The sequence below is a fragment of the Balaenoptera acutorostrata genome, chromosome 3, assembly GCF_949987535.1.
Source record: "Balaenoptera acutorostrata chromosome 3, mBalAcu1.1, whole genome shotgun sequence".
NCBI classification, from domain to species: Eukaryota; Metazoa; Chordata; class Mammalia; order Artiodactyla; family Balaenopteridae; genus Balaenoptera; species Balaenoptera acutorostrata.
This window is the reverse complement of record NC_080066.1, coordinates 29,733,619-29,844,159: the sequence shown is the minus strand read 5'-3', so window position 1 is coordinate 29,844,159 and position 110,541 is coordinate 29,733,619. Positions and strand designations below refer to the sequence as shown.

Genomic DNA, 110,541 nt, shown 5'->3' with positions numbered 1-110,541 from the left:
CAGTGTCTGTGGTTGTTGCAGCAGCTGAGCTGCCTGAGACACTTTGGAGCCGTGAAGTGGGTGCTGTGTAGCAAACACCTCAACACAAGGAAGTGACTCTGGCCTGGGTGAGTGTGGAGGCCGGAAGCTTGGGGAGCTCGTTAGGAGAAGCCCAGATGGCAAGAATGGACTGTTGGTGGAAATAATGGTAACTCAGGTGGGAGCTCAGGAGAGCAGAGGAGGGGGAGATGTAGCGTCCGTCACTTAGAGAGCACGTGTCACCACGTGGGGAACGGGACGAGGGAATGCTGGCGGGCGCAGTGGGGAGGCCGCACGGAGCCAGGGACAGCGGTCCTCGTAAGGAAGCGGCAGAGAGCTCCGCTGGGTCCCCCAGAGCTTCGTGGGAGGTGGACCTGCAGAGATGAGACTGGGCATTTCCCCGGGTAGGGGAGGGGCAGACTCTTCTCCTGGTGGTGGTAAAATGTGAGGAGGCTGAACTGAAGGGACTGCTCACTAAAAAAGGAATCAGAACTCGGAGATTTGGAAAATTCTCAACCTGTCTGCATTGTGAAAAATGAGTGTGTGTGTTGTGGAGGAAAGCCAGGGTGTGGCTGGACCGTCAGAGATTTTGAGTGTGAACCATGCCTCAGAAGGAGCCAGGATGGGAGCTGAGCGCCCCTCCGCCCAGCAGAGACCCTGACAGGTTTAGCTCCAGGGGACAAAGACAGGACAAGATCAAGGCAGGCTCTCAGATTCTCCAGGACCAGACAGCCACAAACATGCTCCATCCTTCCAGAAGAGAGTGACCCCTGGCGGTTCAGGGACGGGCACCACAGGCCCAGAGTGTTGCACAGGGAGAGGCTGCCTCATCCTTGGTTTCACAGGCCAAGATGCCACTGCCCAGGGCTGAGGGGGCTGGTGTACCCCAGCAGCCTGGAGGGCAGAGCATTCTCCATTTCTGAGATCTGATGGAATTTGCTTTGCTTCGCGTGGGACTTGCTTGGCACCTGTCACCCTTCCTTCCTTCCTCTGATCTCTCCCTTCTTGATGAGGACGTCTATTCCATGCCTGGCCCATTGTCCTAATTCAAAAGCACACAGTTCACTGGGTTAAATATATTCACAGCTGGTGGGGAATCTTGTGTCTGGATGAATGGTACCTGGAGTCTCACTCAGACCCGACATGGATGGTGTTTCTGTGAGACTGTGGACTTTAGAGTTGGTGCTGGAACCAGCTAAGATTTGGGGGCTGTTGGGATGGGGTGAACGTATTTTGTATGTGAAAAGGACCTGAGTTTGGGGCGGGGGCAGGATGGAAGAGGAAGGAACATTTCCAAGCTTATTTTACAAGGCCGGCATTACCCTGATACCAAAACCAAACAACAACATAACAAGAAAAGAAAATTACAGGGCAATATCCCAGATGAACATAGATGCAAAAATCCTCAATAAAATATTAGCAAACCAGACTTCCCTGGTGGCGCAGTGGTTAAGAATCCACCTGCCAATGCAGGGGACCCGGATTCAAGCCCTCATCTGGGAAGATCCCACATGCCGTGGAGCAACTAAGCCCGTGCACCACAACTACTGAGCCCGTGTGCCACAACTACTGAAGCCGTGAGCCTAGAGCCCGTGCTCTGCAACAAGAGAAGCCACCACAATGAGAAGCCCACGCAATGCAACAAAGAGTAGCCCCCAATCGCTGCAACTAGAGAAAGCCTGCACACAGTAACAAAGACCCAAAGCAGCCAAAAAAAAAATATATATATATATATACACTAGCAAACCAAATTCAACAATACTTTAAAAGGATCATATACCATGATCAAGTGGGATTTATTCCTGGGATGCAAGGATGGCTCAACATCGACAAATCAATCAGTGATACACAATGAATGTGAAAATGAAGGATAAAAATCAATCATTTCAATAGATGCAGAAAGCATTTGACAAAGTTCAATATCCATTTATGATAAAAACTTCCAACAGAGTGGGTACAGAGGAAACATACCTCAACATAATAAAGACCATATATGACAAGCCCACAGCTAACATACTCAGTGGTGAAAAGATGAAAGCTCTTCCTCTAAGATCAGGAACAGACAAGGGTGCCCACTCTTATCACTCCTATTCAAGATAGTATTGGAAGTCCCAGGCAGAATGATTAGACAGGAAAAAGACATAAAAGGCATCTAAATCAGAAAAGAAGAAGTAAGACTGTCTCTATTTGCAGATGACATGATTTTATATATAGAAAACCTTAAAGACTCCACCAGAAAAACTGTTAGAACTAATAACCAAATTCAGTAAAGTTTATACAAAATCAATATACAACATCAGGAGTATACTGTATACACTAATAACAAACTATCAGAATGAGAAATTAAGAAAACAATTCACTTACAATTGAGTCAAAAAGACTAAATTACCTAGGAATAAATTTAATCAAGGTGAAAGACCCGTACACTGAAAACTATAAAACATTGATGAAAAAAATTGAAGATGACACAAATAAATGCAAAGATATTCCATGTTCATGGATGGAAGAATTAATATTGTTAAAATGTCCATACTATCCAAAGCAATCTACAGATTCAGTGCAATCCCTATTAAAATACCAATAGCATTTTTTACCAAAGTAGAACAAACAATCCTAAAATTTGTACGGAACCACCAAAGACCCCAAATATCCAAAGCAATCTTGAGAAAGAAGAACAAAGTTGGAGACATCATGCTCCCTGATATTACAAAGCTATAGTAATCAAAGCAGTATAGTACTGGCATAAAAACAGACATACAGATCAATGAAACAGAACAGCCCAGAAATAAACCATGCATACATGGCCAATTAATCTATGACAAAGGAGCCAAGAAAATACAATGGGGAAAGGACAGTCTCTTCAATAAATGGTGTTGGGAAAACTGGACAGCTACATGCAAAAGAATGAAACTTGACCACTTTCTTTTACCATACACAATAATCAACTCAAAATGGATTAAAGACTTGAACATAGGATTTGAAACAATAAAACTCCTAGAAGAAAACATAAGTAGTAAGCTCCTTCACATCAGTCTTGATGATGATTTTATGGATCTGACATCGAAAGTAAGACAAAATCAAACCAAAAAGCTTCTGCACAGAAAAGTAAGCCATCAATAAAATGAAACAGCAACCTACAGAATGGGGGAAAATATTTGCAAATCATATATCTGATAAGAGGTTAATATCCAAAATATAAAGTAATTCATCCAACTCAATAGCAAAAAACCCCAAATAATCCAATTTAAAATTGAGCAAAGAATCTGAATAGACATTTTTCCAAAGAAGACACATAGATGGCCAACAGGTCTAAGAAAAGATGCTCAACATCACTAAGCATTGGGTAAATGCAAATCAAAACCACAGTGAGATATCACCCCACGCCTGCTGGGATGGCCATCATCAAAAAGATAACAAATAACAAGTGCTAGTGAGGATGTGGAGGAAAGGGAAGCCTCATACACTGTTGGTGGGAATGTAAATTGGTGCAATTACTATGGGAAACAAAAAGTTAAAACAGAACTACCATATGATCCAGCAATCCCACTTCTGGGTATTTACCTGAGGAAAATGAAAACACTAACTCGAAAAGATATCTGCACCCCCATGTTCACTGCAGCATTAATTACAATAGCCAAGATATGGAAGCAATGTAAGTGGCCATTGATGGATAAATAGATAAAGAAATTGGGTGAATGGATAAAGATAATATTATTCAGACATAAAAAGAATGAAATCTTGCCAATTGAGACAACATGGATGGACCTTGAGGGCATTGTACTGAGTGAAATAAGTCAGTCAGAGAAAGACAAATACCATATGATCTCACTTATATGTGGAATCTAAAAACAAAACAAAACAAAAAACCAAGTTCATAGATACAATGAACAGATTGGTGGTTGTAAGAGGCGGGGGTGAGGGATGGGTGAAATGGGTGAAGGAGGTTAAAATAAAATAATTAAGTCCTGGGGATGTAACGTACAGCATGGTGACAATAGTTAACAATACTGTATTGTGTATTTGAAAGCTACTAAGAGAGTAAGTATTACATGTTCTAATCACAAAGGTATACAAGTTGAACCAATATGAGGTGATGGATGTTGACGAGACTTACTGTGATCATTTCACAATACACGCATGTATCTAATCACTATGCTGTAAGCCTGACACTAATATAATATTAACTGTCAATTACATCTCAATAATTTAAAAATCATTTAGTTCTACCTCTTAGGAAATGTAAACCTCCGGGGAAACACCCGACGTTGGCCGTGGCATCGACATGAATCAGCAAAGAGGCTGGAGACCAGAGGCCTCGTGCTTCTCCCCGAGAGGCACACAACCTGTCCCCTTCTCACGCGGCAGTCACAAACATGACGCCAGCCCTCTTTACTCCCCATCTTTGGTGTTCTCTTTTCTGACTCTTGGGACCCTCCACCCACTTCTGGGGAGGTGTGATTTCGGGAACCTGGGCTGGGTCTCCTCCAGCTGCCCACGACCTAGGGCATCCTGTCCCCGAGGCCTGCCCACCATGGGGGCAGAGTGCACAGCTGCCCTGGGGGCCATCTGAGAAGTCCCCACAAGAACCATTTGCCCAAAAATGGCTCCTCACCTGCCAGCATCGTCGCTCGGTGGGTGCTGGGAGCTGTGTTCCCGGATGCCCTTCGCTCCTAGGCTCAGGCGTTATGCCCTGAGCAGTCGCCATTTGGCCCGTGGGTCTGGCAGTGGGGGGCTGGCCCTGCAGGTCGCTGGGCCTGCCCACAGGTCCTACCCAGCAGGTTGGGGAACTTACATTTCTACAGGTTCCAGGGGAGCCAGCCTGGGGACCCCACTTTGAGAAGGACGTGAGCATTTCACGGTAGGAAGAGAAAGATGAAGGGCTAGGGACAGGCGCGTGCATCCCGACCAGAGCCCTGAGCTCACCTGGTCAGCAGACAGGCACAGACCAAAGAGAAGGTGCGGAGGCAGCCTCACCCATCTGGCCCCACTGAACCAATTAAATCAGGCTCCGCAGGGTGGGGGCGGTGCTTCAAATTAGTCCCAGGTGCTTCTGAGAATGTTGAGCCGCTTGAAATCAGGCGAAGCTGCTGAGGAGGGCGTTGGAATTCTGCGTACGCGGGTGTGCGTTTGTGTTCATCCCATGTGCACACGTGTGTGTGTGCAGGCTCCACAGCCGTCTCAGGCAAATTCGGTGGGGACACACCCACCGTGGACAATACCTACCACGCTAAACAACAACAAACCTGGATTCCCACGTTTGGTGGAGCCACGGTCTCGGCGCCAGACCTCGGGGGTGAGGCCCAGGAGCCTGTGCTCCAGCAGGTGCTGGCTGACTCCACAAGGCTGGCTGGCTGTGGGCTGGGCTGAGCCTGGCCTCTGCAGCCCTACCCAGGAGGAGGAAACATGCGTGGTCTGGTCCTCAAGCTGGCTGGGCAGGAGCCTGGGGGCGGCCCTTGGAAGGCAGGTGTGGCCCATCCACACCCGGAATATGTATGAAAAAGTACAAGTATGTTTTACATATTTGAAACTTAATTTTAAAAGTCTAAAAACCTCTCTGTTTCTTTTCATGGTTATTGTTGAGGGAACTGCACCAAAGCCCAGACTCCAGGCCGCTCTGTTGAGCGGGGTCTCTGCACAGTGGTAGCCTGTGTTTTCACGGATTTCTGGTGCGTCAACGCACTCCAGGGGAACACACAAATGGGATGCGATGGGGCTGGGATGAGGGGGAGATGGTGGGACCCAGGAGTTCAGAAACTGAGCTAAAACTGTGGTTTCTCTTTGGTGTTTCTGCTTGGCCTCACTGGCTCTCATTTGGCTCCACTTTCATTCCCTCAAAGTGGATGAGTCTGAGGGAAAACTGGCGAAAGCCACATTATTCAGACTTCAAAGAGTGTTGCTGAATATTTTTAATATTCAAATCCCTGAGCTGGGCTGAGGGGGAGGCTCCTGAGGGATACGGGAGAGGACTGCGGGCAGGCTGCTCACGGCAGGGCGGCGTCCGCAGCTGTGTGTGTGCACAGTTTAATCCATCAGTCTCTGGGGACATGACCATTTTTCAGGGGGCTTATTTGATTCTGTAAAATGGGCAGGGGTGGCCACTTATGTTCAGTTCAAAGACGGATTCATAAGGGCTCAGCGAGATTACATTTGTCCCAAGTGTCAAAATGGGCGACAGGAAGTAGTGGGGCTGGGCTTTGAATCAGCTCTGACAGTTGAAGGAACATATGTTCAATATATAGAAGCCAGTTGTAGTTTTGTGTGCTATCAACGAACAATAAGAAACTGGAAAAATACCATTTACAATAGCATCGAAATATGAAATATATAGAGAGAAACTTAACAAGAGACGTACAGGACCTGTGCATCATAGCTACAAAGCATCGCTGAGGGAAGTCAAGAAGAATTCAGTAAAGGGTCACGAGACCTGACATGGTTGAGATTGACAGCTCCAATAGAATCCCAATCAAAATCCCAGCAGGGCTTTCTGTAGAAAGTGATAAGCTGGTCCTAAAATTTACATGGAGACACAAAGGGCCTCAAATAGCCGAAATAACCTTGGAAATGAAGGATGCCGTTGGAGGACGAACACTACCTGATTCCAAGATGTGTTTCAAAGCTATGGTAAACAAGAGGGCGTGAAGATGGAAATATGGACCCACGGGACGCAAACGGTCCATAACAGATCCACACAGACCCCAACAGCAGACTTTCAACAAAGGTGCCAAAGAAACCACGAAAAAGATGTTTTTAAGAACTGATGCTGGGTCCACAGGAGTACCCACTGCACACTCACACCATATGCAAAAAGTAAAAACAGTGGGTCACAGACCTAAAACTGTAGAACTTCCAGGAAAAACATGGAGGAAATCTTTGTGATCTTGGGTTTGGCAAAGTTCTACTCTTAGAGACACAGGATTGAAAAGGCAAATGACAGCCGGAGAAGTATTTGCAGTAGATCCATCCAGCAGAGGGTCGGAACCCAGAACACAGACAGACTCAGGGTCCACAGGATCGAAGGCTGCAGCTCAGGCCTGGGGCTTGCGGTTGTCAATGCCCCCCCCCATCTGGTGGGGGCCTCTGTCTGGTGTCAAGGCTCACAGGGGCTGCTCCCAGCCCTTCCTCCAGGTGAGGACACAGCAGGAAGACCCCATCTGTGAACCAGGAAGAGGGTCCTCCTCACCAGACACCGAATCCGCCGGCACCTTGATCTTGGACGTCCAGCCTCCAGAACTGGGAGAAATAAATGTTCACATCCACTCCACACACAAACACACAAAAAAACAACACGGGGGCACTCACGTGGCACTTCCACTGGGGCTCTGAGCTGGGCCTATGGAGCTGGCGAAAAGCCTGGGCAGGGTCTGTAGAAAAAAGGCTGAGAGAAGCCGCCTCCCCCTGCCTCTTTCACACACACTCTCACCGACACACACCCACACACACTCCCGGGGCGCAGCCGCGGAGGCGCGAGCACAGCTCCGAGGTGTCCATCCTGGGGGGCGCGGACAGAGGCGCCCAGATCCTGCTCAGGTGCCCCGTCTGCACAAGTGCCCCCACCCCGACCCTGACTCCGGTCTAGGGGCTCTGACCCGAAAGGGGCTTCAAAGGTGCCCTTTGTGTCGAACCGCGAGCGCCCAGCCAGCCGGGCGGAGCCCATTTTGTTTCAGGACCTCGGGTGCCGCCGCAGACAAGGGGCCCAGGAGAAGGAAGGAGGCGACCCGTGCGCGACACTCACGGCACCGGACCCCCGCTCTTCTCGGGGAGGACTCGTCCCCGCCCCCTCCCCCCGCACACCGCCTGACTCCTCCAGACGCCGACACCGCCTCCGGGAGGGGAGGGCACCTGCCGGCCCCGCCCCAGTCTCTCCCCCACGCCTCCGCACCTGCGCCGCAGCCCGATCCGGACCCGCCGAGAAGCCCCCGCCGACACGCGCGGCGCGGGCTGGGTTCGCAGAGGCCAGCGCCCGGGCTGGTCCACCTTCCGGGGGCGACCCCACAGGCTGGTGTCCGGCCCGAGGAGGTCCCAGGAGGTCAGATCTCCGGGTCCCAGGACTGTGACCTCGGCTCCTGTGCGCAGAGGCCAAGAGCGCCCCCAAAGCTCGTGGCCGCGGGGGGGCTCCCCTCCTCCCTCTGCTCAGGATGCTCTGGATGTGCGACTGAAGCGCCCACAAGATTCCTTCCGGGAGACTTGGCGGGAGGGGCTGTCTGGGGGTCCCCGCGGGGCGCGTTCCCACCGCGGTCACCCCTGCGCTCTCCGAAACTCCGACCCCGTCCCAGGCCTGCGGGCTCCGCAGTACAGGACCAAAAAGCAAAAAAGGAGTAAAAATCTGAAATGTAAGCATTGAGGTTTTCACAGAAATGCGAACCGCAGCTGTGCCGGAGAGCTGGCAGTTAGAGGGAGAGGCCTGGGGGGCCCCGTGGGTGACAGTGATTGGGACAAAGCAGGTCTTCTTACGTGGCTGCTGAGTCAACACGTGAGTGGGTTTGTGATCCATCCCTCCAGGACCCGGCGGTGCTCCGGGCCCTGGGGAGACAGAGGTGTAGACGCAGACAAAGTCTGAGGAATTGGGGCCAAAGGCAGGAATAGGAATAAAATAAGAGGGACCAGATAAGAGGGGGCCCCGGGTGGGGCTATCGGAGAGGGTGCTCAGCACAGGCCCTGCAAGGGGTCAAGATCTGAACTGAAACTCGAGTAACGGGAAAAACGAGGAAGAAGAGATTCCCAGCTCAGGAGGTGCTGAGTGCGAGCTGGGTGTGCAGAGTGGCCGGTGTGCTCAGATGGGGGGTGGACAGCTCCTGGTGAGGGGCCTGGAGGCCGCACTGGTGCTCGGGCTTTATTCGGTCTCCCGAGAAACCATCACAGGGTTTTGAGCCAGGGAACCACGGAAGGCTCTAGAGCTGGGCATCGGGGAACTAGAGGAGGCCCCCTACGAGGCACTGGTAAGAGAGAACCGTGGCTGGAGAGGGCGAGAGAGGGCTGGGGAGCATGTGGAGGCAGGGTCGGCAGCATCGTTGATGGGTTAGATCTGGGAGAGAGAAAAAGGGGGACGGAGGGTGGCTCAGCTTTCTGACTGGAATAAACTGGGTGGATGGTAGTACCAGTTGAGATGGTGTTTTGTGGCGGAAACAAGGGCCCTATTTTGGATCTACTTTGGGCATGTTAAGTCTGAGATACTGACTGAATTCAGATATTGACTCCACGCCACAAGCCTGGAGTCTGAGGGGCAGTGGGGTTGGGGTACATTCCAGTGTCAACAGTGGGTGCAGCTGGCTGCCACCTCGTCTTTCCTAACAGAGTTTGGGTGTGTCCAGGGCCCCACCCCAGAGCCCCAAGGGTGACCTAACTGGTCTGGAAGCCCATTTCCCTTGATAGTCACTGGGTCAAGAACAGAAATGGGTCCCAACTCTGGCCAAGATGTGAAATTTACTGGCAGCTCTGACATTATTCCTAAAGGCCACACATCTCCCCGGATGCTAATGGGTCTGCCCACAGCATTCTTGCTCTCTGTCCAAGGAAGACACTGACCCCGATGTGGCAGAACGGGGTGATGTCAAGGATACGGGTCCTCCAGGCTCCGCTCCCCCTTGTGCATCGTCCTCCCGCCAGCTCCCTCATCACTTCCTCAGCCCAGAGCACCCAGAGGAGGGATTTCAGGTTATCACAGGAGTTCCTAGGGTCTCACTCACCTGCACTTGGTCACACGTCCACCCTAGGCCAATCTCCATGGCCAGGGGCGTGGTGTGCCCTCTCTCGTTTAGCCAACAGAGGGACATGCCAGTACCCAGACTTGGGAATCATACCACCCAAGCCTCTGAGAACGGAGGAGGGACAGTTTCTCAAACTCCTGGGCCCTGGCTGCTCAGGGCATGCGTTCAGGTGCAGGGGATGGCACTTTCAATGTTTGCTGTGTCTTCATAACAACCAGAGGAGGTAGGCACTGTGAGAGTCCCACTAAAAAATAAAGATCCAGGCTTAGCAACACTACATAACTCGCCCAAGTTATCTGTAAGGAGAGGATTCCCTGGAGGAGAGACTGACCTCCTGCAGAGCCCACTCTGGCAAACACATCTTCAGGCATAGAATTGTCTTTTTTAAAATAATTCCTGATCTGGGAGTTAAGAATCAGCAAATTATAACTCCCAGGAAGGCAAGAAAAAAAGAAACAGAGGAACAAGAAACACGAGGGAGCAAGTGGAAAATAAACAAACTGGCCGGCGTAGGCGCCAACCCGTCAATAGTTACGTGTAAATGGTCTGCACACACTAGTAAGCAGACAGAGTTTGGCAGAGTGGATTGAAAAACAAGACCCAACTATATGCTGCTTACAAGGGACTCACTCTAAATATGATGGCAGAGGCAGGTTGAAAGTAAAGATGTGAAAAGGTGCATCTCCAAACATAAAGGAAAAGAATAGCAGGAATGGGTATATTAACGTCAGATACAGGAGAACTTGAGAGCAAAGACAGTTACTGGGGACCAAGAAGGAGACTACTGAGATTAAAGGATACACCCCCAAGAAGACACAGCCATCCTAAGAGTGCAGGCACCCAACACAGCTTCAAAATACAGGAAGCAAAAACTGAGGGGAATGAGAAAGAGTGAAACACAGGAAGACAAATCTGTTACTTTGGTGAGGGACGTGACTGAGAGAACCAGGCAGAATGTCAGCCAGGGTGTGGACTTGACGGCACCTTGCCCCCCAGGATTGGACCCACATTACACACACTCAAGCAAGCTCTGCACCCGGTGCATGTTCTTTTCAAGCACCCGTGGAACAGTCACCAGGGTGACCACATCCAGGGTCACAGACAAGCCCTAACACGTAAGTGGACAGATCACACAGAGCGTGTTGTCTGACCACAGTGGACCCTGGCCTCGCAGGGGGTCCAGCCCATGGCTGCGTCCCTGCCCCGTGGCTCCCCTGCCATGACAGCCCTTCCCCTGGTCGGTACCAGACGGCCTCCTCCGTAACACCATCCTGAACCTGGTGGGTCCTGCTGACCATCCTTTCCTTCAGCTTCAGTGGGACCCACAGATGGCAGAGCCCCGACATGGAAGACACGGACCAGGCCCACTGAGCTGGGCACCCACGCTGGCCATGCTCCATGGCGCTCGGGCTCTGAGAACTGTGGGAAGTCTTGTTAAAACCCCCAAACCCTCCTGCAGTGCCGTCTTCCTCATATCTCCCCCACCCACCACCCATGGTGGACTGGGAACACAGTATGTAAAGGGGAAGAGCCCCCCCCACCCCAATCTAAGTGGCCCAGCACTTCACCCGGATCAGGAAGTGCTAGTGGCCCGTCAGGCCCAGCTGCCTCGGTGCTGGGGGTGCTCCTCCGTCTGCTGGTTTTACCCGGTGATTTAGATAAACAGAGGGCTTCAATGTTAGTAAAAAAAACATGCACGTGCCAAGGAACGGAACACAATGACTGCAACTTCTTGGTGGATGGGGAGGTGCAAACATCTGGGGTCCTTCGGGGCTCAGCTCTGTGCCACTCCACGGCCACAAGAGAACACGCCTCGGCTGGCCCACGGACGACACACATGGCCATGAGCTGTGTGTCCCCGGCCAGGCCCAGAGCGGCTGACGCGCACCTGGGAGCAAGAGGGGTCGAGGGCTGGCAGAGCTGCCAAGCTGGGCCTACATCTGCCAGTCCCGATGTATGACTTGTCATTTCAAGCCACTGAGTTTGCGAAGAGTTATCTGGAAAAGGCAAATCAACACATCACCCCATTTCTCCCCCAATTTCCTAGGCCAGGGCTGTGCATGGAGAACACACAGTCAATAGATACTTCATCAACTTTACAGATATTTATTGAGCATCTACTATGTTGCAGACAGTGTACTGAGACCAGGGGATACAAGGGTGATAGAGATAGGCTTGATTCCCACCTTCAGGGAGCACATCAAATTATTTTTGTGATGAGTCCTACGAAGGAAATTCCTAGGAAGGCAGAATGGTGGGTGAGTGGAATTCCATGGTGTCTGCAGAGAAATGGGCCTAGAGGCACAGACTAGAGGGGCTAGAAAAAGCTGCCTGCGCAGGTGGGAGGGAACACCAAGTAACAAGAGTGGCACACGGATCAGTGGAGGAATAATGAGCTACTCAATAGGCAAGTTTCCACATGGCAAAAAGTAAAACTGGGTTCTCACCTTAGACTACACACACAACACACACACACATAATCAATTCCACATGGGCTGAAGACACATGTATTCATCAAGGGAGATTGTCTTCATGGCTCTGGAGGAGGGAGACTTCATAAACAAGACCAAGACACTCAACCATAAAGGAGCAGATGGGTCAATTTTACTACATAATTAAAAACTGTAAGATAAAAGCTACTCTAAATAGAGTTAAGACAACTGGTAGGGATTGAGGAAATATCTGCAACATGTAACAAAGAATGAACAGCCAGAGACAAAGAAGCCCACATCAACAAGGGAAGGATAACATCAACAAGGGAAGGATAACCCAGTAGAAACACGGGGGAGGGGGTGCGTGGGTCAGTCACCAGCTGGCGGACCAGCCATCACACGTAACACATGCTGGAGGCCCAACCACCGCTGCTGGCGTCACCCCGATTTAGCGTGAAGTCCATCACCGTTCCTGAGGCTCACTTAGGATCTGAACAGGATGGCCGCACCTCCACCCCCGGTGATTTTATGGGGATGTCTCCTGAGACGTGGCCATTTAACACAAGAAACAAGAGCCTGACACAGGGATACTTATTTCTGTGGTAAACCTCAAATTTAACAAACTGTGCCCTCACGAACACTGGCTTGAGGGCCGACCCTGGAGGCCCACAACTGAGCCGCTGGGCACGGTGCCCCTGCTGCGAGGACTCAGGCTACGATCCAAACACGGGTGGACGGAACCCGCATTTCATTCTCATGACACAGATGGGTTCAAACAAAATACTATTTTTTAAAAAGGTGCATTTTGAAGAAAATTTTAATTAAAAAAAATGAAAAGAAAACCCCAACAGTGCCTAAATCTTTATTTTTCATAACCTACATTTTTTCAAATTAGACAGTTTTACACTGAATGACACAAAGGAAACTTAAATTACCAATAGTTTACACATAAGCTTGATTCCAGTCTTAATGAAAAGAAATAGAACAGAAACAGAAGCCCTGGCGAGGCGTCCGCGTCACTGCCCTCCTGCGAGCTGGTGCCGTGGCCGCTCCTTCAGGCCGATTGTCCGCCGCTCCCCGCGGACGCAGATGCAGACACGGGCCATACCTGTCCCCGAGGGCCGTGAGGCCCCAAACTGGCCTCCACACGGCACCGTGGTGGCCCTGACCACGTGGCAACTTGACAGGTTTCTTGCCACCCCTAGTAACAACCAGTGATGCAGTTACAAGAGGGCCTGATCAGAAACATCATGACACGGACTCTTAAAAAGCAACGACTCTTCTTGAATTCATGTCTGGTGAAACGGGGCTGGGTTCTCATTCTTATCTCTCCAAATGACAAGTATCATCACACAATTGTCCAAGTTAAAATGCCATTTGTGATGCTGTGTCTCTGACTCTGTACCTTGAGGTACTGCCAGGGGAAAGGAAAGAGTTACATTTTACACGGACGAAGCCAGACACCGGCTGTGCGTGGCGGGGCTGCCCGTGGGCTGGCGCCACAGCTTCCCGCTGTGCACCCCCTGTGCTTTTCTGTGAGTGGAAAACCTCACGAATATCAGAAAGGTGGAGATTGGGGGACATTATATAGCTCTTTGGCGTATCGCCCTTGCTTAATTAAAAAGAATGCTATAAAAATCACATCAGAGTGAAGTCTTAACTCGGCTGCGGGAGCGTAGGCCTCATGTGCCCGGCCGGCCATGCCACCTGGCTGGTCCCGGCTGCTGTCATGGTCACCTTCATCCCAGCTGCACGCACAGCTCCACCCTGGTCACACAAATGGCGGACAGCACGGCTGGCCCCACACACCTGCCTCCAGGGAAAGGATCTGCCACTATTAAAAACCAGTGTCTGGGCTGCACACGGTTTGGGATTCGGGGATGGTGCTGACAGCATCGCTCCTTCCTCCGGCAGAGACCGCCATGTCATGGGATCCCGGGGGCTCAGAGCTGGCCTTGCCAGCTCTTTCTACAGTACTCATTGGTTTGGGTGTAAGAGGTCAATTATTTCTGATTTTTTCAGTCAGCAATTTCAAAACTACAAAGAAATAAATTCCCCTGTTCCTTTTACAGGCATTTGCAAATATGAGCGCTGTGTGGGTGTCTAGGTATTTGAATAAAGACGCTGCTCTGAAGGAGATGGGCTTGTTTTCCTCTGGCAGGCAGATCATGCCTATTAGCTATTTATAATTTTAAGTAGATTATTTTTTACTTTCACTTGAAGACCCTGCCAGTTTCCACTTTCCAGATTATACCTCAAAAACCCTTTCAACATTAGCTGTGATTAGTACATACTTACATATGTTTAAGAAGAGCATGAAAATATTCGAATGTTTTAGTAAGACTTTCCATCTCCCTTTCACAGCAGCAAAGAGGCAGAATCAGTTCAGCACACCAGTATAAGAGAAAAAGAAAAAACCTCAACAAATTAAAATAATATTCAAACCACAACACTGAGTTTATCTACATCCAGGTCAATAGCAACATTTATAATATATCAATTTTTATCAGCTTTTTCTCTTTAGGGTACCTTTTTAATATGTTCTGATTATTTACAACTGTACAAGCGAAGCACACACGCCCAAGTGCACATATTTAATACAGTATCGACTATTTGCATTTACAGGATTTTTCAACAGTCTGAAAAAAGATCAACTGTGTAAGATCTTCCAGGTAAATTACAAACATGACTGCTTGCTCTTCCTACAGTGCTTACCCAGTAACACCGTGACAGCAGACCCCACTCACGCCAACACAGGCCGGTCTCAGGAACTCTAAGCTGTCATATACAAAAGTTAAGGCAAAGTCATTTTCAAGTTTAAATAAAATTCAAGTCTTTAAATATTGGATGGAAATAATCTCTTTTTTAAAAAGAAAAAACCTTAGTCTTGTTAAATAACATTTTGTGGAATAAACTGTATGGTTACATTTAGCAGGAAATAGTCTTATTTTAATGTCTGCTGCTTAGAATACTTAAAGAAAAAATTTAGGCATTTTAAAACAAAATAATTTATGTTTATTATCAACTGCTAGCTTTAGTGCATGCGTGTTCTTGGAGAGCAGCACTTAGAGAAGGGATCACAGACCCTGTCTTGGAGGTAAAGAGAGAGGGAACTTGGATCCTCCAACACCAGAGGGCACCACAAACACCTTCTCCCACCATCTGTGTGCCGTGCGCAGAGGTTCGGAAAGGCACCCCGGGAGGGGTAAGGTGGGGCCGACTGGGGCAGACGAGGGAGCCGGGCTCCACGCCCTCCCCACCTGCTCTCGGGAGCAAAACATCAGGGTATAATTTCGTGGTAACATGTCAGTGGGCAACAAAGTTTATATTTCATTTAAGTTCTATTCACAATGTGCTTTGAGTTTATCTTACATTAACAGCCACTTGAGACTGGAGTGAGGAGCTGGTTACTTGCTGGCAGGACATCAGGACTCTCGGTGCTCTGCAGGGTTACTCTGCCCAGTGGACCAAAAATGGGCTCTACTTAAAAAATGCTAGAACCACTTCTTAGGCTTCTGAATGAAAGGACAACTCCCAGGCCAGCGTGTGGCGCCATTGGACCCCGTCCCTTCCCCAGGCTACACTCATAGCATCGCCTTGTGCCCTCAATCCCACGGTCCTCAGCCTCACCCGGCGGTCTGGACATCTCAGAGATACACACTTGCTAACCAGTTATTTTAAAAAATGAAGTAGCATAGTTCCGCTTAATTTAGAAAAACTCACTATATATATATATAGCTTGCATTCATAGCCACATGGAGGCTTAATAAAAAATATCAATTTGTTAGGATAAATGCATTTTCTATCCTGAAAAAAATCAGACTTATGCATCACCTCCAGTTAAGCACCAACCTAAAATAAGGTTTATATTAATTAAATCCTGAAAAATAGATTTTTTTCAAGAGGGGGGAAATCCGACTCAGAAGAAAAATAACTTGCAGGCACCTTGTGGGCCTCATCTACACTGCAAGCTCCTAACCAGCGGCTCACTCACATCCCGAGCAGGACAGTGCTTAGTTGTGGCGCCCTCAGCTCCTTGAAGCCCTCCCAGACCTCGGCGCTCACTGAGGGGACCTGGGCGGGGGGCTCTGTTCTCTGTGCAGACGCCGCCCCGAGGCTGGGGGAGAGGGCCGGCGGCCTGGCGGTCTCCTCTGGTCTTTGGGTGGTCCTGGGCTGGACTTGGGGGCAGGGGGCTCTCTCTCGGTGAGCTTCTTTTCGTCCTTCCCACAACCAACAGCGTTTGGCTTTTGTTCTTTCTGGGGCTGCAACGGGGAAGATGGCGGCTCTCTATTCGTCCTCTGACAAATCTCTGCGTAGCTGGGTTTTCGCAATTCCTGGGAAACAGACACAGCTCTGGGATTATATGACAACATGCGAAAATAAGGTTCACTCAAGGTAGAGGTAAAAAAAGGTTTCAACTGTAACCATGTTCAAAATTATTTTAAATAAAGAATTCCTACATTTCAACAACTGAGGTTCCCCTGCAGCACAACTTTCCCTCCAAGATACTCTAGAAATACCTTGTAAAAATGGTTAAAACTAGAAAAGGCATGGAGATGAAAAGTGCCGACTGAACTCTTTCCAGCCTCTGGCCCGTAGTCACTTCTGAGCCACATACGAGCCTGAAAGGCGGCAGACACCAGACACCCTAGAAAAACACAGAAGCAGCATCTGCTCTCCCTGCCAGACAATCTGCCTCGGCACAGAGCAGGCCTCCTGGACTCAGGAAGAGGTTCGACTGTCACTTATGGGTGACCTTCAGCAGCTATCTCTGCAAAGCATTTGTACACACTGCAAACTACAGAGGGCTGGAGGTGTGGTTGCAGGAAAGTCAGAGGTAACAACAACAAAAAAGTAGGGTTTTCAGGTAAGTGGAAGCATGAAGGCTAAATGACAGATGAGGACATTTAGAAGTGTGTCACCTCCATCAACCATTTGTAACTTAAAAATAATTTTAACCTATAAAAAAGTTTTCTTGGGCTTCCCTGGTGGCGCAGTGGTTGAGAATCTGCCTGCCAACGCAGGGGACACGGGTTTGAGCCCTGGTCTGGGAAGATCCCACATGCCACGGAGCAACTAGGCCCGTGAGCCACAACTACTGAGCCTGCGCATCTGGAGCCTGTGCTCTGCAACAAGAGAGGCCGCGATAGTGAGAGGCCCGCGCACCGCGATGAAGAGTGGCCCCCGCTTGCCACAACTAGAGAAAGCCCTCGCACAGAAACAAAGACCCCACACAGCCAAAAATAAAATAATAAATAAATAATAAATTAATTTAAAAAAAAAAAAAAAAAGTTTTCTTTAACGATTCAACCTAGCAGACAATAAGGGTTTAACTCCCAAATCTAAACTATAAAGGCCCACCCAAGATCAAACTGGGGACAACGCAAATCAGAATTTAAAAAGCTGGACTGGGGCTTCCCTGGTGGCGCAGTGGTTGAGAGTCTGCCTGCTGATGCAGGGGACACGGGTTCGAGCCCTGGTCTGGGAAGATCCCACATGCCACGGAGCGGCTGGGCCCGTGAGCCACAATTGCTGAGCCTGCGCGTCTGGAGCCTGTGCCCCGCGACGGGAGGGGCCGCGATAGAGAAAGGCCCGCGCACCGCGATGAAGAGCGGTCCCCGCACCGCGATGAGGAGTGGCCCCCGCTTGCCGCAACTGGAGAAAGCCCTCGCACGAACCGAAGACCCAACACAGCCAAAAAAATAAATAAATAAATAAATAAATAAGAAAATCCTTAAAAAAAAAAAAAAAAAAAAAAGCTGGACTGAGCGCCCAGGGGAGGAGAGAAGAGGAGGAGCTGTCGGTAGGCCTGCGTGGACCCGGGCGGGGCGCGGGCGGGGTGGGAGGTGGGCGTCCCTCTGACCCGCACTTGGACCACCCTAAGTCCTAGGGGGACAGGAACTGGAAGCTGTGGCTCCTCGGGCGACAGCCTCACTCTACTGACCCTGAACAAGATGACCCACGGCTGCAGGGACGACGAACAGCCAGATCGGTTAGTTACAATCATTAGCAAATGCCCAGGGTACCCTGCACAGAAAGCGTGGTGCGCACACAGGCGGCCACCGCTCCAGGGAGCCCCTCCGCATCCTCGCCCCCGACATACCGAGATGGCGCCGTCCACCTGCACCGATTTACTCGCAGTCGTGCTCAGGGTGGGAGGAGGTCTGTCCACACTCGGGGTCTCCTTCTGCTTCTCCACCACCTTGGGATCCCTGGAAAGACGCCAGCAGGCAGACACATGAACATCCGGGCCCCGCAGTGAGCACAGCACGGGGCGCGGGCATCAGGTGCAGGCAGACTTACTCGGGCGGGTGGGCAGGGGAGGGGGCACGCTCGCAGGCTGCGGACACGGCACAGGGCACTGAGGGCTCTCGGGGGGGCACCGCGGGGAGAGTGTTCGTGCTTGCGTCTGCGTTCAGGCTCTGAAACCATCAAAAACAGTTTATCACCACATAGAGGCACGTCCGTCAGATCTTTCTCAATGATCTTAAACACACAACGATGGTACCGGCTTCGCCGTCCTCCCGGGAGCACGGGTGGGCCAGCCCAGAGCACAGCTGGACACACTGTGGCCGGGAAGCAGCCCCTGGTCTCCCCTTCCTCTTGGCAGACGTCTCACCAATCTGAGGCCTCCCTCTGTGCATGAGCACGATTGCCTGCAAGCCTGCTTTCCCACCTGAACAGGTACTGAAACCTCCACCCATCTGACACCCCAGTGCCCAGCACTGCCTGGCACGTGATCTGTGAATGTAAGTTCCCAGCACAATCCAGTATGGCTCACCCTTTTTTACAGGGAAAACCAATAAGGTTACAGCTCCATCCCAATAAACCTGAGCGCCCTGAGGAGTGCAGGTGCTGACATCAGTTTCCACCTGAATTCACCAGCAGCCCCTGAAAGCTGTGTTAACTCTCCTGATTTAACAGGGAAGGAAACTGAGGCTTAAGTCTGTTTAGGGCAAACACCTGGAGAATGCCAGCCCCACGGGCAGTAACCACTCACACATGTAGCCTTCTGTTAATTAACAAAAAAAAGGCAGTTGGGGCTTCCCTGGTGGCGCAGGGGTTGAGAATCCGCCTGCCAATGCAGGGGACACGGGTTCGAGCCCTGGTCTGGGAAGATACCACATGCCACGGAGCAACTAAGCCCGTGCGCCACAACTACTGAGCCTGCGCTCTAGAGCCCGTGAGCCACAACTACTGAGCCCACGTGCCACAACTACTGAAGCCCGTGTGCCTAGAGCCTGTGCTCTGCAACAAGAGAAGCCGCAGCAATGAGAAGCCTGCGCACCGCAACGAAGAGTAGCCCCCGCTCACCGCAACTAGAGAAAGCCCGTACGCAGCAACGAAGACCCAACACAGCAAAATAAATAAATTAAATAAATAAATTAAAAAAAAAAAAGGCAGCAAATAAAGAACTGTAAGGGAGACTAACTGCAAACAAGCGTTTTCTCAAAATCTCACTTTTCAAAGCAGATAAAAAGTTTAGAAGTGAGAGGTTCTGGAGGGATTGAGATGGAAGGAATAGCACTGCCCCCCACCATGGGGCGGGGGTGGTGGTGATGGAGACACGGGGCCCCTGAGAACCATCACCTCTCACGATTTTGTGCTCAAGGCTGGTGGAAACATAGGCATGGAAAACGCCTCTTTCTTGTAAAAGCTCCCTCACGTCCAGAGCACGCCCGAGACCGCCCCCCCTTCCGTCCGAGGCCTCCCAGGGCCCCGCAGAGCTGCCAAGCACTCCACCAAGAAGCAGGGACACAGTCTCTTCCACCTGGAATTGGGCTCAGACTTCTTAAAAGAAGCAATTCTCTCTTCAAAATAAATTTTACACAAACTCGCAATGTAAAAATAGTAAAAATTAAAAAAAAAAACAGAAACAAAATACTGATTTTGAAATGGGGTGGAGGCCTGCTTGTTCTGCTCCCCTGCCCACCCCCAAGGGGACTAAGGTCAGGGTGAAGCCAGGACTCAGGGTCTCTGAGCTGCAAGGATTCTCTAACATCATTCCATGGGGCACTGATAACTCAGAATTTAAGACTTACAATAACGCACAAGACACGTCACATTTAATAAGTGCTTCTCTCTCCAAAATACAGGGTCTTGGAATCCTCTCAACCTTGAAGGCTAAAAATGGGAGCAGTAACCACACACTAGTATGAAGACAACTAAAGACCTGGCTTCATAAATCCCACCGTGACCCCGCCTGGTACTGAGGGGCTCTGTGGGGGCTCTGCAGGTGAAGACGGTCTGGACACGGTCTGCAGGGCAGTGCCTTCCCCAACCCAGAGGCCAGGGGTTCTGACTCCTTAGGTCTTCGGGCAGTAGGCGGGGTGCTGGTGGGTGGGTTCCCACTGGAGAAAGACACAGGGGTGGCCGTGATGGAGCGCCAGGCTGAGAACTCAGCAGGCACTGGACGAGGCATTCCGGCCACCTCTGCCCTGGTCTGCTTGTCGACTGCAGCAGGGCCACGGGGAGCCCCTGGGCTCTTGCAGCACTCGCTGATTCCCGGGATGTAATCACTGCAGAGGCGTGAACACCACAGAGCTAGCCGACAGCCACCCGTATTATAGTAAAGTTGCTCTGGGCTTCTGGTTATTCAGGTAGATTATTAAAAACATGTTACTTCTGGTATAATTCAGATTTTTCTTTTTTATTCTGCTGACTTGTAAAATAAAAGCAGGTCGTGAATAGCAAGAATAAAAATGCAACCTGAGTTTCTGGGTGAGTGAGTGTCTGTACAGTACACCAGCGCAGGGCTCCACCTCTGACCCTACCGCTCAAAACCTGTATGGCCTCTGCAATCACTTATCCTCATACTCTTCCGCATGTGAAAAAAGCACACATGAAAAGAGCAGAACACCAGCGCTGAGTGAGCATCAGGCTTGGGATAGCTTACCCTTTCTTTGGACGATCCTGTGAGCAAGCCAGACAGCCTGTTCTCAAACAAGTCCTCCGTCTTCAAATGCCCCGCCGCCCCAGGCAGTGGGGGGAAGCTGGAGAGGCCTAATTCAAAGCTCGGGGAGGGTGGCCTGGGCGGTGTTGGAGACTGAGTCTGACTCCTCTGAAAGAGAAGAACACCGTGGAGTCGCCCTGGGGTGGCTGGGCAGGAGGGGCTCAGAAATACCGCAGGTGAGCGACGCAAACACTCGCTCCCTAGTCTTCGGAGGTCCACACCTGTCTGGAGAAACGGATGGCCAATCCAACCCCGCCGACTTGGTCACCTATCAAAGGTCATCTGTCAGGCAACTTCAACCATGAGAGCAGAGCTGAAAAGACGAAACCTCAGGGCTGCTCCCGGCCACGGTCAAACACGCCGGTAAGAGCTGCGTGTGTACGACACCCAGACCCCCGGAAGCCGACAGAGACCAGTGGGACACAGCAAAGTGACAGATGCACAAGAGCCCAAGTCTCGACATTAAACTTATTCACCTCCAGACAAGTTTTGTGTTATCGCAGCAGAGTCTGTGATCTAAGTCATAAAGGAGAAAGTAAAAGAAAACAAAAGCCACTCTCTCAACTCTGTACAACTTACGTAAAAAATTTCACAAAGATTTCCATTAAAAAAACAGGTTAACAAAAAAGGGAGGGGACTTCAGTTATCTGAAAATTAACTTAACTGAAACTCCTTATATTTTTAAAAGGGAGGGGGCTTCAGTTATCTGAAAATTAACTTACTAAAACACCTTATATTTTTAGATCAGTATGTAAAAGCATGGTATTTAATATGAGATTCTTATCACATTCCCTGACTTCAAGAAAGTAAGTAAACTCAGCAAAATAATACCCAAGTAAAACTTATAAGCCAAAGAGAAAGGCAGGAGTCTCAGGAGAAAGGCAGTGATATACTTTTATTGAAACACTCTTAGTCAACCTGCTAGGAGCCATTCTGTAACATCCAGTTCCTTGGCTGAAACAGACAAGGAACAGAAAGGGGAAATGAGTTTGTATTAGGTAGAACACAGGCATTTTTAGTTGAATGGTGGGCTACTTGGACTGGAAGCAATGCTCTCGTGGGGCTCACTTAACTTGAAAGGCCAAGATTTCCCAGAAACTTATACCAACTGGAAGATTATCTCTACAGAAGTAAAATGTAGAGAAGATCTGTTACAGCTGAAGTGAGAGCAGGTTAAGGATGAAATCGGATCCACGCTGAGCACAGCCCACCTCTCCTTCGGGCCTCCTGCTGCATGTCTTCTCCTTGGCGTAGGTGCCTGAGGGCTGCCTACCTCGCTCGCGTGCGTGCCCTCTGAACCTGGCTGCACAGGTAACCGTGTGGCTACAGTGTGCCCTGTAGTTCAGCATGCTCTAGGTTATGCTCATCTCAAAGTAATTTTTAGAGGCTTTATTTTAAACATCTGCATGTTTCTGAGGTGAACCCAGCTTTTCAGAAGATGAGCATTTCTAGGAAGAAAGACCTAACAAAAAATTGACTAAGTGTCAACTTTCAGGAAGAAAAGAGGCAATGTTTAACGTTTTTAGGGTCTGAATGGCTTTAGGCAAGGCATGAATGCCAACCCCTGGTCCCATGGGCGTGGCCAGGCCACCTGCTCACACATCTGCGACCTGCCCCCAAGCTTCTCAGGTGTTCAGAACACCCAGTGCAGCAAAGGGCTCACTGTCGGGTACACACACCTGCGCCACGTTGCGTGGGCATCTGAGTGGTTCCAGGTATGAACACACAGATCAGGAACACAAAACAGAATGAAACGGAAATGGCAATAGGAAAACATTTCACCTTTGCAGGTAATGCAGTGACCAGGGGCAATGATTCCTGCAGGGTAACTAGTACCTGAAGAGATAGTCAGATGCCTGTCTTGTTAGTCCAAATGTAACAGGAATTCATGCATTCCAACTGTAACCAACCGATATAAACTGCCTTACCAAAGGGTCACCAAAAACTAGACTGAACTGACCAACATGGTAAAATTAGGGCGTTCATTTACTAACAATTTTCACTTTCTAAGTTCTAGGCAAATACAGTAATGAGAATGTACACACTCAATGGCTTGGGATCCAGACCAAGAACTGTCTCAAGGTCTTTTCCAGGCCCCGAATGTCTACATGCACACCGCCTGCGCTCGCCCCGCATCAGGGCCCTGCAGAGCACCACCCAGAGGGGGAGCTGGTCAATCACCCTAAGCAGACACAACCACGCCTCCTGTACTTACCACTCACATAAGCCCATCACTTATTTTGGGTTTGTCTTGACCGTAAGTTACATGCAGCAAAAAGCAACAATGCTTTCTATACAGTGGGCACAGAGTAAAAATATTTTGAATGAAAAATACTGATGAGCTAATTCCTACATGAGAGAAGTTTATTCTGCTTGTCCAAACTCGTGATTCCGGTGATTTCAAAGTACACTACCTGGTCACCCACACAGAAAGCACTCATCTGGACAAGTGCAAACAGACCACGTATGTGCATGACGCGCTCCTGGGTGCATCTATGTGCCGCACAGGACACGCAGGTGCCAGCAGTTCCTCAGGTAACCAGCCACCACCTTCTCCTCTTTAGAGCATCAAAAAAAGGTCTATTATAACCTAGCGGACACCACATTACAAGAAAATCTTTTGAAAAGTTCCTTCTCACATCTTAATTAAATCTCAGGTTTGTTTAGTGTAAGCTAAGGTTTAAACATCTTGTGAAAGTGGCACAGGCCTGATGTACTCACTGTGAACTTCTCCTCCCGTTTCTTCCGGTAACCAAAGGAGTTTTTTCTAGAGGAGAGGAAAGCAGAAGACTGTTAACTTTTCCCACTTGAAACATAATTTCACTGAGCACAGTATGTGCAGACACATTCAGTCTTCATGACTTTGTAATCTTTTATAGATGACTTTTGATTTTAAAATCCCAACCTTAAGAAGTGTAAGCAAAACAAAAAAAAATTTATAGTAAAGAAGTAAAATTGAGGTCTAGATAGGTAAATAAAAGAAAATATTTATTGAAGGAATTTTCCCATTTAGAATTTTTGTTATGATATGAACATTTGAATATCCATTCAGTTGGAGTGGCAAGATATGTAAAGTGTGACACTGAGCTATAAAGGTGAATCGTTAAAAAATAGTAATGACAATTTATCCAATTTATCATCAAAAGGAAAAGCTCCCAAGTAGCCTGGTCCGCTCCTGCAACCCCGGCCCTCACTCCAGTGAACCACACGGGGTTTCTGAGCCCCAACCACTTCCTCTCCCCATCTGCCAGCCTTCCACTCCACAGTTCCTGAGGCACATTTCCAACGTCTAGTCTGATCCGGCAGCACTGGCGCCATTCCCTGCACGGCAGCTTAAACCGCAGCAACAACCCCACCTACTGAGTGGATGTCACGGCAGGCCCAAGGGCACCAAGACACTTCACTACCCGGATGGGCTTCCATGGCCTAACAGTTCACACATTAATTCCCATTTATAATTTCATTTTTATTTACTTATTACCCTTTGTCATTTCAGCTGAACGCAAAGACTCCCTAAGGGCCCGTATTATGTAAGTTGAAAAGGAATTTAGAAATAATCTTGACCAATTCCACCCCCGATGGGCCCAGCAAGGCCTGACTGCGAAGACGGAGCCGCCTGGGGTCCGTCCCTCCCGCTCCCACCGCACCGGGAGCACACGCCCCTGGCCAGAAGGAGCTCCTGGGGTCAGACCCTGTCCCATGTCCTCCGTACACAATACTCAGAAAAGCAGTCTTCACTTACAGGTTTCAAAGTGGGTTTACAACAGGAAAAGCTTACGGAGGCTGAGTCCACGCTAGATGTGTGCTGGAGCGCACGTCCTTCCTGACAGGCCGGGGGGGTGGGGCTGTCTGGTCAGCTCTCCACACGTAACAACTGGGACCCAAGGCAGCCTGGCCCACCCTCAGTTCCCACTGAACAGTGTCCTGTCACCACAAAGACGGAACCAGTCAAGTCTCTGCTCTAAAAGTAACACCCCTGACTAATTATATAAAACCTTGGATGGTTACAGCCTTCCATTTGATTTTCTGTGATGGACTTGAAAATAATGATTATAAAACACATCTGAATTAATGGAATCTGACACTACGAATAGTTTCTAAGTACACAGTACCTGTCCAAATGAAATTGTGAACACTCACCTTCCTCTACCTAAGCCCGGAGAGGACTCGAGGCTGCTCTGTTCCACCCGCCCGGGCCCCGCGTCTCTCTTGGCGTAGACTGGAGGGTTCTGTAGCCGAGCTCGAGGCTGACCCGTCTGCCTCGTTTGTGGGCTCCGCACACCGTTCATCAACCGGTCCGCAGTGAAGTTAAATATCGAAGGACTTTCTAACAGCCCGGGCCCTCTCTCTGCACTGGGAATGGCATGGCGCAGATGAGATTTACTAGGATTCCTGTAAATAAAATGTTTGTATACGCTCAGTCCTAAAATGATCATGGCATTATGAAAAGAGCGTGCTAATGCAGAAATGGCTAAGCTAAAACTTGCTTTTTAGGAAAAATATTAAAAATGTTACTTAGAATACTTAGCTCATAATATGTCTGATAATGCAAATCTAAATGCAGTATGGACGTTCTGCTTGGCTGTAGCCCAGGCCCAAATTAAAAGCAGGTGCATGCAGATGCAAGCTGTCCCAGAAGCCTTTGTCTCACGAGTCTACCCTCTACGTAGGCGCTGCAGCGCGCATTTCAGGGTTTAATGCTCACAGAATGGAATTCCATGCTTCGAGTCATTTTACTCCTGGTGGACATTGCTGGTGGTCAAATCTACCATTAGCCAGCACAGGACAGCCTCTTCACTTAGTGTGACTCACCCAAATGGTGAGAATGACTGAGGTTTAACACATTTGCTTTTGATTTGCTTTGAAAGTATACAATGTGGCAGCGACCTCTTGTTACAAACCCTGGGAAAACAGCAGCCTTTCAACCCCTCACGGGACTTGCCTGCTCCTTGGAGGGTACTGTCTGAGTGAAGTCAGAGGAGATGCTGCAGGTTTGAAGGCTGGAGACGTGAACCCATTTATAAATCCAGTATTTGGAAATGGCGTTACCTAGATTCATTAAAAACAAACAGACTTCAGGTTGGTTAACACTGGTCGCTGACGTTCCATGTCATACTTGGAGAGCTCGCCGTGGAGAAGAGCACTGGGTAGACTACTGCTAATGGCCAAGACTTCTTGATCCAGGCTGGGGCCGAGACCGCACAACAGCACCACGAGGAAGCCGCCTCACACATGTGGAGGGAAGCGTCTGCCGCCGCCCTGCCCCGCCCGGTGCTGAGCACAGGCTGAGCACGCGATCCCACGCTCTCGTCCCGGTGCCCAGACTGACACCCCCGGTGTGCCAACATCAAGTCAGCCAACTCTTCATTCCTGATGACTTTAATAAAATCCATGAAAGCTCTCAATCTTGGGGGCATTTAGGGATCTATTTCACAATCACAGCCTTTGAGAGTGCCCTTTTAGCCTCACCTGCATGCAAGTCTTGCTGAGTATCACGATATTTTCAGGTCATTAACAATTATGTCCCAAGTCACAATTTATGGTGATATACTTCATAAACATATACTGACATATACGTCAGAAGAAAATTAAACAGGGTCACAGTGCCTTTAAAAGATACAATCCTAAATATAATCTTAAAACATTAAAAAAATTAAGTACAGAATTTTAAATATCAGCCAACTACTAAAAAATCTAGTTACAACAAAAATAAGATAGAACTTAGTGTTGAAATAGTTTTTTAAAAAATCATGAAAAGAGTGATCACTCCTGTTTTCTGGATTCTGAACATGTGGTTTCAAACAATTTCTGTATAAACAACATTCCCTGATGGATTCAAAGGCATTTAACTCCCTGGTGCCATCCAGTTCCCACCTTACATTTTCACTAAATTGAGAGATACAAATAGGCTGCTCCTTGTTTGGGGAAAAGGAAAAGGAAAAGACAAAAAGCCGGCAATTCCTCTTAACTAGAGCTAACCAAAAGCTGTAATAGGATGATTAAAAACAGCTTAGGACCAAAACAAATCATTCCAAATTTTGAAAAAGAAAATGAAAGCAATAAAAGGGAAATGCTGAGGGAGAAAGATGCAGTTAAAACTGTGTTAGGGGACTTCCCTGGTGGTGCAGTGGTTAAGAATCCACCTGCCAATGCAGGGGACACAGGTTTGAGCCCTGGTCCAGGAAGATCTCACATGCCACGGAGCAACTAAGCCCATGCACCACAACTACTGAGTCTATGCTCTAGAGCCCACAAGCCACGAACACTGAGCCCGCGTGCCGCAATTACTGAAGCTCGCATGCCTAGAGCCTGTGCTCCGCAACAAGAGAAGCCACCACAATGAGAAGCCTGAGCACCGCAATGAAGAGTAGCCCCCGCTTGTCGCAACTAGAGAAAGCCCGAGCACAGCAACGAAGACCCAATGCAGCCAAAAATTAATAAATAAATAAATAAATTTATTTATTTAAAAAAAAACTGTGTTAGGGACTTCCCTGGTGGCGCAGTGGTTAAGAATCTGCCTGCCAATGCAGGGGACATGGGTTTGATCCCTGGTCCGGGAAGATCCCACATGCCGCGGAACAACTAAGCCTGTGAGCCGCAATTACTGAAGCCCATGCACCTAGAGCCTGTGCTCAGTAACAAGAGAAGCCACCACAATGAGAAGCCTGCACATGGCAATGAAGAGTAGCCCCTGCTCGCCACAACTAGAGAAAGCCTGCACGCAGCAATGAAGACCCAAAGCAGCCAAAAATAAATTAAAAAGCAACAGAAAAAACCTCCAAAAAACTGTGTTAAGATCTCCAAAGCTCTTCTGAGGAACTACCATATATTCAGAAATAGATCCATCACACCAGAACTAGAGTTTGAAGATTGTAAATCATGATAAGAACAATTGAGACGAATCATTTCGTACCTGTAATTTTACATATAAAACCCTGGTATTTAAGTAATTTTGCTCAAGAGTTTAAAAATAAATTGGTTGCTAATGCAGTAATTTAACACAACTTGCTGAGAATTAATAGGCCTCATCTTGTCACTTCTCAAAATGACGCAGGCTGTTTTACAACAGGCCTCACGCGGCCCAGCCAGATCAAAGGAACCAGCCGCACGGCCAGACTGCCGCCCGGGAAGCGAGGGCCCCCACTCGGGATAGGGACAAATACGATTAAGAGAGATTAGAAAAACAAGCACAGCAGTGAGACTCCTTTGGAGGAATCATTCAACCAAGAATTGACGGATGCTATCCCCCTTGAAGATTTCCTTGCTCACAATACATTAACTACATGGCTCTTGGTACACTTCCACGGAACACGGTGAGGATTTCAAAACAGCAGTGTGTTTTCTTACCATAAGGTTTCACTCAACAGAGACAGAGCACTACCTTGTGTGCTCACTGCTCTCGTCCCACGCTGGCCCTGGGCTCCTGAGGGCTGTCCCTTCTCCCCATCCATCCTCCCGGCCCTCATGCCTCAGGACACACTCAAGGCCTGGACGGTCTGGCCCTGACAGACCTTACCAACCTCCCCTCCCAGTCCCTGCTTCAGCTTCTGCTTTAGCTCAGAAATACTCAGAGATTCACACAATTGTCGCCTGTCCGACATGTGTCTTTCCTGGACACGCATCTTGACATTCTGTGCAAAACAGGCACCAGGTACCCAGGTGCACCAACGCCCCCTCCCCCATGCCTGCCCTCTCACCATCAGTGGTCCTGACTCCCCCTGACTTGGCCACAGCCGTACCTTCAGGGTTACTCAGTTCCTGCTCTTTGACCACAACCTTCCCCATGGCCCGCCCTCTGCAGAGCAGCCCTGATTCTCACATCCCGCTCCATCAGACTCCTGCAATTGCCAGACATGGCCCACCAATCACGCTAACATCTACGGCAGCACAGCTGGAGAAAAGTGATGGATCCATTACACATCTATCGATTCTAACCACAGGGCTTAAACAGGCCAAAATCTGTAAAAATCAATCACTCCAGCCAGCTGTAGGGCTGGTGTAAGAAATAAAGCTTATAAGACAGTACAGGCAGACCTCAGAGATACTGTGGGTTCAGTTCCAGCAATAAAGCAAATGTCACAATAAAGCAAGTCACACAAATTTTTTGGTTTCCCAGTGAGCATGAAAATTATGTTTACACTATCCTATTGTCTAAGTGTACAATAGTATTATACCTTAAAAAAACAATGTACACACCTCAATAAAAAAATACTTTATTGCTAAAAACTGCTAGTCATCCTCTGAGCCTTCAGTGAGTCTAAGATCACTGATGACAGATCACCATGACAAATATAATAATAATGAAAAAGTCTGAAATACTGTGAGAATTACCAAATGTGACACAGAGACACAAAGTGAGCAAACGTTGTTGGAAAAATGGCACCAGAAGACTTGCTCAATGCAGGGTTGCCACAACCTGCAATTTGTAAAAAAAGAAAACCAAAAAAACGGAGTATCTGCAAAGCGCAATAAAACGAGGCCTGTCTGTATGTCTTCCACTTGTCCTGGATTGTTAGAAGCCTATTAAACACCCTTTTCTCCTTCAAACCATGTCCCGTCGGATTCCCCTCTGTGCTCAGAAGGACTCCGGCTAGCCTACAGCTCGTAATCACATTTTGTGTTTTTCTAGGGATTACACAGCTTAGGAAAGGCAATGCTAGACAGGAGGGGAGGCAAACCAGGCAAAGGATGGGGATCTCATTATTGGAAAGGTCTTTTAAAATTTACACAGCTCCATATTTATCTCCCAATTAAACTGAAAATCCACCAGAGAACTTGAAGGCCTGTTTTACTATGGCAAACGGCATCCGTATTGGTTTCCCCTGTTAGAGGAAGATCTTATTCTCCAAAGCACCCAGTGTCTGCGACAGGGTTGTCTGCCATAGAAGCTCCAGTGAAGCCAGGACTCACCAAGGGCGGATCAAGATAGCTATGTGTCGCTGACCATGTCTGGGGGGCGATCAGGCTGTACAGAGGAAACTGCTGCTGGGGGCTGTAGACCGGAGGTAAGTAAAACGATGCGGTGTAGCGCTGCTGCGTGTACAGGCTCATGTCCAGAGGTCTAAAGCCATTCTTTGGCAAAAATGTGTTTATAGCTATTGCCTTTGCTTTTATCCGTGCCTGTTTGAAAACATGTAAGTTTCTGTTAGAACACTTAGGGACACTGGTTTGCAGATAAAGTATAACCAATGGTCTTGCTTACCTTAATTGGTTTTCCTTGAAAAGTTTTGACTTCTTCTCGCAGATATTTGTAAGCCTGAAGACAAAATCATTCATAACACCATTGTGTTAATCTTATAAATAAGATGAACCTACAATTAATTCAGCACCTCAAATAAGCAATTATATAGTTAAAATATAGTGGACAGGACCTAGCACAGTGATTCTTAACCTTTTTGGGTCACAGATTTCTTAAAAGATCCTGATAAGAGCTATGGAGCCCCTATCCAAAATTCTCATTAATGCAATATTGTAAATTGACTATATGTCAATAAAAAAGAAAAAAAGGAAAAAAATTCTCATGAACAGTGTTTGTATACAATTTTGTAAGTGTTAACAGAAACCATAAAAGCAACCCACAGATCATAGGCTAAGAATCCTTACCTGGGAAAACAATGGATAACAAGGTCCTAGTAATAACCCCAATATGAACTTGGAATTACAGTTTAGGAAATGAAAGGATTAGGGTCGCAATATTCAAAAGTCATTATTTGTGAAGCTCCTGATTCTGCTCCAAATTCTCCTACATAACTCCAAAGGCTCTGACCCATCTGACTCAGCCTCAGGCCATATTCCCCACGCAGGTAAGGGGGGCTTGCACCTGCTCCACAAACATGCCTTTTCTCACCTCCCATCACCTTGCTCCTCCTAGTCCTTCTTTCCCTTCCATCCAATTAAGACCCATCTTTCAGATTCTTGTTTCTCTCTTCTGAACCCACAGCAGCCTCACCATGTTAACGTCTCATACTCTACTACCATTCCTTTACGCAGGCTAGAGTTTCCCCTGAATATGATACTTCCTTCAAGGGCAGGGAGCCGTCTGAACTCCATGCCTCTCACAGAGCTTCTCAATGCCTTTTCAAGCACCTTGTAATACAAGGTTGCCCAGGGAAAGTTCGAGTTAGGTTCAAATTTCCCAAATACTTTTCCAAATATTAAAACCTTTCTCTGTAGAGAGATAAGAAAAGAACCAGTTTTCCTAGGCTGCCTGTCTTACATGTCCTTAGAAAATAACGTCTATGCTTTTCACATCGCTACAAAACTGTCTACACACACACTTATTTAGGTTTCTTCAACCTGATTTCCCCGCACCTTATGTTCACACTCAACACCACATGTGATCGTAATCTCCATGCCCACGTTTAGTCCCACTATGTACTGACTGCTAAGTACTGGTAAACTCTGTCCTTTGTGGCAGAACAGGGTAGGGGGTAGGGGGAGGAAGAGCTTACCTGTTGTGCATCTGCTTCTGTTTCAAATGTAATAAACCAATTATCATTATAGGCAAATTCACAGTTTATAAATCTCGGTAAGTTATCTCCTTTAAATAGTGCTTCTACTTCCTACAGGAAACAGAGAGGTTAGAAATTAATTCTCAACTATGCCACTGTTTGTCCTCACCAAAGAAACACGGCGCCCACTCTTAAGGACAGATGCCTAGAAGACAACCCCAGCACAGCCAGTCAAATTAAACCCAGAAATGCACCAATACTGGCACGTCGGCTCAAATCAAGCCACAGGCCACACTGGTGTTCACTGCATCCTTCTCATAGTGAAAATTTGTTTTGGAAAGTGATTTAACATAAAAATATGTTCTCTGCCTCAACCTGTTGGTTTACTATTCTTATTTTAAAATGAATAAATATTTAAACCTTTTCTCTTTCTAACTTCTAAATACTGAAGTTACCATAAACTCTCACTACTGTTTTCAGCGTGAAATGTGTAATGGAGCCCTGAGACCAAAAAGTTTGAGAACCACTCTTACAAATGAATCACACTGTAACTATCAGAGTGTGTAAATCTTGGGAAAAAAGTGTTACTGTACGTATTTTTGCTTTAAAATACATCTTCCAAAAACCACAGAAACAAACAAAAAACCCACCCAAAAAAGTCCAAGTTTCCTTCAGAGGAGAAATGACTTACTTCTATAGGGGTGGATTCAGGTATTTCACGTAATATTACTATGCAACGATTCTGATTTGGCCTTACTTTTTCTCCCTTCTCATCCACTTGGACTAAAGGTAAAGCTGTATAGAGAAGAGAAATGGATGATACACAAATATTAAAACAAATCAACCATTTGCACTACATCGTGACCTAACATAGATACTCCAGCGGGACGTGTTAGACTACATCGCCAGACGCATTAAAGAAAGCCGTATACAATGGGAAAACTATCAAAAGTCTTGATAGCTTAACACAAGCTATCAAAAGGTTTTAGACCAATCTTGCACATTACAATTAGGGACTCTGGGGAGCCCTGTGGGAGCTTTAACAGAGGTAACACTATGACACAGGTTCTCCACAGCTCAAACAACTCCAAGTAGGTCACAATGCAGGGCTACAGACTTTTGCTTTCTACAAGTCCTCAAAACAAGACACTTTCCTGTCTCCTTACGACTTAATTTTGAACTCACAGAAGTTGTCAAGCACCCTTCACTCAGCCTTCCCTAACGATGGATCTTACACGACCACAATCCACCATCTAAACAAGGGTCAACACTGCCAGCACGGGGACAGGCCCAACTCAGGTTTCACCAGCTTTTGACTTATCTCCTTTTGTTAGGTTTTGTTTTTTGGTGTCACTCTATGAAATTCTATCACATGCAGACTCAGGTCATAGCACACCAGGATCAAAATCAGGGCTCAGAGCTGTGTACCACCATGAAGACATATATTACCAACATCAGAAATGGAAACATCCCTTAGTACCAAAGCTAACTTTTGGGAAGTAGGATCCATGAGAGAAAAGAAAACTCAAGGCCCATGTGGTTTCTGGAGAATCCTACCAAATGTCAAGAAAAAAATAACAATTCTATAGTACAAACTCTTCTGAACTTAAGAAAGTACTTTCCACTTCAACCTATGAAGCCAGCAGTTCTTTGATACCCAAACTAAACAAAGGCATTACAAAACAAGAAAACTATAGACCAGTATCTCCCATGAACAATAAAAATTCTTACCAAATTTTGCCAAATTGAATCTAAAAATATATAAAGATGGGAATACATAATGAATGACAAGTGGATTTTTCTCAGTAATGCAAGGTTGGTTTACCAAGAGATAAGCAATGTAATCCACCATATTAATGGACTAAAAAACAAAAAAAACCCCACACAACTATCTCATAGATGCAGAAGCATTTGACAAAATCCAACGTTCATTTCTGATAAAAATTCTCAGCTAACTAGGAATAGAAGGGAAACCTCCTCACTTACAAAAAAACCAACGTCTAGCATCTTTCTTACTAGAAGATGGGCCAAGGCAAGGATGCTGACTCTCCCCACTTCCATTCAACACAGCACTGGAGGCTTAAGCCAGGGCAATAATGCAAGAGATAGAAATTACATGCACCCAGACTGGGTGTAAGAAGGTAACCTTTTCATTTACTTTCATTCAAGCTGAGCTCTATGTAGAAAATCTGATACAATTTCCATAAAAAACTAGAATTGTGAGTTTCAAAAGGTTTAAGTATACAAGATTAATATTCAAAAATAAATTGTATTTCTACATACTAGCACCGAACAACTAGAAATTGAAATAAAAATATTTATGCCCAAATACGAAATACTTAGTTATAAATCTGGTAAGATGTGAAACACCTGCACTATGAAAACTGCAAAACATTGCCAAGATAAAAATTTTTAAGATTTTTCTAAATGAATGGAGAGATATCCTATGTTCATGAATTGGAAAACCCAATATTGTTAAAATGTCAATACTCCCCAAATTGATTTATAGATTTAATGTAATCCCAGTAAAAATACCAATAGGACCTTTTGAAAAACCAAAATGTCGATTCTAAAATTCACATGGAAATGCCAAGCATTTGGAAGAGCCAAAACAAAGCTGGAGATTTTGCAACTACTCTAAGATGTACTATAAAAGCCAGTACCATCCAGACACTGCAGCAATGGCATCAAAACAGACAAAATAGATCGAGGACAGACATACGACCCAGAGAGAAACCCACACATACAGGGATAAATGATTCTCACAATGGCACAAAGGCAGTGCAGTGGAAAAGCAGAGTGTTTTCAACAAATGCGCTGGAAGAGCAGCACATTCACATGCAAGGGGGTAGAGAGCTCATACCACATACAAAAATCAGCTGACAATAGATCACAGACCTAAAAATGTAAACCCTAAAACTAAAACTTCTAGGAGAAAATCCTTTTGACCCTGAATTAAGCAAAGATTTCTTAAGCACAATACCAAAGGCAAGATCCATAAAAGAAAAAAATTAATAAACTGGACTATATAAAAAAATTGAAAACTCTGCTTTTCAAAAGACATTATTAGAACAAAAAGAGAAGCCACAGACTGGGAGAATGTATTTGCAAATCACATCTCCAATAAGGACAAATACAGATACATGCATCTCAAATTGCACACAAATATACGCCACTCAAATCTCACCTGTAATAAAACTAATTTAAAAAAAAAGTGGTGGGGGTGGGGCATCTGAACAGACAGCTCAGAAAGGCAGCACATGAAAAGACTGCCCAGTGTCATCAGGCACTAAAGAAATAGAAATTAAAACTACAATGAGATACCACCACACACCTGCTAGAAAACCTACAATGGCCCATCTGTGACGCCAGGCCGGGTACCTTAGCACGAATGGCTGTGAATCTAAGCATCACACTGGCAAGAAAAATGCTGTCAAGACCACGTACAATGCAGCCTGGGCTGCAGTCTACTTACACCTCAGCACCTCGACAATCAGGTCCATGTCGGTGCTGAGCTTCTTGATGTGGTCCAGGTTAGCTACCGTGGTGATTGGCACGTACTGATCACTGTCCATCTGCGATATAAGGTACATGTCACTAGCAAGGTTCTCCCTGGAGAAAGAAGACAATCTCTCTTAATTCACAACTTCTTTAAAAGGAAGCTTCACAAGAGGCACGAGTGTGGCACGGTACTGCCCTGGAGTGAGAGCTGAGTTCAAACCCCACCCCTGCGATTTGCCATCTCTCTGACCTTAGGTCGATTTTGTCAAAGACATCTGGGGAGGCAGAGAGAGCAAAAGTAAAAGTGTACTGCACTTTATATGATCAAAATTAATGAGCAGGTAAATCTTTTAAAAAATGTATTTATAGCTTATCTTTGTTCTAAAAAGTGTTTGAGTAGCTTTTTAAAAATAGAAACACAACTTCTTAAAGTAAGGAAACCCAGCTAAGAGAATGAAAAAGTAAGAAAAATGTGATAAGGCCAAGAAGGGCTGGTGCCCAGAGTGCCTGCAGTTCAGTTCAGGCTGGAACACTTGTCAGAGGGGCTGTGACTCCAACTCTGGCCTCAACAGCCCTCTGCAGCAGAGGACGGAAAAGCAGTAAAGTGACCAACAGCATGACCCACGACTACAACCTGTGAGGCTGACCACCTATGGCCCCACCATCAGAGTCCAAGTCCGTGGGGAGGGGATGGGGGTAGGGGGGATCTCGACTTCCTACAGATGGACGTACAGACACAGATGTTAACAGATACTCCTTCCGTGTAAAGCATGACATCTGTACATAGTAGCAGTGCACAACACCTTAGATATCAGATACTAGAAAAACACTACCATCCTCACCTAGACAAGCAGAATTCCAATGTTTTTTTAAGTACTTCCCGGGGGTCTTCCTGGCTTTCTGGTTGAGATTCATTTCCTCCTACAGAGAAGCAATGGAAAAATGGCTTAAATTTACCAAGCACATGATTCAGTATAGCAATTCTAATGTTTTCAATATACATAGTAATTTATCTACATAATGTATACAGAATATAACAAAAATGATATTTTACAAGGCAATCATAGGCAAAAAAACAAACCAAAAAAACCCCTCTCCCCCAAACAAAAACACAGTTTCAAAAAATAACCTGAGGGCTTCCCTGGTTGCACAGTGGTTAGGAATCCACCTGCCAATGCAGGGGACACGGGTTCGATCCCTGGTAAGGGAAGATCCCACATGCCGCGGAGCAACTAAGCCCATGCACCACAACTACCGAGCCTGCGAGCCACAAGTACTGAAGTCCAAGCACCTAGAGCCCATGCTCCGCAACAAGAGAAGCCACTGTGATGAGAAGCCCGTGCACCGCAAGGAAGAGTAGCCCCTGCGCGCCGCAACTAGAGAAAGCCCGCGTGCAACAACGAAGACCCAACACAGCCAAAAAAAAAAACCCTGAGGAGTAGGATTTATTAGCAAAGTTTAGCAGGTGCTTTTTATTACAAAATAAGTATAAGCTTATTTAATGCTTTGTCTCAATTCAAAAAGGATTTTCAGGTAACCTAGAAGCACACAAGATACTAAAAATATAATAAAATATACAGGAAATAATCAAAATAACTTAAAAGTTTTTTTGCGCACTACTATATAGATTTGCATGTTATAATGATACATGAAGAACTTTCTAACAAGAGACACTTGTATTTTAAAAGTCAAAGTTAAAGACCATCAAAAAAGCAAAGACAAAGTGGGAACACTGATGACAAATAAGGACAGAGAGCTCATGTGTGTTTTATATAAAGAGCTTTAACAAAATCCATCCCCCACCAGCAAAAAACAAAACAAAACAAACAAAACCAATGGAGCAAATGAGACAAAATCAGCAATGGCCGTTGAAACCACAATCTCATTTCATTCCTTCATCCAGAAAGGCCTCTCCTGAGCACCATTTGAATTCACATTGAACAGATATGTCCTGTCTCTCCTTTAGCTATCTCCTGCATGCCGGGCACTGCTGTAGAACTGCTTACTCATCCTCAGTGAGGCAGTCTCTGCTCTCACTGGGAGGCAATCAATAGTCAAACAAGTCAACAGTAAACAGGTAGAATGTGACACAAAGGAGAAAACCACAGGGCACGGGCAGACCTAATTGTGCAGAAGGAAGAATCAGCAAGCTCGAAGACAGGTCACGTGAAATTAGCCAGTAACAGGAACAAAGAGAAAAAAGAATGCAGAACGAGGAAGAAAGCCTACGTGACTTGTGACATACCACCAAATGTATTTCTATACACTAACAACAAACTACCCGAAAAAGAAATTAAGAAAACAATCCCTTTCACAACTGCATCCAAAAGAATTAAATACCTAGGAATAAATCCAACCAAGGAGGAGAAAGATCTGTAAGCTGAAAACTTTAAGATATTGATGAAAGAAATTAAAGACAAATAAATGAAAAGATACCCCATGTTCCTGGATTGGAATAATTAATATTGTGAAAATCTCCATGTAAAAATTTCCAAAGCAATCTACAGATTCAATACAATCAATTCCTATCAAAATTCCAATGGCATTTTTCACATAAATACATCAAACAATCCTAAAATTTGTATGGAACCACAAAGACACTGAATAGCAAAAGCAATCTTGAGAACGAAGAACAAAGGTGGAAGCAGCATACTTCCTGATTTCAAACTACTTTAAAAAGCTATAGTAATCAAAAAAGTATGGTACTGGCATAAAAACAGACATATAGACCAATGGAACAGAATTGAGAGCCCAGAAATAAACCCACATATTTATCATCAACTGATTTTCAACAAGGCTGCCAAGAATACTTAAGGGGGAAAGGACAGTCTCTTCAATAAACAGTGTGGGGAAAGCTGATGGCCACATGCAAAAGAATTAAATGGAACCCTTATCTTACATCATATACAAAACCCAACTCAAAATGAATTAAAGACTTAAATGTAAGACCTAAAACCATAAAACTACAGAAAAACATGTAGGAAAAAATGTCCTATACATTGGTCTTGGCAACAATTTTTTTGGATATGACACCAAAAGCACAGGCAAGAAAAGCAAAAATAAACAAGTGGGACACTACATTCCATTCAAAAGCTTTTGTACAGCCAAGGAAAGCATCAACAAAATGAAAAAGCAACCTACTGAACAGGAGAAAATAGTTACAGATCATGTACCTGATAAAGGGTTAATATCCGAAACATATAAGGAACTCACACAACTCAGTAGCAAAAAAAACTCTGATTAAAAAATGGGTAAAAGACCTAAATAGACATTTTTCCAAAGAAGACATACAGATGGCCAAGTGGCACATGAGAAGATGTTCAATATCTCATCACTAGGGATGTGCAAGTCAAAAACCACAATGAGGATCACTTCACACCTGTTAGAATTGTTATTATCAAAAAAAGGTAACAAATAACAAGTGTTGGCAAGGATGTGAAGAAAAGGGACCCCCTGTGTATTATTGGTGGGAATGTAAATTGGTGCAGCCAATGGAACACTATGGAAAAGTGTGGAGGTTCCTCATGAACTTAAAAATAGCACTCACTACCACATGATCCAGCAATCCCACCAGTGGGCATATATACAAAGGAAAGGAAATCAGGATCTCAAAGATATGTCTGCACCTCCATGTTCACTCGAGTATTATTTACAATAACCAAGACGTGGAAACAACCTAGTCTACTGATGGATGAATGGATAAAAAAAAATGTGGTATATACACACGCGCGCACACACACACACACACACAATGGAATATTATTCCACAAGAAAGAAGGAAATCCTGCCATTTGCAAAAACATGAATGAATCTGGAGAATATTATGCTAAGTGAAATAAGTCAGACAGAACCCCAAAAAACTACACAATGTCACATATATGTGGAATCTAAAAAAACTGAACACATGGAACCAGAGGGTAGAACCATGGCTGCCAGGGGCTGGAGGTGGGAAAATGGAAAGATGCTGATCCAAGGGTACAAACTTTCAGTCATAAGATGAATAAGTTCTGGGGATCTAAAGTACAGCATGGTGATTATAATTAATAATACTGTATTGTGTACTTGAAATTTGCTGAGAGTAGATCTTGTGTTCTCAGCATACCAAAAAAAAAAAGGTAAGTATGTGAAGTGATGGATATCAAACCATCATGTTGCTGTATACCTTAAGTATAATTAATTTTTACGTGTCAATTATACCTAAATAAAGCTAGAAAAAACTGTAACCTCCCCTACCATGATTTGTCTTTTTCACTGTGTTTATCACCCTTACATTATATAACACGAACTTATTTATTATGTGTATTATGAATAGTCTGTCTCTGCCCGATAAGACGTAAGCACCAGTAGGGCAAAGGCTTTCATCGATCATATTCACTGATGTGTCCTAAGTAAATCTGGCACGTGGTGGGTTTTGAATAAGTATTTTTTTTATTTAGAAAAAATAAAAAAGAATAAGTGAAGCAAGTGTTCCAGATGTAGAGCATCGGCTCCTGAGAGATAGACACACGATGGTTGTGGGCCCGGGCTCAGGAAGCGGGAAGCAGATGGAAGCCAGTGGGCTCAATGAGTTCAGGGTGCGGGACAGAGTGCACTGGGAGGGCGCCCAGAGGCGCGGGGGAACCCCCGGAGGCAGGCGCGTGTTCTATGCACAGCACAGGTATGATGGACTCCCTGAGGCCAGGAAAGAACCACTTGAAAGGAAGAAGGGAGCTCACATATCCTGCTCCACAGTGCCTGCTCCACCAGCTGGCCTGGAAGACCTCATGCTCACAGAGCCCCAAACACACTGGCAAGAGGAGAGAAGGGTCTGGCCTCAGAAGTGGGAAATAATGAGCCCCAGACTGAGCACTGCTCCACTCATGCCTAACAAATCATAAAACAAGATATGAAAGGATCAATTTGTTTCCAAGTAACTTTGTGGCATCCTGGAACAAGAACCAAAATATTTATAGAAATATAAAAATATTAAGTACCTACTAACAAAGTCAAATCCAGTCCAACCAAAAATTACAGTGAGTGTAAAGAAACCTATCCTGCACAGATGTTAACATTAACTGACAAAGACATTGTAATGGTTATCCTACCTGTACCCCACATGCTCCAAAGGTTAGGTAGAAACATGAAAAATATAAAAAAAGACCCAAATAGAATTTGTACAGATGAAAACTACAATGTCTGATATCAAAAATATAGTTTGTGAAATTAACAACTGATCAGATAGAAGACTAGTGAACTTGAAGATATAAGAGAAACTTTCCAAAATGAAACAGAGAAATAAGATTTTTTTAAAAAAGGACAGAGGATCACTTCGAGGGACTTAATATAGGTATAACCAGAGATCATGTAGGAGAAGAAATGGCAAAGTGGGGGAGGAGCATTTGAAGAAATTACAGCCAAGATATTCCAAGTTTGATGAAAACATTTACAAATCACAGATCAAGAAGCTAAACAAACCCCAACCACAAGAAACAAGAAGATTACCTTTAAGATACATCATAATCAAAATACTCAAAACCACTATAATGAGGAAAATCTTAAAAGCAGCAAGATTTTAAACAGTGGAACAAAGTTAAGGATGATAGCGTTATCAGAAATAATGCAGGTAAAAAGAGAGCACCACAGCATCTTTAAGGCCAAGAGAGGGAGATCAGGATTTACACACAGGAATAAAGAATACCAGAAATGCTAACTGCATGGATAAGTATGGAAGCTTGCTTTCTTATAAAATACCATTTTCCAGTACAAGGAACCAAGGTTCCTTGGAGAAATGGCTGATTCTAGGACCAGAGCAGGGAGAATGAGAACAAAACAACAACAACAACAACAACAACAAACCCTTCACTGATGGGGTAGGTCAGATGGAGGAGCCAACTAGAAGAGCTTCCAATGGCCAAAGGTAGAGCATCTGAGCAATCAAATAAAACAGTGATGATTTTTACACATGGATACAATAAACACCCATGAGTCCACACTGATACAAGTCAATGGCTGAACAAATAAATAAATGAGGGAGAAGAGACAAATCCCTATGCATAAAAGTTCCAAGTTATTTACGTAGATTCTCTGCCCTCATGAAGGGGTCATTCCTTAAGTGTAGGCTGGGTACAGTCAGTGACTTCCTTCCAAAGAGCACCACATGGAAAGAGGGAGGAAAAAAAGAGTAACTTCACAGTTGAGAAAGCTAATAATAAACCTACTTCAGCCAACTGGTCAAGGTCAACATCAACCGTAATAAATCATGCTGATAGTATGTACCCTTAAAATGATGGGATGAAAACTGCTTTTGACCTCTGTGGTATTCCTTCCCTCAAACCCATCACGATGAGAAAAACATCAAATGAATTCCAGTACCATACAAAATAACTGACCAGTACTGCTCAAAACTATCAAGGTTATCAAAAACAAGTAAAGTCTGAGAAACTGTTACACCCTAGAGGAGCCTAAGAACACATATCAACTAAATGTAACATGGTGTCCTGGGACAGAAAAAGGACATTAGGTAAAACGTACCAACACTGGTTCAGTAATTGTGGCAAATATATCATATAAATGTAAAATGTTAACAGGAGAAAATGAATGCTGCGTCTATGGGAACTCTCTGTACTCAATCTTCTCAATTTTTCTGTAAGTCTAAAGCTATTCTAAAACAAATAGCAAGGTGAGAGACTCAAACCTAACCATGTCAATTACCACAGTAAACGTTAATGTTCTAAACATTTAAATTAAAGGCAGAGACCATAGGATCTGACTTATGATCCAAATACTGGTTCTTTGAGATGAATAAAATTGACAAATCTCTACCCAGATTGACTAGGGGGTGGAGGGGAGAAAAGACATAAATTACCAATAACAGGAATGAGTGATGTGACATGACTACAGATTCTACAGATATTAAAAGTATAAACAGAATATTATGAGCAATTCTATGCAATAACTGAAAATTTAGATGAAATGGACAAAGTACATAAGTAAAGACATAAGTAACCAAAGCTTTCTCAAGAAGAAATATACCTGAGTAGCCCTATATAAAAAAACAAACCGTAGCTGACAACTTTCCCACAATCAATACTCTAGGCTCAGATGGCTTCATTCTTCATTTAAGGAAGAAATAAACTCTTCCCAAAAATTTAATAGGAGGGAAAACATCAAAAATAAAACTATAGAGCAATATTCCTCATGAACACAAGTGTACAAATTCTAAGCAAAATTATAGCCAGTCTAATCCAACAATGTATCAGAAGTGTATTACATCCTGACCCAGTGAGGCTTACCCCAGGAATTTAAGGTTGGTTAAACATTAAAAAAAAAAATCAATGTAATTCATCTTAACACACTAAAAAAGAAAAAAATATTTGATCATTTTGATCATTGCCATAGATGAAGAAAAAGTATCACAAATTCCTCTTTACAACTCTAACCAAATCATAACAGAAGGGTACCTGTCAACTGATAAAGGTCATATATGCAGAACTACAACTAACATTATACTTAATGGTGAAAGACAATGTTTTCCTCCCTAAGATCAGTCAGATGTTTGCTCTCACCACATCTGTTCACCTTTGTAAGGAAGGATCTAATTAGTGCAACCAGGCAAGATAAAGGAATAAGAGGCACCAAATTGGATAGGAAATAAAACTGAATTTATTCACAGATAACATGATAGCCAATATAGAACATCCAACAGAATCTACAAAATAGTTTCTAAAACTAATAAGTGAGCTTAACAAGTTTTCAGTATGATATCAATTTATAAAAATTAATTATATTTCTATCTACTGGTAACAAATAGTTGCAGATTGAATTTTTAAAAACCACTTACAATAGCACCAAAAAATATGAGATACTTAAGGATAAATTGGACAAAAGATGTGAAAAGCCAGTAGGTTGAAACTGAAAAATACAGTCAAGAGAGATTAAAGAAGATCTGAACAAGTGGAGACATACACCATGTCATGAACAGCCAGCCAAGATGTCAATCTTCTCCAGCTGATCTACAGTCAATGAAATCCCAATAAAAATCTCAGCATTCTATAGAAATTGACCGGCTCATTCTAATTTGCATGGAAATGGAAAGGACCTAGAATAGCCAAAATAATTCTGAAAAAGAACAAAACTGGAAGGCTAATACTACCTGTTTTTAAGAATTATTTACAGTAAGCAAAACAGCGTGGTTTTGTTGTCCCAAGAGATGGATGGAGAAGAGACAGTCCAGAGACAAACCGACATACTCAGGGACAAATGATTCTGACAGAGGCACAAAGGCAGTGCAGTGGGGAAAGGAGAGTCTTTCTGACGAATGGTACTGGAACAGTTTCTGACGAATGGTACTGGAACAGTTGCATATCTACATGTGAGAAAAAAACAAAAAAGAACTTTGCTTCACACCTCACACCACATACAAAAATTAACTTAAAATGGGCCACAGACCTAAAAAATGTAAAATTTATGGGCTTCCCTGGTGGCGCAGTGGTTGGGAGTCTGCCTGCCAATGCAGGGAACACGGGTTCGAGCCCTGGTCTGGGAGGATCCCACATGCCGCGGAGCAAATGGGCCCGTGAGCCACAATTGCTGAGCCTGCACGTCTGGAGCCTGTGCTCCGCAACAAGAGAGGCTGCGATGGTGAGAGGCCCGCGCACCGTGATGAAGGGTGGCCCCCGCTTGCCGCGACTGGAGAGGGCCCTCGCGCAGAGACAAGGATCCAGCACAGCCATAAATAAATAAATAAAGCACACCTAGTATAGTGTAATTTAAAAAAAAAAAATGTAAAATTTAAAATCATACAACTTATAGTAGAAAAGCTTTGCAACCTTAAATTAAATAAGGATTTCGCAGGAAAAACACCAAAAGCAAGATCCATAATTGGACGATATAGAAGATTTTAAACTTTTGCTTTTCAAAAGATACTGTTAGGAGAACAAAAAGACAAGCCACAGACTGGAAGGATGTATTTGCAAGTTACATATCTGGTAAAGACTTGTGTCCAAAGAACTCTCAACTCTATAATAAATCAACCCAGTAAGAAAATGGGCAAAAGACTTGAACAGACTCTTCACCAAAGAAAACATACACACATGAAAAGATGTTTTGCACCGTTAGTCATTAGGAAAATACAAAGTAAAACCACAATAAGATTCCACTGCCTACCTTTTAGAATGGCTAACATTAAAAAGACTGACCGTATCAAGTGTTGGTGAGGACGTGGAGCTGCTGGAGCTCTGATCCACTGCAGGCGGGAGTGCAAAGGGTACAGCTACAGAACACAGCTCTACCATTTCTTAAGAAGATAAACCTATGCCTAACAGATGATGCATCTACTCCATTCCTATGTATTTACCCAAGAGAAATGAAAACATATGTACATACAAACCCCTGTTTATAAATGTCCATAGCAGCCTTATTTGTAAGAGCCTCAAACTGGAAACAATCCAAATATTCATCAGCAGGTGAATAGAAAAACAGACTGTGGTATATGATGGAATGGAATACCATTTGGCAATAAAAAGGAAAGGCCCATAAATGTTACTACATGAATGAATCTCAAAATTAGTAAGTAAAAAAAGCCTGAGGAAAAGAGCACATACTATAAAACTCCATTTACATAAAATTCTAGAAAACCCCAAACTAATCTACAGTGACAGGAAGCAGATGAGCGGTTGGCAGGGGCAGGGAGCGGGCAGGAGGAAGGGCACAGGTAGCTTCGTTATCTTGACTGGGTCATGGTTTTTCATGTGTACACACACCTCATCAAATTAGGTAGAGAAATCAGTGAGGAAGGGAAGAATCAGCAAGTCAATTCTAGAATGCACTGAATACTGTGCTTTAAACTAAGGAAAATAAAACTTATAGAAAGGCTAGGATATTCCAAACATGTGATGTTTATGGTACATCAATTATGCTTCATTAATGCTCTATACACCAAGGTTGGTAGGTGTGAAACAGCCGTCCAGAAGCTGGGCTGCACAGGGCCACGCAGCCCCACTAGTCCGAGACCGTGAACGGAAAATGAGACCATTCCACACTGCTATAATTTTTTCTTCAGCCACATCTGTCTATCTGCTCAGGAACAGACACAGAGTAGGTAGAGAATTATCTTTAAACAAGTTGGAGGCATTTGCTAAGCAACTGTGAAGAAGTTAGATGCAAGGAAGTAACTGAAATGATGGTCTGTGTAATTCAGGCAGAGTGAGGAGGGAAGCAAGGGTCCAGGCGGGCATGTGACCACAAAGGTCAGTGAGTGCCAACCGAAGCAGCAACCGTGCAGATGAGATCTTCGTGAGGCCCCTTCAAGGGGAAAACAAACAAATATTTAATGCCAAACACTTACACACTTACCTCTTGTACATAACACCACAGCTGGTGGTGAGAAAGGGAGGGCAGGCTTTCTCAGTCATGTAACCTTCTCTAACCCAAGCGTGTCTCCAGACAGTCACACAGGGGCCTGAACACGCTCCACAGGCAGCTGCTCTGCTCAACTGCTGGCAGCCAATTTGGGGGAGCTATTTCTTTCCACTCAAGCTTTCCCATCCAACTGGCAATAATGAGAGTGTAGCCTACCCCTTAGGTCTGTTGGGGTTTTAAAAATTGTTTGGTCTTTTAGATCAAAGCAGAAACAAAATCAGAGGCGAGCAATTGGTGTCCCATTACCTACAGCCATTTCTATGCTGGCCCACACCCTGGACCCCAAAAGAGAACTGCTCTCTTCCTCTTTTCCTTCTTCTGAAAAGCTTTAAATATCCCTTTTACAGAAAGCCAACTCCTTTCGGGTTTGACTCTCAATTTCGACATTAACGTTCCCTCTCTGTACTTTTATCGACGTTTTGCCCTACAGTCAGTTTTCCGCTTCTCCTATTTAAATCTGATTTGCCTTTCAGGAACTATTCAGGTCTTACATTCCCTGTGAGGCCTCTGGACCAGAACCTCTCACCTCTGCATCAACAGAAGAGTCAGTTTAAAGGAGAATCAAAGGAAGCAGTGAAAGGTACACTGTTTAGGGAAAGATTTAACAAGCTGAATTTTTAAAAGCACACAAACCTCTGAACAGGGCGAGGGTGGCCATTGTCAGTACATGTGTGCACAGAGGTATCGGACTGGAAATGGCCTGGGGCTCCGAAGGCGTGTTGGGACCACCTAGTGCGCACCCCAGCTCGCTCCAGCCCCTCTGGCTCTGGCCTGCTCTCCACTAGGGTGGAGGAACCACTGTGGGGTCGGGGGGTCTGCACACATTTAGAGGGAATGGAACCAGCTCAAACTCAACCCTCAAGGCTTCTGTTCCAGCACCATGGGCCCCCCAAACCACCCTCCCCAGCCATCATAGTTACCTGTTTCACCTAATTTCGTAGAGACAGAGAAAGTTAAACAAAATGAGAAGACAGAGGAATATGTTTCAAATGAAAGAAAAGGAAAAAACCCTGTAAAAACCCCTAATGAAACAGATAAATTTACCAGGTAAAAAATTCAAAGCATTAGTAATAAGAATGCTAACTGAACTAGGGGAAGGATAGATGAACACAGTGAGAATTTTAACGAGAAACTAGGAAACATAAAAAAGAACCAGTTGGAACTGAAGAATACAATAACTGAAATGCGAAAGACAGTACAGGAAATGAAAGCAGACTAGGTGACACAGAAGAACACATAAGTGATCTAGAAGATAGAATAATGGAAATCATCCAATAAGAACAGCAAAGAGAAAAATAAATTTTTTAAAATGAGGATAGTTTGGGACTTCCTTGGTGGCGTAGTGGTTAAGAATCCACCTGCCAATGCAAGGGACATGGGTTCAAGCCCTGGTCCAGGAAGATCCCACATGCTGTGCAGCAACTAAGCCTGTGCATCACAACTACTGAAGCCCACGTGCCTAGAGCCTGTGCTCTGCAACAAGAGAAGCCACCACAATGAGAAGCCCAAGCACCACCACAACGAGTAGCCCCCGCTCGCCGCAGCTAAAGAAAGCCCGCGTGCACCAACAAAGACCCAACACAGCCAAAAAAATAAATAAATGAAATGAAATGAAATGAGGATAGTTTAAGGGACCTCTGGGACAACATCAAGCATACTAACAATCACATTATAGGGGTTCCAGAAGGAGGAAAGAGAGAGAAGCGGGTAGAAAATGTATCTGATGAAATTATGGCTGGAAACTTCCCAAGGCTGAAGAAGTAAACAGATATCCAGGCACAGGAAGCACACAGGGTCCCAAACAAGATGAACCCAGGGACCCACACCACAACATATCATAATTAAAATGGTAAAGGTTACAGAGAGAATTCTAAAGACAACAAGAGAAAAACAAAGAGTCACATACAAGAGAACCCCCATAAGGCTATCAGCTGATTTTCCTGCTGAAATTCTGCAGGCCAGAAGGGAGTGACATGATATAATTAAAGTGCTGAAAGGGAAAAACCTGCAACCTAGGATACTCTATCCAGCAAGATTATCCTTCGGAATTGAAGAAGAGATTAAAGAACGTCTCAGACAAGCAAAAAACTAAAAGAATTCAATACTTAAACCTACACTAAAAGAAATGTTGAAGCGTCTTCTCGAAGTGGAAAAGAACTAAGAATCTATTGGAAAGGGAAAATCCCACTAGGAAAGGCAGACATATAGCAAGGAATGAAGATTACTTAAATAAGTCAGTATGTAGATAAGGATACAAACTGTAAAAGCAACTATAACTACAATGCACAGTTAAGGGAGAAACAAGAATATACAAAATGACATCAAAAACAAAATGTGGGGGAGAGGAGTAAAAAAAGAAGGATCTTTTAGAATGTGTTTGAACTTAAATGACTATCAGTTTAAAACAAGTAGATATAGTTATAGGTTAACATATATGAGGAACCCCATGGTAACCACAAATCAAAAACCTACAATAGATACACAAAAGCTAGAGAGAAAAGAACACAAGCATGACACTAAAGAAATAATCAAACCACAAGGGAAGAAACAAAAAAGAAGAAATGAACAACAAATTAAAAATGCAACATAAAGAAGCCCATACTCTATATGAAAATGAATTTATAAAACAGCTTTACCCGTCTCGCTATTTTCAGGCGGTGATTCATACTCTGAGTGGTCCAGACCCAAAGTGCTCATGGCTGTCTGGTCTGACTCCGGTAAATCTGACAGTGCAGCATTCTCATGACTTTTGTCACCATCACCATTGGTGTCCAATCCTGTAATTAAGAATTTCACCCCAAAAGGCAGGGTTAGAAGAATAGCCTTCTCTTAAAACAAAACAAAAGACTTATACCTGCAGTTACTTGACCTTTTTAACTTGACTGTGAGAAACCTCGTTGCTCTTAAATACTGTCACTAACCATGACACAGATCTTAAACACTTTCCCAAAGATGAACTACAAGGAAACAAAGCCGAGGCCAAGAGGAAAGATGCCCCTCGCCCCCACCCACTCACCCTCCTGGCCACGGTCGGGCGTCGCCTCCCAGGCTGCGCTCACACTGCCATCCGCTGCACTACTTGCTTCCAAGTGTAACACAGGAGTCCCCCATACTTTTGCATTAGGGTTTAGCTCTGAAACCTTGGCCGTTGGTACCTAAGAAAAAATGTGATATATTCATTTGTATCCAAATTTCAATCAAATGCAATTTTACTTACTAATTCAGAGTTAAAACACATCCACCTTAGAGAATTTATGCGAAAAAGGCTGAACCTATTTACACGTATGTTTAGGATGAAATCAAGTGCAAAAGTAATAAAAGTTGATGTACTCAGAACTCAACTCACCAGCAGATTTTAAGTTCTTACTAAGTAGAAGGCTCTCTAGAAACAGGAATGAAAGAGCCCCTGCCTTCATGGAGATATCTGATCAACTGTGTAACTGATAAATAACTGGTGATCCAATTATCATCTCTGTTCCAGATTCCCAACACAATTCACAGATTTAGAAATCTGAATATCGATGGATAAAATGTTAAAATAAAGCTTGAACACTCACAGAAGTAAAGGCTGCAGAAAATGAAAGTCTGTCGGAGAGGTGCCTGGTGCGGCCACTCTTTGTGCTCATTTCCAGTTACTCGGCCTCCTCGCTGTTCTGGACACACCGGGCCCTTCTGCTTGCCCGGCTCCATTTGACCAGAACACTCCCAGACATCCGCACGGCTGGCTCACGCCTTCACACCCCTTGCGGATTGCTGAGGTCTTCCCTGGCACACTCTACTAAACCCACAACCACCCCTGGATTTTTCCTCTCCTGCTTACAAACCTTGAGTGGCTCCCAAAATCTAAAAGAAAGTTGACGTCCTGGGGACAGCTGCCCCCCCAAACTAACTCCAGTTCTACTGCCATGATTCTTGAGCAAAACCTAGCCAAACGATCTGCCTTTTCCCAGGCACCATAAGCCTTAACACCACTGTGCAGGGGCCAGAGCTTCCAAAGGGAGGGACAAGGTTCCAGGTCCCAGAAGCCCCCAGGTAGTGCCAGGCAGGAGCTCCAAACTGGGAGCAGCCTCACTGCATGACCCCAGAGATGCCGTCTCCAAGGTCAGGGGCACCATGATGAGCCAAGAAGGAAACATGTGGGTTAACAATCCTAAAAAAGAACAAATCACCCTAGTTGGGGCGATTAAAGTTTGTAGTGAAAAACGAAATGATTTCTGAAATTGAGTGTAGAGACTGATGTGGATTAAAACTACAAAATATACCCTGTTCATACCTAGGAGGCGCGGGCAATAAACTTCATGCCCACAAAACCAGGCGCCTAAGTGAGGGCCTATCTGGAGTCCTTTTAAGTAAAATACTGGATAGGGCAAAGAATAGGGTCCCCCTTCTCCTTCAAGAATATCATTCTCAAGAAGCACTTACTCTTCAGGCTCCCTTCTTAAATGACATCTAAACTTCCAGCTCATTTCTGGTCTCTGCTTCTGCACATCCACCCATCTCTCCAACAAATACTTCTGAAATTCTCACTAAGTGCCCGGTACAGCACGAGGCGATCAGAGTATCATGGGGAACAGGCAGAAACGACAGCTGCCTTGAGCACAGCAACGCAGAAGATGCTCTGCACCTCACAGACACCACTGCCCTTCTCAGCAGTTACACCTTTTCAATCTGTTCTCTCTTTTTTAACTCACATCTTTATTTTCTTTCCTATTCTAATACTCGCGTAAATCACCTTTTCTGGTTAGACCCAGTCTTGTTCTACCACATAACACACATCAAGTTTCCCACCCACGGAACATACTCCCCTGACCTCGTGGACATGCTATACATTCTCTAAATTCCTAACACCAACCCACACTGGTCTTTTCCACTTTTAGCACCATCTGCAGTTGGCTACACTGCATCACCAACACACATTTTTTAGCTAACACACACACACACACAGAGACACACACACACATGGTCCTGGGAGCGCCCTGCCTGCAAGCAGCATCCCAGGGCCGTGTGCTCCTCCCCCTCTGCTCGCACCGCAAGGACATGTCCTGTCCTCTCTGCGGCCCAAGGGTTCCTGGACGTCCACCCTGGGCACACTTCACGGCTGACACCTGGCAGTCCTGAGCTCAGCATGGAGCTGCCTGAGAAACATGCAGAAGGAATGAATGTTTAATAACGTAATAACAGAAAATTCTACTTTCCACTATTTGACAACTTGTGCAAGGTTTTATGCCACAGCTGAATGGAACCCTATCTGTACACAATTTACTACTTCTAAAGCAGTAAATCAAGTATCAGGGACTTACCAGTTTTGAGCAGTTAACCAGTATTCAAGAGGTACTCTGAGGTGTGACACGGGATGCAAGAACAGAGACATGATTAAGGGGGAACGACATGACAGCTAGCACGAGGGCCTGCTGGGTGACAGGCGCACACCACGCACGTACCTGCGTTTAATCCTAACACCCTAGGAGGCAGTGGTCATCACACCCCATTTCACAAGGAAGAAAACCAAGGCAGAGAAAGGTTAAGTAACTCACCAACAAAAATTATGGTAATTAGAAAACTGTGTTCTAATATCAGGAAAAACAAAACATTTATCAAGAGTTCATTAACTTCATGTAACTCACATGAGAAACAACTTGTACTAAAAATATCTCTTTAAAAATGTAGCTACTCTCTTGCAGTCTTAGGGACCTCCAACTGATTATCAACAACTCAAGTTTCATCTGCACAGCTTTCTAAGTCTTATTTTTCCACTGAAAAATCACGGCTAAGCAATGGTTATTAGAACCAGCAGTGAGCTGACCTTAATGGCCACATGCTGAAGCCATTCTATACAAATGACCAATGTTACTCTTTGAAGAGTACAGTATCCCCAAATTCTTGACACTCCAAAGAAACTTTCTAACCCTCTAAATGCTACGCTCCATTAACAAAAATAAATAACCTACCAACTCATAAACTTACATTTTCTGGCCAGGAAACAGAATGGTCCCACTGACAAGTTACTGAGTAGGAACTAGAGTAACTAACACCAGAGGAAGGGAAAGGCACATGGAGAACATAAAATAGGTGAGATAATGGAGGAAAAGAAGCACTCATTTTCTATTTTAAGTTAGCATGGACTATTCCTGGATTTGCCACTAAGTTTAGTAAGGCTTTACAGTCATGACATCTGTTAACTCTGGCTTTTTATTTGTAAAATGGAATAACAGTGGCTACTTAATTTAAGACTAGTTTAAAAAGATGTCTGTACAAGCACTTTGAGAACTGGAGTTCTGAAAAAAGAGCACTCTCATTAAATGTAGTCTGTCAAATCAGAATACTGTTGGGCACATCTCACAATTGAAAAGCTAATTCAGAACAGTGCACACGTACCTCACCCACGTGTGAAAGAGCAGGACCCATGTGCACTCTACTTGAGGTACAGGCGCGGACTCCCACAGCCAGGTGTCAACCACATCCACTGATGGAAATGATTAGGTAGTGTTTTGCCTCCATAACTACTTAAGGAACAAAACTGATTAACTTGAATGTAACTGTTTCTGGTAAAACTCCCAAATGTGGGCATGGAAAGGAAAGAAAGGAGGTTAATGGATAAATTACAGGATTTAATTTCTACTTGTTTATTTCCATATAATAGGCGTAACACTGGAGCCACATCTATCTCCTTACTATTACCATTTTTCTTGCCTAATGCAACAAAAATCACTAAAAATAAACTACTGATTGAATGAATGAGATTTTGCTATTACAAGTATGCAGGTCCAAAGGACAGCTTTAAGAGCAAGACTAACTTCCTGTTTGTTGAATGTTTCATTTATTACAGAAATTCTAGGAAGATGCTCAAACTAGCTGCCCGTTGCAGGATCATTTGCGAAGGTTCTTCCAAACCAGTAGGACCTGAGCACTGAGGTCCAAAAAGCTCTACGGTGCTTCTGACTAAAAGAAGACAGAACCAAGATTTTGGAGCCAGTTAAAAGCATCAAGTTCTACCTCCCTTAGATGGTTACCATACAAAAACAGTGGAAAGCACAGATTTTAATGCCGCTATATTCTGCAACTGTAAACTTCTTAGAAGTGACTTGAAACACCCAATGGGCCAAAAGTTTGTTCCGCTCCAACAAGGGGCCGGTGGTGAGGACAGGATGGATGAAGACTGAGGGGAGCAGCCTCTGGGGACACATGCATCTGATGACCAGCATGCAGGGGTTAGTGCTAACGAGAGTTGACACGTAGATTCTGGCTTAAATATATTAACCAGTGAACCAAATTCATGTTCTTCAGTTTGGAAATGGTTAAATTGATGTTATACTAACTTATAGCTTTACAATAACATTCAAACGACTGCCAATTGTTTAGAATAAATCTTTGTTAATCTGAGTTAAAAGCAATCAAAATGAAATATTAGCACATCACTGCACAATAATAAGAACTGGTACAGCATACTTACTAACTGTCCACCTCTCTCTTGCCATCCCCAAATAACACCATCTTCTGCCACTGGTAGCTGATAAGGGGGCTTTTCCATCCAAAACAAAGAGATCTCTAGGTCCTGTGGCTTACTGTGCAGGTCCTCACTAAATATCTGCTCTTCTAATGTGTCTTTCGCAGCTGTATTAGTCCACGGGCAGCCCACTTGATATCCACAACCATCTGCCAGCCCTTCAGAAAACATCTGTCTTGCCAACTCTGCCATCGGGTAACAGGAAAGTTCATTCAAAAACTGGGAGTACAGTTCCTCTGGGAAGCTCTGCAAATCCCCCTTTGAGGGCTTTTCAGATATGAGTGGTAGAACAGTGTCCTTGCAACCTGGTACTGCTACTTCCTTGCTGTCACCTGGGATGACGGGAATCACCTGCGGACCATCGAGAGGAGCAGCTGAGTATCCGCCCACTTCGGCAGGGTCAACACCAGCCAAGCAGGAGCACCCCGCACGAGCGCCCCCTAACTCCATTCTTCCAAAGATCACCTTTGAACTTCCCACCAAACCCACTTCCCCATGTAACCCAGGTCCCTGCACAGTGGGCCTGGCACCCCTTCGTCTGAAACGGCGTGCATGTCTACTTGTCCCGCGCAGACCCACACAGCTGATGATGCCGGGACCACTGCCGCCTTCCTTCAGACAAAGCGTCTCCTCCTCTTCTCCACCAAGCAGCTCTGGTTTTCCCACCCCCAATGCACGTCCACCGGAGGCATCAGAAACTTCTTCAGCTAATTCGGAGAAAACCTGCTTCAGTCGTGGGCTCCCACCATTGTCCACAGAGTTCATCTGCACTACTTCTGACTCCCACGCACCTGGACTCGAACTCTGGTTTAAAGCTGGCACAAGGCTAAGATCTTCATATCTGTCGTCATTCACTCTACAAGTTTCATCATTTTTTTCTACTTGATGTGTAACAAAGTCAGGGTTTTTTGCTACACTAGAACTAACACAAGCCAGCACATCCTGACTGCGCACCGCCTTGCATTTTTGTGCATTTGTTTCCCAGTCAAAGGCTGTTTTAGGGTCTGACTGGACACTTCCTATGTCAATTTTACTGGTTTCTCTGTGACTGGCTCTCAGTGATTCTCGTTCAGCACTTTCTAGTCTGTGAGGGTGACTCTCTGAGCTCTTCACACACGTTTCATCCTCTGTTTCACTTTCCTCTTCAGCGCAGGTGAAAATACACGCAGAGGAAATGAAGTCACTCTTGAGCCACCTGTAGCCATAGAGAGACGCGCCGTCTCGGGGCACTTCCTGTGAGTTTCGGAACACTCCCTCCACGTCTGCTGCCTGCACTGCACACGTTACATCACCGATCTGGGCCTTGCTGGCCCTAATGTCTGCACTCAGATGTACCTGACAGGCAGCTCTCCATTCAAAAGCCCTCGAACCACAACCCTCATCTTCAAAAATGCTAATTTCATCCTCATGTTGATAAGATGAACTATTTTGAGACTGCAAAGACAATTCTGCTTTGTTTGCAAGCTGGCTGCTTCCCACTTCCAAGCTGCAGTCACCCTGGTGCTGCTCCTCAAGCATCACTGGCCCCAGGAGGAGCTCAGTGCCCAGATCACCACAACTGTTAGGGGCTGATTCTTGGAAATTTGCATGAATAGGAAGACACTCATTTCCAAAGCTCAGTGAAGTGATATATCTTTCTGAACTTAAATTGATTCTATCTAGACTTATGGAAAGGAGACTGTCTGATCTGCTAACATCTACACTGGAACAATCATTGTCTTTTAGTGGTTTTATAGAGTTATTTTCTCCTTCCTTTTCAGAGTTTAAACTCTGATCTACAGTAGCTGTTATAGCACCAGAATCACCGTTTCTTTCAACTTTTGAAGTGCCATTAATTAAATTAACATGCGAATCAGCCACCTGACCTCCCGGTCCTGAACTGCAGCGCTCTCTCCCTTCTGGGACAGTGCACACACACAGTAGCGAGTCAATGTCTGTGCTGATATTTAATGTGGGAAGTGTGCCAACATTATGTAATGCACTCCTTTCTGTGTAATCTTCTGGAAACCTGGTGGAAGTCTTTGCCTGCAGGTCACCAATGTTTACTTTACAGGGTGGGTCACCATCACTCAAAAGTTCAGAAATAGGTTCAGTTTTCTCGTTAAAAGCTTCCTTCCTTTCCCCTGGGAGTGGCCTGCCCTGTGGGGATGGCTCTGCCCGCGGTGCCTCTGACTCCCCTGGCCCTTGGGCAGCATTGTCTGGTGGCCAGGCCCCTCCGCAGAACCCCTTGGAGGTGACAGCTGGACGACTCTCTGGAGCCTCAGCTGTTCCACGCACATGAGCACACAGCTCATCTCCAACGTCCGGGCCGTTAGGGTCAATAACACAAATACTGTAAAACCCGCTCTCTCCTGAATTCCTACATCGTTTGTGGTCACCACAAATAGGATCTCCACCCTCCCTCTCCCCACGATTCAGACCTGCAGAGTTAGCAGCGCTGCCAAGCTGAACAGTTACCGCTACCTCATTCTCTACTGCAGAGCTTTCCCAGGTGGCTGGGCGACAGCAGGGAGCGTGACTGCCAAGGCCCCGGTCGGAGGGCGCCGGGGCACGTGAGCGGGGTCCCTCGCCCTCAGGGAGGCCCCCGCTCAGAGGGGCGCAGGCACCGTCACCACCCCACCCGACAGCAGTGACGTCGGGGTTCTCGTCAGCCTCATCCACGCTTTCAGACCCAGTTAAGAACCCAGACATGGGAGAGAAGACCAAGTTAAGTGGCCGCCCTGGTGTTGTACCCTGTCTGTGCACCGGCCTCACAAAAACCCCGGCCCACACACCGGCCCTGCGTCCCACGCTGTGAAGTTCCTCACCTCCAAAAGTACCGAATAATGAAGATAAAGTTTTACTTATCTTGTTCTCCGGTTCCTTCTCCTCCACAGATTTTTCTAACAGGCCAGTTTTTTCACTGTCATTGTCACTACTTAATTCTTTACTGAAGCAACAACCCATGTTCGAAAGTTCAAAAGCTCACATAACAATGCTTGTCGCTTTCTGAGCCTCCGCAAGTGCATCTCCCACTAACTTTCTATAGTTTCTGATGAGACGCCGACACCCAGATCCCAAAAATAACCCTCGCACAGCAGTCACATGTCCCCGCCACTCAAGTCCAAAATCCTAATCACAACAGACCCTGTCCAACAGCCATTCTATTCCACATTAAAACCCAAACAGCACACGGAATCCAAAGACTGAGAACACAACAAAAAGATTTTTGTATTATTTTTCTTATTCTCATAAACTCAATAAAAAAATAACTAAAATTATTATCCCAGACAGAAGAAGGAGTTTCAGACTTTTGCTTTTTCTACAGTGTTTCAGCATTCTCTGAATTATATTTCATGGAATGGTGGCAACCAAAGGAGTTAACGTGTATATTCCCCAAAGGGAAACAAGTGTAAAAATTTGTTTTTTAAAATTCTTAGGTACTTATAGTTGAATCTAATTTTCTGCCTTTGAGAAATAAAGTCTGTGAGTGTTTGGGAATGATTGTGCTAGGCATGAAACTGGAATGGTGCCTGTTAGAGATGCATGTTGAAATGTTTATGGCAAATGGCACGCTGTTAAATCACACCTGGCCTGAAAATAAAGAAGTAAATACATACAGACATAACACTTTTTAAAACTGTGTGTGCAGAGGGGAGGAAAAAACAAAATAAAAGCAAAATGTGAGGGTGGGAACTGTTCAAGTCAGAATGGGCACACTGAGGTTCATTTTATTACTCTACTTCTGCAAATGTCTGAAAGTTCTAGTTAAGAAAACAGAAAGAGCAAGAGAAAAAGAGAAAGAAAGAAAATCTACACCTGCCAGTCCAATACAGGAATCCCCTTGAAAGCTCCCAAACGAAGCCCTTCTTCGAGCAGTAGGATCACCGCCACCCCGCACCCTGTGGTCCAGGACCGCTGACACATACAATGGGTCCGAACCTTCTTCAACATCTGTAAGCTTTGTTCTCAGTATAAGAGATTCTTTTTCTTATTATGATTCAGATATGTTATTCTGAAAACAAAATAATTCTGTTAACTCCTCTGCGAGGAGATTTTTCTACTTTAATCTATAAGTTATGGCTGGTGTACTACTAACATTTTATAAAATGCTGATATCTTTGATGAAAAAAGTTTAGGAGTTCTACTTAAACATGAAGATAACAGGGACACTTCTAAATGTACATAAACTCAAGTACTGAAACCACAGCAGATGATGGTGATGATGATGATGATGATAATGGTAGCACTTATGTGCTACAAGAATCTAAGTATACAAATATTTTCATTTTGTCACACATTTATTTGAATTCACACTCCCAACAACCTGGGGTAGATGTATTAACCCCATTCTACCGATAAGGAGGGCTGTCTCTGTCACTATAGAGTTAAATATCCCTACAAAAAAGGATTCTTCACCCAGGATGACACAAACCCTTCACATCTGTGATATGGAGTTAAATGGAGCAGGAGTTACGGGGCAAATTCATAAGCTTATCTGCCTAGGTGTGTGTCAGTTAGCTTTTACCATGTGTGTAAGCTTTGGCAAATTATTAGGTCTCTTTTTCTCAGTCTTCTCACTTGTAAAATGAGGCCAATACCAATACCTACTTTAAAGAGTCATTGTGATGCTATTAAGTAAAATACTTAGACTTAAACCCCAACATCACTTCAAACTCCTCATAATCTGACCCCAGCCCACCTCTATAATTGCCTCTCATTCTAAGATGCCATCCTCCTCAGCTCCTCTATTTCATCTAAAAAAAACCCAACTGGGAACTCCCTGGTGGTCCAGTGGTTAGGACTCGGTGCTTTCACTGCTGAGGGCCTGGGTTCAATCACTGGTTGGGGAACTAAGATATGTTAGTTTGGCAAGCCTCGCAGCACAGCCAAAAAATAAAATATAAATAAATAAATAAATAAATAAATAAATAAATAACCCCAACTGAATAACCCTGGCATATCCTATCTTTGCTCAAACCGTTTATCAGGTCTCCTCCCCCCAATTTCCAAATCTCACCATCCTTTATAAGGCCACCCCTCTCAATTTTGCAAAACGACTTTCTCCTATCCCCACACGCTGCCCACTCTTCATGCCTCTGGGAAAGCATCCTAATAGCAAGTCAGTGTCTGCACCATCAACTCAAAGTGGGGGAATCTACAGGCACTCTAAAAGAATTAAAAGATGCAAACACAAAATTTTAAAGATATGTCCATGTTTGCATGTAACTTTAAGAGTGCAGTGGTGCTATGTGACAACACTTATATTAACCTAATTTACTGAGAAAAGAACTGGATCTAAAACATCATAAATTCATTCAAGCCCAGTGAAGGCCAGGTGACACCAAGGTGCACCACAGAAACAGATCAACAAAAGCAGTAAGAAGTTATTCACTCGAAATTCTGCAGTTTAGGTTGTGGTAAACTCAAAGAAATTCTGAGTAACTAGTACCACAAGTACTTGGTGAAGGAGCTTTTAGTTTCAGCAAAACATCACCTGCCAGACTAAATGAATGTCATTAATCTTCATTTTATAGGTTTGAGCAATCAAGTTTTATATTTGTATAAGAATTCTTATTACATGCAATAAGAATTTATCAGTAGTTCAATGTTATTAAAAAGACAATTTAAATCAAAGACAACCTAGAAAAAGTTCTCACATAAAAGGTTATGAGAAAATGTGGGGAAGAGGAGTAAGAAAATGCATATCTTTTAGAATGTGTTTGAGCTTATATGACTACCAGTCTAAAGCAAGTAGATATAGTTATGGGTTAACATACTTGAAAACCAGGGTAACCACAAATCAGAAACATACAACAGATTCACAAAAACAAAAAGAAAGCAACTCGAGCATAATACAAAAGAAAACCAACAAACCACAAAAGGAAAAAGAAGAAATACAATATTAACTGGAAAACAAGATTTAAAATGGCAATAAATACATACTAATCAATAATTACTTTAAATGTCAATGGACTAAATGTTTCAATCAAAAGAAAGAGTGGCAGATCGAATAATAAAATAAGGACCTACAATATGCTGCCTACAGGAGACCACTTTAGGGCAAAAGTCACATATGCACTGGAAGTGAGGAGACAGAAAAAGACATTTCATGCAAATGGAAATGAAAAGAAAGTGGGGGTAGCAATACTCATATCAGACAAAATAGACTTTAAAACAAAAGCCATAAAGAAAGACAAAGCGGGACACTATATAATGATAAAACCATCAACAGAAGGAGTGGATATCATACTTGTTAACATATATGCACCCAATATAGAAGCACATAAATACATAAAAATACAACAGACATAAAGGGAAAATTCAATGGGAATATAATAATAGTAGACTTTAACAATCCACTGACATCAATGGATAGATATTCCAGATAGAAAATAAATAAGGCAATGAAGATTCTGAGTGACACATCAGAATAGTTAGATTTAATTGATATTTCCAGGACATAGCATCCAAAAAAACCCCAGAATACACATTCTTTTTAAGTGTGCATAGAACATTCTCTAGGGTACAAAACAAACCTCAACAAATTTAACAGTATAGAAGTTACTTCAAGCATCTTTGCTGATCACAACGGCATGAAACTAGAAATTAACCACAGAAAGAGAAACAAGAAAAAACCGATTACAGGGAGACTAAACAACATGCTACTAAGCAACCAATGGGTCAACAATGAAATCAAAGAGAAAATTAAAAAAATACCTCGAGACAAATGACAATGAAAACACAACCATACAAAATCTATGCGATGCAGAAAAAGCAGTTCTAAGAGGGAAGTTCATAGCGATACAGGTCTTCCTCAAAAAAAAAAAAAAAAACAAGAAAAATCTCAAATAAACAACCTAACCTACCACCTAAAGAATTAGAAAAAGAACAAACAGAACCTAATGCTGGCAGGAGGGAGGAAATAAAGAGAGTAAGGGAAAAAAAAAAAAAATCAATAAAACCAAGAGCTGGTTTTTTGAAAGGATAAACAAAAGCAACAAACCTCTGGCCAAGCTCACCAAGAAGAAAAGAGAAGGGATCCAAATAAACAAAATAAGAAATGAAAGAGGAGAAACAACAAGCAACACCACAGATTTTTATGGTATTTTAACAAAATACCATAAGAAAATATTATGAACAGTTATACGCCAACAAAATGGACAACTCAGAAGAAATGGACAAGTTTCTAGAAACATACAGCCCACCAAAACTGAATCAAGAAGAAACATAATTTGAACAGACCAATCACTAGATGTGAAATAGAATCTGTAAAAAAAAAAAAAAAAAAAAATTCCCTGCAAACAAAAGTCCAGGACTGGATGGCTTCTCTGGGGAATTCTACCAAACATACAAAGAAGAACTTATACCTATACTTCTCAAACTCTTCCAAAAGACTGAAAAGAAAGAAACACTCCCAAAGTCATTTTATGAAGCCACCATCACCCTGATAATAAAACCAAACAACAACCATACCAAAAAAGAAAATTACAGGCCAACATCTTTGATAAATAAAGATGCAAAAATCCTCAACAAGATATTAGCAAACCAAATCCAACAGCACATAAAAAGGATTACACACCATGATCAAGTTGAATTCATTCCAAGGTCACATGGATGGTTCAACATATACAAATCAATCAATGTGATACACCACATCAACAAAAGACAAAAACCACATGATCATCTCAATAGATGCAGGAAAAGCATTTGATAAAATTCAACATCCACTTGTGATAAAAACTCTTCCCAAAGTGGGTACAGAAGGAACATATCTCAATATAACAAAAGCCACTTATGACAAACCCATAGCCAACATAACACTAAACGATGAAAAGCTGAAAGTGGGACTTCCCTGTGGCACAGTGGTTAGGAATCCACCTGCCAATGCAGGGGACATGGGTTTGAGCCCTGGGCTGGGAAGATCCCACGTGCTGCAGAGCAACTAAGCCTGTGCGCCACAACTACTGAGCCTGCGCTCTACAGAGCCCAGGAGCCACAACTACTGAGCCCATGTGCCTAGAGCCCATGCTCCACAACAAGAGAAGCCATGGCAATGAGAAGCCCGTGAATCGCAACGAAGAGTAGCCCCAGCTCACAACTAGAGAAAGCCCGCGTAGCAATGAAGACCCAACGCAGCCAAAAATAAATAATTAAAAAAAAAAAAAAAGAAAGAAAAGCTGAAAGCCTTCCCATTAAATTCTCAAACAAGCCAAGGATGCCCACTATCACCACTTCTATTCAACATAGTATTGGAAGTCCTCACCATAGCAATTAGGCAAAAAAAAATAAAAAGTATCCAAATCAGAAGGGAAGAGGTAAAATTGTCATTATATGCAGATGACATGATACTCTATATAGAAAACGCTAAAGACTCCACACAAAAACTATTAGAAGTGATCAATGAATTTAGCAAGGTAGCAGAATACAAGATTAATATACAGAAATCTGTTGCATTACTTTACACTAACAATGAAATATCAGAAACAGAAAGTAAAAAAGTAATCCCGTTTAAAACTGCATCCAAAAAAAAAAAGAAAAAGAAAAAAACCTAGGAATAAACCTAAACAAGGAGGTGAAAGATTTATACACTGAGAACTATAAAACACTGATAAAGGAAATAAAATATGATTCGAGGAAAAGGAAAGATATGCCATGCTCTTGGATTGGAAGAATTAATATAGTTAAAATGGCCATACTAACCAAAGCAATCTACAGATTTAATGTGATCCCTATTGAATTACCCATGACATTTTTCACAGAACTAGAACAAATAATCCTAAAATCTATGGGGAACCATGAATAACCCAGAATTGCCAAAGCAATCTGAGGAAAAAGTACAAAGCTGTAGGCATAACCCTTCCAGACTTCACACAATACTACAAAGCTACAGTAATCAAAACAGCATACTATTGGCACAAAAACAGACGTACAGATCAATGTAACAGAATAGAGAGCCCAGAAATAAACCCACACCTATGGACAATTAATCTTCAACAAAGGAGGCAAGAATATACAATGGAGAAAAGACAGTCTCTTCAACAAGTAGTGTTGGGAAAGCTGGACAGCCACACCTAAATTAATGAAGGTAGAACACTCCCTCACACCATACACACAAAAAAACTCAAATCGGCTTAAAGACTTAAATGTAAAACATGACAACATAAAACTCCCAGAAGAGAACAGAAGCAAAATATTCTCTGACATCAATCATAACAGTTTTCTTAGGTTGGTCTTCCAAGGCAAAAGAAATAAAAGCAGGGGGCTTCCCTGGTGGCACAGTGGTTAAGAATCCGCCTGCCAATGCAGGGCACACGAGTTCGAGCCCTGGTCCGGGAAGATCCCACATGCCACGGAGCAACTAAGCCTGTGCGCCCCAACTACTGAGCCTGTGCTCTAGAGCCTGCGAGCCACAACTACTGAGCCTGCGTGCTACAACTACTGAAGCCTGCGTGCCTAGAGCCCGTGCTCTGCAACAAGAGCAGCCCCCGCAATGAGGAAGCCCGCGCACTGCAACAAAGAGTATCCCCCGCTCGCCGCAACTAGAGAAAGCCCGCATGCAGCAACGAAGACCCAACGCAGCCAAAAATAAAATAAATAAATAAATTTTAAAAATTAAAAAAAAAAAAGAAATAAAAGCAAAAACAAACAAATGGGACCTAATCAAACTTAAAAGTTTTTGCACAGCAAAGGAAACCATAAACAAAACAAAAACACAACCTACAGACTGGGAGAAAACATTTGCAAATGATGCAACTGACAAGGGCTTAATTTCCAAAATACAGAAACAGCTCCTACACCTCAGCAACAAAAAAACAAACAGCCCAATCAAAAAATGGGCAGAAGATCTAAATAGACATTTCTCCAAAGAAGACATACATATGGCCAACAGGTACATACAAAACTACAATGAGGTATCACCTCACACCAGTCAAAATGGCCATCATCAAAAAGCCTACGAATAATAAATGCTGGAGAGGGTGTGGAGAAAAGGGAATGCTCCTACATTGTTGGTGGGAATGTAAATTGGTGCAACCACTGTGGAAAACAGTATGGAGGTTTCTCAAAAAACTAAAAATAGAGTTACCATATGATCCAGTAATCTCACTCCTGGGCATATAACTGGAAAAGATAAAAGCTCTAATTCGAAAAGACACACACACCCCAAGCGGCACTATTTACAATAGCCAAGATATGGAATCAACCTAAATATCTACCGACAGATGAACAGATAAGAAGATGTGGTACATATATATATATATATATATATATATATATATAATATATATATATATATAAAATGGACTACTACTCAGCCATAAAAAAGAATGGAATAATGCCATTTGCAGCAACATGGATGGACCTAGAGATTACCATACTAAGTGAAGAAGTCAGAGAGAGACAAATATATCATTTATATGTGGGATCCAAAATATGATACAAATGAACTTATTTTACAAAACAGAAATAGACTCACAGGCATAGAAAACAAACTTATGGTTACCAAAGGGGAAAGGTGGGGATGGATAAATTGGGAGTATGGGATTAACAGATGCATACAGATGGATTACTAGTATTCTAGTAATATCTCGTAATAAACTATAATGGAAAAGGATAGAAAAAAGAATATAGATATATACATACATATGTATAACTGAATCACTTTGCTATACATCTGAAACTAACACAATATTGTAAATCAACTGTACTTCAATAAAATAAATAAACATAAAAAATGAATTATGCAAGTGTAGGATTGAGAAAAGCAAAACAAAAAGGTTATGAGAGGTCAAGCAAACTGGTGAACTAGGAAGCTCCAGGCTCTCATTCCTTCACAGAAATATCATGAAAAAACCAGAAGTTTCTGAACACACTTTGTAGGAACTCTAAAAAACAATCACAGTTTACAGCAACTAAGCAAAGAAACAATCAAGAAAAGGCTGTGCTCGACATGGCAGGAACATATTGTGGTGTGGTGTGACCTTGGTCTGGGGTGGCAGCAGCCCAGGTCCCAGATTCCCTCCAGGAGCCAGAGGGAGCAGGGTAAACCTTACTTGCAAATTAGTGTGTCCATCTGTTCTGTCTTAGCTGGAGGCTACCTAAAGGACTGACTTGCCTCTCCTATCTCACATAACTCAGAACGCACATGGGAAAAGTGGGGAATTCTCTGGCAGACCAGTGGTTAGGACTCGACGCTTTCACTGCTGGGGCCCAGTTTCGATCCCTGGTCAGGGAACTATGATCCTGCAAACTGCACAGTGCAGCCAAAAAAAAAAAAAAAAAGGCGGGGGGAAAGTGGCAGGCACTGCTCATAAAAGGTATAAGGTGGCTACAAACCCACACATGCCAGGGCAGAAGATGACATGCGGAGACACGCAAGAACCACCTGAAGCCCCTAGAAGAGGCTGGAGTGTAACTCTGGGAAATTAGGACATTCAAAAGCAGCCATGTATATGGGGAATTCAGAAAGCTACACCCAGGCAAGATGTGTGCTCACATCCTGAGAAGACCTTCAGCTTTCACTTCAGGCTGATCCCTAGTCTCCAAGGAAGTTGAGCTACTCAGTGAGGGACTGTCCCAGCACAAAGCCAGTCTACAAAGACTGGGAGAGGCAGCTCTACTCCCTCTCACTGGGGGGAGGGTTGGGGGGGGTGGGGCAGGAGGGGGCCACCAGACAGGGCAGTGCTGGACTGACTGACTGCTTCAACTCACGACATTCCAGGAAATCTCTGTCAAAATTCAGTTGAACACAAGCAAAAGGAACAGAGACATCACTGAATACACATGACAAGGAATAGTCTTTACAAAAATAGTTTGGAAAAGTCTCAAAACCATGAGACTACTATAGCCTTCAACAACAGTGACAACAAACAGCAAACCCTGGGTAAGAAGCGAATCTGATGTCCAAAGTTACCACATTACAAATGTAATCAAATGCCCAGTTTTCAACAACAACAAAATCACAAGGCATACAAAGAAACAGGAAAACACAGCTCATTCAAAGGAACAAAATCAACTGTCCCTGAGAAAGCTCAGACATGGGACTTACTAGATGAAGACTTTAAACAATCATCTTAAATATGCTCAAAGAGCTAGGGAAAAGACATGAACAAGGAACTAAAGTTAATCAGGAAAACAATACGTGAACAAAATGAGAATATCAACAAAGAGACAGGAACTGTAAAAAAAGAACCAAACAAATATTGCGGAGCTGAGAAGTACAATAACTGAATTGAAAATTTCACTAGAGGGGCTCAACAGCTGACTTGGACAGGCAGAAGAAAGAATCAGCAAATCTGAAGACACGACAATTAACGTACACATTGTGGGAGTCCCAGGATGAGAAGAGAAGAAGGGTAAGAGAGAATATTTGAAGAAATAATGGCCAAAAATTTCCCAAATTTGATGAAATCCATGAATTTACAAATCTCCACAAACTTCAAGTAGGATAAACCCAAAGAGACCTATACCAAGACACATTACGATTAAACTGTCAAAAGACAAAGAAAGAATCTTAAAAACAGCAAGAGAAAAATGACTCATCAAGTACAAGAGATCCTCAATAAGATTATCAACCAGTTTATCATTAGAAACCTTGCAGGCTAGAAGGCAGCGAGATGAAGGAAAAGTGCTGAAAGAAAAAAATTGAGAATTCTTTATCCACCAAAACTGTCCTTCAAAAATGAAGGACATTCACTTCATTTTTGACATTCCCTGGAATGTTAAAGGAGGGACATTCCCTGGGAAAGGACATTAGCAGATAAACAAAAGCCAAAGAATTTAAAAGGCATATGAATAAAAATAAGCATAAATCTATGGTATTGGGCACATAATAATAAGATATAATTTATGACACCAGAAATGGGGGTGGGGGGTTAGAACTTTATAAGAGAAGAGTTTCTGCATGCTACTGAGGTTACTAAGTAGGCAATTTAAATTAGATAATTATAACTTCTGGATGTTATATGTAATCCCCATGGTACCAGAAAGACATACATATGATATACACAAAGATAAGTTTTTAGGATGAATGACTAAATTATCAATTATGCCATGTTGATGTTAACAAAATTTCTTTTCAATTTAAATAAAGTATGACTTGCAGAGAACTATCAACGAGCTACATTACATAGTTCCTGCCTGAATGGGTCTTAAAACTCCCATGACAAAGCATACACATTTGAAACATTTAAAAAATAACACAGAACATAATTTATTAAATAAATTTTAATCAAATATACATATAAGGAAGTAATACAGGTGACTATGAAAAAGATGAATCAGTGAAGCTAACAGTTATAACTGAGAATGCCCTTGAAGGACATAAAACTTCTAAGATGGGCAAAAAAATTACAGAAGGAAAAAAAAGTATTAGAGTTGATTTTATTCTAAATGGCAGCTCAGTTACTTTTTAATTGTAATTTTTAATTTTAGGTAACTCAGTTACCTCATCCACATAAACAATAGTAGCTTTAATATTCTTTTTTGTATAATAAAAACAATAAAAAATCTATTTGTTTATTCCAGATTTACATCTCAGGCCCTAACCTCTCTAATCAGGTCCAACTGGCACTGATGACCCACTTCACTGCTCACTTAAATTTACACCAGGTGGATTTTCCCTCCACAAACCTTTCCTTCTCCAGTTTCTTTCATCTCAAAATAAATGAAACCACCATCCATTAAGTTGCTCAACTATCCTTGATTTACTTTTCCCTCACCCTAACCCCTAAATCCAATCCATAAATGGTGCCATTGAATCCACCTCCAGAGTAAATCTGAAATCCATTCATTCTTAGTCTAAGCCACCATCATTTCTCACCTTACTTAACAGCTTTTTAATTTGGTTTCTTTGCTTCCATACTTGGCTCACTACAATACATTCTATTAATACAATGAGGTCAAAATAATCTTCTTAAAATATAAGTCATGCTATTCCGCACCTAAAATCCTCTAGCTCTATCCCAAATTAATTTCAACCACTTAGAGCCAATGCAAATAGTTCCCAAATGGCTGACAAGAGCTAGGTTTTGTCTCTGGTATTACTTTCTACTTGTTGTTTCTCTTTCTAAAGGAAATAACAGATGCCAAAGGGGAAGTTCTCTTCTTGAGCTGGCTCTGAAGCCAGGTTGCCTAGGTTCAAATCCTGGACAGCTGAGCAATCTTGGGGAAATTACTTAAGCCTCTCTGGGTCTCAGTTTCCCTTAGCTAAGGTCACTTTCTGGCACTCACTGATTGGCTAAACTTGTAAATAGTTACTACTCAATAAGGGTAGTATTTTATGGGGGGAGGGAGCAGGGAGCTGTATAATAAACAATTGATATTACCAATGGAAAAATGCAAACCTGCTCCTGAATTATCCAGACATTTATTTTGGGATCACTATGGCCATTTTCCTCCTACTTACACTGCATCCAACTTTGGGGGGAACACTAAACCTTAAAGAGAATGGTTCCTAAATTAGACCACTAAGCACATTCACCTTCCAATCATACAACTGCAGACCACTGAGGATCAGCACTCAGAGCCACCAAACCAACTACGGCATCCACACACTTAGGTGCACCATGATAACGCTGGTTAGAAAAATGTTCAAAGCAATGCCATTTATAATAGCAGGAAAGAGAGAAACAAGTTAAATAAATGTACCCAAAAACCCAACGGCTAAAGAAGTGATGGCAAATCAACATAAAGAAAATACTACAGGGCAAGTACAAGGGGATATATAGATGAAATCTGCTATGAGGGAAAACATGAGGTGAAATATATATATATTGATTACAACTTCATAAAAATGTATGTACTCTTTAACGAGACTTTTATTTTCTATAAAATGCAAGTTTGTTTTAAAGTGTTAAAAACACACATGTTGTGAGCCCAGACAGTCTCTTATGGTCCCTTCCAGCTCTAGTATTTAATGATCCTATGAAAACCTAAAGTGTGCAATACCTTGAAAAACTGATAAATAGTATATGCACAATTTACAATACCAGGTGTCAGAGATGTGTTCTGCCCAAGAGACTCCAGGGGTACTGGGTTGCAGGATTGGACCAAAAACTAGTCATATAATATTCTATTGTAGTACCTTGACCCTTTAAAATGACAAAGCATGTGTAGGCAGTACTAGTTGAAAATTATTTTGCCACAGAAATGAAATATTGAATTCTGGCTAAAGTGTTACACTTCTTTTCCACATAGGTCTTTCTCACAAAGTAATTTTAAAAAGCAAGCAAAGAAACACCAAACCAAAACCCACCCATAGAATCCAAATATCTAGTTTTATGCCCTGAAATATGTTTTAAAGATGTTTGAACATTATAATGGACCGCAAATCAACCAAGAGGGAGATTTGATCTGAAAACAATTATTTTAATCCATCAATGATTTCTGTATAAGTCTTATATTCGGATTTTGAAGTACTTAAAATATTATAAAATTCACTTAAAAAATCAATGTAAAGTACAATATGCAAAAAAATCCTACATACATAATAACAATAATGAAACAAAGTAGTTTGGAGGGGGTCCCTCATTTTTTAAAATTCTCCCTTATTAAAAATAGATCAACAGGGACTTCCCTGGTGGCACAATGGTTAAGAATCTGCCTGCCAATGCAGGGGACACGGGTTTGAGCCCTGGTCCGGGAAGATCTCACATGCCGCGGAGCAACTAAGCCCGTGCACCACAATTACTGAGCCTGTGCTCTAGAGCCCGTGAGCCACAACTACTGAGCCCACGTGCCACAACTACTGAAGCCCACGTGCCTGGAGCCCGTGCTCCGCAACAAGAGAAGCCACCGCAGTGAGAAGCCCACTCACCGCAACGAAGAGTAGCCCCCGCTCGCCACAACTAGAGAAAGCCCACGTGCAGCAATGAAGACCCAATGCAGCCAAAAATAAATAAATAAATTAATTAATTATTTTTTTTTTTAAAAAAAAAGATCAGGGCTTCTCTGGTGGCGCAGTGGTTGAGAATCTGCCTGCTAATGCAGGGGACACGGGTTCGAGCCCTGGCCTGGGAGGATCCCACATGCCGCGGAGCAACTAGGCCCGTGAGCCACAACTGCTGAGCCTGCGCGTCTGGAGCCTGTGCTCCGCAACAAGAGAGGCCACGTTAGTGAGAGGCCCGCAGACCGCGATGAAGAGTGGCCCCCGCTTGCCGCAACTAGAGAAAGCCCTGGCACAGAAACGAAGACCCAACATAGCAATCAATCAATCAATAAATCTTCAAAAAAAAAAAAAAAAAGATCAACAATCCAATCCCCACCTTTAATTTCTACATGAGCTGCTTACATTTTCGGGGTGTAGATGAGGTTGACTATAAATTTATTAAGATTACTTTTAAAAATTTACTTTTACTTTTTTTTTTTTTAATAAAGGTGACACGGAATTGAATCTGCCTTTTTATTTTTTTATTTTATTTTATTTTTTTTAAGTTTTTTTTTTTTTAATTTTATTTTTAATTAATTTATTTATTTATGGCTGTATTGGGTCTTCGTTTCTGTGCGAGGGCTTTCTCCAGTTGTGGCAAGTGGGGGCCACTCTTCATCGCAGTGTGCGGGCCTCTCACTATGGCAGCCTCTCCTGTTGCGGAGCACAGGCTCCAGACGCGCAGGCTCAGTAACTGTGGCTCACAGGCCTAGTCGCTCCGCGGCATGTGGGATCCTCCCAGACCAGGGCTCGAACCCGTGTGCCCTGCATTGGCAGGCAGACTCTCAACCACTGCGCCACCACGGAAGCCCCTACTTTTACTTTTAAAAAAAGACTTACTTTTAAAATTTTGTAGGATTTATGAGATCACTTAGAGGACTGCCAAGCTAAATGCGCCTGACTCCAAATGCACCTGACATACGCAAATGCAAACGGTGTAAAGCAGGATTTAAAAACCAGTGGATCTCCATTTCCTTATTCTTTCATTAATCACAGCTAAAATGTGAAATCAATTTTCTTAGTAAAAGCTTACTATCACTTTTGTGCTTTACGGAACACAGGCTATTAAAATGTAAAGTTAATCATATACATACAATAGATGATCAGTGAACCATTAAAAACACTGTGAGGAATACATGAAATTAAATTAATACACATGGCACACTGTTGTCTGTAGAACTATACACATACACACACACACAAGCCAGAAAAGGATATACAGTACTGACATACAGTGTACCCAGGTGGTGGTTTCCCCCACTCTCTTTTTGGGGAACACTGACATTTTCTAATTTTTTTACAATTAATATTTGTTGTAAGGCAATATCTGTGAGCCTCAGCTGTGATTAATCTCTGAACTGAATTACCTGACTCAAAGCTGGGATGGAGCTTGTCTGAGAAGTGGTTTGAGATATGGGACCATTCATCTGTAAAATCAAAAACACCAAACACACCATCACAACAGTGTAAAGAAACATATTTTCAAACCACAGTAATTTAGCAAAACAAAACCCACTGAGAAAAGCAAATTTTTACATGACAAAGAAATTCAACGAGATATTCAAAATGATGTAGGAGCCTTGAAATTTAAAATATTTTGAAATTTTGACTGAACACCATAAGTAAAATTCCTTGTAGCTTCCACAGGGAAAATTAAGAAAACCTACTTTTCCCAATATCATTTAGAAACTTTAAATATTATTGCTTGACATGATAAAATCTTACAATAAACAAATGCACTCAAAATTTAAAACTTACATAATTCTAATTAACTCTTTAAATAAATACCACTACAATCACTACAATGTTATTAAACTATTTACAAATCACTGCATTTTTCTTGGTGATTTTAAATCCAAAGCTTTAAGTATTCAGAGCTATAAATGACATTTGTTTTCTCTATCACTTTGAAACTTCTAATTTCCTCTACTAAGCAACCCCTAAGTTTACTCAGAATATAACACCTATATTTCAGCATAAGATATGCTAGTGTAGCGAGCGTACTGTAGGATCTGTTATCAGAAGAGAAGAGAGGTACACCAGGCCAATGCTGGCCTTGGACGCCCACTCACCAGATGAGCGCTGTCTTTGCCTTCCTGGACTCGCTGGCCCTGAGGTTCAGCCACGACCTTAGCGTCCTGATCAGAAGTCATGAGCTGTTTACTTTGTGGCTCCACTGGGAGAAGTTTAATGCTAGCCGTAGGATGCTGTAAAACAACAGACAGTAAATTGGTAACTTGAGGTGCAGAGTGTAATTAATTCTAAAATGATATTACTAAGCAGTTTTAAAATCTTCAAGTTTTCCAGGACATATGTCTATCCCTCTGGAGTCTAAGTAGTTTAAAGAAATTTGCCCATAATTTCCACCTTACGCACCCAAGAAATAATACTTGTTTTTTAATAGGTTTCTTCTTCACACTAATTTGGTAACCATGATAATACCCTAAGACTTAGAAACTAAATGCATCCAAACCCACTCATGTTCAGAAAGTTATTTTTTAAAAACAGAAAATTACAAAATTAATAGAACTCCAATTTGGGATTGATGAATCCCAAATTTATTTATATATATATATATGATTTTTGACCAGCCCCACTAATTTCATTCTGTTCCAGGAAAACAGCTGTTAGGAGAAATAAACAATAATTCATTTAAAAGGAATCCCTTCACAATTCTGAACCAAAGAAACCAAAAACAATCTAACCAGGGCACAAGTACGCAAAGCAGCCTCTGCAAAGCATTCACTCAGCTCAGAAGCTGGACACTGAACTTCACATACAGTATCTCACTTGATTTTCCCAAATGGCTTATGAAGTAACTCTGGCTCAGAAGGGATAATAGTTTTCATGATTTCATATTATGAGTATCAGAACCAGGATTCTCAGACATCCAGGTGTGGCTTCAGGCGTTCCCTCTTTTCACTGTAAATTACATTGTTTCACAAGATAAAGAAGTTGATTTAACCCAGATTTTTCAGGCTGCTTCTGAAAACACATAGTATCCAAGTGCCAGATAAAGAAATTTAAAAGCTAACTGTTCTTGTCTCACCAGGTAATCATGGAGGTTTTTAGTTTCCATAACGGCACTCCTTATTCTTAATAACCTGCTTATGATAAATTCTCAAAACCCTTGATAATGAAATAGTCTGATGGTCAAAGGTGATCTCGTCCTATTGTCAAATGTATAATATCATCAACCACAAAAGCACAAAATCACTGAAATGCTATAAGACACGTTTGGAAATGTAAACTACTAACAGGGAAATGCTTGAAACAAATTAAATCAGTTTCACAGAGATCAATGTTTTCCACAATGTAGGATGAATGACAAATATGTTAAACTGTAATCATTTGCAATGTGTTAAATTGTAAAGTCCAGAAAATATAGATTGGTACCCAGACTGACAGTCACAGAATGGGGTGTAGATGCATTTTACCACTGTTAACTTGATTTTTAAGATTACCAAAGGAAAAAAAGTTTGGTTGAAAACAAGATATGATACCCAAAAGATAAAAAAAATCAACTACGAGTCCTTTATTATATATACTACCTATATTTTTTCAGACAGTCAGAAATTATGTACCTTATAATAGAAACAGCACCATTACCAGATAGGAAGAAGTCTTGCAAAACAAACAACAAACCCAGGACGTGATCTTATTACAAACTTGCAGCAAACACAAGCACAGAGGCATGCCAAGGGGTTCAGCGAAGCTCGCAATTCCTGGACGAGTAGCCTTGGCTTCTTCAACACAAAAGGAGACAAGATACACATATTGGCCAAACTATGGCTTTATTTTGTTTATATGGCTTTATCTGATTCAAATAAACTGAAACCAAAGACAATCAGGGAAGCAACAGTGACGGGATATTTGACAGCATTAAAGAATTCCTGTATTTTCTTAGATGTGATGATATTGTGGTTATGTTTAATAATAATAATAATAAAAGTGAGCCTACCTTTCAGAGCTGCATATTGAAATACTTACAGGGGAAACACCATGATGTGGGGCAGAGACATGGGGGTTCACAACTGTTCTTCCCGGAAGAGGAGAATGAGGGTTCATGATTCGACCCTGTCTACTTTTGTATGTTTGAAATGTTGTATAATAAAAGGTTAAAAAGGTAGCCATGGCAGTAGCTTATACAACAGAACAGTGGTCCTGATCTGACCCATGCATCCTATCTATAAACAAGTAATCTTTACATCACACGACTATATCTCTTTATTACTGACCTGACACACGTTTTTTTTTTAAAAAAAGTCCAACAACTGGAAAAGTTGCCAACAGAAAAAACCCGTAATTCAAAAAGACACATGCACCCTAATGCTAACTGCAGCACTATTTACAATAGCCAGGTCCTGGAAGCAACCTAAATGCCCATCGACAGACGAATGGATAAAGAAGATGTGGTACATATACACAATGGAATATTACTCAGCCATAAAAAGGAACAAAACTGGGTCATTTGTAGAGATGTGGATGGACCTAGAGACGGTCATACAGAGTGAACGAAGAAAGAGAAAAACAAATATCGTATATTAACATATATATGTGGAATCTAGAAAAATGGTACAGATGAACCGGTGTGCAAGGCAGAAGTAGAGACACAGATGTAGAGAACAAACGTATGGACACCAAGGGGGGGAAAGTGGGGAGTGGTGGTGGGGTGGAGGTGGGATGAATTGGGAGATTAGGATTGACATATATACACTAATATGTATAAAATAGATAACTAATAAGAAAAAAAAAAAGTCCAACAACTGTAAAAGTTGCCAACAGAAGGGGTTACTGATATGCACCTCATTAAGCAAGCTGTACAGAGATACAAAGCATTAAAATTTGCATTAAAATTAACTTTATTATCAAATATCTGAATCTGAAATAAAACTTAGAGTATGATGATGAATATGAGTATGATTGACAACAGTTCCAATAAATAACAAAATAACTTTTTCATTACTTGTTCAAGAAACCAAAACTATTTTAAGACTTACAACCATACAAACTGTTGTTTCTTGGCATAAAGGTAGGTCTCTAGGTTGTGAAGACAAATAGGCAAGGGGGGAATAGATCTACTGTCAAAGCAAAATATTTCCTGGCATAAGACCTAGTAATGTGACAACCTGATAGTGGTCAGAGGCAGCTTTCACGAAGCTTTAACGAACTGAACAAAAGGAGTCATTTTCCTGATTTGATTTCATTTTCTCTTTACATGAAAAAACAAAGAGATGAAATCAGAGGGCCCACCTGCCTACTTAGTGGTCTCTCTGCTAGCAGACCTGGTTAATTCCATCTGTCAAAGCACCACCTCAAAAAGTTTTATTAACCTTATTAACTACTTGGGAGAGTATAGTTCTCTTAGTTCTGTTTCTAAACAATTCTTTTCACATATACCCGAAATGTTTGTTTCATAATTAAATATTTATTTAGGTCTTCTGGGACACTCAAAGAAATCCTTAAAAAAACATAAATCAATTTCAAATAAACATAACTGTATATCAAGTTGGTGGCATAAATATCCAGAGAAGAATTATTCTAAGTGATATTAAAAGACAGTATTTGCATACAAAATCCTAAAAATTCACCAAGAAATCTTAAAATGCACTCAGTAGGTTTGTTCTTTGGGGTAAATGTTGGTATTATTTTGAAACTATTTTACATATTATATACACACATATACACACTGTAATACGATAAGGTAAAAAAGAATTACATTAATATTAAGTATTCATTTTAGCATAAAAGGAAATACAAACATAAAATCAAATAAGCTAGGTAAGATCTACATAATCTTTTTTTATTTACTGTAAATGTAACTTTTTAAACTACAGTTGGCCCTTGAACCACGGGGGTTGAGGTGTGTGGGTCCACTTATACGCAGACTTTTTTCAATAAAACGTTACTAGAGGACTACACGATCTGGATCTGTGGTTGGCTGAATCCAAAATGCAGAATCAAGGATACCAGGGTACAAAACTGTGGATATGGAGGGCTGCATGCCAAGTTACATGCTGATTTTCGACTGCATGGGAGTCAGCGCCCCTAACTCCTGCGTTGTTCAAGGGTCAACTGTATAGATTTTCTTTGGCTTTCACTAGTTTTTCTACTAGTATCCTCCTTCTACACCAGAACCCACTCTAGGATCCCACACGGCACTGAGCTGTCACTTCTCTCTGGTCTCCTCCAACCTGTGACAGCCCCTCAGTCTTGCCTCCTCATTCAGCCACATTTTTGCAGAATGTTGCTCAATTTGAGATGAACCTGGGACACCTTATCATGACAGCAAGGAAGTGCTCCAAGACTCCTGTGGTCACATCACAGGAGCAACAGGAAAGGAAGGGAGGGGCTCCAGATGGCCAAAGACAGAGAATGTGAGGGGCACAAAGAAAGAATGGAAACAAACATACAAAAATCCACGACAGTTCAAACCCCACCACTATACTAGTCACTTCTGGAGGCTGTTATGATACCAACTTCTTTTTCTGAAGATTACTCTAGGAAACAAGCATCAGCCTGCCTTTCCTGGATGACTATTTCAGCAAAACCAAAGATCAGGGCACACTGTTCACTATACAGGAACCACAATTAAAAACTGATAGTGAATAACAGAATTAGAAAATCAAAATGTTGCAACATCTAATGAAATGATGGTTGATGCCTGCTAAAACTAGGGGAAGAGCTGATGGGGAACTTATAATGATTGGCTCAGAGGGACTGAAGCTACTTTTCAATCTTATCACTAACGTGCCAACAACTAGGTATCACACTCTTAATGCCAACAACTAGGTATCACACTCTTAATGGGACGAAGAGTATCAGATCTATGAAGTATTCTGCCAAAAAAAAAAAAAGAACCTGTATTCAATCAAACCTCTACATCCAACCCCCAATTTCAAGGAAATTCTGGGAACAGTATGTGTTAAATAACACCAACACAATGCCACTAGCTAAACCCAAAATGTGGGGCATACTACAGACAGATGTCCTCTTTTCTACAGCAAATCTACGACATTAAAAAAAAAAAAGGGAGACTTTTATTGCTACAAAATACAAAAGCTTTAACCAAAATAACCTTATGTAATGTGAGAACTGTATCTGGATCCAGATTTGAATAAATTAAGTTAAAATTACATTTTTCACAGGAATAACTGAACGTTGCCTAGCTGATAAAAGGTGATTATTAATTTTGTTGAGTGCAATGAAGGTGCTGTGGCTGTTTACTCTTTTTTTTTCCTTTTTTTTTTTTCTTTTTTTTTTTTTTTCCTTTTTTTTTTTTTTCCCTGTGTCCCGGCGCTTGAGGATAGAACCCGCGGACTGAAAGCCGCCGGTACCGAAGACATGACGCCGAGGGGGCCGGAGCCCTTTCCCTCTACCTCCGTACATTACGCGGACCGGGACCGCACGCCCGATCCCCGCCAAGAAAAGGAGGGTTGTTTACTCTTAAATGTCTTATTTTTAAAAGACATAAACTAAAAGACTACAGATGAAATTACACATCTGGAATTTGCTTTGAAATATGCTAATAACTTTTTTGTAAGTTTAAGGAAGAAACAGAAATACAAGAATGCAGCAAGTTGATGGTAGCTGAAACTAGATGATGGGTACAGTACGTGGAGGACTGCTATAATGTCCTCCCTACTTGTGTGGTTAAAATTTCCATAATAGGGCTTCCCTGGTGGCGCAGTGGTTGAGAATCTGCCTGCCAATGCAGGAGACACGGGTTCGAGCCCTGGTCTGGGAGGATCCCACATGCCGCGGAGCAACTAGGCCCGTGAGCCACAATTGCTGAGCCTGCGCGTCTGGAGCCTGTGCTCCGCAACGGGAGAGGCCGCGACAGTGAGAGGCCTGCGCACCGCGATGAAGAGTGGCCCCAATTGCCGCAACTAGGGGGAGCCCTGGCACACAAGCGAAGACCCAACGCAGCCAAAGATAAATAAATAAATAAATTAAAAAAAAAAAAAGGAAAAGAATAGCTTTATTAAAAAAAAAAAAAAATTTCCATAATAAAAAACCAAAAAGAAAACTCTAACTAGGATGTAGTATAAATATATATCCAAAACTTCCCATACTTACTTCTATTTAAAATCTGTACTAATGAAACAATACAAAAATATGTAAACCATTTTATAAACAATGTTCATGGAAGCTTTAGTCAAAAAAGGGGAAATAAAAACTAACTACAGAAAAGCAAAAAATAAAGCAATATATTACAAGTATTAAAAAATATTCACAAAGATTACATAAAGTAAAAAAAGCAGGATATAAAACTGTGGACAGTATAATTACAACTATGTTTTTAAAATTCACAGAGCTTTGTGAATATTTAAAAATGAAACAAATGAAACTAGAAGGAAGGACACCAGATGACTAACAATGTGTGATTAAGATTAAAACTCAAGGATCATGTTCCACTTTGTTTCATTCCTGTAGGCTCAATTTTTTGGAATAACTTACTATTTATATATTACACATACTTAATAAAACTCACCGGTTGGCTGATTCCACGTTTACCAACCACCCACCTAATACTTAAGGGTTGAGAAAAGTCTCTCCTGCAGAAAGAGCAGGTACTGACCCAGCTGTCGGTCAATATGGGTAATAAAACTGTCATTCAGTTATCACGACATTTTCTCATGAAATTATACTATCAGTCTTGTTCTCCAAGACAGGGGGTCTCAAAGTGTGGTCTGGGCTCCATCAGGGGTCCCAAAGGCCCTTTCTGGGGCCACGAGGTTGAAATGAATGCTGACATATTATGTCTTTTTCACTCTCATTCTCTCCTCGCAGAAGCTCAGTGGAGTTCTGGTGTAAGATCAAAGTTCAAGGTTACATGAAAAGACTATTAAAAACTCACCTTCCCAACCACATATTTGTGTGAGGCCAGGTTTTCCCTCTTACAGTTCAACCAAAATAACACATCACTAACAGAGCAAATGCAGAAGCAGATGAGATTACAGCTAAGATTCTATTAAATCAGACATTAAAGAGATTCACAAAAATATAAAATGATGCCACTTTCCTCATTAAATTACTTTTTGTTTTTGGAAAAGACTGCTGTTTTTTCACAGGCAATGTTATTTATATTACATGCAAGGGGTTTGTTATTTTTAAAGAAAAATACATTTTTAAAATTTCAAAGTCTTAATCTTTAATATAAATATAGATAGAAATAAGTCATGTAAACAAAAGCTCTTAGGGACCTTCAATGTTTAAAAGTGTAATGAGGTCCTGAGCCCACAGGTTTGAGAGCCACTGATAAAAGACATAACTAGTTCTCATGGACAAGTGCCTGGTGTTCATGGATGGGATGACATGCTACTCTTATGGCCAACACTCCCCAAATCAATCCAGAGTCAATGCAATCCCTATCAAAATCCCACCTGCCTTTTTTGCAGGAACTGATGAACTGATCTTAAAATTCCTATGGAAATGCAAGGGATGCACAATAGCCAAAACAATCTTGTAAACAACAAAGTTGGAGGGACTTCCCTGGTAGCAGGGTGGCTGAGACTCCGTGCTCCCAATGCAGGGGCCCAGGTTCGATCCCTGGTCAGGGAACTAGATCCCACATGCATACCGAAACTGAGAGCTCGCATGCTGCAACTAAGGAGCCAGCGACCTGCAGCTAAGAAGCCCACAAGCCGCAACTGAGGAGCCTGACCTGCTGCAACTAAGACCCGGTGCAACCACAAAATTAAAAAAAAAAAAGAACAAAGTTGGAAGACTGATACTTCCTGATTTCAAAAGTTACTACAAAGCTATAAAAATCAAAACAGTGTGGTGCTGGCCAAAAGACAGACATACAGATCAATGGAACAGAATTAAGAATCCAGAAATAAACCCTTATATTTACGGTCAACTGAGTTTCGAAAGAGTGCCAAGACCATTCAATGGGGAAAAAAATACTCCTTTCAACAAATGATTCTGGGACAACTGATTGTCCACATGCAAAAGAATGGAGCTGGACCCCTAAACTTACTCTCTATATAAAAATTAACTGAAAATGAAGCAAACACCTGCCTATAAGAGTTAAAACTATAAAACTCAGAAGAAAATAGAATGAAGCTTCATGAGCATGGACTAGGCAATGGCTTCTTAGCTGGGACACCAAAAGCAGAAACAACAAAAGAAAAAATAAACTGGTCTTCATCAAAATTTAAAACTTTTGTGCTTCAAAGCACACCATCAAGAAAGTGAAAAGATAATATGGAGAATGGGAGAAAATATTTGCAAATTATATATCTCATAAGGGACACATATCTAGAATAAAGAATTCCCAAAACTAAGACACAAATAAGTTAAAAATGGGCAAAGAGTCTGAATTGACATGTTCCCAAAGAAGATATACAAATGGCCAATAAGCAGGTGAAAAGATGCTTAACATCATTAGTCATTAGGGAAATGCAAACTGAAACATGAGATTCCACTCTACACTCACTGGGATGGCTATAATCAAAATGACAAATAATAATAAGTGCTGACAAGGATGTGCAGAAATGAAAATCTTCATACATTGCTGGTGGGAATTTAAAAGGGTACAGCCACTTTGGTAAGCAGCTTCAAAATGTTAAACAAAGAGCTACCATTATGACTCAGCAATTGCATCCCTAGGTATACACCCAAGAGAACTGAAAACATATTTCCCCACCACAACTTGTACATAAATATTCATAGCAACATTATTTATAATAGCCAAAAAGTGGAAACAACCCAAATAATAAACAATTAGAGGTTAAGAGCCTTATTTTCAAACACATGCTTGGCGCACTTCAATGGGTTTTCAAATAATAAGGACAGAGAATTTGATAATTTCTAAAACAGTCAAAATAAAGATATCATTCTCGGGACTTCCCTGGTGGTGCAGTGGTTAAGAATCCGCCTGCCAATGCAGGGGACACGGGTTCAAGCCCTGGTCTGGGAAGATTCCACATGTCCCAGAGCAACTAAGCCCATGCACCACAACTACTGACCCTGCGCTCTAGAACCCACGAGTCACAACTACTGAGCCTGCGTGCTGCAACTGCTGAAGCCCGTGCACCTAGAGCCTGTGCTCAGCAACAAGAGAAGCCACTGTAATCAGAAGCCCGTGCGTCACAACGAAGAGTAGCCCCGGCTCGCCGCAACTAAAGAAAGCCCGTGCAGAGCAACAAAGACCCAACGCAGCCAAAAAAAAAAGATATCATTCTCCTAAAACAGCATGAAATTATTTTTCTTAGTACAAAAAGGTAATGTGGAAACATGGATGATTTGTCTCTAGATTAGAATGAGCATCTGGATCTCTGTTGTGCAACGATTATTCTAAGTGCTTTACATGGTACTAAATTAACCTTAATTCTGTTAGTCAGGTCTCACGCCCACCTAGCAGACCGGGAAACTGAGTTCAGAGGACACGCAGTCAAGGCCACAAGGCTAGTAGGTCCAGTGAGCTGGGTCACAGGCACCTGTGCAGGCAGCTCACCCTGTCAGTCCACGCTAACGGGCACACGCCCCACTGTGGCGGGGCCTCAGACGTACCTATAGTTTCCTTAGCTGCTCTTCGTTCCTTCTTCCCTTTTATGGTAATATTCATTTTCTACCAATGTGCAGATTATGATTTTGGCACTTAAAATAAGCGGTTTAAAAAAAAGAAAAAAACATGGTGCCTAAATATAAGCCAAATACTTCATCTTTCTTTACAACAAAAAGTGATCTGATTCAATGTCAGAAAAAGTAGAGTGTGGAGAGACGATACACTGCACCTTCCTGGGGAATTTTCAAGGGTGTAGACAATTTTTGCTTTATGAGTTGACCTTAAAAGGTACACATTTCACATAAGACAACTCTCCACTATATGGGTGCCAAATACGAAGCCTCTTTTCTGAATCTAAAAACATTATTCTGAAGTCAGGAAGTCTGGACAGACTGCCCCCCACGCTCTGTATTCACTGAACCCTTGAACACTTCCAGACCTTTCTTTGCATTCTGTTCTTCTGGCCTGGAACGCTCCTCCCTCCTTCCTGAAGGCAACCTTAGATTCCCTTTCTCATTCCCTTCCTCACGCACCACAGCCTCTCTGCTCTTTTCAGCAGTGACCATACGTGTGCCTCTCCCCTACCATCCTTAGTTTCTCAAAAGGTATCCACGTGCTTCTTCTTAGTATGTATAGGACACAACAGGAAAATATATCCCACCAGTGATATGCTACAATTTACCCCAAAGAGCTTCATTTTGTCAGTAACACTCAAATACATATGGTTTTACTATCCTGTTGTCTAAATACTCTTTCTGCATTTGCAGCCACATATGCTAAGGTCTCTTCTAACGCCTAATAACTGTGTGTGATCAAGAGCAATGAGTTAAGGAACACAGCACAAGCAGAGGAGATGGACGATACACGATGCTATCACACAGATATATGTTCTAAGAACTCCAGCCTAACAACTGGAAGCATTTTACAAAAAAACAGTAAATAACTATTCAACTAGATAAGTAAACACAGTTTTACCTATATATGAAAAATGGATTATTAATAACTTCAGAGGTTGTCTTAATTAAGTAGTGTGTGACTCCTTTGAGAATCAATTAGAAAAGTTAAAATCTGTTACTTTCAATGTCTAAACATACTTTTTAGAAAGACAGTTTGCCTCCCAGACATCTGAAACTAAATAAGCTCATTAGAAAAGACAAAAATGGTCAAAGAAGCTAAATCAAATCATTAAAGCACAATCCTAGCATTTGGGGACTGTAAGGATGGATGTGTGTTAAGAATTGTAACTTTAAATATTTTATGAACTCAATATGCCCAACTCTAGATAAAGAGGTGTAAGAAAATCAAACACCACAATGGGAATGACAGTTATCATATACTTGTCTCCTACTGCCAGCTGGGCTGTACTGTTTACCTCACAGCTGTCTGCATCACCCTACAGTATCTAAAATGTATATTCCTGTCTCACAGCAGAATAATTCGTATCGGGGCAGATCAGCTTATGCACCTTCCACAGCACCTTCCACAGATTATATCCACAACTGAATCTGTAGGCCTGAACAGTGGGAACATTTACAGAGCAACAGACGGCTGTCTCCAGGAAAGCTGTTACTCTAGCTCTTTTGTTTTTTAAGATTCAATATCTCTATGACAGTCCATTCTTTCCACTGAGTCTTCCTACAGTGATGATGAATGAAAAGAGAGCAATCCAATCTCAGTGGAGTAGTTGTTTAATTACACTTTCAAACTGGCACCCAGTATGGAAATACATATTCCTAAGCAGAGGCTGCCAATAAACTGATATTAATTTTTAGAATTTCCTTTTATACATGCATACCTGTGCTTCTATTGAAAAAGACAGTAGGAGGAAAAGGTAACTCTTTTTCATAGTTTGATCTGGCTCTGCTCCTAGGGAGGGCATAAAATCAAACACAACATGCAAAAACTTATTTCTTAGCCAAACAGGAATGGGAAAGTATCTGCATGAGACATATACCATAAAAATTACATTAAAATTTTTTTCTACTAATTGCTTTCAATTTAGATCTTTATTAGATAATTCCACACAAAAAAATGAAAAAGGTCCCTTGCAGCTTTAAGACTTATAATTGGTTTATGACATATTATCTTGCCCTGGAGAAGACAAATATTTGAGAAGATTATTTTACTAGGTTATAAGGAATCCTAAATAAACTATTATTTGAAACAAGTAAAGCAATATGAAGATTTTAAAATCCTTCTCTTACTTTGCACGTGGTTGTAATGGCTGTTTTGTAAAATTTTGGTAAATGTGAGTGCAAAGGTGAAGCAGAGAATCACATCCTTAGAGATACAGCCTTTCTGCCCTCAAAGTATAACTTCTTGCTCTTATCATGAGTTGCTCCTTTTCCAACAGAAGAGCATCTCCTGAAACAGCCACATACTTTTTCACCAGTGCAAGCTTTGCTAATTGACACATCTTTCTGGACATGACCAGGAAGTGCCAGGGCCAAACTGGCAGCCTGCACAGGACACAAGGCAGCACGTCCACACCACTCAGCCTAATGTGGAAGGAGTACATATGCCAAGAAATACTTTTATTTTAACAAAGATATTCAATTTCATAGTTCAAAAGCTAATGGTCCTGAGTCCAGCCTGTTTAGAATGTATTCTGACCTCCATTCGTCTGTTTATCAACATTTTTTCAGTAAGAACTACTTCCCAGGTTGAAAGTGAGGGCCCCCCCACGTGCCAGATGCGCAGGGTCTGGCCAGCAGTCTGCCAGGCTGAGAGCCCCCCTATACCTCTCCTGCCTCACTCAGGCCCCCTCACTTCCACCCCCAAGTCCTTCTCACATCAGTCTGCTCACCTGCTGCAAAGGCCCTTCCAGTGTGAGCGCCTGCGCCTCTTATTCACATGTCTCTGTTCTCAGACACACACTAACCTTGCTGATGGAAAGCTGAACGTGTCTACAGTCCAGAGCAGGAAAAAACAATCACTGCTGACCTTTCATGCATAATATCACCCTTTGGACAAAGAGCAGAACTGCTTCATTCAGTATCTTTCATAATTTATTTTTACCTTAGGGGACTGAGCATATGTAGGTTTTTTTTTTTTTCTAAACTATACAGCTTTGTTACTTTCATTTTGAACATGTGATCACTTTGAGATTATTGAAACTCTCCACAAAAATCACTTTCTCTCATTTACATTTGAAAACAAAAAATGCTGATAGCCAAATATACCATTAGTATACACCTGTACCAAAAGTCAGAATCAATACCACAAAAGTGTCTTTCAAGAGACCCAGAAGCCGTCTTCAAAAATAAACTCTAGACAGTACATTTCTTCAACTCTTTTTACGGGAAAAAGTCTCTATTCACCTCACCCTTTTAATGAAGCTTGCATTTTTTCAAGGACTGCCTATCACGTTCTATTGTGCTTTCCAATTTATAATCACATAACTACAGTTTTTCAGTTGAAAGAGCATAATACTCTTTCACCTGAAGAGGAAGATGGGTGGGGGGTGCTGAGCAAACTTAGAACTCAACATTTTAAAGAATGACAGAACGTCAGAGCTGGAAACATCTTGGAGCTGCTTTAACCCTGTGCTGCTCAAACTGGGACATGCTTGTTATTCCTAGGAGGGCGCCACAAAACCAGAACTAGAGGTGGCACGATTGTTCGAAGTTCTGGAACCATACACAAATTCAGCAATTAAAAAAAACTGTACACCTGATACTGATAGAATATTTTAACTTCTTCATCCTGTAACAGACCAATTTCTTAAAGTACTACCAACATGTAGTTTTCAAGTACGTTAAATTAAAAGAAAAGCTTTGCTGTGGGGAAAAGGTACTTCTGATCTACATTAATCAACTAAGCAATAAATCAAAACAAAGCAAGAACATCTTGAATATGTAATGTTTCTCCAAATGAAGGACAATGAAATTCCCACAGGGTCTGCAGAGCTCCAAAGCGGTAAATAGCTGTATTTGATGCAACAGATGGCCGTAATAAATAGGGCAACCTATCTTCCTCAAGTGCCATCTACAGCCCTATGGGTCTTCCCTAAACTCTTGTTACCCGAACATGTAAATCATCTTCCTTAAAAATTAAAAGCCACTTAACACCTTTATAAGTAGTGATAAAATATGACTTATTTCAAGATCTACGTTAATGTCCATCTTTCCTTTCCTGAATTTAGTATTCCTAATAGACCTATATTTCTTAGCACTTTGGTGAAAGGGAAATATTCCATAACAACTATAATCTTATATAGCTCTTGAAAACTAGACCTTGAAAGTCAGGGCAAGGAACCCAAATACATACAACCTGCACCTAAGACAACTTTAAAAAACTTCATGAAAATGAATGAGTTTTTCTCTGCAGTTTCTATATCAGAGAAGGTTTAGAGAAAAAACTACCTGTTAATTGTAAGAGCGCTGGTCATTTATCTGTGGTCTGGATCCCATTCCCTCCTCTTTTCCTATATCTTCAACCTCTTCCTCCTGTCCCTGTCTAAACATGCCCAGCCCATGCTGTCTCCAAAGACAGAGCGCAAGGGAGGGAGAGTGGAGACAAGAGAAGCAGGACAAAACCAAGTGACTGGGGGGGTCCTGGACCAGAAGCAGCCTCTCCAAGGACACTGTTCCTTCCAAAACGGCCACTCGCCTGCCTGACACTAGATGGACCAGAAGGCGGCCTCTGCAAGCGCTCTCTTCCTCATGTGCCTCCTTTTCTGCTCCTCCTCTCTGACCCTCCCTGGATGCTCTCTCATCCTATGTGACAGGAAGTAACTGTATAGTAAGGGAGGCGATTCTGAAACCTGATACATGAATCCTGAGCCACCTGAACCTGTATATACTCATCACTTGGGCCTTTTTCTTAGACTGAGTTAGTCTATTGGACATTCTTTTATTTCTTTCTCACCTAAACCACATCCTAATGAATCACCTAAGACTTTCACTTGTTTCCTTAAAGTACAACTTGGATACTTAAAAAATAATCTGAATGGAGCAATGCTTCTAGAATAATTATTCCCCAATTTTTTATAGTTGTCATATCCATCTACCTAATTTAATAGCAGTTTTGGTGATTTGTTTTTATTGAGACACTCCAAAGTTTTCAAATTAGTTTTCCTATGATAACTGTTTTGTACTATTTTTATCAGTTTATATTAGTTAAATCATGTACTTAATGAGTACAACTGCCCTGAACACACTCGGGGACAAACTGAACTGGCTTTTGTAAGCAAACAACTCAACTGGTAGGAAGAGGAACAGAGAGAAAACAAAGAGCAGCCCACCAGCCCCAGCACTTTGCTGCCCACAGGTAGCTGGTTTCACCAGGAGATCGTCACCTGCAGCTTCTACCTCACTGGGCCTTCTGCTCTCAGCTTTTCCTGATTTCAGTTAACACCATGTGTTAAATTTCAGTGCAACTAAGCAAATATCTGGCGAACATTTTTTGACCTACGGATTCCTCAAAATCAACCGTTTAAAAAAATCCATTCTCATATAAAACAAATAAAAACTGACAATCCCTCAATCTCAAGGAAAGACAGGACATCATCTACCCAGCTGCTCTAACCAGAAACCTGCAAATAAATTTCTAACCCCTTCTCTCACATAAGCTTATACCTCCTCACCTCTACTGTCACTAAACTGTTCCAATAACCATGATCTTTGCACAGAATGACTACCCCAACCTCCTAGGTCTCCCCCGTCCCACCAATCCTTCCGCAGAATGACGCTCCTGAAACAGGAGACCTGCATCCCACCCTCAGCGTACACCCACCACGCAGGCACTCAGACCACTGGGACACCAACCAGCCAGCCCAGCTGGAAATGTCACTCCTCGTGCTTTCCACAAAGCCTGAGTTGCAAACCCTTTACATGCAGCGAGGCAGCCATCTCTCCAGTACTGGGAGGGCGGGAAAGTATCTACTTTCTTGACCGCTGTATCCTGATACAGTACCCAACAGAGCATAATCTCAGGAAATGTGTTTAATCATTTCATCTTTCATGCACTAAACATGTGGAAGGAAATTCCTAGTATTTAAAATATAAAGCTCAGAAAATGAGATGACTCAAAGTGAAAGTTTCTGTTGCTGCCTATTCCAAATGATGTGTTAATGTGGGAAAAGACAACATTCTTAGGTCACGGTAAAATTACTTTGAGTTCACTTTCATTTTATTTTAGATACTCTCTAGGTTTTGTATATGTGTGTACATGTGTGTACATACATGTAAGTGTGCACTTGGGATCTGAACATACAGAAGAGTTAAATACAAAATGATGTTGACAGTAAAAAATTATTTATCAAAATGACAACTCATAGAAGAAATTCCTAAGCGGCAAACACACAAAACCTATTATTTGTATTGAAAGTAGAGGTCAGGGCTTCCCTGGCGGCACAGTGGTTAAGAATCCACCTGTCAATGCAGGGGACACAGGTTCAATCCCTGGCCCAGGAAGATCCCACATGCCGCGGGGCAACTAAGCCCATGCGCCACAATTACTGAGCCTGTGCTCTAGAGCCCGTGAGCCACAACTACTGAGCCCACACGCCACAACTACTGAAGCCCGCGCGCCTAGAGCCTGTGCTCCGCAACAAGAGAAGCCACCGCAATGAGAAGCCTGGGCACCTCAAAGAAGAGTAGCCCCCACTCGCTGCAACTAGAGAAAGCCTGTGTGCAGCAAAAAATAAATTAATTAAAATAAAAAAAAAAAGAAAGTAGAGGTCAAAGATCCTTCTGAAAATATGCTGAAAGTTATGACTCCTTTCACTGGAAAAATGGACATATACTAGAAATGTTAAACACTAACCCAGGAGCTCAAGGATTCCCTCCCCACCCCAAGTCCACCTATGACATCAGGCTGGGCGTGGGACGAGGACAATAAGAGCAGGGACCCCCACCTAGCAGGTGGTGAGCATTTTTAGGGCCTGTCAGCACAGAGCATGTGCTCAAACAAGTGCCAGCGAACAACCAGGAACCGGCCCCAGGGAGCTATGAAACACAGAGATCTCCCACTTTGCCAAAGTTTGCTTGTACGAAAGGCCTATGTTAGTACCCGTTTTTGCTAACCAAGAGACCTGAAGAGAACTTTTGCTTTTGCGAAAATCATCAAAAACGGCGGCTTGGCAGCTTTCTGCGTTCGTTTTGCAGCAGTTACAGGGGCAGCGCTCACTGGAGCAGTGACAGCAGCCCCGCCGAGCTCCTTCCCCCGCCACGCTCAGCATCTCAGCACCCAGCCACCTGGCTATGAGCTGCGTCTGTGAGCATCTGGGCTTTACCTCCATCTATTCTGTGCCTCCCTTAACAAGATGTGTCCTAAGGTAACTGCTTCTTTGCTTTACACCATTTTGGCTTATGGAAGGTTCCAGAGGAGTGCTCCACTTCCGAATAGGACAGTAGGGGCACCCGTACCACGTTGTACTCAGAAAGTAACAGCCACTGAGTCCAAGCACAGAACCTAATCACGATCCTCAAAGATTAGGTGTGACAATTGAACACGCTTTCACGTTTTCCAAAATGACTGTGCAAATCAGTTAATATTAAAATATATCAAATACCCCCTAACATGAAGCATTCCTTACAAAAGTGATACCACGTTTGAAGAAAGAATTTATGTTCCACAGTTATAATTCAAAAACATGTACTACTTTGGATAATCTTTCAATTTGATATTCCAACATAATACCTTCTCCATTTTGTAAGTAACTGGATCTCAAGTCCTAGCCCACTTAGGATTACAGTTCAATAGATGATGAAACTAATAACATCACCATAAAAGTTCCAAGCCAATTATGAGGATCAGAATCAGCTCCAATAATTTTGAATTACTCCTCAGCAAGGTAAATGACCTTCTCTCAGACTTCTGTTGTGGGCTACCCCTGACCTCAACAATCATCACTATAAAACAACTATTAAAACTTTCTAATTAAAGCCAGCATTTCTGATGCTTAGCTATGCTGTGTTTATAGCTCTCAAATCTATCAGGTTACTGGACCTAAGACACCTTTATGCAAGACACCTATGCTTTCTGAGAACTGGGCACTATTTGCAATGGACTTGGAAACAAGAAGTTAGGCAAATCCCGTTTTCTGCTCTTCTCTCTTGTGTGATATAAGGCACCTGTCTCCAGGCCTCAGTTTCCTAAACAGTAAAACAGATGTTCCTAAACAGTAAAACAGATGTTCCAAAGAACAAATGGGGAAAAAAGCAGCAAGGGCTTTGGGTCACCTGAATTACAAGTCCAATACACTGCGGAGGATGGCAACTGCTGCCACCTGCGCTCAGGTCTCCGTTTAGGAAAGCTGCAGGCTGTGGAGGTCTGAAATCACTGGGCACATGGCAGCAACGAACACAAACAGACAAGGCAGAACTGAAGGCCAGGAGAGGTGCTCAGAGCTCTGGAGCCTGCCCTCCTCTTCACAGAAAGGTGGTGGGTGTGAACACAGGGGCTGCTGCTTCCAAAGCCTGAAGGCAAAGCCCTGCACCGGGGTGCGGATGTTAAGGTCTGAATGCTTTAGGAAGGAAACCACTGAATTTAAATGAATTTTCCTTAGACTATTTCTCAAAGACGAGTCTGAATATATGATACAGACTAGAAGACCTGTTAGCGCCTTCCTAACAGGAAGGATTTTAAATGGATTAAAGCTAATAGGTTAAACTATCTAAAATGACAAACAAAACCCTTAATTTTCCTGGAATAAAAACATTAATTCAATGTTTTAAAAAGCACAGTTTAATGGCTGCTTTACAAATCTGCTTTAAAAACATAACAATAAAATGCTGACTTAAAATTCTATAGCATACATAAAACTAACACTTTCACCAATTTCAATTTTTCTTTTGAAATTCCACTGTTAAGGGTGTAACTTGAAAAGTATCCTACTGAGTTCTATTAATAGTGGACCGAAGTTATAGTCCTCACTCTGCCACCAGCCAACTAGCTGTATTTCTAATTAATTTTACCTCTGTGCGTTTCAGTCTCTGAATCTTTAGAGCTCTAAAACCCTCACACTACAACTGTAATACTACGCAATTTTTCTGGCAGTTATTTTCAGAAACTATTATCAAATCTCAGTTAATAAAATAATGTAGACCAAAACTCAAAGTCTCAGAAAATGACTTACTTCAAAGTGTTATTTCATTCACACCAAACATTACATGAATAGTCAAAAAGGATAAAAGGTTTCCCTCTCAGTCTTATAATTCCAGGCAGGTAACAATGGCACTGATAAAAACAAACTACTCCATGCAACTGGATTAAGGCTGATTACGTGTACTGTTAATTATTATTAAACATTTGGTACACTTATTCTTCACCAATTATCAATAAACCTACCTAACCACACCCCCACGCACCAAACTGTAAATTGGAAGATAATGATCTAGCTTTCATTTGCCCCACTCAGAATATTACCTAGCACAGGAGTCCCTCCCTATCCGTGGTTTGCTTTCCATGCTTTTGGTTACCCAGGGTCAACTATGGTCCAAAAATATCAAGTGGAAAATCCCAGAATTAAACAATTCATAGGTTTTCAATTGCGCGCCATCTGAGTAGCACGGCCCAATCTTGCGCTGTCCCACCCGGGACGTGACTCAACCCTTTGTGCAGCGTATCCCGCCCATTAGTCACTCAGCAGCCAGCTGGTTATCAGATCAGCTATCACAGTCTGGCAGTGCTGGAGTTCAAGGGACCCTTATTTTATTTAATAATTGCCCCAAAGAGCAAGAGTAGTGATGCTGGCAATTCAGATATGCCAAAGAGAAGCTGTAAAGTGCTTCCTTTAAGTGAAAAGGTAAAAATTCCTGACTTAATAAGGAAAAAAATTGTGCTGAGGTTAAGATCTACAGTACGAACACTGTGAAAATTGTGAAGGAAAAAGAAATTCATGCTAGTTTTTCTGTCGCACCTCAAAGTGCAAAAGTTATAGCCAAAGTGTTTGATAAATGATTAGTTAAGATGGAGAAGGCAATAAATTTGTACAATAAGGTACTTTGAGACCACATTCACATAGCTCCTATTATGGTATATTGTTATAATTGTCATATTTTATTATTATTGTTAATGTCTTACTGTGCCTAATGTATAAATTAAACTTTATCCTAGGTATGTATGTATAGGAAAAAATTAGTACATATAGGAGTTACGGCACTGTCCGCAGCTTCAGGCATCCACTGTGGGAATGTACCCCCAGACAAGAGAGGACCGCTGTAATATGACTTGTGGCCGTACAGTGAATTTGGGAAAACACCTGATCTATGTTTTTTTATCTTGAGCTGTAATCTCGCGATTTCACGAAAAACTTAAAACTACGTTAACAGATTAAAAACCTCCACAATGACAATCAAACACACTCTCAACATTCTAAACTTCAAAGAACAGTATGCTAAGAGTGTCCATGACTGAAAATACTAAAACTTATGGTCATTTTAGGATCCCAAACCACTCTTTTGTAGGAAAACATTTCACTCTTAACTGGAAGTTTCGCCAGGTCACAGAGACTTTCAAATTCTATTTGTGTGCTTGAATGCTTCTGCAATTTTATTTGGTGATCCTATTTTCTACTTCCGGTCCTTTCATGTTTAGGATTAACTCTCCTGTACTGAGCCCTGAAAGATAATGATTTCAGCAGAATAAAGGAAAATTTGTCAATGTATACAAAGAAATAGGAAGAGCTGTGAAAAACTAAGGGCCACGCGCAGAGACAGCAAGTACTACGTACGAGCTGCTTTAATCACTGCATCCTTCTGTCTTCACCAACTGCCCTTCCCCTGCCTAGATATTTAAGGTGTGAAGAAGCAAACACTGCTGACTCATAGTTACTCACTTGTACAATGGTCTGTACTCCAAGGGAAATGGTCTGTATGAAGGGAAACTAGAAATAGCATTCTAGTCTGACACCAAGCATCACTGGAGATACAGATATGAATCCAAAAGGAACATGGACCTTACAATAATGCCAGAGAAAGGTTTATTCCAAAAGGTTTCCACACTGAGCTTCTGCACTAAATGACAACCAGCATACCATAATAGTAGCAAAGATCAAATGCTTTTGCCTTCTAAATACCCAGAGTTTTAAAAGGCAACTCTCTCCACGGGGACTTCAAGTCTGCTTTTAAAGGCTCCTGGCATTCCCTGACCATGGGAGTTTTGAGAAGCCAGGCAGCAATGGATTACAGTACATACTATATGCAGTGTGCTTATGACACACACACACACAGCTGACTCTTAACAACACAGGTTTGAACTGCGTGGGTCCACTTATACACGGATTTTTTTCAATAAATATGTACTACAGTACTACACGACCCAAGGTTGGTTGAGTCCACGGGTGTGGGACCACAGATACAGAGAGCCAACTGGAAAGTTCTACTCTGATTTTCAACTGCGCAGAGGACTGGCTCCCCAACCCCTCCGCTGTTCAAGGGTCAACGGTACATGGCAAGGCAAAAATTATACAGATGGTAAAATCTCAACAATGAAATACAGAGACATATGTAATCAACAAACAGAAATAAAAATGTTCAGAAAGTATAAAGTATTTAAAGAAGAGGTTTTAAAGGACTTGATTATTTCCAGAAAAAAATATTTGAAAAGGGAATGTTTAATATATTCAGAAAGAGATAATAATCGAGGCAACTTGTAAATCTATATCCAATTGGTCACTATGTTTTTAATCCCTATATTTTCAAGCTTTGACAATAAAACAAAGTTTTTTGAAATCTGAAAACAAAATGTTCTCATTTTCCAGAGATGTTTCTAAAAAAGGAATCTGTTAATTAGTCTGCCTTAATAAAAGCTGAAATAACAAATATACTTTAAACAAGTGACAAATGCTAGCAGGTTTGAGGCCTATTTTTAAAGTATTTTTTAAACACACATGATTATGTGTAATACAAATGAAAGGGGTTCTAAGCAACCTATTCTTCATTTAGACCAGGGCTTGGACTGTTCCACTGTGACAAACACAAGTGTAAGCAAGAGAGCTTGCCACCCTGGGGCCAAGTAAAACCAGTCTGTATGCATCCATTCCTCCCCTTCAACACAAGTCTCTGTAAAGCAGAAGGATTGCTTAAAAAGGCAATTCTGGTCTTACAATTCTCCTGTTTCAAATCCTCTGACTGCTTCTCACTGTTCTTAGGATAGAGAGCACAACTCTCACCCATGCCAGGAGCTCCAGACCCTGCAGGACCCCACTGCTGCCTCGCCCACCCCCTCCCTGTCGCCAGCCTCTCCAAATGAGTTCCTAGCTCAGAGTTTTTGCACCATTATCCTCTGCCTAGAAGGCTCCCTCCCCCTGCCCAATCCCTCAAGGTCTACATGACAACCTCCCAGCACAACATTATCTGATTGTCTCCCTGCCTCAGTGGACAGAAAGTTCCAGAGAGGAGGGCAATTTTCTCTTTTGTTCACCATTACAACCCTGGGATTTACTCATCAATTATTTAGTGCATACTGTTTTCTAAGGTCTGGGTTCATAGTAATGAACAGAAGAGACAGAAACCCTCAACTTCATAGGGTTTACATTCAAATACAAGAAGACACAAGGTACGTAAAATACAGAAATTACATGGCATGTTATAATGTAGTAATAAGTGCTACAAACAAAAATAAAGCAGGGAAGGGAGATGAGGGATGTCCACCACACTCCACACTACAATAAACTCGACTGTCCTAACGGGACTGCTCAAGGAAGCGTGGAGTGGAGAGTCCTAAAGAAGTTTCACGTACAGAGGGTTCAAGAGTCCAAAAATGCTGGTCTACTTTACTTTGAATAAAACAGTTCACTGTCTTAATTCCTTCTAGACCACAAGCCTTAGAGAAAAGTTCTGGTATCATTCATCTTTGTACTGCTAATGTGTGGCTGATCAAAAATACCTGCTCAAAGAAGGAATGAATGAACCCTCCTCTTTCCTCTCAGTGGCCTTGCTTTGCACCAGATCATGGAGCAATGATTCTCAAAAGGGAATAAAAAAATGGAAAAATCTGGGATTCCCTGGTGGCGCAGTGGTTGAGAGTCTGCCTGCCGATGCGGGGGATACGGGTTCGGGCCCTGGTCTGGGAGGATCCCGCGTGCGCCACAGAGCGGCTGGGCCCGTGAGCCACAATTGCTGAGCCTGCGCGTCTGGAGCCTGTGCTCGGCAACGAGAGAGGCCGCGATAGTGAGAGGCCCGCGCAGCGCGATGAGGAGTGGCCCCCGCTTGCCACAACTAGGGAAAGCCCTAGCAGAGAAACGAAGACCCAACACAGCCATAAATTAATTAATTAATTAATTTTAAAAAATAAAATAAAATAAAAAATAAAAAAAAGGAAAAATCCACTGAAGTTTAAAAATACATTTTCACTACTGTAATTGCTTTGTTTTTGGCTAATATAATTTGTTTTCATTTCAAAGCAAAATAAAGAAGGTAAGAAATATTTATTGTTATCAAAAGGGGCACATTTTTAAAGACTGAGAAAGAATATCATCTAGAGGTCCCGTAGTTAAATCACTCCACCTAAAATAGTGTATGTGCTAGATGTAGCTATCAAGTCAGTTAACATTTTTTAAGTAGAATTTTTATGCATTTTCTATTGCATTCTTTTCAAGTAAAAATTTTCATGTTTGTTTATGAAAGCATGCAAATAATTCCTCTAAAACTGAGGTGGGGGCTTCCCTGGTGGCGCAGTGGTTGAGAGTCTGCCTGCCGATGCAGGGGACGCGGGTTTGAGCCCGGGTCTGGGAGGATCCCACATGCCGCGGAGCAACTGGGGCTGTGAGCCACAACTACTGAGCCTGCGCGTCTGGAGCCTGTGCTCTGCAACAAGAGAGGCCGCGACAGTGAGAGGCCCGCGCACCTCGATGAAGAGTGGACCCCGCTCGCCGCAACTGGAGAAAGCCCTCGCACAGAAACGAAGACCCGACACAGCCAAACATAAATAAATAAATAAAAATAAATTTATTAAAAAAAAAAAAAACTGAGGTGGGAGGTGCCTTATCCCTCTAGTGAAATGAAGTTTCCTCAACATCTGTAGTGCAACACTTGGCCCTGGGCTGGGCAAAGAGGTTAGGGACATAAAAGGATCTTGCCCACAAGGAGCTTACATTAATTAATTAGTGCAATGCCTTGGGGTGCTATGGAAACAGAGAAGCACTCAGCATGACATTAAAAATTAAGGCAAGGATTCCTGAAATACCTTTTTAAGGATGGGTTAAGGAGCTAAGTCATAAAAAAAAAGAAGAGAAGACCTTCAATTCCAGGCAAAGGAAATAGAGAGAGCAAAGACAACATCATGGTTTTGGGGAGAGGACTGTGGCCAGCGCAGGCCAACCCAAAGGTGGCCCAGCCAGCAAGGAGAAGGCAGAAGTGGCAAGGCCCCTGGGCCCTTCTTAGGCAGGGGACAGTCACTGAGGAGTTTTTACAAAGGGCCTAACAATCAGGATATGCCTTTAAAGCAACCTCTCACTACAGTGTGACAAAAATGGTGTGTGTAAATAAGAGAGCATTTTATTTTTATCACACAGATATCACCCTAATTTATCAGTTTTTAAGCCAAAACTTCTGCATATCAGATTTCATAAAGAACATTTTCAGTGAAGACTAAGTCTCACCTCAAGGATTATCAAATTTAAGTAGGAAATGTCCACCATGTTACAGAATGCACTCTGTGGCCCAGGTCTCACTATAGTAGGGAAGTAGGGCTGACACTAAAGAGGAAACCAGACCATGACAGAAGGCACAAAAGGGGTGGCATCACTCACCTGCAACCCTTCATGATTACACAGGAACCATGACAGCTTCTCCAGAAAAAATGGTGAAAAAGTTTATAAAGCACTGAAGGGACAAAAGGTTTGGGGGTGGGGGAGGTGAGAAGGAAGGAAACATAAGCTGACTTAATCATTTTGCCTGATCATAAGGAAGACATTTACATGTTGGAAAAATAAAGCCCTAGAACATTAGGGAAAAAACATTTCCATGTTGGAAATATCCTTCTCCTTTCATCAGTAAGAGAACCTAATGGTTATCTACCTTACAATTCCACATTCTAATAAATTCATTTTCTAATCAAGATAGCTCCAGAAGTAGAGTAGCTCCAAAGATACCAACAAGTGCAACAATTAGGAGTAAAAAGTTCAAACTGAACTAAATTAACATCAGGTCTGGTGAGTTTAACCCTCTCAGAAGGCAGTGCCTCCTTTACTAGGTACTCTAAAATTAGCTCTTACAGAAAAAGGAGAACTCTTTACAGGAATAAAGTTTTACAAAGGAGCATAAGCAACCAAACCCTGCAGCAGTGTCTGTTTCTTTTAACAATGTACTTTCCATAAACACAACTTCAGTGCTTGTTTTCTTCTCTCCATTAGAAAAAGGTTGAGTCAATGGTCTTATAGGAGGAATTACAAGAATACACATGATTTTCTTGCATTTACCAATCAGGAAAAAAAAAATCCTTAAATATGAGAGAACTCTGCAAGAGTACAGCATGTGTTATGAAAGCCTATTTGAAACTTGTGCCTTAAACAATAGGATGAAAACAAATGGAATTTAAAGTAATATAGCTACAGAGCTTTTTGCAATCTCAAGGGACAATCATAAAGAAAACACAAGTTACTAAAATTAGAAGACCTAGGTTATAATCCTAGTTATCACTACAGAAAGTATGAATTCCAGCAGCAGGACACTGAAATAACAGTGAAAGGAGTTTGTCAGCCACTTGGTTGGTAACATCAACCACAGCTCTATCATTGCAAAAACTTGTAATATTGTTGCTAATCTATGTTAAGTAGTGGGGCTACTTTAAAGCACTGTTTATTGTTACTAACATTAAAAACATGATGTTCCCACCTTGCACTTAAGTATTTTGGAACTGTTTTATGATACATGAAGACTGCTTCATTAAAAGCAAATGATTAAGTAAAATATTTGTTTCCACAGATTTTAAATACGTATTTGCCTAAACATATGCTTATCTGTGAAAACCATATTAATATCAATAAATTCTCCAAATCTCAATTTTTTTTAAAGTGCAATTCCTAGGAACCTTAAATAAAATCAAAATCTTCCCTGAACATGCTGCCATTTAATTTTGGCTACTCTTCAACAAAACACGTTAAAATAAATGCCAAGAAACTTCTGTTCTCACATTATCATCCATTTTCTCTCTGGCTCTTACTCAAATATAGTATAAATCCTTTCTCCAAATACACATTCTGTCCTCAGACCTTCTTTCTCTGCCCAGATACATGTGATAAAGAAAAAAAAAACTGTTAATAAATTAAAACTGACAGTCACTAAAAGAATATTGAAAACAGTAATAAGGTAAACATCATTTTCAAAATTCTGAATAAGAATCTGAGTAATAAAAAAAAAAGAGCAAAAACAGCCAACATCAACATGTTACAAACAGTCCTATGAGACTGATGTTATTATAATCCTCCTCTTAGAGATGAAGAAAGTGAAGCCCCAGAGGGTAATTTCTAATCAGTAAGAAGCCATCTCTATCTCCCTTCACACACCCACTTTTTCACCTTACAAAGGCAACACACATCAACTTTTCAAAATACAGGATGAAATTTATTTCTAACTAAACACAAGTTTCAAAGCGAAGTACACAAATCAAATTTATGGTTGAATAATAAACTTGCTAACCTGATGCCTTTCATAAAGTATTCCACCTTAGCAACTCAAGCAAACTTACATCAAGCGATTTCGTAGAGCCTGATTATAAAACTGCCCTTCAGAATATTAAATACAGAGAAAAGTTGACAAGCCACAACCATTTCAACTTCTGTAAATTACCCTGACTGTAAATTAGAGGGAGCCAGGCAGGTGGGGAAGTATGGAAATTGCACACTGCACATATTATCTAACCTCCAAAGAAATGAACGTCACTCTTCCCCACTGTGGTCTTTGCAAACTACAACTCAGAACCTATTTCAAAAGCATTTTAGATACTTAACACAAAATAAGAGACCAGCTAAGTGTCATGAGAAAAACTTTAAAAACAAGAAAATAATTTGTATGCTTACAATATTCAAGTTGATATTATCTTTTTTAAAAAAACCCTCACACAAACTGATTTCCCTTAACAGTCCAGGGAACTCTTCCCGTTCCTTCAGTTATCCAAAACTTCAAACTTCCACTTAACATTTAGGGCAAGTTACTGTGCAGCCAAGGAGAGGGTCTCAAACGCACAGGATAGCTACCTACAGATAATCTTCTCAAGTTTCACCTCAGCCTAAATTAAAGACCGTTTTATGTAGAAATGAGGGGGAAGACAAGATGACCTGCACGGAAAGTTGCAATACAAAATTACAGTGAAGTCTGAACAAGTTTTAAGTTTTACGTTCTGATTGGACACGACTGAGAAGCAGGTGGTAAGAGATTCCTGACCTGCCCCTTTCTCGAACACAGGGCGTCTTTAGAATTTTTTCCTAATTCTTCCAGAATCTGCCTCTGCTCAAACCTCCCTGAGGAGAGCGGGAGCGTCCCAAACACACCCGGAGCAACAGGATCCCACTTCCTGGTCCGAGTGACCCGGGCCCTCCCCGCCCGGCCGGCCGCGGTCCCGGGCCCGGGCGGAGGGCAGGGCGAGGCCGCCGCAGTGCGGGCCGGACGGCGGTGCTGCCCGTACCTACCACTCCCCCGGCCCCCGAGACCTCGGCCCGGCCCTGGCCGGCCCCAGCCCTGCCGGCCCCCCGGCCCGCACCCAGACCCCTCTGCCCGCGCCCCGGCCCGGCTACACTCGCTGGGCCCTGCCCGGCCGCGTCCTCCGGGAAGATGGCGGCCCATGACAGGCGGGCGCGGCGCGGGTCCGAGGCGGAGGCCGGGCGCGATGCGGCAGGAGCGGAGCAAAGCAGCCCGCCCGCCACCGCGCTCACCTGTCAGCACCGCCGCCGCCCGGCCGCCGACCGCCGCAGCCCCGGTGCCCGGCAACCGCGCCACACGCGGACGGGCCGTGAGGGAGGGGCGGAAGCAGGGGCGCGGCCGGCCCGGACGAGCGGCGGGGGTCGGCGCGGCGCGGATTGGCGGCGGGGCGGCGGCAACTCTTTCCCGTTTCGGGCCGAAAAATATCTCAACCTCGCGACTCCAGCGCCCCAACGCTCCTTCCCGTTCGCATGAGAACACACAGCTCCCGCTTCCGGGCCCCGCCGGAAGTCCCGCCTCGCGCGCGCCCGCGCGCCCGCGTACTCACCGCCTGGTCCGCCGACTGGCGCTCGGCTCCCTTACGTCATGGCGGTACGGCGCCCTGATTGGCCTCGCGCAGCGCCGGGCCCGCCCCCTCTTCCTGGCCTCTCGGTGCTCGTGCCCCTCCCGGCGACGCCTGTGATTGGTGGGAGCGCGCACGCAGCCCCACCCCGCGCACGCTCTCCGCACCGCCCCCGCCGCGACCTGAGGAGGCGGTGCTATCGGCTGGGACCGCGACCCCCGCCCTCTTTAGCCGGGGACCGAGACTCCCGCCCCCCGCCTCATCCCGGGACCCCGCCCCCGTCACCCCGGGACCGCGATCCCCGTCCCCCTTGGCCCAAGACCCTGACCCCTCCCTCCCCTCACCCCGGGACCGGACACCGCCCCGGGGCCGTCTGGCCATCCAGGTGGTCGGGTCAGGAGAGCCCCCTGAGCGCGCCCGGGAAAAGGGAGAAGGCGGTGTCGCCTGTCCGTGGAGCGGGTGCTCTGGGCCCCTCGTCGGCCAGCTCCGTTCTCCGCGGTTTCAGGGGAAATGCTGAAGACTCGGGATGTCTTCCCAAACCCGAGCATGTGCCACCCACCCGACCCATTCTATGAGGAGGAAAAACAAAAGTAAAGTATGTTCACCGGCTTTAAGCTTGCTGCCTGATTTCCTGTGTGCCTGCTCCGCTTGGCTGTTGATTATGTAGACATACATGTGACCTGGAAAGGCTTCTCTGGGTCACTCTGTCCAGCCGTAACCGTGCACCGGTGCTTCTTACCTGTTCCTTCTGCGGGTCCGAACGCCGACAGGATGCGCTCTGGACTTCCGTGTATTGACTGGGAAGATCACATCGGTGCTGGGCGCCTTCTGCTTTGGCATACGTTGTCACATCCTCGCTCTAAAATACTTGCAAGTTCAATAATGCTATTCATAGCAATGTCTTTAAAGATAATCACGTAAGACTGAGATTTCCTGTAATATTCAAAGCAAGTACATATTTCTGGAAAAAAAGTCGCGTTTAAAGTTCACTTTCCAAGAGAACCTGTTGGATATGTTGCAGAGCCCTTCTCAGGTACCTCCACTTGGAACGTTTTAGACTGAGGCCCAGGAAGTCATCCCTAGGCCGGGCCCAGTGATGTGGTCCACCGCTGAAAGGTCAGGAATTCTCCAAAGTTGTTAGGTTAGATTTCCATCTTTTTTGCTTGTGTCTACATTCTGGCAGACTTTTTGATATACAGATAAGTGCCCATATTACAAAAGAGACTAAATGATATGAGAATAGTTTATATTGAAATGACATCTTTTACTTTCTATTTGTGTTGGGTGATCCTTCCTAAACAATCAAAACTGGCTTTTTATTCCTGTGTGATTTTTTTTTAACTTGTGCTTCAAAAGAAGCACCCATTTTCACCTTGGGATGTGAGATTATAACAAAATGAATTTTTATGGCACTTCTACTTAGAAAAATAAGATCAGTTTTTAAAAACCACTTCTCATCTCAAGCAGTTACAAGTCCTACCTATTCTATCTAAAAACTTTCCTTCTCCTGCTTACGATGGATTTGCCTGCTGTTACTTCTCTCCCAGTTTGTTTCAATAGCATCACAGCTGGTCTCTGCTTCCCCACCTTTCACCATGCCAGCTTACATTTCCTTTAAAAGCCTCCTCACCATCCCCCTCTGAGTCAAGACTTGTTGAAGTCCAAGTTGTTTTTCATGGACTAGCAGGCCCTTCACAAACTGGCTCACTGGCCCCTCACATCTCCTTTCCTGCCCCAGGGTTAGACAACCTAACTTTCCAATCACATTCTCTGAACATGCATTTTTGAAGACCTTGGGGTTGTCTCTGGGTGTGGATGTGAATGACACACAGGCTTTACACTCTATGACCCTACCGTTTACTGAAAGGCCAATCAACTGGCAGTCACCACAGTGTGATAATTCCTGTTAGAGAACAAAACAAAGAGAGAAGCGTTGGTTCCCAAATGTTTGCTGTGCATGAAGTTGTGTGTGGAGTCTTTTCGCTTCTGAACACTTTGGTCCTCTAGTGTCCTTCATCTGTGCTCTTCCTTCTGCCAGAAGGGTCATCCTCTGCTTCCACTTCTGGCAAAATCTGGCTTATTTTTTCCAGTTACAGCTCAAGTGTCAGCCATTTATATCTTTTCCTTTCAGACAATCGGTTTCCCTTCTGGGTACTCGTAGCACTCACCAAGTCCCTACTCCGCCTTAGGGGCGGTGCTAAGTGCTGGGGAGATGGCACAGAGCAGTACCAACCAAAAGACAGGTGAACAGGTAGTAGGGGATAAAGAGGAGTAAGGTTTACTATGGAGTGTGTGCAGATTGCCCAGGTAGCAAGCACATGGGAGGGTCTGAAGCCAGCTTGGGAAGGAATCAAAGAAAGAGATGACCAAGACAAGGCCAAAGTCACCAGAGTGGAGGGGCTGCCAACACACCTTCCAGCAGGGAGGGAGAGGCCAGTCCTGGTCAGAGAAGGAAGTATTTGAACATGACAGAGCATAAAACCAATCTGGTAAGGTGGGTGGAGGGCACGAGAGCCTGGAGGGGTAAGCAAGGCAAGAATCCCAAAGGTCTTCCGAGCACTTATGATGTTTGAATTTGATAGTGAGTCAAGGTTTTTATTAGAAGGTAAGAGAGGGCTCATAAAAGGTATTAAGCTCATAGAGAATCTCTGGCCCCCAAAAGCCATCCAAATAGAAATGCAATAAGGAACTAACTTAGTCAAATTAGGTGGAAGTATCAAAATGAAAATGACAGTAATACATGAGAATACATTGGAAAATAAAAGAATCCATGAGTTCTTACTAAATATAAACAAATGTGTAAGTAAAAAAAAATAATAGAAATGAGGAAGGAAAAGGGAAAGCTATTCTTTACAGTAGAAGGCTAATGAACGAGAAAGAATTTTTTAAATTACCATGTTGCAACTATCGTAACATTTATTCTGGCAAAAATCATCAGTGTAAAATAGATAGCTAGTGGGAAGCAGCCGCATAGCATAGGGAGATCAGCTCGGTGGTTTGTGACCACCTAGAGGGGTGGGATAGGGAGGGTGGGAGGGAGGGAGACACAAGAGGGAAGAGATATGGGAACATATGTATATGTATAACTGATTCACTTTGTTATAAAGAGGAAACTAACACACCATTGTAAAGCAATTATACTCCAATAAAGATGTTAAAAAAAGAAATCATCAATGTATGCTGAAAATCATTGGGTAAAAGTTGTTGAGTAAAAAGTTGTGAATGCCGTTTCACAGCTTATTAATTGCTTATTGCTTATTAATTTCAAAGGGGGGAAAGGTATTTTTACAGTGGATAAATATGGTGGACCCCATCTTAACTGAGGGGTGAAAGTTGGCATCCCCAATAATGGTGGCCTGCTGACATCACGTGATGTCAGTTATGTCGTGTTCCTGTCAAGCCACAAACTAACCATGAGGAATAATCACAAACTGAGGACATTCTACAAAAACTCTTACTCTTCAAAAACCCGTACTCTTCAAAAATATCAAGGCTTGGGAATTCCCTGGTAGTCCAGTGGTTAGGACTCGGCGTTTTCACTGCTGAGGGCCTGGGTTCAATCCCTGGTTGAGGAACTAAGATCTCACAAGCCGCACGGCATGGCCATAAAAGACAGTGAAAGGTTAAGGAACTTTTCCAGATTTAAGGAGACTAAAGAGACATGACAACTAAACGCAATATGTAATCCTAGACTAGATTCTTGATTGGAGTAAAATTTGCTATATGGGTCATAATTAGAATTTCAATATGGACTCTATTCCAGTCTTATAATCAAGGTTAAATTTCCCAAATTGGATTTATTTATAAATTGTTTTATGGCTCTGTAAGAAAATGTCTTTGATCTTAGAAGATATAAACTGAAGTATTTAGAGGTGAGGGATCAAGATATCTGCAAGTTTCTTTCAAATAGTTTAGTGAAATACACACACACATACTTATACAGAAAGAGAATATAACAGAACCTTAATCGGTAAATCTAGGTGTGGGATATGTAAGTGTTTGCAACTTGCCTGTAAATATGAAGCTCCTCAAATGGAGAATTATCTTTTAGAGATACATACTTAAGTGTTTATGAATGACATGATATTATATATGTTTTACATTTGATTCAAAACAATCTAAAGGAAGGTGGTCGGTAGGAATACAGAAGAAATAATGGGACAAGCTGGTGTGTTGAAAATTGTTGAAGCTGGATGATGGATACATGGGGGTTCATGAAACTCTTCTCCCTGCTTTTGTATATGTCTTAAATTCCTCATGATAATAAAAATACAGTGATGGGGCTTCCCTGGTGGCACAGTGGTTGAGAATCTGCCTGCCAATGCAGGGGACACGGGTTCGAGCCCTGGTATGGGAAGATCCCACATGCCACGGAGCAACTAAGCCCGTGCGCCACAACTACTGAGCCTGCGCGTCTGGAGCCTGTGCTCCGCAACAAGAGAGGCCGCGATAGTGAGAGGCCCGCGCACCGCGATGAAGAGTGGCCCCCGGGGCATCTCTGGCCGGTGATTTGCCCGGGCGCCTCCGTGCGCTCGGCCAACGGCCTCTGACAGCGCCCACCCGAGCGCCCCGGGAGCCGGCGAGCGGCGGTCCTCGCCAGGGACTTTCAGCGGGTCCAGGGGGACAAAAGTGGCTCTAAATCCAGCACATGCATATTGAAGCAAGTTAAAGGATTTAATATGAAGCACAGAAACCGATAATGCCATAAAGCAAGCAGTAGTTGGTACACATTTAGTGAGTGGGGCAGCATTTCCTTCTCCCAGTGCTTCTGAGATGGCGGAAATTAGTCGAATTCAATATGAAATGGAATACACCGAAGGTATTAGTCAGCGAATGAGGGTCCTGGAAAAATTAAAGGTAGCACCACCAAATGCTGACCTGGAACAAGGATTCCAAGAAGGAGTTTCAAATGCTAGTGTGATTATGCAGGTTCCAGAGAGAATTGTTGTAGCAGGAAATAATGAAGACATTCCATTTTCAAGACCAGCAGATCTTGACCTTATACAGTCAACTCCCTTCAAACCTCTGGCATTAAAAACACCACCTCGTGTACTTACGCTAAGTGAAAGACCACTAGATTTTCTGGATTTAGAAAAACCTCCTCCAACCCCTCAAAATGAAGAAATCCGTGCAGTTGGCAGGCTAAAAAGAGAGCGCTCTATGAGTGAAAATGCTGTTCGCCAAAATGGACAGCTGGTCAGGACTGACTCCATACCTGTGTTGCGTGGTGGGTCTGCTGCCGCCACCTCTAACCCTCATCATGACAATGCCAGGTATGGCATTTCAAATATAGATACAACGATTGAAGGAACCTCAGATGACATGACTGTTGTAGATGCAGCTTCATTAAGATGACAGATAATCAAACTAAATAGACGTCTACAGCTTCTGGAAGAGGAGAACAAAGAACGTGCTAAAAGAGAAATGGTCATGTATTCAATTACTGTAGCCTTCTGGCTGCTTAACAGCTGGCTCTGGTTTCGCCGCTAGGGGTAACCTCAACTCAAAAATACTGTCTCAACAGCTGGAAATTTGCAAACTTCTTTATTTCTGTCTTTGCATTGTATGCCGTTTTACAGTCCCCACCCTGAAAATGTATTTCTCCCAGAAAGGATGGGGGAAAGACTTCTATTTGCAGGAGTAAAGGTATATCCTGTCACTCGACTGTATTTAGTTTTAACCAGTTCTGCCCTAACACCTACTTAAAATTCTCCCTTTGCATGTTTTGTAAATAGGATCTAGTTTGTTTGTTGTTTTGTTTTGTTTTGTTTTGTTTTTGCCTCATCAGTCTGCACAGCTAATTCTATGAATGGGAGGGAAAAAAGTGTACAGAAAATGGATTTAGAGAAGTGTCTGTAAAGGAAAAATAATACTTTATATTGTCCTGTTTCTCAAACACTGTTAGATTAAACAGTTTAGTTAATAGACATTTTTGCATCCACATTTCAACATTAACACTACTGAAGTCATGGTCTGGTGTCAGATTTAATAAACTCAAGTCACCTCATGTTTCAGGATCACCTTCGATAAAATAATTCCTAACATTTTCAGCAGTTTAAGATGTGGGCAAAATGTGCATTTTTATTTTTATTTTAGTTTTGCAGATGGTTTTCTATAAAGTACATTTTTACTAAGTCCATGTGTGAATGATTTAAAAAGCTATAGAATAAGGTATAAATGTAGTGTATTTAATAAACTGTCAACCAAAGCTAAAAAAAAAAAAAAAAAAAAGAGTGGCCCCCACTTGCCGCAACTAGAGAAAGCCCTCGCACAGAAACGAAGACCCAACACAGCCATAAATAAATAAATAAAATTTAAAATAACCGAAAAAAAAAATACAGTGATGAAGTGGAGGGTTTTAATTCATTACAGATATTCCATGAACATGTATTGCTCAAGAGGAGGACTACATTTCCCAGGATACTCCTTCCTGCTGGAGGAACAAAGGAGCCAAACCTCTGGGTCTCAAAGTTGAATGACCAGGACAGCGGGGCAAAGTTGTGTTGGCAGGTGCCAGCCCAGGGGGAGGAGGCCTGAGGGCCTGTAGGGGAGATGCAGGGTTTGCATGAATTTTGGAAACAGGAACCATATCTAGAGAGAGTTTCTGAGAAACTTTTTTTGTGTAGTGTGCTTTGTAATACCCCAGGGCTAGTTCCTAGTAAAGACCCTGGCCAGTCCTTCAAGGCTTCTGTAGTTGGATCGTGTTTCCTTTGAAAGTAACTCCTTTCTTGGCCGAGGGTGCTGCCTGGGACAGCAGCTTAAATTTATACTATTGCTGGCAGATATCTTCTGGGGTAGTTGACCTACATAGTACCTCTGCATTGAGGTAAATGTATCACTCTAGGCCTCAAAAAAGACTGCATTTGGGCTTCCCAAATGAGAGTCTGCCTGCCGATGCAGGGGACGCAGGTTCGAGCCCTGGTCTGGGAGGATCCCACGTGCCGCGGAGCGACTGGGCCCGTGACCCACGGCTACTGAGCCTGCGCGTCTGGAGCCTGTGCTCCGCAACAAGAGGGGCCGCGGCGGTGAGGGGCCCGCGCACCGCGATGGGTGGTGGTCCCCGCTCGCCGCAGCTGGAGGGGGCCCTCGCACAGAAGCGAAGCCCCAGCACAGCCAAAAATAAATAAATAAAATTATATATAAAAAAAAAAAGATTGCATTTTCACCATGATTGCTGCCTGCCTGTATCTCTCACAGAAAGAAGGATGAGTTGATGAGTCCTAAGAGACATTTTGGAGAGACTTCCCAGTTTGGATGTTTCAGGCAGAGAACCAGACTTAATAAGCATGTTGTTTTTATTAGGTTGAGAAAAAATTAACTTCCTGGAGATCTGGCAAAGTGGACATTCTTTTTAGTCCAACATCCATGTACATTCCTCTAATGGGAGGGAAGGTCGATGGCTAGACATCATTGGCTTTCTTCAAAGTTCTAGACTGTGCATGGCAACTGCCAAACACTCTCCTGTTTTCTTCCATGCAGTCAATCCTTGCTTTCCTGGCCCCTCTTCTCCAAGCTGGAGTTGGTCCCAGACGCTCTAGGATGGAGCGCTAGTGCCAGGTGCCCTGTGGTAGGCTCACAGGCATCTCCTGAGAAGTGTGCTTCTCTCCCGCAGGCTCCTCTGATGAGGACTCTCCACCTCATTACTTTAAGAAATGGACACGCCCACCCAGTAATCCAAGATGGGCAGCTCCTGTTGCTCCCTACTGGTTATGAGCTGTCAAGGTCGAGGAAAGGACCCCCTGAACAACAACATGCTCTGTTTTTGAACCCTAACTACAACTGCCTGAAGGGGCTTGAAGTTTCCCTCCCTGAGCCTGGAACTGACTGGAGTTTCCTGAGCACACTAAACCACTCCACCTCTGTGTTTCTCCCCCCTCTGTCTCTCCCCTCTTCTTTCTGGCCAGTTGTCTTCCACAATTTCCACAGCTTAACTCAGACACTTTGACCTCCTCCAGGAAGTCTTCTCTGAATACCTGCCCCCTAACCCATCCCCGGCGGGATCAGGGCCCATCCAGAGTGTACCTTTATCACAGTTCTTACTGAGTTGAGTAGGAGTGCCAGTTTGTGGTGTTGTTTATCTCCTGCTCATTATGAACTTTGCAAAGGCAGAAACTTTATTTATCCTCATCATTTTTCACAGTGACTGGTCATTGGTAGATGTTTGCTGAACTGAAATCATCCCAACGTTGCTAGCTCACCCACCAACCTCTGAGAGGTTTCTGTCAATTCTTAGTGAGCTGCTTTCATTTTTGACACCATTCACTATAGTGAATCTAGTAGACTTGGAAGTCTTATCATTTGCACTTGGTGTTTGTTTTTTTTCCCTAGATTCCATGGTGATAGCTATTTTTGTTTCCTTGTTTATTTATTTTGACATTATAATCTTAGACACCATATACTGAAGTTGAGTGAGTGATAATTTTCCATACATCAGCATTTTTTTAAAATTTATTATTTATTTACTTATTTTTATTTTTGGCTATGTTGGGTCTTCGTTTCTGTGCGAGGGCTTTCTCTAGTTGCTGCAAGCGGGGGCCACTCTTCATCGCGGTGCGCGGACCTCTAACTATCGCGGCCTCTCTAGTTGCAGAGCACAGGCTCCAGACGCGCAGGCTCAGTCATACATCAGCATTTTTACAATCATGTTTCCTCTGGATATATTTTAGTCACTTTGATTAGACTTAGGAGACACTGTTTCCTTCATCCAGTTAGTGCAACACTTAAGTCTCATCAGAAACACAGCAGTCACCACGGGGTGGAGTCACCACCGAGAAAGTGAATCTAAACCAGTGCATGTCCATTCTTTTTACCTTCAAAGGGTAACATCTTCTGACTTTATCCCCTAACTCTGGGGGTGTTACCCTGTTTGAACATACCATCTCCACACATTTGTCATGTGAGCAAATATGTAACACACACATAAAAAAATACGCATTTCAAATTTTTCATTTTGTCAAATGTTTGAATTTATCTTTTTCTTTGGAAGTATCTCCTCACATTTAGGGTTAGAGTATTTCTCTCACACCCAAGTTCCCTCAAAGTCACAGTTAGTGAAATATCCATTGTCTTACGTATGGGAAAAGTGAGCTAATGCAGGGTTTTCATGCTTTTTTAAAAAAACCAAGACCCATATTAAGAAATACATTTTATATTACAGCTCAGTACACACAAACAAACACACACACACACACACAAAAGTTTCATGAAATATTGTTGATGGTGGCACAACTTTGTGAATGTGCTTAATGTCACAGATTGTGTGCTTAAAAATGATTAAAATGGTAAATTTTGTTATGTATATTTTACCACAGTTTTTCAGAGTTTCATGAGATAATATTTACCCTAACTTTGTGAGATTGTCTCTGATCTCTTCTGTTTCATTTTTGTTAATTCTAGTTGTAACCTTTAAATTGATTTATGCCTCATGGTGGTCACAACCTGCCTGCTGAAATGCTGACCTGAGGGCCAGGAAGCTGAAACTTATTCACTCCATTTTCACAGTTTACCGGGTGCTTTGCTCTTCCAAAGCAGTTGAAACAGCATAATTAAAAAGAACGAGTAAAAGCAAGCTAATAATTCCCTATATATGTGTGTATAAGTCACTATTTTTGAAGGCTGAGTTTGGGGCCATATTTAGAAAATATGACTTAATTGTATAACTGTAAATTATATCTTAATTTGCAAATCTTCCCTTCCTTAGTTTGACATTTGTAGGTATGTGATTCTGTTGATTACTATTTTTATCTTTAGTGCTAGAGGTTATAAATGCAAATGCCTTTAGGGACCAGACAGTTCACATAAATGTGTGAACTGGCTGGAGTGATAAAAGTGAGTTTGCCCAGCCTGGAGGCACTCACATTCTGTTAAAAACAAACACGCAAACTGCCGAGTCCACAAAGGGGTTTACGTGATCCGGAGCCTGTGTTTGAGATCTTGGTTACAGACAGTTGTTTCAGGAAGTTTGACCATAAAGGCCACAAAGGAAAAAGAAATAGTAGGTTCAAGGAGTGACCATGGAGTGACAGGAGAGATTTTTAAGATGGGAAAGACTTGAATGTACAGAATGAGAGCATGGAAAACATCACAGCAGTATACAGAACTGTTGCGATTCTGCTTTTGGATCTATAATATTAATATTGATGAATATGTTATTTGTAGTTCTTATCGTATTATAGAATTTTATCCAGTACTCCAAAGTGCTTTTATATAATATTAATAATTATGACTACCATTTCTTTACCACTTTGAATTTATAAGATGTTTTGCACATGCACAATCACATATCCCTAAAATGATACTGGAATGTAAATTATCACCATTTCCATTTTATAGATAAGGAAAGTGAACTCAGAGATGTAAAATAATCTGCTAGTGAGTAGAAAGCCAGACTAGAACTCCAGATTCTGTGCAATTTCCACTATCCCATAACGTGTTCCGTGTTCTCTGTCAGCAGAATGGAGGTCCCATCATGGAAATCTCACATTTCACTATGTGGAATTTTTTTTTGTTACACCTTGCTTAACATGGCAAAGTGGAAGACAAATAACTTTCTATATAAAGAATTAACCAGACTTGTGCTTGCTTTGGCAGCACATATACTAAAATTGGAACGATACAGAAAAGATTTGCACAAGGATGACACACAAATTCATGAAGCATTCCATATTTTTAGGTCCTACTGTATAGCACAGGGAACTCTACCCAATACTCTGTAATGACCTATATGGGAAAAGAATCTAAAAAAGAGTTGATACAGTAAGTCCCCTACGCATGAACCCTCAAGTTGCAAACTTTCAAAGATGCAAACGTGTGTTCGCACATACAGTCACGTAAGTTAGTTCACGTGTCTGGTGTACATTGTCACGTGCATGCATCCTCTACAAGTGGTTGTGCTTTTGTGTACTTTACTGTACAGTACTGTATAGAGTATAGTAGTACAGTACCTTTATTTCAAGCCCAGCATGTCCGGAAGCAAGTGTAAAAGCAGCGGTGATATAGCTGGTTCTGCTAGGAAGTGCCAAGTGATAATGATGGAAACAAAAGTGAAAATAATTGAGAGAGTAGAGTGACAAGAGGAAGAAGAAGTAACCGAAGGACCAAAGAGATTCACGATGCAGGAAATGGCAAGAGGATTTTCTTTATTTGAAGAGGCACTGTTAGTTTTTGAGGCACAGGACCCAAACGTAGAATAGTACACGAAGGTTGCAGCAGCCCTTCAGAATGCAAACCAGTGCTACCATGTCATCTATGACGAGAAAAAAAAGCTACTACCCAGACATCACTGGATCATTTTTTTCAAGAGGGTGGATAGAATTGAATCCAGCAAGGAACCAGAACCTGTGCCATCAACATCAGGCGTGAGTGAAATTGCAGGTTGCTCTCCGTCTCCTACTGCTGTCGATCCTTCAGCTCTACCATCTCCCACCTCCTCTCCCTCCTCCAGTCAGTAACTCTTCTTGCCTGTTCACTGGATGCCAGTCCCTGTATGCCAGCAGTTGTACTGTACTACTGTACTTTTCAAGGTATTGTACTATAAGATTAAAAATGTTTTCTTTTTGTGTTTGTTTTTTTATGTATTGTTCGTGTGGAAAGTATTATAAACCTATTACACTACAGTACTATATAGACGATTGTGTTAGGTACCTAGGGCAACTTTGGTGGACTTATGAACATTGGACTTACGAACGCACTCTTGGATCGGAACTTGTTCGTATGTAGGGGACTTACTGTATATGCATATGTATAACTGATTCACTTTGCTGTACATCTGAAACTAACACAATACTGTAAATCAACTATACTCCAATAAAAATTAAACAAACCAAAAAACTACTACAAATTGTTATCAAAAAAAAAAAAGAATTAACCAGACCTACTATATTGCTCTCTGATAAAATTCAGTCAGACTGTGACATCTTTGCTCAAAGAAGAATAGCTTCATTCCTCCTGGAAGACATTAATGTGTCCTACAGGTCCAGCTTTGGTTATAGAACCTTTGCTGAATGAAGATA

The 110,541-nt window shown here is 42.9% G+C and overlaps 2 protein-coding genes, 1 non-coding gene and 1 pseudogene across 7 annotated transcripts; 2 read left to right on the top strand and 2 right to left on the bottom strand.

Annotated features, from left to right (window-relative positions):
- Positions 1-13,000: 13,000 nt before the first annotated feature.
- Positions 13,001-98,472, bottom strand: LARP4B (La ribonucleoprotein 4B). Of its 5 annotated transcripts, XR_009007495.1 has the most exons (20): positions 98,202-98,472; positions 70,941-71,075; positions 70,236-70,295; positions 52,908-53,312; positions 48,474-48,612; positions 48,094-48,234; positions 35,902-35,980; positions 35,034-35,170; positions 32,250-32,353; positions 31,559-31,669; positions 30,310-30,363; positions 30,018-30,227; positions 26,050-26,156; positions 25,248-25,499; positions 23,829-23,874; positions 21,051-21,332; positions 18,458-18,576; positions 18,258-18,366; positions 14,453-16,488; positions 13,001-13,568 (listed from the first exon to the last, which is right to left on the bottom strand). XR_009007495.1 is itself a non-coding variant. In XM_057542858.1 (19 exons), exons 2-19 carry the CDS (start codon positions 71,019-71,021, stop codon positions 16,216-16,218), a joined length of 2,709 nt encoding a protein of 902 aa, XP_057398841.1. In that variant the 5' UTR covers positions 71,022-71,075; positions 98,202-98,472; the 3' UTR covers positions 13,001-16,215. The 5 variants fall into 5 exon arrangements, 4 of the variants coding, with proteins under 4 accessions (XP_057398841.1, XP_057398842.1, XP_057398843.1 ...); XM_057542858.1 differs by having other exon boundaries at positions 13,001-16,488; XM_057542859.1 differs by having other exon boundaries at positions 13,001-16,488; positions 21,051-21,215.
- On the bottom strand, positions 76,155-76,303 carry LOC130708027 (small nucleolar RNA SNORA57). The gene has a single exon (XR_009008055.1). It is a non-coding gene; the product is annotated as a small nucleolar RNA SNORA57 (small nucleolar RNA).
- A 4,554-nt stretch (positions 98,473-103,026) lies between the features above and the next one.
- Positions 103,027-104,054, top strand: LOC103004288 (mitochondrial fission factor-like). The gene is given in 1 exon segment (XM_057543482.1): positions 103,027-104,054. A coding segment is annotated over 1 exon segment (717 nt). The 5' UTR covers positions 103,027-103,303; the 3' UTR covers positions 104,021-104,054.
- A 5,050-nt stretch (positions 104,055-109,104) lies between these two features.
- LOC114236030 (U6 spliceosomal RNA) lies at positions 109,105-109,200 on the top strand (annotated as a pseudogene).
- Positions 109,201-110,541: the final 1,341 nt, after the last annotated feature.

Bases quoted from the DNA above. Each gene is read 5' to 3' on its own strand.
- LARP4B (XM_057542858.1), bottom strand. From the start codon at position 71,021: ATGACTTCTGATCAGGACGCTAAGGTCGTGGCTGAACCTCAGGGCCAG. The intron at 30,364-31,558 runs GTAAGCTCTTCC...TTTTGTCTTCAG, and splicing joins CAGAAGCAGATGCACAACAG to GCTTACAAATATCTGCGAGA. The intron at 25,500-26,049 runs GCAAGTCCCGTG...TTTTATTTACAG, and splicing joins CAGTACCCTCCAAGGAGCAG to GAATCCTAGTAAATCTCATC.